Source organism: Crinia signifera, chromosome 1 (genome assembly GCF_055691185.1).
Source record: "Crinia signifera chromosome 1, ASM5569118v1, whole genome shotgun sequence".
Taxonomy (NCBI): domain Eukaryota; kingdom Metazoa; phylum Chordata; class Amphibia; order Anura; family Myobatrachidae; genus Crinia; species Crinia signifera.
In genome coordinates this window covers 208,571,322-208,684,771 of record NC_139217.1, presented here as the reverse complement: position 1 = coordinate 208,684,771, position 113,450 = coordinate 208,571,322, and the positions used below count along the sequence as shown (strand labels likewise).

The 113,450-nt window shown below is 45.5% G+C and overlaps 2 protein-coding genes across 3 annotated transcripts; both read right to left on the bottom strand.

Annotated features, from left to right (window-relative positions):
• Positions 1–5,631: 5,631 nt before the first annotated feature.
• LOC146068343 (mpv17-like protein 2) lies at positions 5,632–14,780 on the bottom strand. Its single transcript, XM_083179228.1, has 6 exons — positions 14,489–14,780; positions 14,027–14,283; positions 12,736–12,897; positions 12,114–12,190; positions 6,865–6,993; positions 5,632–6,059 (listed from the first exon to the last, which is right to left on the bottom strand). The coding sequence occupies exons 2-6, from the start codon at positions 14,211–14,213 to the stop codon at positions 5,949–5,951; spliced, it is 666 nt and encodes a 221-aa protein (XP_083035354.1). The 5' UTR covers positions 14,214–14,283; positions 14,489–14,780; the 3' UTR covers positions 5,632–5,948.
• A 22,412-nt stretch (positions 14,781–37,192) lies between these two features.
• Positions 37,193–77,212, bottom strand: IFI30 (IFI30 lysosomal thiol reductase). Of its 2 annotated transcripts, XR_014472962.1 has the most exons (8): positions 77,039–77,212; positions 60,399–60,593; positions 51,005–51,079; positions 46,589–46,684; positions 43,535–43,687; positions 41,629–41,697; positions 39,254–39,394; positions 37,193–37,527 (listed from the first exon to the last, which is right to left on the bottom strand). XR_014472962.1 is itself a non-coding variant. In XM_083179227.1 (7 exons), exons 1-7 carry the CDS (start codon positions 77,156–77,158, stop codon positions 39,323–39,325), a joined length of 780 nt encoding a protein of 259 aa, XP_083035353.1. In that variant the 5' UTR covers positions 77,159–77,211; the 3' UTR covers positions 38,311–39,322. The 2 variants fall into 2 exon arrangements, 1 of the variants encoding a protein (XP_083035353.1); XM_083179227.1 differs by lacking the exon at positions 37,193–37,527 and having other exon boundaries at positions 38,311–39,394; positions 77,039–77,211.
• Positions 77,213–113,450: the final 36,238 nt, after the last annotated feature.

Sequence of the window (113,450 nt, the reverse complement as noted above, 5' to 3'; positions counted from 1 at the left end):
ATCAGGAAAAAAGTTCAAGAAGGGTTCTTCTACCCAAAGGGCCTGGAGTTCCGAAACTCTCCTTGCAGACGTGATTGCAACTAAAAATACCACTTTCATAGTAAGCAGTTTCAACGATACTTCTTGCATAGGCTCGAAAGGATTTTCTACTAGCGCGTTCAAGACCAGATTGAGGTCCCAAGGTGACAGCGGGTTATGGAATGACGGCTTTATCCTCTTAGCCGCTTGAATAAATCTTTGAACGTACTTATTATCTGCTAGTCTCCAGTCCAGCATGGCCGACAGGGCCGAGACCTGCACCTTAACTGAACTAACGGACAAATTTCTGTCCAGACCTTGCTGCAGAAAGTCCAGCACCGCGCCTATCTCCTTTGCCTGATTGTCACTTGACTTACAGAACTCCACGTATCTCCTCCAAATTCTATGGTACGTAATGGACGTAGATTTTTTCCTGGCCTCGAGCAAGGTCCTTATCACTCTACTGGAAAACCCTTTCCTCTCTAACATACGTGTTTCAACAGCCATGCCGTCAGTTTCCAGGTGCAGGGCTGCGCCTTCCATAACCTGTTCTGACCTATTAGGTTGTTCACATCCGGCAGATGCCATGGGTCTGCTACTGACATCTCCAGCAGTTTGGAGAACCATGGTCTCCTCGGCCAATACGGAAGGATCACTATTGCGGTCACTCTTTCTTGTTGAATTTTCCTCAGCAGCCTTGCTATTATTGGGAAGGGTGGAAACGCGTACACAAATTCTGCTTCCCACACCGATGTCAGTGCGTCCTGCTTCTCTGCCCCCGGCTCCCAATGCCTTGAGAAGAATCTCTGGAGCTTTGCGTTTCTCCTGGTGGCCATGATGTCCACCTGAGGTTGACCCCACATTTTTACGATTTGCTCGAACACCTCCGGGGACAACTCCCATTCCCCCGGCTGCACAAGCTGCCTGCTGAGGCTGTCCGCCTGCAGGTTCTCCTTGCCTGCCACAAACACCGCCGTGAGATTGTTTACGTGGCTCTCTGCCCAAGATATTACTTCCGACACCTCCGACATGAGCTCTCGGCTCTTTGTCCCTCCTTGCCTGTTCAGGTAAGACACCACCGACTGATTGTCGGACCTCACGACAACGTCTCTTCCCACTAGACATTTCTGTAGGTGTATGCAGGCCATCAGCACTGCCCTCATCTCTCGGACGTTTGAGTGCTTGGCTCTTGCCTCCTGGGTCCAGACCCCTTGGGCTATCTGTTCGCCACAGACCGCCCCCCAGCCTGTCAGGCTGGCATCTGTGGTCACCACTTTTTGTTCTGACACCGCGAACACTCTCCCCTTTTCTAGTCTCGGTCTGTCCGACCACCATGCTAGATCCTGACGCGCCCTTTTCGACAGGACAATCCTCTGGGATTTGTTTTTTCCATCGCCGTCCCACTGCATAAGAAAGCAGCCTTGGAAAGCCCTCATATGGAATCGACCCCATTGTACTGCGTCCAGAGCCGCCGAAATGAGTCCTAGCACTCTCATGCAGTCCCCTGACGAAATGCTCTTTTTGCTTAGGAGAGAGGATACTTCGCGTTCTAGTTTCTGTCTTCTGTCCTCCGTTAGCTTGATCGTCATGCGATTCGTGTCTATCCAGACACCCAGATATTTTGCCACCCTTGCCGGGACGAGCTGACTTTTCTCCTGGTTTATCAACCACCCGTGTTGTTCCAGGTACTGCTTTACTTGAGACGTACTCCTCTCTGCCTCTTTCCTTGTCCTGGCCATGATCAACAAGTCGTCGAGGTATGGCCACACGCAGATCCCCTGCTGCCGCAGGTTGGCGACCAAGACCACCAGCACCTTTGTGAACGTCCTTGGAGACGTAGCCAGGCCGAAAGGCAGAGCGACAAACTGATAAGTTACATTTCCCAGACGAAATCTCAGATACCTGTGGTGCCCTGCGTATATTGGAACGTGCAGATATGCGTCCCGAAGGTCTATTGTGGTCAGAAATGACCCTTCCACAATATCCGGTAGGATAGACCTTAGTGACTCCATCCTGAATTTTTTCGTTATGATGAACGTATTTACTCTTCTCAAATCGAGGATCGTTCTGAAGCCTCCTGAAGGCTTTCTGACTATAAAAAATCTTGATTGGCAACCTTTCCATTCTTGCTCTTTTGACACTTTGATCACTACTCTCTGGTTGATCATTTTTTGTAAACTGTCCAGTAACGCGGCCTTTTCTCTCGGCTCTCGGGGCATGGGAGACTCCGTCCTCCAGTAACCGGGGAATTTCACAAACTCTATTTTGTACCCGGATTCTATTATGTCCAGTACCCATTTGTCCTGGACGGATTGGGACCAAAACTGCTTGAACTGCAGCAGTCTGCCCCCCACTGTCTCTCTGGCGTCATTGGGTAGAGTGCTTTGCGGAATACCTTCCGTCTCTGCCTCTTTGGCCTCGAAAAAAGCTCCGATTCGCCCAGGACCTTCTGAAACTTCTCCCCGGCCTATACGCCCTTGCTTCCTTAAAGTCCTGTGACTGGAATTTAAGTGACCTGTTGAAAAAGGGTTTCTTCCCCTTATCCTGCGGCAGCCAGACCGACTTGCCGCCCGAGATCTTGGTGATGATATCATCCAGCTTGGAACCGAATAGATACTGACCCTGAAATGGTAAGGCCAGCAGTTTCTGCTTCGATTGTGTGTCTGCTGCCCATGGCTTGAGCCATAGCGCTCTTCTTGCTACTGCCATCGTGGCGCTTGATCTTGCCGCTAACTTTACCGCATCTACAGACGCATCACACATAAACTCTACGGCAATCTGAATGTTCTGGATGGTCTTTATCAGATCTGACCTCTGAATTCCATCCAGCGTGTCTGACTCCAGGTCATGACACCAGGACCTCATTACCCTGGCTGTTACCGCCATGGCTGCGGCCGCCTTGATTGCTGCCCCCGAGGTGACATGCTGCTTGCGCAGACTGACCTCCATCTTCCTTTCCATCGCGTCTTTAAAATTGTTCGCGTCTTCCAAAGGAAGCGTCGTCTTTTTAGAAATTCTTGCGATCGCCGCATCAACCCTCGGGGCTTCCTCCCAGTGTTTTACCTGCTCACTCTCGAATGGATACATCTTGGCTACCCTAAGTGGCACCGCCACCTTTTTATCCGGGTGCCTCCATTCTTCGTCCACCATTTCCTTCAGCGCCTTCGTTAACGGAAATGTTTTACCTTTTTTCTTTTTGTCCTGGAACAGCAGGTCCTGCAATTTCTCTTCCCCCTGAGTCTCTTCTATTTTAAGAGATTTATTGATAAGAACCAACAGGTTCTCCAATAATACTGGGTTAAAGTCAGCTTCTGCTTTATCCTGCGCTATTTCTCCTTCTTCCATTTCCTCCTCTCTAAATGCCGGTCCTTCTGCCGAGTCTTGGGATCCCCCTGAGAGCTCAGCCCTGCTCCTTTTTGCCTGCATTTTCTCCACATCCTGCTTTGTCATAAACGTGTCTGCCAACGCTGTCTTCAGCATAGACACCAACTCGGTCATCTGGGGCATACCCATCTGTTGGGTTAGTTTGCAGGCACTACACGAGGAGCCTATCCACATATCCGGCAGTGCCTTGTCACACAAACTGCACTTGGCAGGATGGTGTTTCTTGTGCTTGGCCTTTGCCTCAGCCTGCCCCTTGCTTGAGTCTGACCTAAAACGTACATATCACAGTAGTACCTGAAGTGTTTTACCAACCAATGCTTATTTATGGCTTACCCTGACTTTCTGTGCTGCTTCTTCCCCTCATCCATAGTGACGGCTTTAAGCCTGTAGCTAAAGCAAATAACACAGAGTAAGGATGATGATAACTCCTCCAGCTAATGCTGTCAGCGGAGTCTTACCGTCTGCTGGAAATGCTGCGTGCGTACACTTCACTGTTCCCGCAGTCTATCAGCTCTCACCATTCAAGGTTTACAGAGCTTGTTGGGGCGTCTTTAGGAGCTTCATGCTCCGTTTTTAAGGTACCGGCGCCTTAATGACGCGCCCCCCTGTGCGTGCGGCGCGTCCGTGACGTCAGACGCCCGCCGCACATAGCCATTGGCTTCAGCGCCCGACGGGCGCCCAGCTCCTGCGCCCCTGCGTGGCGCTGACGTCAGACGCTTACACGCCGGACACCAGCTTCCGCCCCGACGGGCGCCCGGCTTCAGCGTCCTCTCTCCTGTCAGACGCCACACGCCGGCTCGACCTGCACCAGCCCATGTCCGCCGCCATTACCTCGGACAAGCGTGCTACCTCCGGCAGGCTCCAGCAGACCTCAGGTACCCCTTACTGCCCTCGACAGCGGGGACCCGTTTTTCTCAATCCATGCCTCACCCCCGACTGCTCTAGGCAGCGGAGAGGGCTGCAGCTCAGGGTAAGCCCTTCCAACTACCCTGGAAGGAAAAAAAAAGACACTGAGTCCTAAGGAGGTGGAGCTTATATAGGGGCCAGTGTTCTTTTTTGTTTCCTTCCAGAGTACTACCCTTCGGGACTTAACCCATGAGTTGGCTGCCATGGGGAGGTAGAGGAAACAATGTTAAATGGCTCAATTTAGCCAAATTATCATAGGAACAATAGTAAATGGGCCAAAAACACCCCTGAACATTGAAATGTCCCCCCAAAAGTAGTTGACGCCACCCCGCCATCAACGTAAACCCGAAGCGTGGCGAGCGCAGCGAGCCCGCGAGGGGCGGCGGTACGCGTCCTCCGACCTTTTCATGCCCTACTATCCACTAGGGCGTGGAGTGAGAATAGAATAGTGTGGCGAGCGCAGCGAGCCACCGAGCCCGAAGCGTGGCGAGCGCAGCGAGCCCCGCGAGGGGACGCGGATACCTTCACAGTTATACGCGTCCCCTCGCGGGCTTCCCAGGTGTCCATGGCGACGCGGACACCTGGGAAGCCCGCAAAGGGACGCGTTTACCTGTGAAGGTATCCGCTGCGCTCGCCACGCTTCGGGCTCGGTGGCTCGCTGCGCTCGCCACACTATTCTATTCTCACTCCACGCCCTAGTGGATAGTAGGGCATGAAAAGGTCGGAGGACGCGTACCGCCGCCCCTCGCGGGCTCGCTGCGCTCGCCACGCTTCGGGTTCACGTTGATGGCGGGGTGGCGTCAACTACTTTTGGGGGGACATTTCAATGTTCAGGGGTGTTTTTGGCCCATTTACTATTGTTCCTATGATAATTTGGCTAAATTGAGCCATTTAACATTGTTTCCTATGGGAAATCGAATCGGATCGCATCGCATCGCATCGTTCAATATCGTGTATGTGTACGATGCGATGCGATCAGATTTCACTACGGAGAATAGCATGGTGCTCAATTAACTTAGTGGGCGCCCAGATAGGAAACAAGTACCGTTTGTTTCTATTGTAACTGCAGCTGCTAGAATATGCATCTCCAAGTGGACTACTGCTGTCTCCTACTAAAGAACACTTGATTTAGAAGCAGACACAGTATTTGAATATAGAGAAAATGCCACTTGGCAAAATAGATAGATAGTAAAATATGCATTTGATAATGCAGATTGGCATATTACAGGCCACACTGCAGTAATTCATACAACTTTTCCACTGGAAAAATATCAGGTCAGCAAACCCTTAGTAGCAGTTTCTATGTACATTTCAGCTTCAGTGTACACCATAAATCACATTTAATTAAATAGTTTTACAGCTAGAATTTCATATATTTAAATATTTCTTAACAGGGGCATTGGCTGTAATTCTACACGCCTCACTCCTTTATCATGACTTATTAGATATGTTTTACATATATGCCAATATAATCATAATACCACATTATAACCATTGTTGTTTTCCAATTACTAACAGTTTGCCAATTTCCTGCAGAACAGTAATAAATGAGTGCTATAATAAGGAGACAACAGGCTGCTTTGCTGCCTGGTACAGCAGGGACTAGAGCAGAAGGCACAGATCAGTCTTTTTGGTTTGCCTTAAACATTCTCATCCAATGGCTTTGGCAGATGTGTGGAATTACTGGAGAGCTGGTCCGATGCACAGACTTTTCTATTATCTCTGTCAATGTTTGCAGCAGGGTCTTCAGTCTGCAAGTTACAAATATAAATGTATCAAAGTAAAGAAACACAAGTAACACAGCACTTTCTAGGCTTTCTGTGTGTGTAGAAAGACTGCATGCATATAGGTTATTTATGGACAGCAAGTACTCCAATTAAGTCCATGGATGTCTTCTGTCCACCCCCTGCTACCAATGTATTATGGATTTGACCAGATTTCTCCACTAAGTTTGGCTCCCGACCTATGTTATGTATGGTTACTGCACAATTATTTCTTCCCATGATCTTTGCTTCATCCTAATGGCGTGTACACAGGGCAGGATATGCCGTGAGCTGCGAGTCCCGATACGATCAGATCGTTATCGGGATTTGCATCGCACGGCATGCATGCAGAGAGACAATTTAGACTATATATTGCAGATCTGCACTATATAGTCTTGGCTGCCCTCTCTATTTCACTGCCCATTTGCAGCGAATCCGGCTCACAAGCCCTAAAAAAAGCATGCGATCTGCATGCGATATGGCTTCCGATATTCACTATATCGGCAACATCGGAAGCCATATTGCCCCGTGTGTACACACTATTAGACGGATTCACTTCTGCTCTTCTGTCTCTGCCTAACTAATACTTCTGCTGTGTATTTAATTTTTTTGCGACAAAAAAATAAAGCACAATATTATGAGCCTAGCATTATTGTTCTAAGACTTTAAATACAGAATGATATAAATCATGACCCTACCTGTATGAAAAAGCTGGTGCCATGCTCTGGTTAGCATAACTCTAAACCATACTACTTTGCTTAAAATGCCTAGTGACACATTACATATGTCTTACCCTATGTTTCAGGTAGGAAAGGTAGGTGTCCCATCCTACTGTGATTACATTGATGTAAATGACACGGTACTTTGGTGACAAGAAGTAGAAGTTTATCATTTGTGCAGCTGGCCACACCATCCAGTCAGCCTAAAAAAAAAAGAAAAGAAGGGAAATGTGTTAATACATACAGAACAGTGTAATAGAATGTAAGGCACAGCCTATTAATATCCCTAAGCAGTAGACTAATACATATAAATAAAGTTACCACATTGTCTGTAAATGTAAACTTTTTAGGAGTTGGGGGGGGGGGGCGGCAAGAGGGGGGCGGCAAGAGGGAGAAAGAGGCTTATACCACTTTTATACCAGGACTGCCAGGTCGCACTTGAGTTTTTGGATCTGGATGTAGCCCAGTAGCTGTTCCCTTTTACACCGGCGTCCCCTGGCATTATGCCGGGTGGGCGACGCCAGTGAAGTCGGGCCCTGAACTGGTGCTTGGAGGATTACATTATCACCAAGCACCTGGAAACCCGCCAGCCAGGACCACTGCGACGCCAACCGACAAACTGGGGGCAAGCCCAGCACCCAGGAAAGCTGCTGGGCTGCCCCCAGTCTCCGTCCATGAGGTGAATGGATGCCGCACACAGGTATCCATTCATCTCCTCCCAGCCTCCACTGCTGTCTGCAAAGTACAGCAGGCAGCAGTGGAGGCTGTATGCGGCCCCTGCCCAACCTCCGGATTGACCGCAGCGAGGTATGGGCTCCCCTATTGATGGAAATGGGTCCCCGGGTTGGATGATCAGAGTTACCCATTTACACGGCCCTGACTCCAGGGAAGACCAGTGTCCGACCCTGAATATTTGCAGGGTCAGACACCGGGGGAACAGAACTCAAGTTATTTTTTACCCCTTTTAGACCAAGCCCCGGCCTGGAGTGGAGCAGCAATATTCCGGGTTGAGGCTCTGGTGTTAAAGGGGTATTAGGGATGTAGGATGGATTAATGAATACATTGGAATCTGATAGGCTAAAATAAGTGTGCTTTGAGAGAGTCTTTGAAGCATTAAATGTTGCGAGACAGTCTGAAAGAACTCTGACAGTAAGTGAATTCAAGCTAGACACGCAATTTAAAACTACATTTAAAAGGAGGCAATGTTATTGGTTGCCCCCAAACGATGTGCCGTGGCACCCTGGGGAGCCGCAGAGCACCTGCAGGAGTGTTGGTGGACAAGGACCAATTCAAATTATCAACAGGCAATGTTATAGGCAAAACAGGTGCTTGTGGCTTCCAATCATAAAATATATGGACAAGAAGCGTAACTCTAGAAGAAACTTTTGGCCTAGGGGTGCCGCCACTAACAAATATTCTGATACTCTAGGGCGCCATAATTCAAAAAAGTTTGGGAACCACTGGATTAAGTAGACATTTGTTCCAAGAGAGGAGGAGAAGAAAGAAGTACTCTGGGTGGGGGCACCCTTATATCACAGACAGAGGGCATGCTGGTATTGCTATTATCTAAAACATAGAATTTTTATTAGAGAAATTATTAAAACAGGGTTTTGGGTAGCATTTTTCCTTGTCTCAAAAAAAGCGCTCTGCATAAATATATAGGTTGATGGTGAGGCTTTTTGCAGCCTGGCAGCTAGTTACACAAGTGTCTGTAGCTTTTTGTGTAATTTTTGTAACCGGCGCGCAGCTGAGAGACAGTGACAAGGAAGTGAGCAGCGTAGCGGCCAGGAGCTCCGAGCACATATCACAGCAGCAGGATAAGGTAACCGCTGGTTGTGGTTTGTTGGGGGTACTCGGTCCTGCGCGCCTCCTTCGGCTGCCTAATGATTATCACTAAGGTCACCCTCAGACCTTTAGGTTATGGAATACTAGTGGAGTGGGTGTGATAATCGTACTGGGCACCGAAGTTAAAATATAATAGGGTTTATTGGTACAAAATGTTAAAAAACATATAAAATACAATGCTGTGATTGAACACATAAAACACAAGAACGTGTGAAATTCTTCTTACCCCTAAGGGTATTTGGAGCCAGCAAGGATGGAAAGAAGTAGCAGGATGCAGTCCGGGAAGTGCACCCTGCTCTGGGCTCCAAATACCTTAGCACTGGGTTGGTCCTGATGAATATTGTGTATACCAGTTACTGCCGACGCGTTTCGAGCATCAGTGTGCTCTTCTTCCTGGGCGCAGTGACTGGCATCCACCTTAGACTGGTATTTATGATAAAACGAGCGCCGCGTCATGTCCGTGACCGGAAGTGCGTCATCATCACTTCCGGTCCGGCGGTTCCGATAATATGGTGTTAAAAATGTGTATAAACATATAATTTGCCTCTAGTTAGTCCGTACTTGTCCAGCGGACCCCCCTCAGATATACACCTGTATTAGTTTTGTATTGTGCCACAGCTCGCCCACACACATTACTTCTGTTCACCTACCTAGCCAGTTCAACCATACACACCAGCAGATCTATACCCAAATCTGCTGCTGGTCGAACAGCAGCAAGACAGGCAAATAGAGATTCTGCATTTATACACGTGCTACTGGTTATCCTACTGTACTGTCTCTCCAGTGTGACCCATGATTATAACCCCCCAAAAAACAACTTACCTGTATGTTGGTATAATCGATTGGGGATATATGAGGATCACAAAAATAACACAAAAAGCTACAGACACTTGTTTAACTAGCTGCCAGGCTGCAAAAAGCCTCACCATCAACCTGAATATTTTTGCAGAGCGCTTTTTTTGAGACAAGGAAAATGCTACCCAAAACCCCGTTTTAATAATTTCCCTAATAAAAATTATATGTTTTAGATAATAGCAATACCAGCAAGCCCTCTGTCTGTGATATAAGGGTGCCCCCACCCAGAGTACTTCTTTCTTCTCCTCCTCTCTTGGAACAAATGTCTACTTAATACATTATATACTCAGGGGAGCACCACTGGCGGTCCAATAAAAAGTACACCACATATCCACTAAACCATTGGTGTTCAGGACCTATTTGTCCACTATAGGACTTGTCGCCAGTTCTTCACAGACTTGATACTATACCCTCACAACCATAACCCTAACAGTGGCTGATTACCACTGACCAGTGCGGACCTAACTCTCTCAAACGCCCTTTACCCCCTTTCCCCCTATCTGATACTGAACCACTGGATTACCCTAATAAAATAAACGGAAGCATGGGGGTAAAGTTTCTAAAAATGACAATCAAATGAAAAGCAGATTCTGTCTTATCATTCTCTAAGATACAGTAGAGAAAGGATACACAGATTCGCCTATTTTTAAAAGCTTTAGTAAAAATTATCCCACATAGGGGTATTTAATTAGGAGGTAAAAAATTTGGAAGTGGCGAAAGACAATCAGATTGGTGAACTAACCCCTGATCCACAGTGATTTTAGTCACTTTGCCAACAAAGTTCTAGACCGCTTTTTTGAGGCATTTTTTTATGAAAAGCCATTGTCGAAAAATGCCTTCAATAGCGCTGAAAATAGCAAATAAGCTAAAATATGAAATAACCTACATCAGGCATGTCCAAACTATGGCCCTCCAGCTGTTTTAAAACTACACATCTCAGCATGCCTTGCAATAGTTTTAGCATTCCCTAATAGCAAAACTGTGGCAAGGCATGATGGGAATTGTAGTTTCACAACAGCTGGAGGGCCATAGTTTGGACATGCCTGACCTACATATTACATTTAGAAAATAAATCTAGTTTGTAGATAAGTTCCCAGCCTAGTAGTAATTTAAAACTCGATTAATCTTTTATTAATTGTCTTGAGATCCCTCTTTTTTTTTTTACCCCAGTCTGTGTTTGGTACATCTAACGGTGCGTACACACGGGGGAGATATATTGCTAGCAATATATTGCTTGCAATATATTGCTGAGCAATATATTGCTCAGTGTCTCTTTTTCAACAAGCGACCAGAGATGGTCGCTGTTGAAAACGAACCTCTGCTGGGGGTGCCGCAGAGGTAATTAGCTGGTCGCAGGAGCAAGCTCCTGCGACCAGCGATTACAATGGGGCAGAAAATGGGAGCGCGCACCCGGCGATTTATCGCCGGGGCACACTCCCAATCACTGGCAATATGGTCGCCTGCGACCATATTCCCAGCAATTATAGCACCTATCTCCCCCGTGTGTACACAGCATTAGTTTTAACAATTGAGGCTTTATTTTTGAGCTTGAAGCTGAATTGCGCAGTCCTTTTTATAATTCGTTTTATGATCAAGCTTATTTGTATTATTAGCAGATATTTTAAACATCGCTCGGATGGCACTCAAAAGGTTAAATAACTGCTTGTCGACATCTATGAGCAATTTACGTATAATGTGGTCACTTACCACAAAGACTTCTATAATGCAGAAACTAATGTCAATAATATTACAATAATGGAAAAATAGTTCAGCGCTTAACTCCAGTGTTCATTTACAATAATTATACAGAGATCCCCTGCAGCTGAAATATAGTGGGGTGCTCAATCCCAAAACCACATAGAACAGAAAAACTTTTTATTATACTGTATATAACTGCGCTGGGGATTTAGGTCATCCAGTTTAATATACCAATGTATCTGGTTAATTGGTATATAGCAAACATACACAAATTCAATAAAAAGCAATACTGTACAATAAAAATACAAATAAATAAAAATGTATATATAACCAACTCATGCACTTCACTTTAGCATCATACCTCCCAACATGACCCTCTCCAGGAGGGACAGTGAGGGGTATGCAAGCCAGGATCACGGCTGTTGATCCCTCCCGACAGCCACGATCCTGGCCTGTTTGCGAACAGTGAAAAGGGGGGGTGCCCGTGAAAACGGCCAGGGATTGTCGACCTGTGTCCGGGATCGCGACAATCCACGGCCGTTATCAGCAGAACGGGCCCGACAGCTTCAAAAGTTGTGCTCGTTCTGCCGTGATCCCTCTTCAATGCTGTTTCTGGACTTCCCTCTTCATTTATGATTGCCATCACCTGTTTTAAACAGGTTAATTAATAATAAAGGTGGTTCAGCACAGGTGATGGTAATCATAAATGAAGAGGGAAGTCCAGAGTATTGTGTCCCTCCTGGAGAGGATCATGTTGGAGGGTATGATTCATCACCGCAATCCATTTGGCAAACAGCCCTATATATCTGGCTGTTAGATACTAATATATATACTGGACTGTATATTCTGTCACAGATGGATTAAATGCTGTATGTCCTTTAACGTCAATAATATTACAACATTTCAATTGATACTGTGCTCTCACCTTGTAGAACTCCCAAAACTTATCTTTAAATTCCCCCAAACTCTCATCCAGACTCTGTCCCTCCATGGTGCCCATACCTGTCAACAGAAAGGAGATTTGTAATGTAAAGTGCCTGTTTCAAATTCACATCTATTTAGAGCAGATCTAAAGTATTAGAACAACTTCCAATAAAATCTGCCTAAAAGTACTGTATATGGCTTCCCCAGATTACCAGAATGCATCAATTAGTAGTTGTGATGTAATGGATCATCTTCCCATATCTGCCACACAATTTATCAGGTGAACCAGAGCTGTCACTTTAAATTTGGAAAAAACAAATATATATATGTATATTTTATTATTATTTTTTTTTTATCTAGCACCCGCTATCTTTGAAAATCCATGCAGTTCCTGTTCCCTGCCTGGGGTGTCGCTGTCTGCTGTGGTGTTTCTAGCACAGGTCTGGTTTGTATATCAGTGCTGATGTACAGACCACACTGTGCTAGAAGCACTACAGCAGACAGCGACACCCCAGGCAGGGAAGAGGAACTACATGAGTTTTCAGAGATAGCGGGTGCTAGAATGAACACTATATATTTATATATAGATTAAAAAAATATTAAAATATTAAAATGATACTTACCCAAAAAGTACCATACTCCAAGAAAAGGAGAGGCCACCAACTGATCAATTAGCACTTTTTGCAAAACAATTTTGGCCAAGCGGCCAGGGAAGGCCCTATCCAGCCACGAATACCAGTAGTGCATCATGGGACCCATAGAGCAGCCTATAGCAAACATCCGACCTGCAAGAAAAGCAAAAAGGTGGCAAAGTGAGCAGGGAGCTATACAAAAGTCACTGCATTTCCAGACTCCAGCACTTTCAATCAGAGCATTGCTTCATAGTGGTACAACATTGATTGGAACAAATACCAACAACTCACTGTTAATCAATAATATTGTACAGAAAAAGAAAAGGGGATTCTATACTCAGCATAAATTCTCCTCCTCAGAGTTTGGATGTCCTTGGGGATAGAGTGTGGGCTAAGGAGTGTAGCACTAAAGGCCCCCAAAACACTAGTCCGACTTGTCCTAAGCACAATCGGACCAGTTTTCCCTTGAAAGAACCCCGGCAGCTCCCCGGAAGGCTGCTTATGATTTGGCACCTGATGTGCCAAATTATACATGCAATAAATCGCATGTGATTTATTGCATGCATATCCCTGGGGACCCGTCAACGGCAGGGGGGCATGCAGGGGGGGGGGGGTGGGCGTGGGATGGGTATTAGAGTCCCTGCTGCTTGTGGCAGGCAGCGGGGTCCTTGCAGCGCTGGGCATTAAGTCAGCGGGTCCGTGAGGCGGATGGGAACTGAGTGCTGCCGCCCGCCGAACGCTATTCGCCGGGCGGCAGCACTGGAAGCGAATAGCGCTACTCAGTCAGTTCCCATCTGCCACAGGGACCTGCTGGCTTAATACCCAGCGCCGCAGGAACCCTGCTGCTGCACATAGGTGTGCGACAGCGGTGCTGTCACACACCTATGGTGCTGGCTACCAGGGTAATATTCCTAGGCCATTTGAAATTTTTTATTATACAATAAGGAGTAATACCATACATCCTTATCAGGGGATGGGCATTTCCGCTTTTCCACCTCTTTGATAAATGAGGATAGGATAGGATATAATCACAATGTCATGTGATACATCAGCTCACGTTCGTAGTATCCTGACTGAGGAGTTCCTGGAAATTGTTATACTGTACATCGCAATTTATGCTGGATATTCTATTTGAGACTCATAATACAAAAATATGTTCAAACCCCCCGCCCCCCCAAAAGTGACCTTCATCTTACCTGATTTGGTGATTATAGTGAGTTTATAATACAGAAAATAATGTTATTTTCTGGAAAGAACATGGTTGTTAATATAGCATCCTTACCTGTCCGCAGCCAGTCCCGCTGTTTTTTGGCATCTCTTCGCAGCTCCCGAGTCTGCTGGATGGTATCACCAATGCCAAGGAGCGCTCCACAACTGACTGTGTTAGTAATCAACAGGAATCGACCTCTGAACAGCGGCTTCCAATACCCGGAGACCTGAGCCAGCAGTAATCTACCCTGGGGAAGCATCTTGCTGAAACTGTACCAACCACTGGCAACAACCGCACATGGAGCTAGGACAGCAATACCAAGAGCTCACCTACAGTACCATACAGAAGGACAAAAATCATATTGCAATTTAAAATAAATGAAATCTAATAACAAAATAGCATGTGAAAGGCAGCTCCTGTACATTACATCATTATATCCAAGCTGAGACTGCTTATCCGCAGACTGCAGCTTATCTTCAGCGAATAGTCCAAATAGTACTGTATTAGTTCCCCGTTCATTATAGCGTATCTAACCTGTTCACAGGAAGCACCCTTGTTTCGCCCTGATTCAGACACAGCTGCAATAGGTTAGCACAGGAGTTAGTGTGGCCGCAGAGCTGCTGAGCATGCTGAGAGTTCTGACACCGCTGTCATTCGACTGTCAGGAAGTGAGTCACCGGCGCACCAGAAGTGTAAAGCGAAACGCCGCGGCCATCTTTACTGCGGGCAGTGAATCGCTTACATAAAATCACGGGTCTGTTTGCAAATGAGCTACAAGCACTACTCTGCGTCGTGGATGCTGTAATCTGACAGGTAATATAAATAATATTACTGCAATAATGATACAGGAATCATATTGAGAAGAGGGGTTTATCTTCCGGGTTATGAGAATTTATGACCTTATCATGCAAGAGGCTGAAAGAGGCAATGTGCCGGAAGCCGGCTTTGAGATTGGCCCTTTTAGGAATCTCTTTGGAGGGGCGGTCCATGTGTCAGAGCATGGGGCGTGACAACTGGAACTCACCGCCCTAGCATCGGGACGCTGACTGCAGCTTAATGTCTGGAATGGATCCATTTTGTTAGAATCAGAAAGCAAATCAGGATGATAAAAATAATCTCAAAGTAATGGTTATATTAAGTTAATTAAATATTACTTTGTACTTAGAAGGTGGCACAGATTGCTTCCATACCTCCCAACTTTTGACCTGAAGAAAGGGGGCGGGGCGTATGCAAATGAGGGCGCGGCTTATGCTAATTAGCCGCGACCTCATTTTCATACGAGAATAGAATAGAATAGACGATAGTTGGTCTCCCAACTGCCACCCCCCGCAGCGGGACAATGCCTGCCGCGGGTGGGACAGCGGGACATGACCCGAAAATCGGGACTGTCCCTCTAAAATCGTGACAGTTGGGAGGTATGTGCTTCCGTACCATACATAGCAAAGAGACAAAAGTTACACAACACACAATTTTGGTGTAAAAATTAGATGCAGAAACTTTTGGGTTATTGTTGCAAGCCTCCCCTACATGCAGGGACTTGGGGCGGGATGTACTAAAGGGAAAATGCGGTAAAACCCCAGTTTTACCGCATTTTCCTATGTACTATCACCGGTTCGCCCCGTTTTCGCAGGCCTATGGGCTTCTTTCGCCGCCCGCCGTACGCCGTCCGCGCGCCGCCCCCCCCTCCCGTCCACCTTTAACCTCCTCCTCCCCCTGGTGTGACAGCCGGGAGGACATCCGGCTTCAGGGGGGAGGAGGAGATGCAGGGGGACGCTGGCAGCCGCCGGGAGGTGACGGAGACCCCCGCAGCCCACATCACAGGTATCGCGGGGGTCTCCGTTACCGCAGCCCGATGCTGGCCGCATATGTTAGTACATATGCGGTAGCATCGCGGCGGCTGCCGTGCGAAGGGCGGGGATGTATCTTGATACATCCCGCCCTTGGACAACTCCCAGCTGCGGGTAAAGTGTAATGGTGTAGGGCAGTGGTAACCAACCCTAGCCCTCGAGAGCTACCAACAGTTCACATTTTCCAGACAACCTAACTCAGGGTTGCTGACCCTCCCGAAAGTTCCGGGAGTCTCCCGAAAATCGGGGCTCCCTCCCGGCCCCCCGGAAGGGTGGGCAACCCTCCCGGATTCAGGGGGGACCCCGCTGTCCCCCGGATCGCGGCATTAAAATCCTCGGGTCTCAGAGGAGGGGGCGGAGCTAAAATGACACAATCGCGTCATTTTAGCCCTGAATTCGCTGGTTTACCAGCATGGGGGCGGGGCTTAGTGATGTCACGCTTAAGCCCCGCCCCCTGAGCGGCTACTGAATCTCTCCTCTCCGGGCTTCTCCCGGAGAGGAGAATGAGAAAGTTGGCAACCCTGACCTAACTGCTGCACAGCTGCACTCATTAATCACTGACACATTTTAAAAGATACACAGATGGAGCTAATTAGTTCACTTGTGATTCTGTGAGGAGACCTGCAAAACATGCACTGTTGGTAGCTCTCGAGGACTAGGGTTGTAGGGAATGGCCAATATATGTCCGATGTCAAATACTTTTGCCATCGATGTGGGAGTACCAGATAGTTTCCCTACATCGATGGCAAAGGAGAAACAATGTTTCCTTGTTTTTTTTCTCAAGGTGCCTGGATCACAGAGTATAGCTCCACCCCCTGACTTCCAGAAGTCCCGCCCATGAGTACTGATTGGCCCACGGGCCATTCAGACCCATATAATGACTGACCATCGATAGCTAAAACTATCGATGGTTGGACTTCCGGTTCCGGAGCTGGAGGAGCAAGCTGCTCTAGCTTAGAGCTCCGTGCCTCCCAGCCTTACCATCACCGGACCGGACCCACAGGCATCCTAGCAAGCCTGCCTAACACCCCGCTTAACACCCCGAGACGGATCCCCGCTGCCTACCTGAACCGCCTGAGGCACGCTCCAGCCGCCCTGACGCCGCGATCCCGGCTCCCTCCCGCAAGCCGCCATTGACTCCAGCCGGCCGCGTCCACGTGACTTGAGACGCGGCGGCTGCCTCGCCGCTGACACAGACGGGGGGAACGGACACTACTGGTGGGGTGCCCCGGACGATCGCCCTACCTCAACCCCTCAGCCCAGCAGCCCTGAATAGGACGGGCACTGGAGAACAGCTCCCCGCGATCGCCCGCCATTGTGCCTGACCGCCCACACCTACAACACCGGTGACGCGGAGGCGCCCCGCACGCAGCACTGCAGGGGGACCTGGAGGGAAACATACCTGCAATTCCAAGCTCCCCAGCCACGATACAGCTGACTGTGAGTAACCCAGGAGCAGTGGACACATTATTACTGCTCCCCCCTGACTCCCACTCCACCTCCCATCGCCAAGCCATTGAGAGAGACAGACCTAGCTATCTCACTCTCCTCATCCCCTGGCTGAATATTATAACAGCCCAGCTATAATGGCAACCATCAAACCCGATAAGACACAGGGGACCCCAGTTTCTGAGGACACCCCTAGGCACCGCTCCTCTAGTCGCAGCACTAGGGACAAGATGGCGCCCGCCCCGGCTACTCAGCTCCAGAGCAAGCAGCCACAGCCCACTGGCAGAGGGAGGAAAGGAGCAGACACTCTGGAGACTCTGATGCCTGCACCACTACCCACAAGCGAGGACTCATCCTCGATACCAGACCCTGGATCCCCTGCCCTTTTTAATACTGGCGATAACCCCCCCCGATCTACAGGTGCATCCCCACTACCACCTCCCCATCAACAACAGGAGCCCCCTATAACATACTCCGCTATGGTAAAAGCCATCCAGGACACAATCAGCCCCATAATGGAGGCCCATGCTAACAAGGTGACACAGGCAGTGCAGGACTTAAAGTCACAATACAAGCAGATATCTAAGAGACTCACCACCACCGAACAAGTGGTGGGAGAAGTTTTCCAGGACGTTGCAGAATTAAAAGATAAGACGACGCTTATGCAGAAAACACAGTATCAGATCCAGGCCAAACTAGATGACCTTGAAAACCGATCCCGTAGGAATAACTTGCGAGTGGTGGGACTCCCTGAGTCTCTGAAGGGACAGGCCCTCTTTATCTTTATCCAGACCACACTCCCTGAGCTCCTAGGAATCTCCGAGGAATGTGAGGGAATGACAGTCGAAAGAGCTCACAGAATAGGCCCGCAGAGACCCTCAACCGACTCCCGCCCACGCCCTGTTATATTCCGATGTTTGAACTTTGTCCATAAAGAGGCATTGTGGACAGCGTCCCGACGCAAAAGAGATCTCACCTGGAATGATGCAAAAATATACATCTTTCAAGATTACTCGGCTGAGGTCGCCAGGGCGAGAAAGGAGTTTGCCCCCTTATGTTCACGCCTAGCAAGGAGTAACCGAAAATTCGCCCTGATGTACCCGGCCCGGCTCCGTCTGTTCTCTGGTTCAACGTTTAAAGACTTCTCCACAGTAAAGGACGCGGAGTCCTTCCTACAAGAAGAGAACACCGGGCCGCCCTCTCCATCTTTGTTTTCCCAAGACCAACCTGCTGATGAAAATAATGACGCCTAGGACTTTTTTCTTTTTAGGCTTCATCGGTCATCCAATGCTAAGTGTTGTTGAGATCTAGAAGTTAATTGAATTGAGATGTTGAGAACTCGTATAACACTGTTCTGGTGCTGAAATGTCGGGGTGGGGGGGGGGACGTTGGGGAATTCCCCCTCCCCCCCTTCCCCGACTGAACATTGTTTAGATAATAGTATTTTATTTTTATTTTTTTTCCTTCCACGTTTAAATAGAAACAGGTTTGCTAGGAGTACAGATTGAGCAAATTAATACATTGATAATTTACCGGGTCCGGAATGGCGGGCGAAAGCCCTAATCGACACCTAAATAGGTGTCATATAGTACCACCTTAATGAGGCAGAAGAGGCCCATGGTCTGCTGGCTCGGATCTTGGGGCGCCTGCCTGATCTTGCCACACCTGCCACTTCCCGGAGGTTACTTAACTATAGATTGCTATATTTGTATATGTGTTTATATGTTTGTTTGTCTGTCTGTTTATTGGTTTGTCTCCAGCAGGACGAAGATGGTGAGAGGGCCTCTCGCTGGCCATCTTGCTGGCACGATAATCTTGTTAATACCCCCTTTTGCCCTCATGTTGTTTCCCCTCTTGTGTCAGATTGTGTCTAATGTCATAATTTTTATCCGTAGAATGTTCATGCTCACAACTAAGCTCATATTGTTAAGATCAGAAGACGTGGTGGACTCCAGGACCTGTAAGTTGCCTTCCCCTCCCGACTGACAAATGACATGCATTAAGGTTGGTACGATTAATGTGGGGGGCTTTCACTCCCCTGCCAAGCGTAAAAAAATATTACTATACCTATCCAAACTGGCCCTAGACATAGTATTTATCCAGGAAGCCCATCTGGTCCCTGCGGAGATCCTAAAACTAAATACCTTGGGATGGGCTGTATTATCTTCAGCCCCATACAATTCGAAAGCTAGAGGGGTGGTCACACTGATTAGAAGAAACATTCCAACAACAACTCATTCAGCACAGGTAGACCCTGAGGGACGCTATACCATACTAGATGTAACTATAAACAATTCCAGATATATTCTGGCTAATATCTATGCACCTAATACAAACCAAAGCCAATTTTTCATCACTCTAACGGCTAAACTGCTTCCTTACGCCCACCAAAATATAATCCTAGCAGGGGACTTTAACTCAGTGGCATCTGCTGCCTTAGACAGAAATACCGTGTCCTCTACCAGGCGCACTAACCCCAAATATGGGATCCAATACCTCCTCACGCAGTTACAACTAATAGATGTATGGAGGGCATGCCACCCTATCGAAAGGGAATACACTTGCCTTTCGGCAGCACATGGCACTCTTTCGAGAATCGATTATGTTCTGATTTCCTCTTCCCTTTTTCCTAGGGTGGAGGGGTCAGGGCTTGAACCCATAACAATTTCGGACCATGGCGTCTGCTGGACGGCAGTGGCAACGTCTGTGGATAGGGGACCAGTTAAGCAGTGGAGATTCCCATCCCAGTTGACAGATACCCCATCTTTCCGCAACATGTTAGAAGCGTCCTGGATGGACTACACAAACAATAATCCCCAAACAGAGGAAGACTCCCCCTCCCTATTTTGGCAGGCCTCCAAACCTGTCCTAAGGGGAAATATCATGTCCTACACGGCCAAGCACAGAAAAGAATCCCAAAAACTATATATTGAAGCCCAGTCACGCCTCACTGAGGCATATCACAATTTCCAGACCTCTCCTACCCTAGCAAATAAAACCAAATACACTGAGCAGAAAGCACTCTTTGATGCCCTACTGGTCCAACTAGAGTCCAAACTCACCTTCCTGTCCCGGGCAAGATTCCACAGATACGGCAATAGGTCTAACCGACTGATGTCTAACTTGCTTACAGGGCAACATCCCCCCTCGATCATACAAGCCTTACGCAGAAAAGACGGCACAGTAATCCACTCCGGACAACAAATAACTGAAACACTACATGAGTTTTACGAGACACTTTATGCCCCCCCACACATAGATGAACAACAAAGAACAACATTTTGGGAACCACTCTCACACCCATCTCTAGATACTGACTCATCCAATACCCTGATAACCCCTATTACTGAGGAAGAGATTCTGGCCACAATTCAGACACTTAAGACAGGAAAATCACCAGGCCCGGACGGCCTGTCCAATGAATATTACAAATTACTTGCTCCCAAGATTGTCAAACCACTTGCGGCCCTATTTAACTTAATACTACAAGGCTCCCCCCCCCCCCTATACTTCAATTCAGCCATTCTTAAAATTATTCATAAACCCGGTAGAGACCCACTACTCCCAAGCTCCTATCGCCCTATTTCACTCCTTAACACGGACTATAAAATTTTTACAAAAATACTAGCGGACAGGCTCAAGTTCAAGCTTCCCTCCCTGGTTCACCCCGACCAAACGGGATTCGTATGGGGCAGGCACTCTGCACTTAACGTGCGTAAAGCATTAACAGTTATACAGTGGGTGGAATCCACAGACAACTCTGAGCCTTGCGCTCTACTATCCCTAGACGCCGAGAAGGCTTTTGACCTCGTTACGTGGGACCACTTATTCTTTACGATGGAAAAGTTCGGGCTGCCGGAGGAGTTCACCCGCACAGTCAAACTACTATACTCGGGATCATCCTCCCAAATATTATCAAATAACTATATGTCTAGCCCCATACCACTATTTAGGGGGACAAGGCAGGGCTGCCCCCTGTCTCCCCTACTGTTTGCCCTGGCAGTAGAACCGCTAGCTATAGCACTGAGAACTTCTGAGGACTTTACAGGTGTGCGGGTGGGCTCCTCCGAGGTCAGGCTAAGTCTCTTTGCGGACGATATATTATTATTTATATCTAAACCCAATACCTCCATACCAGCGATCCAACATATTATATCACACTTTTCCCATTTCTCTGGATTTCGAGTAAATTATGACAAATCCAGATTGTTACCACTCTCAACCCTCTCCACAACACCGGACACATCTCAACACACCTCGCAATTCACTGTGTGCACACACACACTCAAATACCTAGGAGTTCTGATCCCAAGAAAACTGAAAGATCTCTATAACGCTAACATTCCCCCCTCCATTATATCGGTCGACAAATTGCTCTCAGGTTGGATGGAATTACCTTTGTCATTGGCAGGCAGAATCACTGTAATCAAGACAATAGCCTTCCCTAAGCTGTCCTACCTTCTACAGATGTTGCCACTTCAAATCCACAGCACAGACCTACAGAAACTTAAAACCCTATACCTCAAATTTGCTTGGGCGGGGAAAAAAGCCCGCATACCATTTAGTAGACTTAAACTAAGCAAATCAGATGGCGGATTCGGCATGCCTGATATACAAGCCTTCTCACAAGCAGCCCATTTTAGGTATATCACTGACTGGTTTACCTCTAAATCAGAGTATACCATCCCCACATTGGAAAAGCAAATATTTAATCAGTATTCTCCAGCAGCTCTGCTACACGCCCCGATAAGACTTATCCCCAAGACAATTAGAGACTCCATCCTGTTCAAGGCGACTTACAGGTCCTGGAGGCAAATTAACAGGGCCGTACATAGACGGTTCACCTCCTCACCATTTACCACCCTCTGGGGTAACCCCTTATTCCCCCCTGGTCTGGAGGGTGCGGAGTTTCTCGGCTGGAGAGACAAGGGCATCACATGCATACGCAAAATATTTGACCCAGGGGGTGGGATACTCCCATTCTCAACGTTGCAGGAGAGATTTGAGCTGCCTCACCGACAGTTCTATATGTACCTCCAGTCGAGACACTTCGCGCAAACACACCTAAAACCAATGGACGGGGAACCAGATGTAGACCCAATTTCAGATCTATTGAGGCCAGATTGTATACTGGGATATAGAATCAAATATTTATATTCTACCCTAATAGCGACAGATAAGGAGGCTCAATACCAACAACTTCAAACTAAATGGACCAAAGATATCCCAGACCTGTCACCCTTACCTACTATACTTAAAAAACTCCCGGTCACCATAAAACACTTGCAGTCGGTTGCTTTACAGGAGACACACACAAAATTTTTAAATAGGGCGTACATAGCCCCGGTGCAGAGGGCACACTTTGTCCCCAGTGATACGGGAAGATGCTATAAATGTCAAAAAACAAATGCCTCGTATTTCCACAATTTCTGGGAATGCAGAAAAACCAGAACATTCTGGGACAAGGTAATAAATTTTGTCAATTCTGCATACTCGCTGAGACTCCGAAAGCAACCGACTGCATGCTTATTCCTATATTTTAGAGATTGGGACCTTGGTCCAAACAAGGGCCGGATCATCCCGACTCTTACTATTATACTAACGATTGCAAAAAAATTGATATTAACACATTGGATTCATAGGACTTCCCCGTCCATCATGGAGTTAAAACAAAATATCTTAAACACACTGTTCTATGAGAGACAGGCTCTGAGAGCTGATCTTGAGAAAGGAGCAGGACGCTTCTATAGAAAATGGGGGCTCTACATCAGCAGCCTAGACCAACTAACACAAAATAGAATCCAAAAAATGTTTGAGACTACGACCTGGTACTTGCTCAGACAACTGTCCACCTGAATTAAACTAATTTGGCGATGCCACCCATGTTTTCTTTGGCAACAAGAAGATAAGAATCACGACATTAGAACCTTCCAAACGGATAATTTAGATAAGGACTCTCTGCTTAATTTGGCTACTGTCTGACGTCTCCCCCCCCCCTCCCCTACCCTCCCAATACTCTCCCACCCCGTTTCCCCTGTTAGACTTATAGATAAGATAGTAAGATTTACTGTTTTGTGAGACTGAAAGAAATATTCGGATTAATATACCTAAGAATCCATGTGGTCCCCATGAGACTTGGCCCCATGATTGATCGTAAACATTCTGACTATAATACAAATAAGTTTCACAAGTTTGTCAATTTTCTGGTGATGGTGTGTATATTGATGTATTGGGATTTGTATCCCATAACACCTGATGTTTGGAACAAAGAGCTGCATAGATATACCTAATTGTTACCATATGGCGGCTATGTCTCGCAATTTATGTATATGTATATTTTATTCCCTTTCTTATGTACTGAATAATTGAAAAAGACAATAAAAATGTTTTTCAAAAAAAAAAAAACTATCGATGGTTATCCATCAAATAGTTTGCCACTATCGATGGCTGGGTACAAAATTGCCATCGATGGCGTCTGCACCGATGGCCATCCCTATAATGGTGTGTCCAAACGGTGCAATTTGCACTATCGATTTTACTTATATAGTCAAAGTCACATATATACAATTGCAGGGGCGCCGATTTACGATTTATCCGGTGGGTGCTCCTACAGACTATCACACACACACACCCCCGGGACCGCAACTAATTCCCATCCGCCGCAGGGACCCCTGCTGCTGACAGCATATCCGCTGCTGGGACCCCGCTGCCGTGGCCTGTGCCATGGGTGCTCGGGCCCCGGAGCACCCACGGTTTTGGCCAGTGGTGCAAGTAGAAAAAAATTCTTAGTGGTACTGTGCCGCGCGCCGAACAATGGGTGTGGTTTTGGGCATGGCCATATGACACAAGGGGGAGTGGCTACATGACAAAACTTTAGAACACGATGACATTTCTGTTTGGGCTTGTGCATTGCATCCTGAACACAAAATGTAGGGGCCAGGATCAAAGTGTAGGTGTTAGGCGCCGTGGGAGCGCTTCTGGAAGGACAGAGCGGCATGTACGCTTAGCCGCCTGTCCTTCCGGCTCTGACGTCCGGTTGCCTAGCAACCAGGGACGCCGGAGGACGCAGCGTCGGAGCGTGACGCCCGTCCTCCCTCCTTACGTCTTTCAGCGCCTGAGACGCGGCAGCGCCGTTGCTTAGCAACGGCAGACGCTGCTAGGCAGAGAGGAAAAGCCGCGAAATTCAACAGGCCGCAGGTGTCGGAAAGGACTCGTTATGACAGGCGGGACTCAGGCCTCCATTCTCATTGGCTCCTAGCCTTCTTATCTAGGAAGCCAGCCCTGCAGTCCTCGCCGGTGATAGCTCCTGTTTGGACCTATCTGTCTGCTGCTCTCCGGTCCGTTTCCCTGCTGTTCCCAGCGGCTCCTTCGTGGTCTCCTCTTCCATTGGTTCCTCCTGTGTTGTGAGTTGCCCCTTTGGGGTAGTTTCATTCACACCTTCTTTATTGTCATTACCTTACTCATTACCTGTGTTCTCTGTCTGCCGCATTGGCAGGTCATTTATGTTGGGAAGGTCCATTGCTTCCCACTCATTCTCTCCCCTTGTCTCCCAGTTTTTCTGCTCTTTGTATACTTTAATATTGTGTCTTATATTTTGTATGGTTCCCTGGGCGACGGTTGTCGCGGGTTGTGGCGACCAGGTCGCGGGCGCTTAGTTGCGTTAGCCAGGGCCCGGCAAGTCGCCGTTTGTTAATTTCAGTTAGGCCCCTCAGTCAGCTTTCCTCTTGACCGTACCCTAGGGGGGTCCCCGGCTCCTTGTCCTCTCATAACACCTGGTTGCACCGGAGCTTGGGTGGGCTTAACCTACCCATTCAAACGTGGCGGCTACAGGCGAAGCCTAGTAACACCTGCAGGAGTCGGTCACCCAGCCTGGGGGGTACAACAGAGGTAGTATAGGGTTTGGCCGTGGCTGTCCTAAACAGCAGTCCCGGCGGTGGGGTCACACCCGAAACCTAACATTATCACCGGCCATACAAAAAAAAAAAAAAAAAAAAAAAGATTTTTTTTTTTCCCTCTCTCCCTTCCCCTTTCTTATTCTCCCGTTTTCTGGACAGATAGCATTTTGGGTGTGTATATCTTTGTTGTCTCTGGTGTGGATCTGTTATTAAGATGAATCCCACTCCTGAGGGTCAGGCTCAGGCATTTGCCAGTCAATTATAAGGTTTAACGCAGATGGTTCAAAATTTATCTCTTAGGATGAAAACCCAGGAGGAGGGTGTACGAGGAAATCCGCCGGTTCTGGTAGAACCCAAAATTAATCTTCCAGACCGGTTTTCGGGTAACCGGAAGGATTTCTTTAATTTTAGAGAAAGTTGTAAGCTTTATTTCAAGCTGCGACCCCGGTCATCCGGCTCTGAATTACAGCAAGTTGGTTTAATTATGTCTTTGCTTCAGGGGGATCCCCAGACTTGGGCTTTTGGGTTAAAATCCGATAATCCCGCCTTAGCGTCGGTGGATGCTTTCTTTAAATCATTAGGACTTCTATATGATGACCCTGATAGAGAGGCGTCTGCCGAGAGTCATCTGCGCTCTCTCAGGCAGGGCCGGAACCCTGCAGAAGCATATTGCACAGAATTCCGACGGTGGTCGAATGACTGTGGCTGGAATGACCCGGCATTACGTAGCCAATTCAGGCTAGGGCTTTCTGAAGCCATTAAAGATAGCCTTATCCAGTATCCCGTCCCGGGATCCCTTGATAAACTCATGGAGTTATCGATTAAAATTGATCGGCGTCTTAGGGAACGCAGGTCTGAGAGAGGACCTAGTTTGAGGCCTACTTCCCTCGGCTTTGTACCCTCAGAGGACGAAGAAGAACCAATGCAAATTGGTGCTTACCGCATCACCTCAGATGAGAGAGCTCGCCGGATGAATGCCGGTTTATGCATTTATTGCGGGAGCAAAGGGCATTTCCTCCGCGCTTGTCCCAACAAGTCGGGAAACGCCAAAACCAAGTGAATGCAGAGGGGATTCACTTTGGTTCTCTTCTTATTTCCCCTCACAATGCATTATTAGTCCCTACTGAGAATCAGGGTATAGAGGTGAAGATGTCAGTTACTGCATTTATTGATAGCGGGGCAGCTGGGAATTTTCTAGATATTCAGCTGGCTGAAAGACTGGCCATCCCCCTGCTCCCTCTGAAAAAACCTGTAATAATGCGAGGCCTGGACGGCAGCCCGTTGGTCAACGGAGTGGTCCGCCATCAGACCCCGCCAGTTTCCCTACGTGTGGGCATTTTTCATACAGAAAAGATTTCTTTCTTTCTTATCTCATGCGCCACTGTGCCGATCGTTCTGGGTCACCCCTGGCTCCGGGTTCATAACCCACAGATTGACTGGCAGGCAGGGGAAATAACTTGTTGGAGTAGTCATTGCTCCAGTCATTGCCTAGGGCAGCCTATACTCGGGGCAATGGTTTCCGTGGAGGGGATTCCAGCGGCCTACGCTGACTTCCAGGATGTCTTTTCTAAAGGCGAAGCTGAGGTCTTACCCCCTCATCGCACATACGATTGCGCCATTGAGCTAATTCCCAAGGCACAATTTCCCAAAGCCAGACTTTATTCCTTGTCTGGACCTGAGACGCAGTCCATGAATACCTATATTCAAGAAAATTTGGCTAAAGGCTTTATTCGGCCCTCAAAGTCTCCCTTAAGTGCAGGGTTCTTTTTTGTTTCCAAAAAGGATGGCTCCTTAAGACCCTGTATAGATTACAGGGCACTCAACAAGATAACGGTAAAAAACACGTATCCATTACCATTAATATCTGTGTTGTTTGACCAGCTTCGCACCGCTAAGATCTTTTCTAAGATCGACCTGCGCGGTGCCTACAACCTTGTCCGCATAAAAGCGGGAGACGAATGGAAGACTGCCTTTAGTACCCAAACAGGGCACTACGAATATCTCGTAATGCCATTCGGCTTGTCCAACGCACCAGCGGTCTTCCAAGATTTCATCAATGACATCCTTAGAGATTTCTTGGGAGTCTTCGCTGTGGTCTATTTAGACGACATTTTGATCTACTCCAGCTCGTTGGAAGAACATCGCCATCAGGTCAGGTTAATTCTTCAAAGGCTTAGAGAACATCGTCTCTTTGCTAAGCCTGAGAAGTGCGAATTCGAAGTTACTAAGGTATCCTTTTTAGGATACGTGATTTCCTCGGAAGGCTTTTATATGGAACCCAAAAAACTGCAAGCAGTTTTAGATTGGGTCAAGCCCACGACCCTTAAAGCTGTCCAAAGATTTTTAGGGTTTGCAAATTACTATAGGCGGTTTATCCGCTCTTTTTCTGATGTGGTAGCTCCCATCGTGGCGCTCACAAAAAAGGAAGCAGATCCATCCCAGTGGCCTCCCCAGGCAGAAGAGGCATTCCGGGCCTTAAAACAAGCTTTTGTGTCCGCTCCCATTTTAAGACATCCCGATCCCCAACTACCGTTTGTCGTTGAAGTCGACGCTTCTGAGGTAGGGGCAGGGGCAGTCCTGTCTCAACAGGATCCTGAGTCCTTATTTTTTTTTCCTTGCGCCTACATGTCTCGAAAATTCTCTACTGCAGAGATGAACTATGACGTCGGGAACCGGGAATTGTTGGCCATAAAATGGGCATTCGAAGAATGGAGGCATTGGTTGGAAGGGGCCAACCATCAGATTCTGGTTATTACAGACCACAAAAATTTACAATACCTGGAATCAGCAAAGCGTCTGAATGCCCGACAAGCCCGGTGGGCATTATTCTTTACACGTTTTAACTTTATTATCTCTTACCGTCCCGGGTCTAAAAATGTAAGAGCAGACGCATTGTCTCGGAGTTTCTTACCCAAACAAGGGTTGCGGGAATCTCCTCGGCCCATTCTTCCGGCATCAATTATCCATTTTGGCATTACTCAGACCCTCAAGGATCTACTTCTGCAGGTCCAGGGTCAGGCACCTAGACAGATGCCTCTCGGCCATTTATTTGTGCCGCAGTCCTTAAGAAAACGGGTCTTAGAGGAGTTCCATGACAGCCAGATTGCAGGGCATTTCGGCATCAAGAAGACACTTGATCTTCTCTCCCGATGCGTCTGGTGGCCGAGCATGGTTCCAGATACCAAGGAGTACATCCAGTCTTGTCCCGATTGTGCTAGACACAAGATTCCCAGAGTGTCGCCCACAGGACAACTTATCCCCTTGGCAATTCCCTCCAGACCATGGTCACATATTGCCATGGATTTTGTGGTCGACCTACCCCTATCATCAGGTTTTCGAGTAGTATGGGTGATTATTGACAGGTTCAGTAAGATGGCCCACTTTGTTCCTTTGCCCCAGTTGCCATCAGCCAATAAGTTGGCCAAATTGTTTTTAGCTCATGTTTTCAAACTTCATGGTCTTCCAACCGATATAGTTTCTGATCGAGGTCCGCAGTTTATTGCCCGGTTTTGGAAACTTTTTTGCAATGCATTAAAGATCAAGTTGAGTTTAACTTCCGCTTATCATCCCCAATCCAATGGGCAGACGGAACGCCTTAATCAATCCTTGAAGCAATATCTGCGCCTTTTTGTGTCCAAAGCTCAGAATGACTGGTCGGAGTTCCTCCCCGTTGCCGAGTTCGCATATAACAACTCCTATCACTCGGCTACCCGGACTTCACCTTTTGTAGCCAATTATGGCTTTCACCCTAAAGCCACTGCTCTGGCTCCAGAGGGATCAGTAGTTCGCTCTTCCACTACTGCCCGTTTAAAGGTCATTTGGAAGGAGGTACACAACGCTCTTAAGAGGGCTGCTCTTCAGGAAAAAGTTTTTTCTGACCGGTCAAGACGACCATGCAACTTTAAAGTAGGCGATAAAGTCTGGTTGTCTACTCGGAACATCAGATTGCGACAAGGAACTTCTAAATTTGGTCCAAAATTTATTGGTCCATTTGCCATTGTTAAGAGAGTTAATCCTGTAGCCTTTCGGTTACAAATTCCTAGGGCTTTAAAGATAGCCAATACTTTTCATGCCTCTCTGCTCAAGCCCGTTTTCACGTCTAGGAAATTTCCTCGAAAGGCAGACCTGGGTAAACCACCTGTTAATGTCCATGGACAGTCAGAATTTCTTGTAGAAAAAATCTTGGATTGCAAGGTCTCTCGAGGTTCTTTATGTTTCCTTGTCCATTGGAAAGGATACGGCCCGGAAGAGAGGTCATGGGTTCCCGATAGGGATCTGCACGCCCCACGCCTCAAAGCAAGTTTCTTTCGGGATTTCCCTCAGAAAACAAGGCTTCGGGGTTCTTTAACCCCTCCTCAAGGGGGGGGTACTGTTAGGCGCCGTGGGAGCGCTTCTGGAAGGACAGAGCGGCATGTACGCTTAGCCGCCTGTCCTTCCGGCTCTGACGTCCGGTTGCCTAGCAACCAGGGACGCCGGAGGACGCAGCGTCGGAGCGTGACGCCCGTCCTCCCTCCTTACGTCTCTCAGCGCCTGAGACGCGGCAGCGCCGTTGCTTAGCAACGGCAGACGCTGCTAGGCAGAGAGGAAAAGCCGCGAAATTCAACAGGCCGCAGGTGTCGGAAAGGACTCGTTATGACAGGCGGGACTCAGGCCTCCATTCTCATTGGCTCCTAGCCTTCTTATCTAGGAAGCCAGCCCTGCAGTCCTCGCCGGTGATAGCTCCTGTTTGGACCTATCTGTCTGCTGCTCTCCGGTCCGTTTCCCTGCTGTTCCCAGCGGCTCCTTCGTGGTCTCCTCTTCCATTGGTTCCTCCTGTGTCGTGAGTTGCCCCTTTGGGGTAGTTTCATTCACACCTTCTTTATTGTCATTACCTTACTCATTACCTGTGTTCTCTGTCTGCCGCATTGGCAGGTCATTTATGTTGGGAAGGTCCATTGCTTCCCACTCATTCTCTCCCCTTGTCTCCCAGTTTTTCTGGGGTTTTCCAGTCCCTCCTGCTCTTTGTATACTTTGGTATTGTGTCTTATATTTTGTATGGTTCCCTGGGCGACGGTTGTCGCGGGTTGTGGCGACCAGGTCGCGGGCGCTTAGTTGCGTTAGCCAGGGCCCGGCAAGTCGCCGTTTGTTAATTTCAGTTAGGCCCCTCAGTCAGCTTTCCTCTTGACCGTACCCTAGGGGGGTCCCCGGCTCCTTGTCCTCTCATAACACCTGGCTGCACCGGAGCTTGGGTGGGCTTAACCTACCCATTCAAACGTGGCGGCTACAGGCGAAGCCTAGTAACACCTGCAGGAGTCGGTCACCCAGCCTGGGGGGTACAACAGAGGTAGTATAGGGTTTGGCCGTGGCTGTCCTAAACAGCAGTCCCGGCGGTGGGGTCACACCCGAAACCTAACAGTAGGAGCCAGACAAACCGTAAATAGGGATTTGCACGCCAAAGGCGCGCGGCTAAAATTGACACAGGACTGCCTGTTACATGTCACACACCCAATACATATTACCCATGCCATAATGTCCGTTACACATTATGCCACACATCGTAATGCCCATTACACATTCCACACATTCCAAACACCGTAATACCTATTACAAATAATACACTGCTTCCGGACACATTTCCATTATGTATTAGGGCCCCATAGAAGCCTGTTGGGTTCTTTTCACAACCTTCAAAGATATTCCATCCCTCCTAGCATCCATCACATCAGTCATGTCCTTCTGCATATGTGAAAATGGGGGGATGCACTGGTCGACTGGGATGAAGCAGTGGGTGACAGTGGGAGAGACAGGCGGTGTCTGGTAAAGGGTGACAGATAGTGGGTGACAAGGAGGGAGATATCGAGTGATAGGGAAATATTGTGTGACAGAGATAGTGGGTAACAAGGAGATAGTGTTGATGTAGCTGGTGGGTGGTAGGGAGATAGTGAGGGACAGGAAAATAGGGGGATACGGAGATAGTCAGTGATAAGGAGATAGTGGGTGATAAAATAGTGAGTGACAGGGAGATAGTGGGTGACATGGAGATTGTGGAGGATGTAGTTAGATGGTGATGTAGCTGGTGGGTGATGGAGATAGTGGGAGACAGAGAGATAGAGGGTCATGGAGATAGGTGACGGAGATAGTGGGCGACAGGGAGATAGTGGGTGAGGTAGTTAGTGGGTGACGGGACATAGTTGGTAAGGTAGCTAGTGGGTGACACGGACATAGTGGGTGAGGTAGCTAGTGGGTGACAGGGACATAGTGGGTGAGGTAGCTAGTGGGTGACAGGGACATAGTGGGTGAGGTAGCTAGTGGGTGACAGGGACATAGTGGGTGAGGTAGCTAGTGGGTGACAGGGAAATAGTGGGTGAGGTAGCTAGTGGGTGACAGGGACATAGTGGGTGACAGGAATATAGAAACCGGATGATATTGGGTGACAGACTGAGGGGGCATTGGAACCATAAGTTTACTTACTCGGTCAGGGTGAGATGGGCTTGCTTTCTTTGCAGGCAGGGCTCAGCTGTCTCTGTATCCGCGCCGCAGCCGCCTGGCGATGATCTCCGGTGGCACCGCTTCTCCAGCAGAGCACTCAGAGTCCCAGGCAGTCATCCAGGAAGCAGAGGGGTGGAGCCGTAGAAAGATGAGAGGGACAGCCCCGCCTGCTCCTCCTCCTGTCCGCTGCCGGGAAGTGGATTGTGGAACACATCGGCTTCCCCAATAAGCTCTTGCTTCCCCCTGCGGCTCTCCTGCACGTCGCTCACTGGGCCGCCCGTGCTGCCGCCGTGCCTCGGCTTGATGTCACTGCACAAACCTGCGCATGCACAGTGACATGCTTGCCGGGATTTTGTTATGGCGGTACGGGGTACCGGCGCAATATGTTATAGCGGTACGCCGTACCGCCACACTTTCACCCCTGGCTAGGACAGAACACAGAGGGGAGTGTGACACAATGATAAAACATGGGGGGTGTCTCACGGTGACAACATGGGATTTTCAGGGTGACACAACACAGAGAGGGTAACAACACTGAGGGGTGTGTGATAGAGTGACAGAACACAAGGGGGATAACAGAACACAGAGAAGGAAGTGAGATTGACAGAACACGGGGGGGAGGGGGTGACAGAACACAGAGGGGGGGTGACAGAACACAGAGGGGGGGACAGTACACAGATAAGGGTGTGAGCACAAGGTGGGGTGACAGGACATAGAGAGAGAGAGGGGGGGTATGATAGAGTGACAGTCAGAACACAGAAGGGTCTGTAACTGTTACAGAACATAGGGCAATGGCAGAACACAGAGGTATGTGTAATGGAGTGACAGAACATGAGAGCGAGGTGACAGGACATGGGGGGAGGGGGACTGTGTGTCACAATGCCTTCCGTGATCCCCAAGTGACATGAATAGCGGCGCAGCACTCGGAGCACTGACCTCCTGCTTACGATGCCTCCAGCGCTATATAGCTGGGGACAGGATTGCGCAATTTCTCTCGTGTGCCAATGAATGCAGCTGCTGCACTGTGTGGGCTTTACGGCAGCCGCGGAGAGGCACAGCGTAGCCGACTGCAGCAGCTTATGAGGCTTCGCAGGGTCTATGCAGGTGGAGCTTGCAGTGTTCCCTGAAGCCTGGCCGTACTGCACGATAATTGCAGGAGAGAGGAGACAGGAGGCCCTGTGCGGCGTGCGCCGCCTCAGGCACCGGCTGGGTCACGCATGCGCAGTGTGTTGGGGGTCATTTGTTATGGCGGTACGGGGTATCGGCACCATATGTTTTAGTGGTACGCCGTACCACCCCGTACCGCCATACTTGCACCACTGGTTTCGGCGCCTATGTACAGTTGTGCTCATAAGTTTACATACCCTAGCAGAATTTGTGATTTTCTGACCATTTGTCAGAGAATATGAATGATAACTTTGCATTCCCCACTTTTTAATACCGTGTATTGCCCCTGTGTATTGACAGCTTGAATTGTGGTAGTTGTGGATGAGGCTCTTTATTTTCTCAGATCGTAAAGCTGCCCATTCTTCTTGGCAAAAAGCTTCCACTTCCTGTAAATCCTTGGGCTGTCTTGCATGAACTGCACGTTTGAGATCTCCCCAGAGTAGCTCAATGATATTGAGGTCACGAGACTGAGATGGCCACTCCAGAACCTTCACTTTATTCTGCTGTAGCCAATGACAGGCCGACTTGGCCTTGTGTTTTGGATCATTGCCATGTTGGAATGTCCAAGTACGTCCCATGCGCAGCTTTCGGGCTGAGGAGTGCAAATTTTACTTCATTACTTTCTGATAACATGCTGCATTCATCTTGCCATCAGTTTTGACCCAGTTTCCAGTGCCTTTGTTGATCACACATCCCCAAAACATCAGTGATCCAGCTCCGTGTTTCACAGTAGGAATGGTGTACCTTTCATCATAGGCCTTGTTGACTCCTCTCCAAATGTAACGTTTATGGTTGTTGTCAAAAAGTTAAATTTTGGTCTTATCACTCCAAATGACTTTGTTTCAGAAGTTTTGAGGCTTGTCTCTGTGCTGTTTGGAGTATTGTAAGCGGGATGCTTTGTGGCATTTGCATTGTAATGGCTTTCTTCTGGCGACTCGACTATGCAGTCTAATTTTCTTCAAATGCCTCCTTATTGTGCATCTTGAAACAACCACACCACTTTTTTTCAGAGAGTCCTGTATTTCAGCTGAAGTTATTTGTGGATTTTTCTTTGCATCCCGAACATTTTTCCTGGCAGTTGTGGCTGAAATTTTTGTTGGTCTGAATAGTAGGATTTGTTTGCAAAGAGGCAAACCAAAGACAGAAAAACGCTTTGCACACTTGATATGATATATATGAAATTAATTTAAAACTTAACTTTTATTTAGAGCTTCTAAAAATGGGTAACGAGCTAATAAAAACAAACATGAAAAGTACGTATAAGGAAAAGTGTTGTGTAATTGGCTCAATAGCCTGTTTCAATATCGATCACACGTTAATTTCCATTCAGCGCATGGTGTCTTTGTCATAATTTATATTTATGCAATGTAACCATAGGCGAGATGAATGGTTTTTATCCCTTGTGTGATACAAGTTTAAATACACTGTCATATACTGTAATTACTAAGGGATTAATTGCCCCAGCAGCAGTGATGCAGGTGTTTAATACTAAGATGTTGCTCACGCAGAATCATAGAATCAGTTTTGGTGCACCCTTTTTGGAGCCCTCAAGTAAGCACAGTCAGTTACCTTGGGCCTTATTCTACTTCACTCTTTCTGACAAAATCCTTCTTAGATGGACAAAACCATGTGCACTGCAGGGGGGCAGATGTAAAATGTGCAGAGAGAATTAGATTTGGGTGAGATATTTTGTTTCTGTGCAGGGTAAATACTGGCTGTTTTATTTTTACACTCCAATATAGATCTTTCTTTGAAGTAAAACCCCACCCAAATCTAATTCTCTCTGCACAAGTAACATCTGCCCCACCTGCAGTGCACATGGTTTTGTCCATCTAAGAAGGAATTTGTCAGAAATAGTGAACTAGAATAACCCCCCTTGTGTGGAACCTCTGCCGCACTCTCTCACCTGTTTGGTGCTGGATGCGGTAGGTGAATACCGATCAGCGTCACTCAGCAGGCTGAGGACAGCTGTGGCAGTCGGAAGGTGTTGGCAGGGCCGGCAACAGGGGGGGTCAAGGGGGACATGTGTGACGGGCCCCGGCGATCCGAAGGGCCCCAGAGCCCGGCCAGGGCCTATCTGTTTCCCCTGCGGCTGCCTGCTGTGCAGTCTGCAGCCATTGTCTGTGTGCTGTTGGCTTGCTGGCTGTGTCCATCAGATGTGTGCGCCACCGCTGAGTCTCTCTCTCCTGCCGCTGCGCTGCTGTGTATGTGTCACTCAGTAAGTGGGAGACGGTGGCTTCTCTCATCCCAGACCTCAAAGCTGTGCTCCCAGCAGAGTGAGTACCAAGGAATGCATAGAGCCCCCCCACCCCGCCAAGATGTACTCAACCCTCACAGTTACAGAAGGGTGTCTGGCTCTGGCAGCAGCTGTTCACCCACAGCTACTCCCATCACCCGCCCAGCAGCATAAACAAAGTTGAAAAGTGGCCACAGTCCGGATGGGCTATGATAGCAACCTGGGACATGTCACTGTGTCTGCCCACTGACCCTGGGTGTCATAAAAAAGCTAAAGCAAGGAATGGGCTGTGAAGGGGACTGGATGGCAGCAGGACACTTCCCCTGGGAGCATTGCACAACCAGACCACCACAATGTGAGTACCTCCTTCTACTATATATATATATATGACTCCTACTGAAGGTGAGAATCGCCTCTTGAAGTACCCCTGATTCTGTACTGAATTTTTTATTTTTTATTAATTAAGCTGGACCCACCAGATATTCAGCCCTATAACCAATTGGGTTTTCCTAGATCAATCGGGGAGATCGTCGTCAATTTGATTAATTGTAGATATACCTACCCTAAAAGGCTCTTTCCCTGCAAAGTTGTTGTTTTGTAAGAAAAATCTCTAGCGACATTGTCTGGAGGAAGATCACTCTCCGTCAGTCGGCCCACCTACATAGGCATTGGAAATATGTCATTCATTTATACAAGGACCTATTAACAATCCAGCTACGGACTGTTTATTCTTGTGAAAAACACACAAAATCAATTTTTGAGATCCGTTAACCCCTGATCAAGGCCCGTTAAGGGGCGAAACGCGTTGAGTTATCTTCTTCTGCTGTTTTCATGTATCAGAGATATCTCAATGAAATGTACAAAGATCTGGAATAACGTTTACCACTGTGTGGAACGAAAAGCCTTTTTTAATAAACATTTAAAAATTGAATGGACTTTTTCTATGTGCTAGAGTGAATTATACTAAGGCTAAGTTGATCTAATTGTATTGATCAACGTCAAGGGCGCCAACCCACTATTGTACTCCATACTTTCCCCCCCATCCCCCATCCAACAGGGGATTTAGTGAGTAAGGCGGACCTATACAAGTAAACCTATATTCTGTGGCGCGACACAAGGATTTGTTCACTATATATATACATATATAAAGTCTTTTTAGAAAAAACAGCACTCAATGTAAATACTGAAACAACGGTTGGTGCAGGGTCCAGAAAGTATTTTAAACAGCACTTACCCAGCCTAGGCTTGTAGGACAGGAAAAAGACCAGCACTCATAGTTAGAAGAAAAAAGTGTATTAAATGGTTAAAGCATGTTAATACATGTACAGTGGCTGACCCAACAGCCGTTTCGACCGGAATCCAACCAGTCTTCTTGATGTATACAAAATTATTTTGTTAAAGCCATCCTCAAATTTTTTGAGTGGCGGGGGGGGGGGGAGTTATGGGGAATAGAGGGGGCCCCAGAGATGTCAGTGTATCGGGCCCCAAGATATCCCCAAGATATCTGTTGCTGGCCCTGGGTGTCGGTGCAGAGGGTTCCTGATGTGGGCACACTGCTGCTGGGGTGTCGTTCTTTAGACACGTGTTTCGCCGGGATCGGCTTCTTCAGTATGTGCATACATTATCTCTCTATGGGCCATCTCTCTATGTACTAAGCTTGAAAAGTAATAAAATGGAGAGTGATAAACCACCAACCAATCAGCTCCTGCATGTAATTTTTCGAACCCAGCCTGTGACATAACAGTGACGAGCTGATTGGCTGGTGGTTTATCACTCTCCATTTTATTACTTTTAAAGCTAAGTACATCTGATACTTAGATATATGCAACACCTTGACAGATATAGAGAAAGGTGTTCTCAGATTCTATAAAAAATGGGGACCCTACATTACCTTCATGTCAAAGGAAGATCAAACAAGCATATTTAAAATCTTTGAATCTACAGACTGGTATTTTATATTAATCAATAAATTTTGCTGTGAGAATTTTCTTGCATTTTCTTGTATCTTCTTTTTGAATATGTAATGGAGTATATAAGCTACCTACTTTATTGAACACATTTTACCTGGATATATCTGATTTGCAAAGGCTTATAAATTTAATCGGAGAATACAAATTAGAGATTTCAGATAAAGCGCGCGCGTGCACACACACACACACACACACACACAGTAGTTTATTTTCTTTCAAATTTGACTTTATTTAACAGTTTACATATATTACTACTGATATTTTATTTTCCAATTTACAATATATATTTATTACAAGAATGTTTGTGAGTATAATTCAATACACTATGTGGTGTGTGACTAATGGTGCCCACACACGCACCGATTTCAGTGCTATGCGTTTTTGGCTGTACAATGGTTCTTTACAATTTTTCTGCCAGAATTAAGCATGACCCGATGTGATGGTTATTTGGCTGTCTGCGATGCGATGCTGTGCGATTTAAGCACATTTTTTCACTGGCTTTTTCTGACCTTTATTTTGTTCGAGTTCACATGTTTCAAACCTGCAATAAAGTTGTTGATACCAATTTGTATGTAATTATTTCCAAAAAAAAAACAAAAAACATCGTATAGCATCGGCTCGTATGCCTGTATAATGCTGAGCCCGATGCTATGCGATAATGTCCTAAAAAGTACCTGCTGCACATACTTTTTTGGACATCTAAAATCGGCCCCCGGGAACGCGCATAGCACAGCATCGCGTCGCACACGCCGCGCTAATACAACACGATAATCGTACGCGCGATGCGTTTTGTACTTTAAAAGTACAAAACGCATTCTTAAATCGATGCGTGTGTGGGCTGCATAAGTCCACCTGTGCCTTTCCCAGCTGCCTATTCTTTTCCTCCCTCTGGTACAATCAGGGCTATTTTTCAGCAGGCTCCAGCAGGAACTGAGGCCCTTATTCTAGTTCACTCTTTTTGACAAAATATTTCTTAGATGGACAAAACCATGTGCACTGCAGGTGAGGCAGGTGTAAAACCCCATCCAAATCTAATTATCTCTGCACAAGTAACACCTGCCTCACCTGCAGTGCACATGCTTTTGTCCATCTAAGAAATATTTTGTCAGAAAGAGTGAACTAGATTAAGGGCCTCAGTTCCTGCTGGAGCCTGCTGAAAAATAGCCCAGGGTACAATCATCCAGAAACAATCATAGGGCAAAAGTGGGGTGTGGAGGGTTAAATAACAGGCGCTTAGGTCTTATGTATGAACCATTGGTCTTTGTAAATGTCAAAAAATATTTTAGATTTTATTTTGTTTTAAAAAAGCTTTTTTAAAACAAAATAAAATTTAAAATATTTTTTGACATTTACAAAGACCAGTGGTTCATACATAAGACCTAAGCACCTGTTATTTAACCCTCCACACCCCACTTTTGCCCTATAATTCAATACACGCTCATACATTATTGTTATTTATGTTGATGTTGCATGTCATACATGTGTTGTTTTGCATTCTTATACATTGAAAGTCCAATAACCAACATTTAAAATAATACAAGGGCTTATTTGTAATGAGTGCAATGTGCGCAGTGCACACGGACCCCTGAGTCCCAGGGGCCCACATGAGCCTCCTCTCTTAAAGCACCGCTGCTTTAAGAGTTCTGTCTGCTTCAAGATAGCTGATATGTGTCCACTAATTGTTCATACTGGTTGTTTTAGGAACCTAGGTAGAGATTCCCTTTAGTGTATACACTTTTGTCTTGTCTATTTGCGCAGTGCAAAGAGGTTAAAGTGGTGGAGGAGACTTTACAGGTGGTCAGGTATTGGTCTGAGATGGAAAGAAATTCGTAAGATATCAGAAATGAAATCAGGGAAAAATCCAGGAATGTTAACAAAGCAGGGTCAGTATACATGACAGATACACACTACGGGCCTAATTCTAGTCTGCTCGGTCCCCCATGTGTTTGCATGGGGGACCGATGTTAAAGCTCCACGCATGCACATATTTGCTTATACACATGTGCAGGGCTTCTGTCCAGGCGCCTTTGGTGACTTGCATAGTTCCTAAGACAACCATTGAATGAGTTCGGGACGCACGCTACCCTGTGGATGGTTGTTTATGCAAAACATCCATTCACTAGGGGCGGGCAACATTGGAAGGCTCGCTATGCAGCGAAATACCACTACTTAGCGAGCCAACCAAAATTACCCCCTAGATTTGACCTGAACACACATGAGACTGTTATTAGGGCAGCAGAAAATCTTTACTGGTCACATATACATACATTTTGTAAAACAATTATTTTTCTTCAATCAGATTATTTAAGGAAATATTTTTTCTTGTTCTTCATAATTCAAGCTAAACATAGGGAATCCCTCATCAGTGGAGTCACTGCTTTTCCAGTACAGGCATCTGGCTTTGGTCCCTATTTGGAAATATAAAAAGTATATCAACAAAGTAAAATAAACAGTAATGACTGCAACTATTGAGAACAATAAAATTATATGTAGATGAACATCTAATGGTAAATGTGAAGCCACACTGGGTGATTGTGGCCACTACCGATATAGGCTGGGATCGGACATCAGGAAGTGCATACACAGTTACCGATGGTGGGCAGCAGTGTCATGCCCTAGTTAACGATGTGCCTCATCTTGTGTACATGTACAGGCAACGGGGGGGCAACCCATGGGCGCATGCAGCTTTCATTGTTCATAGCGTACACACTGGGTGGTATTTTGAACAATATCTCTCAGATGGGCTAAATTGAGCAATATATACCATTATATCGCCCAGTGTGTGTACACACAGAATTAATTTGCTAATACCACATAGAAATTATCAGATTCTCTACAGTTAGGCCACGATCCAAAATCATTAACTAAATTGTACAACTGAGTGAGTGAGGCATGGTGAATGCCCCAGGAGACCCATTTTTTGAACCTATCATGGATCCCATAATGTGTTAACGCTTGGAAATGGGTAATCTGCCACACGGTTAAAATGGGCAGCAATTGGATATCCAGATTGTGTTATATATGGTACTATTGGGATAAAAATACAGTTTTTGCAGTAATTTACCTATCCCCCCCCCCCCCCCCCTATTTTACCTATTGCCTTTAGTGGCCCATAAATTAGCCAGTGGTGGCTAATCATTGAATTTACAAATCGAGCAATTATCGAATGATTGCATATGCATATTGTATGCATTGTGCTTGCGGGTGGGAAAATAGCGACAGAAAATGTGCATGAATTGTACACACAGGGCCTTATTCTAGTTCACTCTTTCTGACAAAATCCTTCTTAGATGGATAAAACCATGTGCACTGCAGGTGTGGCAGATGTTACTTGTGCAGAGAGAATTAGATTCGGGTGGGGTTTTACTTCAAATTGAGATCTATATTGCAGTGTAAAAATAAAGCAGCCAGTATTTACCCTGCACAGAAACAAAATAACACACCCAAATCGAATTCTCTCTGTACAAGTAACAGGTGCCCCACCTGCAGTGCACATGGTTTTGTCCATCTAAGAAGGATTTTGTCAGAAAGAGTGAACTAGAATAAGGCCCACAATCACCACCAGTTTGACTGACAGAAAGCCAGAGTTTGAAGGGTGGAACCCTGTCATTTTCAGGGTGGTTCTCTAATGTCAGTGATGGCATTGTTCAGCATGTCTCTGTCACAGATACTGTAAGTGGACACCTCAGAGTTACTGAAATTTGCACAGATGTCAACATTTCTCAGATGTTTCAGGAATTGCATATGGATTTGTGAGTGGGTAGCAATCTTTAACTTAGTAGTGGACATTTTTTCAGTCCCATGTGGATCTCAGATTAGCAATCCATGCTGAATTTGGGGGTCTAATTGATTTGAGTTGATAGTAAAAGCTACATCTTTCTCAAATGGACAGTGTAACATGTGCCTCTAGAGTTAGATTAGTGTGGGGTGTGTTGTAACTGAAATCTAAATTGCAGTGTAAAAATAATGCAGCCAGTATTTACCCTGCACAGAAACAATATAACTCACCCAAATCTAAAGGTGTATACACAAGGTGAGATTTTGGATATTGCCAATTTTGACTATGTGATTTCCTTTTAATTCACCAGAGCCCAGAACTATACAATATTGACTATCTTCACTTGAGATTTTGACTATGTGCTATTTGACAGCCTATGGCCAAATACATTACAAGCAACATTGTCAAAACTGCCTTGCCTGCATTATACATGCAATACCGATCTCATGGGGCCATGCATCAGTATTGCAAGCAGGGGAAACACTGAGATTTTGGCTAACTTTCTATATGATTTTGACTAAATCATCCACAGCTTTACTCATTACATATTACATCTGCCCCACCTGCAGTGCACATGGTTGTGCTCATTTGAGAAAGATTTTGCTTTTGCGATCATCTCTGAATCAGGCCCCAGGTTGATACAGTAGCTTGCAGTAGATCCAGTTCCCATACATACCAAGGCCACACAATAACAACATAGGGAAACTGTTTTTCTATTTGACAACTTCTGATCCAGACATTACTTTCTGTGAATTACCATAGAAGTGGTATATGATATTTTAATGCATACAATTCGGTCAATTATTGTTGAAAAACATACACAACACTACAACAGTATCTGAAGTGATCTGGGTATATACTTACAGTGTACAAATCACATACAAGTTGAAACATAGCACTTTGAGCTTTAGCTTCCATGGAATCATCATGTTTCTAAAAAGAAATACATTAAAATGATAATATTAACAATTCACCTATATTGTTACATGGGACTGTTTTCTTTTCTTTATTATGCAACAATGTCAAGTTGCCTCCAAACTGGAATACTGAACACTGTTTCAATATAAATGTATGCTGACACATTGGGCTCTCCAGAGCAAATTTACTAAGACGGGAGTTCTATTGTTGCCCATAGCAACCAATCAGATTCTACTGAATCTATTATCTTTTAGAAGGTGCTCATCTTTAATAGGACTCCCATCTTAGTAAATGTAGCCCTCTTTATTTATATGGAGTGGAGGGTGGTTATCTGCTCACCGAGTATATTGTGCGGAGCTAGCGGCTGCTCTTATTGGGAGACCACTCCAATGGTGTTGGTAAATATTACCAAACAATTGGATAGTGGTGCGCTCGGCTCTTTGTGGTCGTGTGTGAATAACAATCAACAATGCGGTGTTTACTTAATAAAACAATACACAATAGTGCATAAATGATGCGATGCAGGGAGTACAATTTGGTTGTACAATTTGATTGGGTACAATTATTGGATACAAGGTTTACTTGATGAACAATACACAATCGTGCAGAAAGGATACAATGCAGAATTATACAACTGAATTGTTCCCTCTGCATTGTATCATTTATGCATGATTGTTTTACCCATTACGGGATACGGTCATTAGGTCTACACCAACTAGGTCGACAAGCATTGGGTCGACACCACTAGGTCAACAGGCAGCAAGGTCGACATGGGTCAATGTCGACACGGGTCTAGGTCAACATGACATTAGGTGGACACAAGCATTAGGTCGACATGGGCTCGGTCAACAGTCAAAAAGTCGGCATGGGGTTTTTCACTGTTTTTTTTTAGTCGATATGTGCCGACAGGCGGTATTTCATGCCCTACCATCCACTAGGGCGTGGTGGGAGAATAAAATAGTGCCCAAAGCATTGCAAGCGAAGCGAGGGGATGCAGTGCACTTCAAAATGTTTCCATGTCAACTGTGTTGACATTCAGGTAAAAAAAAAAAACAGCGAAAAACCCCATGTCGACCTTTTGACTGTCGACCTTGCCCATGTCGACCTAATGCTTGTGTCAACCTAATGTCATGTCGACCTTGCTGCCTGTCGACCTAGTGGGTTATTCACACACAACCACAAAGCAGCCGATCACAGCACTATCCAATTGTTTGCTCTTTCTTTATATACTGTAACATTGTAACCTTGTGTATTACTGCTTCTTACAATGTTACATGCGCATAGAATCACTGGATAGAATCACTGGGCAAGGTCTTGTTAACGTACAGTATCTCAAAATGGATTTCTGTATGTAGCTGCATAAAGCTACATCTTTACATTGCTTAGAAAATAGAGTTAGTCTAAAGTGCAGAAATTAGACTAGGGTCTAGCACAGGCCTGTGGCTGTTGTGAAATGTCCCAGCATGCTTTATTAGCTAATCAGTGGGAGGTTATGTTGGTACAGTTGGAGAGCCACCAGGAGTCTAGATCTACCTTCCAACTGTCCAGATTTTCACAGGACAGTCATTCTTTTTCAGACTGTCCCACGTCCTCCCCTTCCCTCGTAGGTAGCAATGACCTGCGGTGGTGGGGGGCAATTGAAAGTCCCTCTGACACTAAATAGAGGCTGTGCGCACATTGTCTATTCAGGGAGCTGCTGGCTATACCCCGCACAGCAGAGAAAATGGGGAAGTGCCGAAATAATAGGCCATGGCCCCTGACCTATATACCACGACCCTTCTTTTAAAAATTGGTTGAGGCAAAGTTGGGAGGTACTGTATGTATACATAAAGAATATTTAGCACATACTCACCCCATTAATGACCACCCATGGCACATACTTATGTGGAGGATTCAGTGCTGCTGTTCTCTGGGCATTTTGGTGCATAAGCATGTTACCCAAGTCTCCATTCACACACTGCAACACATCTTTGGCTGATAGTTCTGGCTCAAATGCTGCAAGGCACTACAAGAGGTGTAACAATGTTACTATTCTATCTATCTATCTATCTATCTATCTATCTATCTATCTATCTATCTAATCTATCTATCTATCTATCTATCTATCTATATATATACATATATATATATATATATATATATATATATATATATTTATGTCACTGGGGAAGGCAATCCATAATTATAGATACTGACAGTAGAGACAAGAGATTGGACTGCACTCCAAGATATATTTTGTCATGCAGTGTTGGCGGTGAATGCCAGGCATCATGTTTGTAGGAAACCAGGCCAATGCCATCCCTACAGTGAAGCATGGTGATGGCAGCATCTTGCTGTGAAATTATTTTTTAGTGGCAGGAACTGTGGGACTAGTCAGGATAGAGGGAAAGATTAATGCAGCAATGTACAGAGACAGCCTGTATGAAAACCTGCTCCAGAAAGATCCTTGACCTCAGACTGGGGCGACGGTTCATCTTCAGCAAGACAATGACCCTGAGTGCACAGCCAGAATATCAAAGGAGTGGTTTCAGGGCAACTCTGTAATGTAGCTTTCACATCACATAAAACATTTTGAAACGTTTTGAAAAACTGTAATTTTAAATGGTATTTTAAACGGGTCTAGTGTTCATATTGCAGCAGATTACCATTTAAAAATACAGTTTAAGTACCATTCACATCACCAGTCAAGCCGTTTAACCTCGAACACGTTTCTACCCACAGCTTATTTCCTTGTTCAGGAAAGGGACACAAGACAAGGGACAGCCTATCACAGTGCTCTAACCTTTATTTTTTTACTAAATACCATTTCAGTGCCATTCAGACAGCACAAAAAAAACGGCTCTGAATTGGCTTTAAAACGGGTAGGACTCTGCTTTTTAAACGTGTTGAAATACCAGTTAACTTTAAATGGTATTTCAACTATGACACTTTCACACTGCAGCCTTAAACGTTTTAAAAGGCAAAAAAAGGCAATATACCGTTTTAAAAGTGTGATGTGAAAGCTACATAAGTGTCCTTGAGTGGCCCAGCCAGAGCCCAAACTTGAATCCAACAGAACATCTCTGGAGAGATCTGAAAATGTCTGTGCATCGCTGCTTCCCATCCAATGTGATGGAGCTTAAAAGGTGCTGCAAAGAGTAATGGGAAAACTGCCCAAATATAGGCTTGCCAAGCTTGTGGCATCAAATTCAAAACATTTGAGGCTGTAATTGCTGCCAAGGGGGCATTAACATTGTATTGAGCAAAGGCTGTGAATACTTATGAACATGTGATTTCTTAGGTTTTTATTTTTAATAAATCTTCAAAAAAAAAAAAAAAAAAACGCCCCAAAAAGTTTTTCATGTCAATATGGGGTAGTGTGTGTAGAATTTTGAGGGAAAATTTTTATTTATTCCATTTTGGATATAATAATAAGGCTGTGAATACTTTCCGGATGCACTGTATACAGTATTTACTGGATAGATAGAGGATGCATGCCATATGTAAAGGATGTAATTGTTTCCACTACACAGCGTCTGTAAATAGATTGGCTATTTGGAATATCAATTGGTTCGATTGGGAATACCTAAAAATGAAAGCATTTAATGTATGCTCCTAAAACACCTTATCCTACGATCTTGGGCTACGATTTCCCACTGTTAAAAGAAGTGCAAACCTGGCATGACAGAAAAAGAAAGCCAGGTGCTGAGGGACCCAAAGAAAGTTATACCTGCTTTGCCACCTGAAGGCACCCCATATTTTGTGTCATAGAAGGATTTGTTGTGCCAAGTAGCTTACTGTATGTGCAGAAAAAAAAAATCAGTTGCTGCTCCCAGAAATCTCAAGCAGTTGGTACTGAAGATGGATGCATGAACATGCATTTGTGGGGTGGTAACCTAGCAGAAGAGAAAACTCTCCAACATATTCAATTTGTGGGCATCAATATAAATATATTAGTGGTGGTTGAGACTATGCCACCCGGTACACTGAAGCGATATCGCTAGGTAATAAGTCTAGCACTATCACCCAGGAGTTAGTAATGCTTTATGCAGCTCAATAAAGCTTCTATGGCTGCAGTCGGTGCAGTCCATAGGACCCGTGTGTATGAGCATGCACAGTCACATAGAAGCATCTGCATCAGTCCCGGCACCTGCCAGGTCCGTTGCGCAGGTGCCATCACCTGGGCTGAAGGCTGTGTCACCTCTTTGGGCAGGGTGGTAGTGGCTGCCCCCTCCCACATGTAAATAGTAGCTGCCGCTGGTTGTGATTAACAGCAGTTACTATAGTCAATACTCTTAAGAACTTGCTTCACTATATGGAGAATGATATAGACACAACTGACAGTAGAGTGACACTCCATATAATACATAGCCTTAATCTGGATATACAAGTCACACCCTGTGGGCGGGATGTACTAAAGGGAAAATGCGGTAAAACGGGGGTTTACCGCATTTTCCTATTTACCATTAGCCGTCAGCTCCGTCTCCGCTGGGCAGGGTATTGCCACCCTCTGGTGGAGGGTTGGGTTAGGTTGCATCTTGGGGGATTAGGTTAAGGCAGTGGGGTGTGGCGGTTAAGGTTACAGAGGAGGGTAAGGGTCAGGTTGCAGGGCTGGAGAGTTAGGCTGCTGCAAGGGGGGCTGGGGTGAGGTGGTTAGGGGGAGAGGTTTAGATCCCTTATGGAGCCCTTGTTGGGATTCTCTGTATCTTTTCATCGTCGACCTCCTGACCACCATATTGCGTATGTTTCCTATATTCATAATAATGGTTTATTAATGAGGTATTAATCCTAAATAATTATTAAATAAAGTATATTTAGTACCACTTCTTTAATTCCTATAACATATTTTATAATAGTACCTAATAAAACCTAAATAAAGGGTAACAAATAATAAGTAACTGTTTTGTATGCAATAATTTTGGCTTACCGGTTCCAAAGACTTCTTGACATCAGAGGAAATTTCCATACAGAATAGAATTGGAAAATAATTTGCTATATCCTTCAGCTGATTCATGAGACAAGTCTAGATATATAAAATACAGATAATTATTTAGAATATAATAATAGAAACATAGAAACATAGAATTTGACGGCAGATAAGAACCACTTGGCCCATCTAGTCTGCCCCTTTTTTAAACATGTTACCTCAAAACATATTTGATCCTTATTTCTTTGTAAGGATATCAATATGCCTATCCCAAGCATGTTTAAATTGTTCTACTGTATTTGCGTCTACCACCTCTGATGGTAGGCTATTCCACTTATCTACTACCCTTTCTGTGAAGTAATTCTTCCTCACATTTCCCCTGAATCTTCCTCCCTCTAATGTCAGTGTATGTCCTCGTGTTCTGCTGCTCCTCTTCCTGTGAAGAATGTTTCCCACCTGTACCTTGTTAAAGCCATTGATATATTTGAAAGTTTCTATCATGTCCCCCCTTTCCCTTCTCTGCTCCAAAGTATACATATTAGTATATTTAGTATTTCCTGGTACGTTTTGTGATGTAGGCCATGCACCATTTTAGTTGCTCTTCTTTGTACAGTCTCTAGTGTATTTCACTATAATAATACAAGTGTTACTGCATCACAATTGACAACCAGTTTATACAGAAAGTAAAATGTGCGGAGAGTGTATACAAAATATATGCATCCACCTCAAAGGACACAAGTGATAAACATTATTAATAATCTTCAATAATAAAATGCATGCTTTAGCTTTAGTTGCCTGTTACAGAAAAACTGCTTTTTTTCTCTCCCCCCTGTCTTACATGTCCGCGTTCGTGGCCGGGAGTCGGGACCACAGATCTACTTTACACTCTTAGCCTCCTCCGGGCTCCGAGACCTTATGACAAAATGTCCCTCAAAAAATGGCCGCCCCCTTACAGCAGACCGTTTTGAAGGATGCTAGAGGAGGCCACTGCTGCCCCCTCCAGCATCCTAAATACTGTCTGCTGTAAGGGGTCCGCCATTTTATGAGGGACATTTTGTCATAAGGAGCTAGGAGAAGGCTAGGAGCGCCGGGATGCAGACAAAGTAGGTCCCGGCTCCCTGCCACGAATGCAGCATAGCTCCCACAGACCCTGGCACCCACATTACTCAGCGCCTCCCCGCCACCGCGGGGTTTGCCGCATGGTGGCTATGCCACTGTATGCAGTCATTAGACAAAAGTGTCTAGGTCGACAGTCAAAAGGTCGCCCACTATTGGTCAACATATGAAAAAGGTCAACATGAAAAGGGTCGATTTTTGTTTTTTTTAAACCAACTTGTTCAAACTTTACCATCCCAGTGGGCATAGAGGGAGAATATAATAGTGCTGAGCACAGCGATGCACCGTGGTACACTTATACAGTGCCTATGTTGACATAGACATAAAAACCATGAAAACTCCCGTCAACCTTTTCCCCATGTCGACTTTTTGGCCATGCCGACCCTTCCATGTGTTGACCTTTTGACTGTCGACCAATAGTGGTCGACCTTTTGACTGTTGACTTAGACACTGTCGACCTAATGACCCATGCCCCTTGCAGAAATGTATGTAACATTTGTCCGGGCTGCAGATCCCCGGGAGTCAAGGGCATAACTACCATACATGCAGGGGTGCAGCTGCTATGGGGCCCAGAGCTGAGAGGGGCCCACTGTGCCTGTCAAAGTATTATATGCTGTATACATTTTTTAGCATTAGGTGATAAATAGAGGCCCTTTCAAACTTTTGCTATGAGGCCACATGTATCTAGTTACGCCACTGCCGGGAGTCATCATTAGGCATCACTCTACATCTAAGCCCACCCCCATATGCCCATTGGCTAGATTTTACAGGAGTCTGGGGGCAGGGTATGAAGAAGAGTGAATCTGAATGCTGCATACAAAGCACAGCCGGTGCCCAGGGACCTGAAGCCATCAAATATGTTACATACATCTCCATACTTCCCAACATTCATCTGTTGTGTTCCAGCAAAGGGGCATGACATCAGGAAAATGGGGTGTGGTTTCGCAGGAATGATCGTGAAGCCAGGGGCCCGTTTCACCGCTGTGAGGACATGGCCAGTGCTGTTGGCCATGCCCCCTCTCCCTCTGACTCCCAATTGCCCCCTCCACATGGAACACTGCCAGCCCCAGGTGCAAAAATAGGGACAGTTGGGAGGTGTGCATCTCTGCATGTATGTTTGTGTGCTAACGGGCTCCCTCCATGCACTGTGTAGTTGCCACCTCCACAGTAAAACATTTGGTACTTCCTCATCTTTGTGGCCACCGCTTACACTAGTTAAGTTAGCCGCTACGTAAGGATTTTCGTCGAGGGAACCTGTGTCCACACTGCCCTCCTGTGTCCACGCCACCATGTATTTAGTAAGCAGTAAGCATGGCAAGCGAAGTCAATGTTGAGTCAATGTTAAGTCAGAGTTAGAAATGATCAGAACTACAGTATATGCACCTACCTTTCTTATAGTTGGCAGCCAGAGGCAAGCAGCAGCTGTAGTGCTGATGGAGTTGAGGGGGAAAATCTGCCAAAGCGTCTAAAAGTGAAAAGTGGGGATGTTGCCCATAGCAACCAATCACATTCTAGCTATCATTTCTCTATTGCATCCTAGAAGAATCTTATAGGGCAGCATACTCACTTTTCACTTTTAGAGGCTTTGTTAAAATTTACCCCAGGTGCAGGGGCATTTTAAGTGAGGAGGAGGCCAATGTACAGCCTCCTCTGTACGGGCCTCCATCTCTCTGCCAGGAGTAGTGAAGCGCACTAGAGTGCACAGATCCTACCGCGCATGCACAGATCTCTGTAAAAACGATGTCACATACATTTTTCGTCAAATTCTGCATGCAGCATTGTGGAATCTGAGAACTAGAGCACTTAGACTCCACTCTGCATGCGCAACTCTCTGTAAATCTGGCACCCGGATGTTTGTCAACTAGACAATCTGTTTGATTTAAACAAATTAAAAATATATCCCCCCCCCCCCCCCCCCATTTTGGTAAGATAAACATGCCAATTTGTTCAATATGTCCCCAAATAATGAATTTTCCCATTTGGAAAACAAATTTGTACTGCGATCAGATCTGAATAAGGGCCAATGTCCCACACCGTATTGCCCATTACACATGGAATGAGGTCAGCTTTCTGGCATTAAGGATGATGGTGTTCATTATACCAACGCTGGCATCCCAAATGCTGTCAAAACAATGGAAATAATACAAGGGGGAAGGGAGATTGGACCTGTAGAGGTAGAAAGTACAGGGAAAGGATAACCAGGTAACCTTTGCAGGGGTCATGGGTACAGTGTGTGTGTGTGTGTGTGTGTGTGTGTGTGTGTGTTGTGTGTGTGTGTGTGTGTGTGTGTGTGTGTGGGGGGGGGGGGGGGGGGGGGGATTTGGAGCTGTGATGAAAGAGATGGCAAGAGAGGGTAGCCTGTGTGAGAGAGTGCCGCGAATGGGGGAGGTTGGAGCTGTGAAGGCATTGGTGCTGTGGAAGGGAAGGAAGAGAGAAGGACACTGAGGGGGGAGAAGTAAGGGCACTGGAGTGACAGGAAGGAGAGAGAGAGGACAGCCACTCACTGTGCGTGGCCATGTTTCACTCTCCGCTGTGGTGCTAGGCTCTTCTGTCTGGGTGCCGGACAGTGGGCCAGATTCTCTAAACTTTAAAAGTGATAAAATGGAGAGTGATAAACAGCCAGCCAATCAGCTACTACCTGACATTTTTCAAACACAGTCTGTGACATGGCAGGTAGTAACTGATTGGCTGGCTGTTTATCACTCTCCATTTTATCACTTTTGAAGTTTAGAGAATCTGTCCCAGTGACTGGAGGAGCTCTATCAGGTCACACAGCAGCAGTGCAAATATCTTCTATGTTCTGTTGGCTGAGGCAGAGGACTCTACCCACAACCCTACGGTGCTTGGCCAGCCTATTCTATATATGCATATCCTGCTCCGCCCCTGTCAGCTCCAGAAGGAGGCGCTCTGCTATGCCCCTGTGATGCAGGTCTCCCAACAGCATCCCGGACCAGGCACTCCCCGCAGACTCCGCCGGCGCTGGCTTCCCCAGCCGTTGCAGGGTCTGCAGACCCATTGTTACGCCACTGCTGGAAAATATGCACTGTGTGGGGTCCTGAGGACAGAGTTTCTGAACCTATGGTTTAGAACTAAAGGATTATTGGTTAGTGTGTACAATGTGCATCAGCCGTTTACACATTTGTTTTGTTGTTCTAAAACGGTCTACATTTGCAAAATCATTTAGTATGTACTTTAACAAGTAACAACAGTTTTAAGGGGAAAAAAGTCACAGTTTTGTGTTGATATTTAGCTCTTTTATATAACATGTTTGGACTTATTGAAGGTAATAATGTCTCAAACCTCTACTGAGTTTATAAAACATTCATCTGGTCCGTGCTGACATTCAAATTCCCACTTTCCAGAAACATTTTTCTCCTGTGAAATAAATAAAAGGAAGGTTTTGTTAATGAAGATTTTAGCACAGTGTCAATGTTTGTAATTACTATGTGTACATATAACTACTGTACAACACCACCGTGCCATGGGATGATTTCAGCATGGATCGATAATCAGAGAATTCCCAAATTGAACAATTCTCGAACAACTGAGCATGCACAAAGGGAATTAGGGACTGAAAATGAGAATGGATCCTAATCACATTGCAGCCGGAGTTTGACTGACAGGAAGTCCGCGTTTGGGTGCGGTAATATGCCGATTGCTGGGTGTGTCAGAACAATAATGCAGGTGTGCTCAGGCAGTGTAAAGGTGGATCTCTTATGTCAGCACAGACCACTTCCAGCCCGGCTCAGTCGCAGATTAGTGGCAGCATCGGAGATACTCACATTTGCTCAGGCGGCACAGGCCCTGCAGTGTTCTGGGATTTACATATGGATCTGTAAGTGGATAGTGATCTGTGATGCATTCACAAATTTGCACGGGAAGTTTTCTTTTGCTACCTGGGCAATGGCTTACTGCTCGCAGTCAAGTGCAACTTCTCAGATTAATGATCCCAGCTGAATTAGTCCTCTTATCATTCTGTGCATTCTCCCTAGTTCACAGATTTTTTCAGTTTTCCCGAAGCTAATTACTGCAATTAATACTGATCCATTATAGTGCCAGAAAAAGGGATTTTTTTATCAAGTTTTCTAAAAGCAAATCGTATTTTTTCTTCTACAATGCATGTTCTGCACATCATAGATCAAATACTCTCATGTATTATGTACTATTCACTGTATTTTCCCTCATTTCTTTCCCCCACAAATACTGCAGGGCCTGTTGTTATGGTGATGGTGTTTGAAGGACAGGAACTTGCAGTCTTCTTACAGGTACTACTGCATTCTTATATGCAAGTCTCACAGCAATCTGCTCCAATGTAAGCCATTGGTGACTAGAGGCTAATTAGGATTTTCTATTGCTCTTAGTACAGCAATTCTGCTGGCATTTGCCCAATAAGTGCTTTTGATTCCCACATTTTATTTATTAACAATTTCTTATAAGTTATAGCGCAGCATATTCCGTTGCACTTTACAATAGGAGTTAAGTGGGCGATTCTGCGTAAGAAAATCGCATTGCATGCGATGCGATTTTCCTATGTAATGTATTAATTGCTCTGTGGCCTTGGGCAGTGCGATGTGATCGCATCGCATGTGATCGCACCGCACATAAAATCGATTTTATAGGGTGCAATGCCATTTCATTTACTATACACTTGTATGACATACAATGGGATTTAGGCAGCCCCTCACTATCCACTACCCTGAAGCATGGCGAGCGGCGGCGGAACGCATCCTCCAGACCTTTCCTATATCCCCACTATCCACATAGGCGTGGAGTTGATTTTATATAGCGTGGCGAGCGCAGCAAGCCACCGAGCCCGAAGCATGACGAGCGCAGCGAGGGGTCGCGAATTACGTTACATGTATTCAGAATCCCCTTGCGGGGCTTGCTACGATTGCCACGCTTCGGGCTCGGTGGCTCGCTGCGGTCGCCACACTATATAAAATCGACTCCAAGCCGATGTGGATAGTGGGGATATGAAAAGGTCGGACGCATTCCGCCTGCATGCAGGTGTGGTGCAAAATACACAAGTAAAGCTGAGCAGCGCTACTAATAATAATTATTTAAAAACCAGATTGGTAGGTCTATCACAATTATTTATTAATGCTTACTAAAAACCCACTAAGCCAATAATAAAAACATTGATTTTAAAAAATAAAATAAAGTTGTGAATTAAGTCCCCACCAACCACACAGTTTATAGGAGTAACCCGGAGAGTCTCGATTTTTAACAGACCATCGGAAGCAACAAGAGTCCCCAAAGCAATGGTCCAGAGGGAGAACAAGATGTAATGTCATTTTTGCAAGGAGTGGCCCAAGATGGCACAAATTACCAACTCCTACCACTGATTGTGATGAAGCGGGATAGTGTCCTCAACCTCCTGGTACCATGGTGGATTTGATGTTTGTATCCAAAGTGGAAGACGGAAAGCGGAGTTCAGATGAAAGTAATCGGGTCCGCAATCCTGGGGTCATTGGTTGTGAGGAGCAGAAAATTTCTTACGCGTTTTGCTACACCTGGTAGCTTTATCAAAGGATATTCAGTGCATGAGCAGGTCTGGCTTTATATACCCTAGATACATGGGTCATGTAACCATTCAAATTAGATCAACCAATCTATAAATATATATTAAAATAGCATTTGAGTAGGAGGCAAAGTTCCGGTGTCACGGCAACGGTATATGTAAACAAATTCAATTTACTGTCTATTTTCTGTATTTTTTATAATAAACGTTGATTTAATCAGCAAATGGCTGCTACATGTATAACTTTTAGACTGTTCGTGCCTCCTACTCAAATGCTATTTTAGTATATATTTATAGATTGGTTGATCTAATTCGATTTTTATTGGTCACATGACCCATGTATCTAGGGTGTATAAAGCCAGACCTGCTCATGCACTGAATATCCTTTGATAAAGCTACCAGGTGTAGCGAAACACGTAAGAAATTTTCTGCTCCTCGCAACCAATGACCCCAGGATTGCGGACCCGATTACTTTCAACTGAACTCCGCTTTCCATCTTCCACTTTGGATACAAACATCAAATCCACCATGGTACCAGGAGGTTGAGGACACTATCCCACTTCATCACAATCAGCGGTAGGAGTTGGCAATTTGTGCCATCTTGGGCCACTCCTTGCAAAAACTACATTACATCTTGTTCTCCCTCTGGACCATTGCTTTGGGGACTCTTGTTGCTTCCAATGGACTGTTAAAAATCGGGACTCTCCAGATTACTCCTATAAACTGTGTGGTTGGTGAGGACTTTGAGCATAATTCACAACTTTATTTAATTTTTTAAACATCAATGTTTTTATTATTGGCTACTAGTTTTTTAGTATGCATTAATAAATAATTGTGATAGACCTACCAATCTGGTTTTTAAATAATTATTATTAGTAGCGCTGCTCAGCTTTACTTGTGTATTTTGTACAGGACTGGCTATCCTGTTGTAGAGTAGCAGCTGGTTAAGACAACTCCTGTCGGGCGCCCTTAGTCCAATATCACCTTGTGTGATTTGGGCCCCAATTTTGGTTGTTCTTGTTTGCAGGTGTATGGAAATTAAGTGGCAGACACCAAAAAGGTAACTGTCACTTTAAGAAGCGCGGTCCTGCTCAGTAATTCAATGTCCATACGTTTATAATGAAAAAGTATAAATCAATTTATTAAAACAATATAATAAATAATATTATTATCCCCCAAAACACAATTCATGAATTGCAATTACACAAAACAGATAGGACAAGGACAGACAACACATAACATATAGTATAAAAGCTGGGTAATAGCTGGGATTGGCCGATTGGTTCAGTCACTGGATGAATGAGGCTTTATGTAGAATATATCTAGAGGCAATTTTAGAACTTTCAATATAGTTACCAGTCCTGTACATTTGGTTCCAAGGCGATGCGCTGATAGTAGTGGTATTTAACCCTCAGGTCAGTCTCTCCATCTGTTTATTTACCAGAGATTGATCCGGAATTGCTGCAATGGGGACCTTTCCTGCTGGACCAGCCAGCTGGGTGGTTAAGATATTTGTAATCCACATATACTTGCGCTGAACAGGAACACTGCACATATACGACCAGCGGTGGGTATGGGCTCAAAAACGCGTTTCTCCGCCTGTCACTGGAGTCGGCGGCTTCCTCAGTCTGAGCCCAAAGTCATGAAGTGAGCAGTTATATACCGGCGACTTTCGCGCCCTTCATTACACCCGCATTTCCGGGTTGCGCTCCAAGCCTCATTCTCATTACCATATATTTATAGGCTCCCGCGGCCATTTTGTTTAATGCGTGTCAAGCCTCAGTTTCACTCCGGGAGCATAGCAATATATTCTTGTATAAATAAGCCTCATTCGCATATCCCGAATAAACGGGTTTTCTTTATTTTAACACAATCTGTAGTCCATATGCCCATACATATTCCACCATGCCTCTAGTTCTACTAATATTTTGCCTCTTAGAAATAAATGCCAAATCGGACCTATCATTACCATATACTTGTTAGCAATCCTTAAAGAGACATACACACACATAACAAGGACAACATTTATGACAAAAAATTCATAATTAATTGATTGATGATATTTCATCTCTCTACATCAACAATTAATTTTTTTAAAAATAATAATACATAAACATAATAAAATAATATAATAATCTGAAAATATAAATGGAAAATATATTCTATACTAATAATCTCAGGACATCTGCAGTTGTAACATCGATGTTGGTCTTTTAATCCAGAAGACTCGATTTGTTCACAGGGTCATAAATTCGATAGCATGCATAATTCAATTTACACCTAAAAAACCATAATTAATGTGTCACCCACTCCAAGATTAACAGGTCATTATAAAATGATAATATTTATGGAATATTTTCATATATACTCATACATTGTGAAATAGATTCCCCTATATAATGACAACCATTTCCTCCCTTCAATAACATATACCATCTCCTGAGGTGTAACCCGCCCTCGCCCTACCCTTATATACAGTAGGAATACCCAATTAACTCATATAAGAATATCCCTTTAAATGCATAATAATCCCCCCACCCCACTAATAATCTCAAAATAAATTATTTAAATTAATATAGATTCATATAAATACCTCCCTTTAAATATAATAACGGTACACCCACCCCCCACTAATAAATCATGACTAGCCATACATAATAATAATAAAAGAATTTCAAAAGCTAACGTACATAATTAAGAATGCTACCGCCCAATTGCTATCTCCTACCCCATCAGGTCCCCCATCCCAACCATGGATGACAATGCATCCAAAGAGAGAATACTAAACACCGTTCAATTCTATCGTATCATTCAGTCCAAGTGGACTTAAAGTCTTCAAGCAGAAAATCCAGTAGGCCTCCCTCCTACATAAACGGACATATCTATCTCCGCCTCTGGGTGTACTCACGACATGTTCAATCCCTATCATATGGAACCCCTTTATATCACCTTTTTGACATATGGCCATGTGCCTATAAAGACTATTGTTCCTAGTCATTTTCATAATGTTTCTCCTATGTTCCATGTACCTGATATGGAGATTTCTAATAGTGCGGCCTACATACTGCAGGCCGCACCCGCAGGTTAAGAGATATATTATATATTTGGTTTTGCAATTAATGAAAGTTTTGATATGGAAGATTTCACCGGAGACATGGGATGAGAAATTGGTGTACTTCCTTTCAGAGGTAATACAAGAGCCACAGGTACCCCCCACCCCCCCCCCCCCTCCGCACCTGTGGTAGCCTTCAGGTTTGGGTGGAAGCCAGGTTACTAAACTGGTATCTTTATTTTCCTTTTTCTTGAAAAAACTCGGCGCCAGCTTTTCTTTCAAGTTACGTGCTCTTCTGAATACTATTGCATTATCAAAATTAATTTCATTATTAAGAATTTCAAAAATTGAAAGAAAAGCTGGCGCCGAGTTTTTTCAAGAAAAAGGAAAATAAAGATACCAGTTTAGTAACCTGGCTTCCACCCAAACCTGAAGGCTACCACAGGTGCGGAGGGGGGGGGGTGGGGGGTACCTGTGGCTCTTGTATTACCTCTGAAAGGAAGTACACCAATTTCTCATCCCATGTCTCCGGTGAAATCTTCCATATCAAAACTTTCATTAATTGCAAAACCAAATATATAATATATCTCTTAACCTGCGGGTGCGGCCTGCAGTATGTAGGCCGCACTATTAGAAATCTCCATATCAGGTACATGGAACATAGGAGAAACATTATGAAAATGACTAGGAACAATAGTCTTTATAGGCACATGGCCATGTGTCAAAAAGGTGATATAAAGGGGTTCCATATGATAGGGATTGAACATGTCGTGAGTACACCCAGAGGCGGAGATAGATATGTCCGTTTATGTAGGAGGGAGGCCTACTGGATTTTCTGCTTGAAGACTTTAAGTCCACTTGGACTGAATGATACGATAGAATTGAACGGTGTTTAGTATTCTCTCTTTGGATGCATTGTCATCCATGGTTGGGATGGGGGACCTGATGGGGTAGGAGATAGCAATTGGGCGGTAGCATTCTTAATTATGTACGTTAGCTTTTGAAATTCTTTTATTATTATTATGTATGGCTAGTCATGATTTATTAGTGGGGGGTGGGTGTACCGTTATTATATTTAAAGGGAGGTATTTATATGAATCTATATTAATTTAAATAATTTATTTTGAGATTATTAGTGGGGTGGGGGGATTATTATGCATTTAAAGGGATATTCTTATATGAGTTAATTGGGTATTCCTACTGTATATAAGGGTAGGGCGAGGGCGGGTTACACCTCAGGAGATGGTATATGTTATTGAAGGGAGGAAATGGTTGTCATTATATAGGGGAATCTATTTCACAATGTATGAGTATATATGAAAATATTCCATAAATATTATCATTTTATAATGACCTGTTAATCTTGGAGTGGGTGACACATTAATTATGGTTTTTTAGGTGTAAATTGAATTATGCATGCTATCGAATTTATGACCCTGTGAACAAATCGAGTCTTCTGGATTAAAAGACCAACATCGATGTTACAACTGCAGATGTCCTGAGATTATTAGTATAGAATATATTTTCCATTTATATTTTCAGATTATTATATTATTTTATTATGTTTATGTATTATTATTTTTAAAAAAATTAATTGTTGATGTAGAGAGATGAAATATCATCAATCAATTAATTATGAATTTTTTGTCATAAATGTTGTCCTTGTTATGTGTGTGTATGTCTCTTTAAGGATTGCTAACAAGTATATGGTAATGATAGGTCCGATTTGGCATTTATTTCTAAGAGGCAAAATATTAGTAGAACTAGAGGCATGGTGGAATATGTATGGGCATATGGACTACAGATTGTGTTAAAATAAAGAAAACCCGTTTATTCGGGATATGCGAATGAGGCTTATTTATACAAGAATATATTGCTATGCTCCCGGAGTGAAACTGAGGCTTGACACGCATTAAACAAAATGGCCGCGGGAGCCTATAAATATATGGTAATGAGAATGAGGCTTGGAGCGCAACCCGGAAATGCGGGTGTAATGAAGGGCGCGAAAGTCGCCGGTATATAACTGCTCACTTCATGACTTTGGGCTCAGACTGAGGAAGCCGCCGACTCCAGTGACAGGCGGAGAAACGCGTTTTTGAGCCCATACCCACCGCTGGTCGTATATGTGCAGTGTTCCTGTTCAGCGCAAGTATATGTGGATTACAAATATCTTAACCACCCAGCTGGCTGGTCCAGCAGGAAAGGTCCCCATTGCAGCAATTCCGGATCAATCTCTGGTAAATAAACAGATGGAGAGACTGACCTGAGGGTTAAATACCACTACTATCAGCGCATCGCCTTGGAACCAAATGTACAGGACTGGTAACTATATTGAAAGTTCTAAAATTGCCTCTAGATATATTCTACATAAAGCCTCATTCATCCAGTGACTGAACCAATCGGCCAATCCCAGCTATTACCCAGCTTTTATACTATATGTTATGTGTTGTCTGTCCTTGTCCTATCTGTTTTGTGTAATTGCAATTCATGAATTGTGTTTTGGGGGATAATAATATTATTTATTATATTGTTTTAATAAATTGATTTATACTTTTTCATTATAAACGTATGGACATTGAATTACTGAGCAGGACCGCGCTTCTTAAAGTGACAGTTACCTTTTTGGTGTCTGCCACTTAATTTCCATATTGTCTCTTAAAAGGGATCAGCACTCCCTGTGTAAGAAGCAGCGATACTCCTGCACAGCTAACTGAGAATAATTCTTCATATATATTTTTCTTTATATTGTTTTCTTTTTGCTGCTATTATTTTGGAGAATACTGTCCTTTAACTCTGTCTGCAAATACAGATCTAGCACGACTAGCGCTACAGAGTGGCCCTAGGGTCACTAACTCTCTTCTGTTTGCAGGTGTGGTGTAACCTGCTCAGGGCGAGTGGCTGATGTCACATGACGTCAGTGCCCGTCCCGTATTCGGCGATCATTGGTGGAAATAAAAGTCAGTGTATTACTGAAGAGGAGAAAAATAATTTGATGATCAGCAACCATCGATTGATGTCTGTCTTTTTCAGCTGCATGTGAGGGGATGTGTTCTCATACACATCCCCTCACATGCTACTGAGTGCCGGGATAGTGATAAGATACTGTATGCAACTCTATGACTCTTAGATGCATTGCTACCAAAACAGTTCTGTATGTCTCTAGTTGCCAAACTTTTTAGTTTTGATACAAATAAGGTTACACAATCATTCTATTGTGAAATGTTTTGTTTGTCATTTCTGTGATATACAAGGGTTACAATATTTTACAATTGTTTGAAAAGCAAGCCAAATGGTATTACGGTAAGTTTGTTTAATGAAAACCCCTGCCCCCCCAAAGAACTGTAATCATCTTAATCATAATTTGGTTCTGCTCACTGTGCCAGCTGAGGACCAGCCTTGACTGCACCAATGTAATGTCATGATCTGACAGAAGTGAGTGAAATGGAGCTAGGATCTGTGTACCAGCCACACCCTAGGGATGTGTCAGGCACCTTTCTAAGCTATAGCTGATGCGTCCAGGTACAACAGAATCCTGAGACGGGAGACATGGGGCCAAATGTAATAGGGTGAGAGTTTCAGAAAGTGAGAGATTTTGGGAGAGTTTTCCCATGTTTTTTTAAAGCAGCAATCAATTACACTGCAAAACCAGTTTGATTTTGCCATGGAATTGATTGCTGCTTTAAAAAACATGGGAAAACTCTCCCAAAATCTCTCACTTTCTGAAACTCTCACCCTATTACATTTGGCCCATGGTGCTGTCCCATCAACTGCGCACCCTAGACAATTGCACCTGTGGAAAACCCCTAAGGTGCAAACACACTGTATGCACAGTGATGATGGTGAAAATCGCTCTGTGCATACAAATGAGAAGCTGTCCACCCAGGCAGACATCAGCGCTTAACGCTCATTGCCAGGCCATACACATTGGTGCCTTTTGAGCTGAAAGCAGCTCAAGTGAAAAATCGAGCTGAAAGCAGCTCAAAATTGCCCAGTGTGTATGGGCCTCTAGTTACAGTCTTGACTATTTAACAGTTTTTGCCAATGACTGTGACACACTGGCTGGGAATCATTGCTGTTTACTACAAACATATTTCTGTAAACCTGAAATGTGACTTATTTACCTCTGCATTTCCGTAAGGTACCAGTGTAATATTCATGATGTCTGGCAACATTAGCCATGTGGGGAATAGTTGAAAACTAAGAAAATTGCGGCAAGCTGGACAAAGGCCTTCATAATACAGTTCAATCTGCACTGCTGGGTCTTGGCTCAGTTGGTGTTCTTTACGTGTGTAATATTCCAAGCACTGCTCTTCCACCTGCAAATTAAGCAACACACATTTTGAACTGTTTACTGGCTTACAGTGACCATTCATACGGTTTCTTAACATTAATGTTAGTGAAAAAGAGGAGAACTTAACAATTGAACAGAATTCCACATTCTCAACTGTTCTGATTTTCACTGGACATTCACTATTTTTTGTTATTGTCCCACTGTGCAGCCAGCGAAGTGTCAGTGGCCTGCGTGTGGGAGGGGCAGTTGGTGGTCCCCTTGCTATGCAGAGCAGCGTTGAATAGGCACTGTGCAGGGGCATGACAGCAGCTCAGCACTGGCTGTGCCTCTAATAGTGATGGAAATGGGGACATGGCTTACCATCATGGCGTTCATTAGAGGCCACGCCATTTCAACAGAGGTCACACCCATTTTTGGTTGTGCATATGAGTCCCAATTCCTTTTCATTAATAGTTGTGAGGTATGTTATGATGATAGTCATTTGCTTTTATTTATTAAATAGGCAAATGCTGAGCCATTTGTTTTGGTGTATATATATATATATATATATATATATATATATATATATATATATATATATATATAGATGCTGTATGTATATATAAAACTAAAAAACTTTTATTGCTGAATGTAAAACAAAATGCACAGCAGCTGTACCAGTTTTGTAACACACCATTACCACATGGCAGTGCCATAACTATACATTTTGGAACCCTGTGCTGCTCCCGCATACCGGAAATAGGAACAGTGCGTGCTGATGGGCTCTGAACACTTGCAGCCTAGCAATCAGGTCTGAATTGGGCCCAAAATCACTACATTTGCCCCACCCAGTGTCGGACGGGCAATAAGGGCCCATCTTTTTTCCCCACTGTTTTTTGGGGGGCAATGCCTTTACCTTTTTTCTGTATCTGTAGCATTTTGTAAAAAAAATTTTTTTTGGTACTTGTGTAGTTTCATGGCGCTGTGCTACTTCCGGTTTCTACGCTCGCCAAACTATGTAAAAGAAAGTAACTTAACTCCATGCCAACATGGATAGTTCATACCCCCACTATCCATGTTGGCATGGAGTTGATTTTAGATAGCGTGGCGAGCGTAGCGAGCCACCGAGCCCGCAGCGTGGGCGAGCGAAGTGAGCCCCGCAAGGGGACGCAGACGCACGGCGCCATGTTGGCGCCGTGAAACTACACAAGTACCTTTTTTTTTTGTATTTTTGGAACTTTGTAATTTTTTTTATTATTTATTTAATTTGTGAGTCTCAGATGCTCTTGCTTTTAGCAGGCATTGTAGCTCACCTGAACACTCAACCCTCCCAATTTTGCTTCCCAAACCAATTGCCACTGAAAGGCCCATTAACAGGCTCCCCTGTTCAATTTCCTCCATGGCTCCCACCAACAGGAAGTCACACCAGGAACCCAAGCACTCAGTTAGGCATCCCAGACCATTTGTCATCTGTGAGATTTCCATCAAAATCCATCTATTTGAAGGCCCAGAACATGCTCCCTGGGTGAAAGGTCTGCCTGGGGTACACCAACTTGACATGGGACAGAGGTCTTGTCCACTCCAATAGGCATCCCAGACAAGTTGCTATCCCTCTCTGAAGTTATCATCCAAATCCGTCCAGTGGAAGGCCCTGAACATGCTCACATGCCCATAGTGTGCCTATACACCTCTCTGTGGCCTCTTCTGGATCTGACCACATTTTTATTTAAACTTTTTCAGCCCTGGGATCCCACGGCATTGGGAATGGTGGTCTTCCTAGCCATAAACCTAATCTGGACCCAATGAAGCCACCCCCTGCTGGTTTTGTCCAAATCAGTCCAACAGTGTCCGAATGCATACCAGACAAACAAACATAGGCCCTTATTCAGATCTGACCGCAGTACAAATTTGTTCTCAAAATGGACAAACTATGTGGACTGCAGGTGGGGCAGATGTAACGTGTAGAGAGGGTTAGTTTTTTGTGAGTTATTTTGTTTCTGTGCAGGTTAAATACTGGTTGCATTATTTCTACACTGCAATTTAGATTTAAGTTTCAACACCCCCCCCCCCCCCACCCAAATGTAACTCTCTCTGCACATGTTACATCTGACCCACCTGCAGTGCACATGGTTTTGCCCATTTTGAGAACAAATACGTACTGCGATCAGATCTGAATAAGGGCCATATAACAGACAACAAGCATGTAAGATTATTTATCTTTTTAGACTAAGGGGTAAATTTACTAAGAAAAGAGTTCTATGGAAGATCGTGACAATTGAAAAATTGTCGCATCAATTGAATAGGTCGAATGTAAATTCAACCTAAAAATGGCAACTTTCAAAAATCCTACTTTAGCTTTTTTTGCTCTATCTCACTCTGTACAGAACCTTCCATTTGGATAATGGTATTTTGTGTTCCTGTAGTGATACTGGAGGACCAGTGGTGTAACTATAAATATTGCTCCCCCCTGCCAAAAGCGATTCTAAGGTCCCCCTACCTCCTGTAACAGTGGCGTAACTAGATACATGTGTTACCCATAGCAAAAGTTTGTAAGGGCCCCTATTTATCACCTAATGCTGAAAAATGTATACAGCATATGATACATTATTGGAAAAGGGGAGACGTTACCTTTTCCAGAAGGGACGTGTGGTATCTATCTATTCGTTTATTCATTTATTCCTGAAAAACGGAGAAGATGACCGTTTTCCCTATTATAGGGTTGTACACCTTTCTCTTGCTTACATTGGGCACCATTGGAGGGGACACCTACATCTCTTTTTTTATTGTAGCATATGATACATTGACAGGCAAAGTGGGCCCCTCTCAGCTCTGGGCCCCATAGCAGCTGCACCCCCTGCACCTATGGTATGCCCTTGTCCTGTAATGACCCTTAAACATTATGCTACACACTGTAATGCCACTTACACTTTATGCCACACACTGTAATGCCCTTTACACATTAAGGCACCCCCCATAAGAGAGACGGAGCCTGTATTGGAGGTGCAGGAGTGGGGTGACCGGATTGAGGGATGTTTGCACCCAGCCTTGTCCAGTGCAATGATTGCGGTCTGTGGCCGACATAGGTGAGCGCAGTCCATTTTATTAAGGTGTGCACCATTGGAGGGCATTTACTCCGACAGGGAGGCGAGTTGAAAAAAAGCTCCTTGCGAGCTCGCTGCACTCACCACGCTGTAAGCTCAGTATTCTATTCTCCCTTTATGGGGGTCGTGGACCCTCAAAAGGGACAATAGCCTGTCTCTCGGGATCCCTATTGTTAGGCAGTTGAACAGTCGGTATACTAACCGTTGGGATCCCGACTGTCAGGCAGTCATCCGGCACCCTAACATAGACCAGATACAACTGTAAAAACGAAGGTAGGGAGGGTACTTCTGAGTCAAGAGGAGTCAAAAGGGCAGGGGTCTACTAGGGTGGATAATATAGGTGGTATAGGAGGGAGTGAAATCTAGATGTATTGCATTTTTATTAGCAATTTAAGCATAACATCCGTCAGTGACTGTGTGGACAGTGCAGTCACTGCTGCAGTGGTGGACACACACAGACTGGTGACCAGTGTCCACACAGTCAGAGTGACTCCACCTACAGGTTAGGCTAGCCAGCCTGCTACTGCAGCAGTACAAATAAAGTAATACACTAACTTTAGTTTACAGGGACTGGCCTAGTCTGAATATATTTCACAGGGCATTTACTCCTTGGAGGAGGAGCAGAAGCAGCCACAGCCCTCCACCCTCACCAGGCAGTGCTGCACCACCATCACATGATGACAGGAGGGAAAGAGAGAACGGGCGACATGACCTAGTATCTCAGTTTGGCGGGAGCCATGCAGTGGGGGGCATGGCCACAGTGTGGGGTGCAGCAACATTGGAGTCCAACTCCATGATGTGACTGTGAGTGACAGCGGCAGCCAGCGTGGGGTGTGGTGCCGGCGTGTGTGCATTGAGACACCCACATACCCTGTGCGCACGCCATCGCCTATTGTGGCTGATCACTGTGGGAGTTTAGAGCCGGGGATGTAGGTGCTTCCGCTGCATCTACTCTACTGCAGGTACACCACAGCTGTCCACGCAGCAGAGTCTCATAATTCACAATGCTCCCCACAGACCCCGGGGTCTCTGGCTCCCCCAAGCCACTGCGGGGTCTGCGGCACTTTAGTTACACCACTGTGGAGTACCATTAGTGAGAGTCTGATGGGGGAAACTGGGAGGCTTGAAATAGTTTTAGTGCATGGACAGAACAGAGTGAATAGCGTTTACGTCAGTCAATTAATACCCAAGCTAGAGGTGCAGATTCTAAAAGACCGGCGGTCTTCACTAGGGACCCCTGCAATAGATTTGACTGCATCGGATCTGCAGGTGTACAGGTACTACGCTAGAATGGAACTGGAATAGAACTGGAAGGAATAATATCTGCTTGGATATGGCGTTGGAACTGACCGAGCATATGACAAACTAGTAATGATTGTATTGGGCTGTAATTGGTGTTTGTATCAAGCTAGGACCAATGATGTTTCCAATATTGGGATTTAGCCAATACCGGGTTGGAACAGATGATCTGCTGTGCCAGGTTTGTGGACACAGATATCCGGGGTAAAGCTTCTAAAAGTGTTGAGAAATGATAGCTAGAATCTGGTAAGTTGCTATGGGCAAGATAACCAATTTTGACTTTAAGAAAGTAAAGTGTAAGTAAGTGTAAGTGTAAGTGTAAGTGTAGTAAGTGTACTCCACAGTGCCAAGGGAATTTGTCAAAATAGGTGTAAAAATGACCAAGCACATATTTTTATTAATCATAATGACCTGTGTTGTTTAACTTATATAGGAAATATATATTTTTACACAACAGTTTTTATTTGGATGTATATATCAAATATGTGATGCTGCCATTTTTAGCAGATATTTTGCGCATCTCTCACAGAGATGTTGGCACTCAAAGGGTTAATCTGAAAAATGCTCTGCGCAAAGTTAAACACAGCAGATGAGGAGATTCATATGAATACAGCAGAGATAATTGAGTCAGGTGGAAACTGCAAACATTCACAGAGATAATCTTCAGAGCAATAGGTATGCACTCAGGATGATATGCTGAGGCAAGCAGGTAATGAGCACTGAGAACCTAGGTAATGGATGCACATTTCTGTTTGGTATCGCAGACCATCAATGTTTTCCTTATATCTCCCTTTTCTCAAAGTGATTGGTAGGTGGAATTCCTTGACCGCAATGGATGTTGGGATTGGAGGATCCATAGTCATCTGATCATGGGTGCCATGGAGGCCCCACTCTATGAACAACATGGAGTGGGGTACACAGAGCACAGCAGCAGAGTCAAGGAGATGGGACAGACAGCCAGCACATGACCTCAAGTTCTGCAATCTAGCGCACGAGCGAACAGGTAAGACTCATTAAACGGTTGCTTCTAGTGTTTGCATATAGCTAATCACAACCTATATGGCATATGGTCATTAGGTCGACAAGAGCAAGGTCGAAATGCATGAAGGTCGACATGGGGTTAGGTTGACAGGGAGATTAGGACGACACATGCATTAGGTCGACATGGGCTAGGTCGACAGTCAAAAGGTCGACATGGGGTTTTTCACTTTTCTTTTGAGCCGACATGTGCTGACAGCAGGGACGTAACTATAGCACCGTAGCCCCTGCCACCGCGGGGGGGGGGGGGGGTGCCGGGGGCTGCGGTGCTATAGTTAAACCCCCCCTCAATCCCCCGCAGACTTACCTATCGCGCTGATCCCGGCGGCTCCGTTCTTCTGCTGAGGACCACCACAAAATGGCCGCCCCCATATAGCACACAGTTCTCTGAAACTGTCTGCTGTATGGGGGCAGCCATTTTCTGGTGGTCCTCAGCAGAAGAACGGAGCCGCCGGGACCAGTGCGATAGGTAAGGCTGTGGGGGATTGAGGGGGGGGGGGGTTTGCATGGGCGGCGGGGTAGGGGTGCTCGGCGGGGCGGCGGGGTAGGGGTGCTCGGCGGGGCGGCGACGGGGGGGGCGCCCAAAACGTAGCTACGCCACTGGCTGACAGACTGTATTTCATGCCCTACCAGCCACAAGGGCATGCTGGGAGAATAAAATAGTGCCTGAAGCATGTTGACTGCAGCGAGCCATGCGAAGGAACACAATGCACTTTTTTAGTGTCCATGTCCACTGTGTCAACATTCAAGATAAAAAAGTCAAGAAAACCCTGTCGACCTTGTCCATGTTGACCTAATGCATGTATCAACCTAATGACCCTGTCGACCTTGATGCATGTTGCCCTTCAGTGGTCAACCCAATGTGTGTCGACCTTCCTCTTGTCGACCCTATGACCCATCCCCACTAATACTGTGTGCTTTTTAATAAAACCATCTGAAAGCCATAAGTGCCTCCAAGAAGGAGTCCAAAGGGCATTGGGAGGGTAAAGCATTTCTAGGGGACAGGATATGCCCATCATTATGACTGGGATATCCTAAAATCTTGGGTGAAGACAGCCAGTATAGGTGGCCTAGGAGGTATGGAGACACCCCTACTCTGCAAGGTGATATGTGTTTTGCTGTGGGATGCAGCAGGCTGCGGTGCCTTACTGTCTTCTGATATGACTAGCTGGGAGGGTAGGTGTAATGTGCAATAGGGGCCCGTTTTTGGGGGGTAGCCGTAAATAGTAAAAATCACCAGAATGTATGTAGGAGGGACAACAGCAGGAATCTCTGATACCTATTGCGCCACTGGCCGCATCCCCTCTAGGTTACTAGGGGGGATGCAAAGCTGCTGGTTGGATCAACATCGCAGTGGGTCCTGGGGGCTTCATACCGATATGGCGGTAGCCCATTGTAGCCTATGGGCTGCAGACCGCCGCACTGCAGTTGGGGTCAGCTTAGTCGGCGGGGGGGGGGGTTCAGCGATAACCGTGCAAAAGCAGGCCCCCGAACTGTGGCAAAGCAGAGTGCAGGGGGGGGGGGGGGGCTTCTTTTAGAGACCCATCATACCTGTATCTGCAGGTTGATACATTCAACCGAAAGGATCGCATATTACAGTGTGATCCTGGTCAGTAAATGCCGCCCAGATCGTATAGCATATGCAATCCAATTATAAATGGGCCTTATAGAGACAGATTGCTAGAGAATGTTCAGGTGACGCAAGTATCAGGCACAAGCACAGATTAATAAACAGTTAAACAGGCAGAGATTAAGGTTACAAGAACAAACCCTGGTAAAAGAGCAGGGTCTGGTACAAGCAGTAGCTAGGCAGACACTCAAATATGTTGGAGCCAGGTGCAGAACGTAATACTATGGTGTCAGTATTAATGTGGTTGAGCCAAAGGCATGCAGAAGACATGGGAAGTCTAGTTAACATGGAGAGTAATTTGTCAGCAGTGCCGATGGAGAGACAAAGTCTGGCACTGAACCTATCACACAACCATTGTAAGCTTGCGAGCAGGGCCCTCATACCTTTGATGGTCTGTAAATACCCAGTTTGTTGCATCACTGTCTCCTATTGTAAAGCGCAACGGAATATGCTGCGCTATATAAGAAACTGTAAATAAATAAATAAATAAACAAACCACTGTGCCTCTCTTTCTCTCAGGATCCAATGTGGTCACAGCCCTCTTGTATCCCAGTCTTCAGTTATTTACATTCATTACATGCTAACATACAGTCATGCACCATGTGACCTGAACTGGGACTTTCCAGACAATTAACTTGGCTTTAAATTTTTGTAAAAATATTTCATATTGAAACGCTGTACTGTATTCCTATTAACATGTTAATGTTGCAATCCTTGTAACCACTTCCTCTTTCCATCAAATCACAAAGGATGCAGCTGTGTGTCTCTAATATGTCATGCCCAGCAGAACTGGCCCAGAATGAACAAATAATGAAATAAGAATTCACCCAGAAGTAAGTATAATGGAAGTAAAAGAGCCATCATCACTTGTAGGATACCGTGGGCGATGGCCAATTATTTTGCAGAACGAGAACTGAAAGTTAAGTTTGACATTTGAGCAAACTGTTCAGGTACCTCTTCTGGCACGTCCTGGTATTGGATGGCTACCTGGGTATAGCCGGTTTTGGATAAATTAGGGCCAGGTTACAAATTATGGTGGATACTGGACAGTGACTCTAATAGGGTGCCAGGACTGTGTGTGTGTGTGCGCGCATGTGTGTGTGTGCATCTTACAGGTGATACCGGAAGAATAATATTAAAGCCTAATTTATTCCATGCTTGTTAGCTATCACCCATCCCAATGTACTGTGGGGGATAAAGGTCTTCAGGTGACTGCCAGCTGGCTGTGCCAATGTAATGTACTGATGGAACCATTACTTTATGGGTAGCATAGGGGCTAAAGTCCCATGCAACAAGCATTAGATCATACGTGCCATTTATAACCTTTGTTACATGCACATGGGCAGTATGAGTCCCAGAGCGCAGAGACATGTGTGTTTAGCAGCATTACAAGGGGAGCTACTCGTGTATTAGCCTAGGGCACCTGGAACCTTTCATCAGACCTCAATACTGGACCAGACACAAGTCAATGTTATATTTATTTTGTACTGCAACACATCCGCCTATACAGACTAGGACGCCTACCTATACTGTATACTGTGGTAGTGTAACTCCAGGGCCCTTGAATAATATTGCTGTGCTAGAAAGGGGTATGGCCATGTCATTCTGATCTGTATTGGGGATAGGTATGGGTCATTGGGTTGACATACAGTTGGAACCCCTGTCATATTTGTTCCTTAGGTCGTGGCTCACCATGGCTAGCCATGGCTATCCTATTGTTCTCAGCAGCAATACAATACATAGAACAATACAGTAGGAGATTAGCATAGTAATCCTATTATTCACTTAATCCAATTAACAGGCTAAATGAGGAGGGCTCCATCTGTACATTGGGTCGACCACAAAAGGTTTACAGGCCTTAGGTCGACATGGATAGGGTCAAAAGGTCAACTCATGCATTAGGACGACATTGGGAAGGTTGACAGTAAAAAGGTCGACATGGGTTCTTCACTTTCTTCCTCCAAATGTCGATATAGTCAACATGGACACCATATCGGTGCACTGCGTCCTCCCGCATGGCTCTCTGCCCTTGCATGTCGACATTGCGAAGGCCGACATGGGTTTTTCACTTTTTTTTGGAGCCGACATGTGCTGACAGGCAGTATTTCATTTCCTACAATCCACTAGGGCATCCAGGGAGACTAGAATAGTGTGCCGAGCGTAGCAAGGAACTGTGACCAAAGCATGGCGAGCACAGTGAGCCATGTGCAGGGAGGCGGGACACTTTGACGGTCTCCATGTCTTTGTGTAAAAATATGGTACATATAATCATCAGTCTGTCTTAATGATGTCTTTCAAGGGTGAAAATAGCCAGGATGGGGTACTGATACTCTTTAACTTAGGTGAATTTTCAGTTTGAGAGTACAGTAGTTTTTGCTTTGTCCACTGTGCTCCTGCTCTGGATGCTCAATTTGCCAATAAGACTTGGAAGTCTCTTAATCTAGTGTGTAGTTCCTTCATCTATTTACATAGACTGCATAGAGATGGCTTGTGAAGCAATAGCAGATGGTCATGAGCTTTTTGGCATTTGGATGTGTACTACATTCTTCCTCTGGTTAGTAGTTCCCCATTTAGGGGGGTGATCAATCTCCCGCAGCCAATGGGGGAGATGGCTGTGGGGCCCTATTCAATGCTGTCTTCCTCAACAGCATTGAACAGGGGATCTGGGCAGAATTACTCCACAAGCAGTCGGGCTCGTTCTAGCGAGAACGTCCGGGAAGTGACGAGCTCCCGACTGCAGCTCGCCTCTTCCCGGTCACAGCTCGCGGCCACGCCCCCTTCTCGTCACGCTTCAGACGGGACATTAAATCCCTCTCGGTTGAGCAGACCGAGAATGGGACAGGGTCACTTCTGTTGGGCCAGCTCGACAGCCGTGACCCAGGATTGAAAACCCACCTTAGTCGGCAGTCACTTCTTTTGGTGATACCCAGGTCTGGGATAAAGGTATCTCTGCACCCTAGGCAAGACTTCAGATACTGCCCCCCACCCCTATATTAACTTTCAAGATACTCAGATAAACGTGTTGAGATGGCATCTTAGAAGTTCCATCGATATCACTTGTATCATACCTCTCCCTCAGAGGCATCCTTCATTTTGTGATATGCAGGTTCAGATAGCAGCTGCCTAATGGAAAAGCTGGCCCAGGTGACACCGGCTGAGTCATAGGGCTTGCATCTAAGCAACAGCTGGACAGGAGCAGTCAGACACTCAGGGACTATTTACTAAGCCTTGGGGCGAAATAAAGTGGAGAAGAGAAAGTACCAGCCAATCTGCCCCTCAGGGCCGGCGCTACCCACTAAGCAGCTCCTGCAAAGCAGGGAGGCGCCATGCTGAAAAGGCGCTGTCTCCCTCCCTGCTCTGCTAAAGCTGCCAGCCCTCACTGTCACTGCCTGCACGCTGCCTGCAGCGCCTGTCTAATAGTGGGTGGCAGTATGCCAGTATGAAAAGCTGCTCCCTCACCCCGAGTGCATACACACACTGTCTGTCCTCCAAAGTCCTCCTCTTGCCCCCTCTTCCTCAACGGAAGGTCGTTGGACTCTTGTGCTGTGGCAGGCAATGCTGTAATAACAAAGAGTGGCGGTGACCATGCGGTGTGGCAGTGCTTGATTCCCCCCCTGCCCAGTCTCTGTACAGCCTGCGCAGCCAGTTCCGTGCCTTGCGCTCGTCTAAATTTTATATTTTTCATATATATTTTGATCATGGCTACTGGCTGCCGCAGCCTGTCAAATATTGTGACAGGCAGCCAGCAGCCTGAAGAGCAGCTCCCCTCAATCACTGACACTGTGAATGCCTGGATGTCATGTCCGGGTCCGCCCCCTACCCATTGCTCCCTGCGCCTGTCAATCAAATGATGACCAGGCCGCCTCCCCTTCCTTCCCTCTTCTCAGTGTGCAGTGCAGCCCAGTCCTCAACACTCCACCCCTCTAACTCCTCCCCTCTTCTTCCATCTCCTCCTTCTCTCCCCTCCTTTCCCCCTCAGTCACAAGAGGGGAAATGGCGTCCTCAGAGTCCTGCCTACGCAGATAGAAGAGGAAGGACTGTACAAGATTTAAACAGCAAAGAACAGTGAGGCTTTTATTATACATGTTTATAACATATTTTTTAATAATTGTATATTTTTTAATATTAATTTAGCCACTTTTTAAATACTGCCTACAACATTTTGCAGACACAGCACTGGTTTGCTACACAGTGAAACATTTGTACAGTATCGGCTGCATCCTGGCTGCGCAGCCTACAGTAGCTGTGAAGCCAGATGCAGTCCAGCCATGTGTTGGGTTTGTTCCCTCTAATTTTATGAAGGCTGTGTGCGGCAAAAGATTTTGACTGTGCAACTTCGGAAAGGTAATTTTAATGTGAGTCACTTATATATAACTGGAAAACGATGTTCAGCATTTGTGTTAACTTTACTTCAAAATGATATTAAATATTTAAACATTCAAAACACAGCACACAATGTAGTTAATGGGTGAAACACACATTAATTGAGTCCACAACTGCAAAAAGGGACCACTGCTGCTTTGTGCGCTCTGTTGTTATGTCTGTGCGCATGCTCGGCGAGATGTGTGCGCGCACACGCGCGCACAGCTTAGAGGGAACACTGCTACCATTCACTAGTATGTCAAATGTTGTACTTTAATACAGGGCAACTCATTCTATCCAATCTTATTTTGGGTGGAAACCGCACTAGGAACACCGCACGTTAAAGAAACGTTTCTTTAAACTGGGTCAGAGCAGGTTTTACCCCTTTTATACTGCAGAGCTACTAGTTCCCATCCGCTGCAGGGACCCCTGGCGATTACTTCACATTCGCCGAACAGACCCCCCGCCGCACACTGCCCACATGAGCGTTGCTGCCGCTGACAGGAGATGAACGGTCGGGGCTTGTGACATTATATACAATGACCACATTGCTTGCCTGTTAAAAATGCACCTATAATATCATGAAGGGCGGGCATATTAGCTGCCGCACAGTGCCCGCTGCCCGGGCTGCTGCAAGCTGTCAAGTACCAGGGGAGGGGGAGAGTTGTAGGCCAGGTACCAGGGAAGGAGGGCAGGACAGGTACCAGGGGAGGGGGTGGACAAGTGAGGGATCTTAAATACTGTTTAAGACCCTTTCTCACTGCCAAAAACACGGCTCTTAAATGGGTAGGACACAGCTTTTTACCCGTTTAACAAATACTGGTATTTGTTAAACGGGTAAAGCACCCTGGAGCTTTCCCACTGCAACTCTACCCGTTTAAAAAAGGCTAAAAAACACAGCAATTTACAGTTTAAGAGCTGCAGTGGGAAAGGGGTATTAGCAACAGTTCAACATTTTGAACATATTTGTTGAGACTGAGAGCTGCTTATAACAGACATTAATGTGATTTGCAACTTTGTTACCACAGCTTGAACTTCTTTTTTTTGTATCGCAAGAAAAGAGAAAAAAAGGGTGACTCTTTTTGTCGGGGCACTACTTAATAAAAATTCTTTCAAAATTTACTGACTTCACCTTATTGCCATATTCAATGGGGAGAAACTATTACAGAGAAAAGATTTATAGTTTTTTTCTTTTTTTGATGCAGTGTTAGTGAACGTGAATATATAACAATTTTTACTTGTATTATTTATCACAGATTCACAAATTAATGTGAATGTATCAGCCTTGATCACTTCATGGTCTCAATAAAGGGATATTATCCCTGAGGCATCAGATGGCCTGGCTGATTTTTTGATGAAGTGACAATACTAAAATTAATATAAGTGCAAGTATAACAATGTGCAATCAATTATTGATTGTAGTGAATTAAAAAATGTAATAAATAAAAACGGCGAAATATCTGTTTATCAGGTGCTTTGTCACAGAGGGATTACCACAGCATATAGTTCTGTGATATATAAAGGTAAATACCTAAATTTACTGGTGCTTTAATTCATGAGGATTTAACCAGAAAGAGGTATCAATAGATAGAAATATTAGCTGATTTCCCTTAGTCTCCAATCTTGCCTACTTTCTGGCCGTGTGTCTCAAGGACAGTGAACGGACCAGATGAGGGAATGATTATATGGAGACCTGTGGTCGGATCAGTGAAGGAAGGAGATAGGGGATATAGGGATCTGCTGTTGTGAACCGGATCCAGTTTCACCCCTGATAGTTCAACCAGTGCAGAGGATCACCCTGTCACCGGGACCAATGAGAGTCCCTTAGGTAAAGGAGATAACAATCCCTAATGGTAGAAGGTATATCATACACCTACTTATTACCAATATTGTATACCATATAATATGTCCTTCACTTATACAAAAGAATTTGTTTTATATATGTTTTTCTTAATAAGCGTATTACATCCTAGCCACAGGTATATTGGAGTCAATCGCTACAATGTATATGCTCTGGCACAAGAGATCAGTCCATTAATGCATTGTATCCATCACACAAAGAATTGGGTTAGTTCTGCAACTTGTCTCTAGTAATAGTACATCCTCCACTTAAGCAGTGAGAATTTCCTCTTAATAGATATATTGTATCACAACCACATGTATAATGGAGTCAGTTGCTACAATGCATCTGCTCTGGCATAGGAAACCAATCCATTAATACATTGTATCCAACACATCATAAGCTGGATTGATTTCAACAACTTAGCTTTAGCGATAATAAGAAAAATCAAAGCAAAAAAATTTTTGATACTCAGAAATTTTCACTGGATCATCCTTCGTGCACCAGATTTCCCATCTGTGACATTAAGCCCCGATACTGGACGCGCGTTTCGCCTGGAGGCTTGTTCACCAGTACCTACCGGGAGTCTGTGCTAGTCCCTCCTATCTCCTACTTCTTTTTTTTGTGCAAGTTGCATTTTTTTCACACTCGGGTAGATTTCTAAGAATTTACTAAGAATCTAGTTTGACTTCTTAACTAAAACACTGGACATCAGCAGTAGTTTCAAGGTTTTAAAAGAAGAATGTGACTTGTGACTGTGCACGATTATGTGGTGGTCGACACCTATAAAGGTCGACATGGCTTAGGTCGACATTGGCTATAGGTCGACATGGTTTCTAATATATATATTTTTTAAAGGTACTTCATACCCTACCATCCACTATGGCATGGAGGGAGAATAAAATAGTTTACCGAGCGTAGTGAGGCACCGTGTCCAAAGCAAGGCGAGCAAAGAGAGCCATGCGAGAGGAGGCGGTACAATGATAGAGTGTTGACAGAAGTCTACATAGACACACACAAAAAATGTTGACCTTATTCATGTCAACCCAAAGTCCCTGTCGATGTATAGTCCATATTGAACTTTTATAGGTGTGGACCCATGGCCTATCAACCTAAGGCTGTTGACCTAATGTATGTCAACCTACATTGGGTCGACCCAATAACCCATCCCCATTGTGGCATGGTGGCCAGTGGGTGTGAATTACCCCTGAAGAAGCATGTCAAACAGGAACTGCTAATCCACAGTGTCAGCTGGAAATACACACACACAGGACTGAGGGGTCTATTAAGCCTTTGAGAGAGATAAAGTGGAGAGAGATAAAGTACCACCCAAACAGCCCCCAACTGTCATGGTTAAACCAAAGCTTGCAACATGACAGTTAGGGACAGCAGGGCCGGTGCTAGGGTGTCCAGCACCCTCCTGCAAACCATAATTTTTGCGCCCTTTCACATTGCCATTGCAGCAAGCTGCAGCTCGTTTGTGGGAGCGTATGCACTGTCCACCGCCTCCGCTGCCTATGACCTGTTGCGGGGGCATCGCTTCAGCATTTCATGCGAGTGGTCGAGACAATGCAGGCATGTCAGGTGAAGGGCTTAGACGGCTGGGTGACATCACACACAACCAATGTTCCCTCTAATTTTATGAAGGCTGTGTGCGGCAAAAGATTTTGGCTGTGCAACTTCGGAAAGGTAATTTTAATGTGAGTCACTTATATATAACTGGAAAACGACGTTCAGCATTTGTGTTAACTTTACTTCAAAATGATATTAAACATTTAAACATTCAAAACACAGCACACAATGTAGTTAATGGGTGAAACACATATTAATTGAGTCCACAACTGCAAAAAGGGACCACTGGTACTTTGTGTGCTCTGTTGTAATGTCTGTGCGCATGCTCGGCGAGATGTGTGCGCGCGCACGCACGCACAGCTTAGAGGGAACACTGGTTGGTAGACTCCCCAAAATGCTTTTAACAGTTTAACAACACTTGTTGAGATGGCAGTCGCTATCACACATTGGGGCAGATGTATTGTATTATAGCGGCGCTTATTGACACCTAACAGCAGGGACAGCGCTGTCCCTGCTGTTTAGATAGGGCTTTGGCAGCCTGGCGAAGCCAAAAGCATCAGCGGGCAGAACGGTCATTGATGCTGACCGTTCATACATTCCGTTCATACATTCTGCTGGCGCCGTCATACATGGGAGAGAAGCGGTATCAGTGCACATAACGTGCGCTGATACCCTTCTCCCCCATATCGTCTGATCAAACATCTGCCCCACTATCTGAAAGTATATTGCAGTCGATAAATCATTTTGTTGTATGAAACCTTGGTGAGAGATAATGTTGTAATCAATCAGTGCCTGAAAATTTTCCGATTAAGTTTAAAAAATGACAGGAACTTATTGATTGGTACAAGCGTGAAGAAAGAGATAAAGAACCAACCCATCAGGTCTTAACTGTCATGTTGCAAGTTGTGTTTGAAACATGACAGGAGCTAATTCATTGTTACTTTAGTGCTCTCCAAGTTCTGATAACACTCCCCAAATCTCACTTCAAGGTTACATATATTTACCTCATAATATGCAGCTTTGGATGTGACTAATTGTTGCTATACATATTGATCAGACTGCTTAAAGACTGCACAGTGATAAACTGTATACATGCAATTTGTTCGGGTAACAGCAAATCATTTATAACATGATGTTTACGTTACCAATTGTCAGCAAATATATACAATTAAAATACATTGGCATTTGCTTCCTGCGGAATGACTAGAGGTGAGTATGTTTCTGAGCATTCTGACAGTGCCATACTACACATAGACTTTATCTGAAGATTCCGTGACCACTTTAATTCAAGGAGAAATGTCAGCACCTTTCATTACAGAGATCATTTAACTGCAGGTTTCTAACTTTTGTTGAACTACAAATCCCAGCACCTTTACCAGCCAAGCGCAGTTGTGGATTAGCATAATGGAAGTACCAGCCAAGTTGCCTTGCCCTATGAAAGTACATGCCGTCCATTGCAATATGAAACCTCTTTCTATTCTGGTTTTAATTCCATGCCCAAATAAAATGAAAGCATAATATAAGATATACTTTCAAAGTAAAGTAGTGAACAAGTATATACTGTAGGAGACTCATGAAAATGAAGGTGGGTAGAGCAGCTTGTTATATCATTTAATGCTGAAATGACATCCATCAGACATCCCCCTTACCTGGCAGGCTTTAGCAATTTCCCAGGAACTGCACCAGTCACTTGGAGGGTGGTTACATTGCTGCTGAGACGAAACACGACTCACACAGTACAAAGTAAGGAGAAGCACAGCACACTTCATTGTGTCTGGGTAAGAAACAATAAGTGAAGCAAGTTATGAGGCCACTCCTGGAAATCACAGCGTCTTCCTGCTACGCCTCCAGTAATCTTCCCTCTATACTATTACCAGTGACCAGGATGAAAGACTCTCAGCTCATTGAACAAAGAAAGTTAATTTTAAAACTAAAAGCCGCCCAACCAGCTGCACTCTTCCACTTTCACAATCTGACATTTCAGCAGAATTGTGCTCTAGTCACACAATAGGAAATGGTTTTATGTTAAAATCTGAAATATATTTTTTTGTTTTGAGGACTTTGTTTGTTAAAACACTGTGGTAGATGGCGGATGCAATTAGCATACCGTTGATCGGGATGCAGGCAGTCGGTACACTGCTATATTGCCCCCTCCCTCCTTAACACATTCCCAGTGTTGCCGATAGAGGGGGTTTACTTTTTACCCAGATATGGGTCTGATGGAGGGGCCAGCTACCCCCGCCACCCCTGCTAAGTTTTTTTTTTAACAGGGACGTGGCCATGCCCCCTCCCATTGGTCACACCCCCTCATTTTACTGAGGCCTGTCGGCACCCCTGCCCATCGGCCCCATGCCATACTTACATACCCTCCCGGAATGGCCGGTAGGGTCCTGAAAATGGTGTCCCTCTCCTGGAAGGGTAGGCAAACCTCCCGCATTCTTGGACATCGCAGCAGCCCCACCCAGCAGCCCTCTCCTCTGCCAATAAAATACCATAATTCGCGGCTGTTCAGTGAGGGGGTGGGGCTAAATGATGCCCAACCCCCTTCATGAACAGCCGCAAATAACATAATTTACCATGATGGGGCAGGGCTTAAAGACTGCAAGCTCTGCCAAACCCCCCGGAAGTGGAGACTGAACAAGTAGGCAAGTATGCTCTGTGCAGATATTGTAATTGTGCAGATACAGAAAACTCTCACACATATATATATATATATATATATTGTCAGAAAACATGATGTTCGTTTTGTACTTTCCTGTAACACCACACATGTGGTTTATATCATCATATGCCCGTGTGGCCTGCATTATGTGGGCCAGACGATGTGTAAATTTAAACAACGAATGGAGGACATAGGTCTTCAATTGGCCTAGCCCTGGGGGGTCGAGAAATTGAAGAATATGTGTCATAAGTATCTCTGTTACTGTATTATTTTAACCATTAATGACAGGGGAGGCACTGCCTCCCCTGACTGCACGGCCCTGCAATTCATTGATTATGTTTCATGGCTCGTAAGCCTTGTCATCAGGATGGGCAGCCAGAGTGTTGGTGAGAAAAGGGTGAAGCTTTGTCTCTGTGAGGCTGCAGCAACCTGTGGCTGGGGCACCATGGCAGCACTTTAAACTGAAACTAGGTGATTCATCGCGCCCTACGGGCACTCTTCACACCGTCGTAAGGGGCTGCGCCCCCTTAATTTGTGAACGTTTGTATTGTGAGAAATATGGTTAGAATTGTATGAAAGATGCCCTGTATTGCAACTTGAGTTAAAGGTGAAATGTGTTAAATAGAGAGGATATGATTTGGAAGGGGGTGTGTATTGTTTTGTTTAATTAAAAAGCGGTTGTTTAGGTGTGTGTGTGTGTGTGTGCAATAGTATAGAAGGGTGTTTTTGGGTCAGTGGCTCCCCACTGGCGGAGGTCACGACACAGGAAAACAGGAGGCTGGGTAGTGAAAGGGTTGTGTGGGCATAAGGGGGACTAAATAGGAGGGTGGGGGACAGTGTTCCCTCTAAGCTGTGCGCGTATGCGCACTAACACAACTCGCCGAGCATGCACACAGACATTACAACTAAATTAATGTATGTTTCACCCATTAACTACATCATGTGCTGTGTTTTGAATGTTTAAATGTTTTGAATGTTTAATATCATTTTGAAGAAAAGTTAACACAAATGCTGAACGTCGTTTTTCCAGTTATATATAGAAGTGACGCACAAAAATAAAACAGCCTTCGTAGAATTAGAGGGAACATTGGTGGGGGACACTGTGCAGCTTCTGCAAGTGGGTGAGGGTCCAGCGTGGCAGCACAGGAGTACAGGACGGTGGCCCAGAGTCAGTGTCTCCTCCTACTGGGTGGGAGTTAGGGTGCATGAGAGCAGGAGGCTGGGCTATGAGGCGTGATAGGGGTATGTGGGCGACACAGCGTCAGTGACTCCCCAGTGGTGGAAGTTACGGTTCAGGAGAGCAGGAAGCTGGGTAGTGACAGGGCCCCAGGCGAGGTGTGATGGGGGCGCCCCAGTGGCCACCGGTACAGGGGGGGTCCGCACCATCTGAGGGGTACCTGCCGCGCCCACAGCAACTTACAGAGCCCCGTCGAGCCAATCAGCATGCGGCCAGTGTTTTCAAACCCATTCTAGTTCACTCTTTCTGACAAAAAATTTCTTAGATGGACAAAACCATGTGCACTGCAGGTGAGGCAGGTGTTACTTGTGCAGAGATAATTAGATTTGGGTGGGGTTTTACACCTGCCTCACCTGCAGTGCACATGGTTTTGTCCATCTAAGCAGTGGCGTAATTAGCATACAGCAACCCCCGCAGTGGCTTGGAGGAGCCGGGGGTCTGCGGGGCGCTCTCCCTGACTTGCCTTTAGTTCTCTGCTGCTGTGCAGGATAAGAGAGGGCACTGGGGTCACGGAGCTGCACTGATTTATTTCTTCTGTATGCAGTCCCATCCTCCCGAGTCCTCTCAGGTCTGCTAGAGCTCACACAGTCACAGTCACACACACTGGATTAAGGGATAGTCTGTAAACTACTTTCCACTTTACAGGTGTATTCATACACTCTTGATTACACTTGTATAGCGGCAAGTAGTTTGCAGACTGTCCCTTACTTCCAGCGTGACTTCTGAGACTTTTCTTACAGGGTGGACTCCCTGGAGCCTGTAGCACACTAGCATGGACTGGAGCATAACGGGTGTTTAAGAGGGGGTGAGTGTCACTGTCACACAAAGTGTGTCACAGTGTGTGTGTGTATAACCCATTAACTATGCAAAACCCAGGTGTCATTTTTTCAAATGTATAGATATCTATATTTCATTTTTTATTTCACTTGTTAAATTTCCCTGTTTTGGCACTCAGATGAGGGGGGGTGGGGGGGCGCTCCAATTATTTTTGGCAGGGGGGAGCAAAATTTATAGTTACGCCACTGCATCTAAGAAATATTTTGTCAGAAAGAGTGAACTAGAATAAGGGCCTCAGTTCCTGCTGGAGCCTACTGAAAAATAGCCCTGCTTATATCTATTTCCTTCTACCTTCCTGTTGAACCTTGTAATTGACCAGTTCCCTGCCTCTATGATCTCATAAGGCTCACAACATAGAGTATACAACTTGCTTTCTATAGTGGGCATGAAAACTTTCACTGCGGTAACATCATAACTACGTTTTTGATGCTGTTTTTGATGCTGCTGAGCCCTTTTCCTGTGTTCATTCAAGATACAAAGGCCCTTATTCAGATCTGATCACAGTACAAATTTGTTCTCAAAATGGTCAAAACCATGTGCACTGCTGGAGGGGCAGATGTAACATTTGCAGAGAGAGTTAAATTTGGGAGGGCTGTGTTGAAACTGAAATCTTAATTGCAGTGTAAAAATAATGCAGCCAGTATTTACCCTGCACAGAAACAAAAGGTACTTGTTTCCTAGAACGGCCACAATCGTGAGGGATCGTGGCTCTTAATTAAGGGACACGATCCTCCCGATGTGGCCGATTTTTTACTAATTTTTCACTTTGATTGACAGAAATCGGGTCAATCGGTCGGTCGCGACCAATTAAAATCGGCCGCGATGCGACCGACCGATTCACCCGATTTTTCCATAGACTTCAATGTTAAAAAATCTTTTAACATTGAAATCGGTCGGTCTTGTGCCATTATAATGGCACAAGATGAGATGGACTTGATTAAGTCCATCTCACATAGGGAAAAATGATAAAAAAGGTGAAATGGGTCAATATGACCCATTTCACATTTTTTATGTGCCCGCCATGACCCCACGATAGACGTGAACCCGAAGCGTGGCGAGCGCAGCGAGCCCGCGAGGGGCGGCGGTACGCGTCCTCCGACCTTTTCATTCCCCTACTATCCACTAGGGCGTGGAGTGAGAATATAATAGTGTGGCGAGCGCAGCGAGCCACCGAGCCCGAAGCGTGGCGAGCGCAGCGAGCCCCGCGAGGGGACGCGTATACCTGTGAAGTTATACGCGTCCCCTCGCGGGGCTCGCTGCGCTCGCCACGCTTCGGGCTCGGTGGCTCGCTGCGCTCGCCACACTATTATATTCTCACTCCACGCCCTAGTGGATAGTAGGGGAATGAAAAGGTCGGAGGACGCGTACCGCCGCCCCTCGCGGGCTCGCTGCGCTCGCCACGCTTCGGGTTCACGTCTATCGTGGGGTCTAGCCCACTTACTAACATTTGGGGGGGCAATTCCAAAAAATCGGGTGAAAAAAAATAAAAAATCGGGTGAAAAATCGGTCGATCGCATCGCATGCGACCAAATCGCATGCGATGCGACCGACCGATTTTTTATCTTCCGACCACAACGATCTAAATCGTTGTGGCCGTTCTAGGAAACAAGTACCAAACAAAATAACTCACAAAAATCTAACTCTCTCTGCACATATTACATCTGCCCCACCTGCAGTGCACATGGTTTTGCCCATTTTGAGAACAAATTTGTACTGTGATCAGTTCTGAATAAGGGCCATACTCCGATGCACAGATGCTGACACTAATAAACGCTAACACATGGATGCTGACACACTACCAGACGCTAACACGTGGATGCTGACATACAGACATACACAGATGCTTACACATGGACAGATGGATAAAACAATAGAGACATTTTATAACTGCGCAAGTAGATATTAGAATAACTATAAGGGTGTAATACTACCGATGGTAAGCTAAATAGAAATGTAATACTGGTACTGTAGGTATAACAAATACAATGTATCAATGTGCTGTAGTCACATCAAATTGTAACAAAATGTACCAAATAAAAAGAAAATAAAAAATCACGAGGAATGAAGCTAAAACATGTCCATTACCATAAAAGTAATACATGTAGTATACTAAATGAATATATCTAAATAGTTGTCATAATGGCATAAACAGTCACTTTAAAATGTAAATGCTGACTAGATATCCATATGAAACAGTATAAGTGGAGAGACTCAGTGTATTACTGTACATGTGGGACTGGAGTCCTATGTCCAAATTCCAATAATTCCACAATCAAGTCACTAAATACACACTCACTCCATTAGAAGGTGCACAATGTCCTTAAGTGGTTCCTGGATGAGAGATGCTGCTCTGGGCCTGACTCGGACCTGATCGCTACTCTGCAGTTTTCAGAGCACTGCGATCAGATAGCCACCACCTAGAGAGAATGAAAACCCGCCCTGTACAAGTCTGCAAATGGCTTGAAAAAATATCGCTGATCGGCAGCCAGCTGCGAATCCATTTCCAACTCACTCTGACCTTTCCAAAACTCTGCGACAGGGACAATCTGATCGAGGCCGGCGTTGAGGTCAAAGACACTGTCTTAAAACGCCCGGGCATGCCTCCATTTTTCCTGTCAATCCCAGTAAACATATGGTTAATACACCAAATGGCATGGCTTATTAAACGGGTCACTGCTGCAAGGCCACACCCCTGCTTCGCCACTGTGGGGGGCATGGCCAGCGGCTATGTGAGCTGCTGGCCATGCCCCCAGCCTCTCTACCTGTGGGAATGTGCAGTGTCTATTCACCGCTGCTCACCGGGTGATAGGGGGGACTCCCAACTGCCCTGCCGTGGGACACTGATGGCCCCGGGCGAGACGCAGGAATGCCCCCCAAAAATGGGCATTCCTATCCATGGAGCACTAGTTATCCGGGTAATGTGGCCCATACATTAGGGCGATACTGCATAAAATCCTTAAAATCAACCAAATCTGTGTGATACTGTACATTGAAGGATTTAATGCACGTTGAATGGGTCACCCGACACAATGGGGGAAATTTACTAAGATGTGTATTCTACTTCACGTGATGTTGCTATGGGTAACCAATCAGAATCTACTTCTTATTTATTTAGCACCCTCTAGGAGATAGTAGACAGGATCTGATTGGTTGCCCATGGCAACATCACATGTGAAGTAGAATACACATCTTAGTAAATTTCCCCCAACGAGCCAGCCGGCCGTTCGAATGCTGCGTCAATAGATATTATGGGGGAAATTTACTAAAGGAAATTTGTCAAAAAAATAGGTGTATTTGTATCCAGAAATACACTTATTTTTGACATTTACTATCCCGAAAATATGGCAATTCGTATTCGTATTGATGTGCTATCAATACGAATATGAATTGCCGTATTTTCGGGATAGTAAATGTCAAAAATAAGTGTATTTCTGGATACAAATACACCTATTTTCCCCCTATATGCTGCACATAATATCTATCGAATTGTATGAGCGATCATGCGATTGCTCACAATGCGATCAGCGGCAGGAGCCCTGGCAGCGGGTGCTGGGTTCGGGGAGGAGGCAGGAGCACTGGAGGCGGGCAGCGGTGTAGCGCAGTGCAGTGCAGGAGGGGCAGCGGGGACCGAATTGGAAAAAAAACGATTTAAAACATTGAGTGGCTAGGGTGGCAGCTTGCACTGACAATGCTGTTCTCTGGCACCCTCTGTGTGGTGCCAGAAGCAGTTACAAGAAGGAGGTAGGTTACAGAGGAGGCTTAGAGCAGGGCTGGGCAATAGTGGCCCTCCAGCTGTTGATGAACTACACATCCCAGGCAGGGGCGAATTTAGGGGTCAGGCCGCCCCTAGGCACAACATTTTTGTGCCCCCCCCCCCCACAATTTTAATGTAATCATATATGTATATACATTGTTATTTATATATATATATATTTCATAAAAATGTAACTGTAGCCCACCTTAATATTTTTTTTAAGCACTCTGGACTGCTCACTGTACAGAGGACTCGGAGGGAGGGAGGCACTTATTAGTACAGGGATTAGCACAGTGTCTCCGTCAGTCTCTCTCTGGCTCACACACTGTGATGAGAACAGGGAGGATCTGTGCGCCGCTCAGCTCAGCTGCTGGATACACAGCAGCCAATAGACTGTGTGTGTGTGTGTGTAGAGTAGCCAATGGGTGGAAGCCGGCAGCAGTGAGCCTGAGCCATTTACGGATGCGCAGGGGGACCGTCGGACCCAGCCACCAGAGGTGATGTAATGTGCATGGCAGAGTGGGTGGGCAGTGGCGGGTGACTAGTGGCGCTGCCGCCTACATATAATTCATCTATGCGGCGGCGGCGCTCGTCACTCGCCGCTGCCCACCCGCTGTGCCATTTAACAGAATGTCAGCCAGCCTGCCGCCCTTAATTGGTGCCGCCCTGAGGCCGGTGCCTCACGGGCCTAGGCACAAATCCGGCCCTGATCCCAGGATGCTTTGCATTCGTTTTGCTATGTGGCCATGATGAAACTGATGCAAGGCATGCTTGATGTGTAGTTCATCATCATCTGGAGGGCCGCTATTGCCCAGCCCTGGCTTAGAGGATCAGTGTGCACTGATAATTCTGCTCTTTGGCAACATGTTTGCGGGCCAGGAGGTGAAGGGTTTGCAGAAAAACTGCTTCTGCTGCAGCCAAGAACCGTGAGCTCAGCAAGGAGCATGAAATACAGTTGGCAGAGATGGAAGAGACAGGAGCCATGTGCTCCTGTAAAAGGCACCCAGTGGGACTCCAGCGGTAGCAGGGGTGGGAGCCAGGCACACCCCACGTGGTGTCCAATGAGGTTCCAGCAGCGGCAGAGACAGGATCTGGGTACAGCTTACTTGTTCGCCCGGCGATACTTCAAGAGCGGCACAGATGGGACCAGCTGAATATACATATACACTGTATACAGATGCAGCCACAGCAGGGTGGTCGATTGCTCCACTAAGGAAAACTACAGTACAGTGCCATGGATGGCTTTGTGAAGCATCATCGCCATTCACTGGACATTTCGTTTTCATTTTTCTTGTGTATGCCAAGCTTAGTTCCATAAGGGTGAGCTCCCTCATGGGCGATAGTCTTGGCCCACCACCATTTTGTAAATACAGAATGCTACATAGTCACTCATTCAGCCTCAGGGACTCGGTGGGGAAATGTATTCTGAGCTTAGCTCCGAAAGGCAGGGCTAAGCTTGACATACATTACTCCACCAAATCCCTGGGGCTGAAGGAGCAAATACATAGCATATATACACAATGGTGGCAGACCAAGACTACTGATAGATTTACAACAGAATTTACATTAAATACAGTTTTTTTTTTTAAATAAAATATTATTGTGTGCATTGTGCGCAATCGGCATTTACCGGCCGCCTAATTACAAAAGGGTTCCTGATTTAGGTGTGAATGAGGAGGTACAGTGCAGTAGCTATAATGGCCTGGCTATGTGCTGTGCCTAAGGTTCGGATCCTGCTCAGGAGCGACTCTGTTTTTAATTCCACTGTTTTGTTTTTGTTAATTAAAATCTGTATATATTCATGCTTTGCTTACACTTCACTTGTATATGACTAGCTTAGCTCTATAAGGGTGGGCTCCTTCATGGCCCACCAACATTTTGTAAATATGCTACATAGTCGCTCATTCAGCCCAAGGGAATCCTGGGGCAATGTAGGCAATGAAAGGGGGAGTTGCAGAGCTGTTTGTAGTGAGCTTTCAGGCTGTTTGGGGATTGATGTCAGCGATGCCGAGGGGATGAGGTGCAGAGCATATGCCCAAATAACAGGGGTGTGGGGCCCCTGGACTGGTTGAGTTGGCTGGCTCAACCAGTCCAGCACCCTCTCAGTCCCTCTCATGCACTAAACTAATTGAGCCTTTATCACTATCCATATGTCTGTAGTGAGAGGCAGAAAGGAGTCTGCATTAGGAAGAGATGCAGGTCCTGATATGCCACATGGAGTATTATTGGGTTTCTCCAAGGTAGGTAGCTCTTAGTTTAGATATATTTATGTATTAAGTATTTATCATGTGACTCCTTGCTGGTTTATCGTAGACCCAATTTAGGGTAATGGCATACTTGCCTACCTGACCCTCTCCATGAAGAAGAAAATGCTCTGTTCCTGGACTTCCCTGGTAATGTATGATTGCCATCACCTGTGGTGAGCTGGATAATTGATAAGAAAGGTGTTTCACCACAGGTGATGGCAATCATACATTACCAAAGAAGTCCAGGAACAGATCATTTTCTCCCTCATGGAGAGGGTCAGGTGGGCAAGCATGGGTAATGGTGCGGGGTGCGGTGCCCCTGGACTGGTTGAGCTGGGTGGCTCTAGTGCGACACACCTTTACATTCTATTAACACTTATCACTATTGGTACTTGTGTAGTTTCATGGCGGCAGTTATGTAGTCAGCGTAGTGTCCCTGTCAGAATCAGCGTAGTGTTCTCTCGGACAGCGTAGTCAGCATCCCTGTCAGTATCAGCACTACGCTGATACTGGCAGGGATGCTGACTACTCTGGCCGCGAGAACACTACACTGATTCTGATAGGGACGCTACGCTGACTACGTAACACTACGTTCCCGCCTGTTCGCGGCTAGCCGGAGCTTACATAGTTTGCATACTCAGTCAGGCGTCCCTGTCAGTATCAGCGTCATGTTCCCGCCTGTTCACAGCTAGCTGGAGCTTACGTAGTTAGCGTAGTCAGTCAGTGTTACGCAGTTTGTGTAGTCAGCGCTTATTACATTGTGTGGGAACCATTGACCATTTTAATTTGCCTGACATGACATGTGTGAATGTGTTCCTGAAACACCCCCCCTATCCACGCCAGCCCGTAGCATCAAGTAATCTGCGTCCGCTCGCCACACTTTATAAAATCAACTCCACGCCAATGTGGATAGTGGGGGTATGCACAGGTCGTAACGCGTCTGCTTGCCATGCTTCAGGCTTGCGTGGATAGTGGGGGTTTGAAATGGAGGGTTTGAATTTGCCAGTATGTATCATGGAGCACGTCCTTTATTGTGCATGAGACTCACTTGCGCCCACACCCCCTTTTGTGCATGAGACACACGTGCTACCGAACCCCTAACCCAATTTCCCTGAAGCGGACACAGGCAGAGTTGCCGTACCCTGCCGCAAGAATTACTGAGACGCTCGTGCCTCTCCGCCGGCGTCCGCCAGTGCAGGGGATCTGGCAGTAACTGGCGCTGTGTGAGATGCGCTCACTAGGCTTGCCAGGGACAGAGCTGCAGCTCCTGGGGACAGTACGGTGACTACGCTGCCTGACGGGGACACTACGCTGACTATGCAGGGCTGTTGCGGGGACACTACGCTGACTACACTAAACAGCCGTTGGGCTACGCTGACAACCAGTTTTTTTAAAGCGCCAATCATTTACACTTCAAACATCAAACTGGTTTTGCAGTGTAAATGATTGCCGCTTTAAAAAAACTGGAGATTTCTCCCCGAATCTCTCACTTTCTGAATCTCTCATCCTATTAAATCTCACCCTGTTTCTTTAATATTTTAATTACATTTCATTTTTTTTCTCTCTCATTTTCTATAGCTTCGGCTTCCTATCACCAATATTTATTTACACTATAGTATTTCACTGGTGTTCTGCTCTGGGCTTTCTAGCTTATGCTAGTTTTTTTGGGTGCCGCACCCTGCACTTAGATTTAGCGCTAGGGACCCCCAATATACAGAGAAGCCTTGAAGATGGCTTGGGGGCATATCATACATTTGTGCAAGTATATGTAACCATTATCTCTACCACCCATGCTGGCTCTCCCTCCAGCCGGGGCCCCAGGAACATTGCCCTCCAGCAAAAGGATCTGTGCCGCTAGCCAAAATATGTACCTCGGGTCACCCCTGTAGTGTTCTATATCTGTACTGTTTTTACTTGCTACCTATCTGGCTGGTGCAATCACCAAGTGGCGCCGCCGAAAGGCCATAAAAAAACCCCCGCAGTAATCCTCCCACTGGGCAGTGCCCTGGGCAGGTTTTTTTTTTAAAGGCCATTAAAAAAACAATGCAGTAATCTGTCCCACTGGGCACTTCCCAGTTTACAGCGTTTTTTTTTTTAGTTTTTTTTAGGCCATTGCAGAGTGCCCAGTAAACAGCACAATGAGGCAGTCACTCACTGCACTGCACTTACCGCACAGCACCCAGAGGTTGGAGTCAGGAGCAGACAGAGACAGTCTCAGGATGGGACTGTCATTCCCCGCCGCCGTGTGACGCGGACCCTGCTGGCTTCTGCTGCACACACAAGCTAAGCCGCTGCAGCAGCAAGTGGAGGACGGAGGAGGAAACGGAGGGAGCCGCCCAGCCCCGGGTGCACTGATCACACTCCGCAAAGGACCATGGGAGGAGCTGCGTGCAGTAGGGCATGCGCGCAGCCCTCCTGTGGCCATGTTTTTGTGTAAAAAAATGGGGTGCGGCGGTGATTAAATATTTAAAGGTACAGACACCGGGCAGTCTAATGGGTGGTCCGCTGCATCCCCGGACCACCCCCTAGATTCGCCTATGGTAGTCACTCATTCAGCCCCAGGGACTCATAGGAGGGGGGGGGGGAAATGTATGCAGCAGTCAGCTTCATAAAAGTGGACTAAGCTTGGCATATATTTCTCCACGGTGTCCTTGAGGCTGAATTAACCACAAGGAAGCCCACCTTTACAAGTAAAGTGCAAGCAAACCATAAAGATATGCACATTTTAATGTACAACAAAATAATAAAACAGCGGAATTACAAAAAATAATAGCTCCTGAGCGGGATCTGAAACCTAGGAACAGCACATAGCATAGGCCACAATGGATAGTGTACTATAAACCCGCCAGCTCATTTACACCTGAAAGTAGCTGAGCTCATTGTGTGAATGGCTTTACAAGCTTCTTCTCCACAAAAAAAGTGTTGTTGTTTTTTGACCACTTTCTGATCAGGAAGTTCAGCATCCAATACAGCTAGTGACATACTGCACCAAACAGTAGCGTAGTAGCCACACTTGTCTAACCTGGGGCACAGCATCCGCATCAGAATTGCAGGAAAACTAAGTGGCTGAGCATGGCTATATCTCTCTCTCTTGCACTATAGAGAGAGAGAGAGAGAGAGAGAATCGATATATTTGCGTGTGTGGCATTATGAATTGGTAGCACATAATTTGGGCCCCAACACAGGGTCCAACATTTTCTGAGGGCTTCCCTGGTGGCCGGTGCTCTGACAGTGTGCAATATAAATTTAAGCACAGATTAAACATTTCACATGTCCAGTTTTGCTTGCAATATGCCCTCAACCGTTTCTATCAGTTCCTTTTTCCAATTGCAGACTTTAAAATGACATAACTGCTATTCAAAATTAGCATTACAAAAAAAAAGGTAGTTTCCTAGCACGGTCCCCATCGCATACCATATTTAGTGGTGTGCGATGCGTGCGATGCGATCTTCCCGTTAAATTAACAGGAATGCTTGTACAATGAAATATCGCATAGCATCGCATGCCAGCAAATGGCATGCAATGCAATTTTTAATTGTACAAGCACCCTGCTGGGTGCTTACAATGTTAAATGCACCCCCATTGTCAATGCCACCCTCACTATCAACGCCAACCCGAAGCGTGGCGAGCGCAGCGGTACACGTCCTCCGACCTTTTTATACCCCCACTATCCACGTAGAGTTGATTCTAGACAGTGTGGCGAGCACAGCAAGTCCCGCGAGGGGACGCGGAATAGGAGCCCGAAGTGTGGCAAGCGGACGCGGAATACATGTAAAGTAATCCATGTCCGCTCACCACGCTTCGGGCTCAGTGGCTCGCTGCTCTCGCCACACTATCTAAAATCAACTCCACGCCGACGTGGATAGTGGGGGTATGAAAAGGTCAGAGGACGCGTACCGCCGCTCGCCACGCTTCGGGTTGGCGTTGATAGTGGGGGTGGTGTTGATAATGGGGGTGCATTTGTGGTGCCCCAAGACTTCTCTGCAGTGCAGGGGTTAACGCCCGGGACGTTAGGGGTTAACCCTGCACCCAGAGCTTCGCGCCAAAAGTTTTGATGGGTGGAGAGAAGAGGAGGCGACAGGGGCTGGAGAGCGGGAGGAAGCTGTGACTGCCCGGAAGGAGGGGAGAAGAGCAGCGCTCCGGGACAGAGTGGCTGAGGAGGGAGAGCGGAGGAGAAGCCGGCCGGGACCCGCAAGCGGCAGAGTGACAGGAGACCAGCCGCCGAGTCCCAGCGTCGGCCGCGTCATAGAGTGAGCGACGCGGAGGAGAACGGCGACGCGCCATGCCCTGCCACCGCTAGCGCACCGCCAGCCTGCAGGGGAGCCCAGCAGAGGGACTGCTGCCGCAGTCACCCAGCCCGCAGTGAAAGAGCCGGTGGAGCCGCTGAGTGGGGCAACGCTGCGCCTGCGGCGCCCCCACTAGTGTGCCCCGGTGAATAGGACAAGACCCCTGCTGCCTGGAGAGCTGAGACGCCGGTCGAGACGGGCAGGAGCCTGCACCTGCATCCTGTCCTCAGGTACCCACTGCCAGCTAATTGACTAGCAGCCAGCTCCCTCCCCGTGCCTTTAACCCCACAGCGAGCAGCCTAGCAGCCAGCCTCCCCTTCGTGCCTCTGCCCCACTGCTAACCAGCCCCCAGGCTGTTGTGTCCACCCCAAGTGTCCCTAAGGAACGACAGTGGGACAAGGAAGGGACTGCACTAATAGAGTCAGGCCAGTATCCAGGGGCCCCTGCATCTAACCTCCCACAGTTGGCTAAAGAGCCCCATTCATCTGGATTCCCTTTTGGAGGATTAACAGTGTTAGTGACCACTTTTATTAGTGACGGGACAGCGCCACCCTGTGGCCGTGTTAAGGAACTACACCCTTAGCCATAAGGGTATACCTCTCCAGGACTGATAATAGACAGTGCCTGCTCGAACTCTACTGTGACCTTTAGGCGACAGCCTACCGCACTGACGTGACTCACTGGTTCTTTATTCTGAGGGTACCTGCAAGTAGACGCATGGTTACATTGTTTGCTGGTGTTATGTGATAAATGTTTACCGTTAGATAAATGTACGGAGTAGTTTAGTGTGGAGAGTGAAATGTGTGACGCACTTCTGAGTTAACAGTACGGGCACGGTGGGGCTACCCATTAGTCACAATAAAGCGGGGGTGCCTACCCCATAGTACACCGTCCGGTACTTGTAACGTAAGAAGCGTCCGAGGCCAGGCCTGGACTTGTGGGAGTGAACACGCCCCAAGCCGGTACTGCTGCTAATCCTGTCGACCAGGTTAGACTTATTTAATTTGGTGTTAATTTGTAAGAAGTACTGTATGGTACCCCTTTATGCCGGTGTAATTTCCAGCAATAGCACTTATTTGTACCATTGTTGCCGTGTACCATTGTACCCTCACGTTTGCACTATTGTTAGCCGGGCGGGTCAGTGGATGACGTTTACCTCACTCCTGCAATAAACCTGAGTTAATCCAGCAGCAAGTGTCCCTTTCATTGAAGTGTCACCTCCTGCCCTCCCGGAGAACGAGAAACCCGACGAACCTAGAGCGCCCCGAAGTCACAAGGTAAGAGGCGGAGCCTTCCCTTACCCCCGGTGCACCACACATTTAACATTGTAAGCACCCATCAGGGTGCTTGTACAATTAAAAATCGAACCGCATTGCATGCCGCTATATTGCAAACGATGGGATGCGATAAGATGCACTTCGATCAAAATCTGGGGCGCCGTGCTAGGAAACAAGTACCAAAAAAAACCGTAATAAATAAAGCACTGCCTTTCTCATGTAGGAATTCTGTATGGCTGGTATGATTACTCTGACACAGTTATCAGTTAGCCATTGCACGCCTGGATTTACAATCAGACAAGGCTGCTATTGGGGACTATGTCAGGTAATAACAGTATGGAATGATGGGGCTTATGCTAGGGCATGGGTCTTCAAACTGTGGCCCTCCAGATGTGCACAGGATGGAATACAATAACATTCTTACAATATGCACAAGTGCAACAATGCATAGGATAGAATACACGAACACTTCTGTCAGATAGCAGTAAATCCCTTACTGACCTAGTCTGAAGGGTGAATTGTCAGGGAACGCTTGTAGATTTGGAAGCTACTGTAGATGAAAGTCTTATGCGTGGAAGGTCATTTCACATCCTTAAAAAAATGCTGACTGGAAGCAGGTAATGTTCATACCTCCCAACTGCTGTGCCAGAAATACTGGGACCACCTGAGAAGGTTGCAGAGCTACACATTACATGGGCGTCGCCCAGGGCGCAGTGGACGTGGCCTAGCACCGCAACCCATGGTTTTTCTGACACTTAAGGGGGTGTGCCCACCCAGGACTCCCCGAGCAGCTGATCCCTCCCTGCATTCGCACGGCATCTCTTCAGCAATCACTGCTTGGTCTGCAGAGCTGATCTCTCGCTTCCCCCAACTGCCCAACCCCCCTGCCTGTGGGACACTGCCACCTGGCGAAGGGACAGCCTCCAATTTGTGAGACTGTCCCACTGTCATCTGGACAGTTGTAAGGTATGTACTGTTTGTCAATGAGATGTTGATCAGAGTTGTTCAAATAAAGTCCTAAATCGCCTAGGCCATAACATATAACATTTGTCTTCTGCTATCCAAGCTTGACTTGTTTTGACTTCTTCTTCGGTAATCTCTCAGTAGAATTGTGGTTGATTGTGATAACCAGAACTGTTATGTACTGTAAGCAATTTATCTTGGTCAATATTTGTTTCCTGTTTTGAGTACCCCTTTCTTTTTCCACCCCTCTCACCCTTATATTGCATTTAATTACTAAGGGCCTTATTTTGGTTCATTCTTTCTGACAAAATCCTTCTTAGATGGACAAAACCATGTGCACTGCAGGGGGGGGGGGGGGGGCAGATGTAACATGTGCAGATAGAATTAGATTTGGGTGAGTAATTTTGTTTCTGTGCAGGGAAAATACTGACTGCTTTATTTTTACACTGCAATATAGATCTCACTTTGAAGTAAAACCCCACCCAAATCTAATTCTCTCTGCACATGTTACATCTGCCCCACCTGCAGTGCACATTGATTTGCCCATCTAAGAAGGATTTTGTCAGAAAGAATGAACCAAAATAAGGCCCTAAGTGTTCTATCTCTTGGTGTTTTATGTCTTGTCTATATTACTTCAGTTCCTTTTATGCCTGCTGCTTGCAGTTTTTGCAGGGTTGCCGACCCTCCCGGAATTTCCGGGAGTCTCCCGAAAATCGGGTACCCCCTCCCGGCCCCCGGAAGGGTGGGCAACCCTCCCGGATTCAGGGGGGACCCCCGCTGACCCCCGGATCGCGGCATTAAAATGCCGCAATCCTCGGGTCTCAGAGGAGGGGGCGGAGCTAAAACGGCACAATCGCATCATTTTAGCCCCGCCCCCTCCATGGAGATCCCTGAATTAGCTGCTTTTACCAGTAAGGGGGCGGGGCTTAGTGATGTCACTCGTAAGCCCCGCCCCCTGAGCGGCTGCTCAGGGGGCGGCAACCCGCCCTGAGTTTTTGTTGTACTCTTAAAATGTAAACTACTATTCATAAAAAATCACTGTTCAAATATTCCTTTTACTAATTGTGCTTACAATGTTCTGAGATGTTATAACCTACTCTAGTATACGAGAAAATAAATTCCAACAATAAGTACTGTGCAGACCATATTACTAATCTGTTTAATATGGAGACAAGAACTGTATAGAGAGAACAATGTATTACAGAGAACAACTTATTACATTCTGTTTCAAGATTCCAAATTTATAATGACAAAGATGTAGTATTTTCCTGCTCAAGTTCCACAGCAGCCAGCTGCATTAAATACAACAAGCAAAATTGGTACCTGTGTAGTTTCACGGCGCCAGTATGGCATGGAGCTAAGTTAGTTTATTTTAACATAGTTTGTGGCGAGCGTAGAACCCGGAGTCATGCTGGCGCCGTGAAACTACACAAGTACCGCAAAATTTTCTCACAGACGTCCTTAACTCTGTGATAGGCAGACTCAGTGGTTCACCCCACCCCCAGATCCTAGCACCCAAGGCAACTGCCTAAAGCTGCTGAATGGTAGAGACAGCCCTGGTTCCTCCTTATCTGTGTGCATTATTGTTTTCTCTCTCTCACCTGTTTTCACCTCTGATGAAAACTGCACCCAGCAGTTGAAACGGCTGTCAGGTCAGCAGCTGTCACTTAGTGCAATGTTGCACTCTTAATAAACCTCTTTTTCTTCACCTATACTACCGTGTGCCGGATCCATCCTTTCTCTGAGGGGGTAAGTGTCTCTTATTGCTCTATTATGTTCCTGGCACCGGATTTTTATTGAAGCCACGAGTGCCAACCCGATACACCTACTTATCTCACCTGTTTTCCATATGTACTAAGCCCTGCATCCTGGGGCTTCGGTGAGCAGGGTCTGGTGTTATCCTATAGAAGAATATGGGCTTCTTTTCACATCTTAGTGAGAGAGATCAGATACGGATTCCTCCCAATATACCATCACCTATAACCTGCACTGGCACTTCAGGAGAAAGACTGCTGCCGAAGCAGCCTCTATTCCTGGTCAGCACACACAGACCTCTCTCCGCATTTTATGTGGGGGTCCTCCCTGAATATACCCCTCTGACCAACGGATGCATGTACTCTTCACATGCACGAGCATTTATTTTCGATCTGCTAGTTAAAAGGGGGCCAGGCTACACAGCTCTGAGATGGCCATGCCCCCAGAGTACCCCCAATGTACTCATGATGTGTGCTAAGGAGTCTGTGCTAAACAGTGTTGTGCCTAGCAATCTAGCAGGATAAACAGTGGATGCACTATATCACTGCGGGTGATAACAATTACTATGGGTCATATACATGTAGCAATCCAATGCATTGAAATGAGGCTTAAATCACCCGTGTGTAGGCCCCATTACTTTGTACAGAGGATTGTGATTTCTCAGCATACTAAGGCAGATACCAAAGTCCTCAAAAAGCACTAATGGTCCAGGTCTTAAGTATATAAATAGCTCAGCACAGATGGTTGAACTAAAAAAAGTAAACTGTGACCATGTATACAGTACTTAAATCCTGGACCATTAGAGCTATTTCACACGCTCCGGCTCCTGCCGGGCGGCAAAACCGTGCACGGCCAAATGCCGTGCCGCACACAGTAGTTGTTAATGGACATGATTGTGTCCATTACACAGGACGGCCCGGCCACCAGGTTGCAGTCGGATCCCACCACTGGAAGGGACAGCTGCCGGGCTGTGGCCATCCCCACCATTGTAAACTGCTTCTTGGCCGTGCAGGGTTTCGCCGCCTGGCAGGAGCCGGAGTGTGTGAAATAGCCCTAAGTGTTCCTTGAGGACCGCACAAAATAGGTGCCATTATATACATTCCAAGTGGAGTCTGCAGTCAACTGATTAATGTATTAACACATTTGTGATGGCTGCCATGAAGTTTCATATGTAAAAATGGTAACCAGATAGTATTTCAGTTGTATCACTTTACATTGACCTAATAAATTTGTGGGCAATGCAGTGTTCATACTGGATCTCCACTACATCTCCTCTTTAATAGCATTGGAAATCATCCTGAAGATGAGATATTAACAGGTTCACTTGCACAGCCAGACAACCCACTGTAAGAGTACCAAAATTTGTGGGTGTGGTATAGCTTGCAGGGCCTTAATTTGTTTGCATGGGGACTGTTAATGGCGATTAAATATGACCAAAGAAACAATAAGTGAAAAGCGCAGTTAACGTAATATGTCCGTAACCTGCGTACCCTTTATACCTAGCTACGTGCGAACAAAACGTAGTGCAGCGTAGCTTACCTTTATTGTGTATTATACACAGTAAGAACCAATACCTTATTAAGAGATCCTTTCGCAGGACTCTGACTCTAATCTGCGAATATACCTTTAAGGACAGTGTCCGTTATATACCTTATCGCTGAATGCGAATAAACAGACACAACCACAGTATTAAAGTAAGGAGATAAGAACTCCGTAAAGAGATGTATTTAAGTCCCTAATGGACTAAAGGGGGTTACAGGAATAGAAAATACAGGTATAACAAGTGATACAATAGACTAACAATGAATACAATAAACAGGCTCTACTAGGGGAAGAAAATACAGATACAGGACACAATCATAATCAGCCACATCACATAAAAGGGGAATACGAATGTTACCTTCAGGGGAAATAGCGCAGCGCAGTCCGGTCGGAGCTCACTATGTTCAGGTTTGAACATAGTCCGGTCAAAGGTCAGGGAAAGGAAAATGTGCCGAAGTGACCGAGGCCGCCCTGGGTCACCTATCTTATAGGGTCAGAAGGGGGAGGTCAAAGGCCATTCCTATTGGTCAGAGATCGTATGTCAGGTCCTCTGTGATTGGGGCAAAGTAATCCAACTGGTTAGGAAAGGTGCAGGGGAGTGAACTTTTGGAGTCCTTTGTTTGTTAGTATCGTCGTCAGGGATTGTAAAAAGCATTAGAAACCGGTTACATCTGGATTCCTTTGTTATACCTTTTTCAACAGAAACTGTCCTGGGAATATGGATTATGTCCATAACTATCGGGCCGTGTATATTGCGAAATATTCGCAATGACCGGAATACTGCGCATAAGAATCGGAACGGAACGGTACTAAACACTATACAGACAGATGTATGCAATGCTAACTAAGCTATGTGTGGCGTTCTAAACCTTTAACTATATTTTATTTAGTGTCAGTATGTTCTTATGAATTTATGTGTAATAGTATGGCTGCGCTTCTGGTCCACTTTGTCACACAGACTCGGGTATGGAAACTTTATTTGCGCAACTCTGCGAACCAAAATGGCGGCCATACTATTCTAAAATGGCGTGTGTGCAACTCGACTTCCACAGTCCACCCTTTAACAGTAAATATAAAACTGTTACAATACAAACATTTTACATAACAATACAGAAATTCATAATCCAAACAGAGGAATTGGGATCCGTGAATTAAACATATAAGGGGAGTAAACCATCTGCTCTTTGGCCGATCCTGGATCATGGATAAACGATGGGCCGCATTTATCGAACAATCTACTCAGGGTGACGAAGGATAATGTACAAATCTTGGGATAAAAATAAAAACAGGGGAGGTTACACTATATACAATTGTTTTTCAGATATGGCATCCTTTGGTAGGTATTGTTTGTGACAACAGACCCCTGAACTCTTTGTTGTCTCTCTTTTTGGTATGCTTTTAAGTATGATGGTATTATCACTATCAAACATCCGGTCCTGGGTAATGTGTCAAGTTTATAGATTCTACCTTGACCTAAACTGGGACGGGTAACACACTCTCAGAACTCTGTATCGTCTGTCCAATGCCTGGCAGCAGTGCGGCGGCGGTATCCTTGACTTTGAAGATAAGAACGGATAGTGGGGGGGGACAAGAATAGGACCCACAACAATAGAGAAAACTGAGAAAGGAAAAATTTGTTAGTGATCCTTCCAACCTGTTACCAGTGGGGTGAGTCACAGTCCCTTTTGTAGCTTGTACAGGTTGCTTGACCTTAGCTGCTCTCCCGTCCTCCCGAAATGGTGCCTCTTAGCGATTTCTTTCTTTCGCCTTCGAGTGTAAGGACCTTCTGGCTTTCTGTTCCTTTGGCAGTAGGACGAAGGTACCCGAATCTCTCTCTCTGCGACTTTGTTATTGAGGTAGTGCTGGTCAACAAGACTTGGGGTGGTTCTTTCCAAAGGTCTATCAAGCAACCTGTATATGGCAAAGCAGGGGAAACAACAACATCTCCTGGTTCATGGTTATGACAGTTCAGAACAGGTGTCAACAAAGTCCTTTTGCTGCAGTTTTCCAGGTGTGGATACATCACTTGCATTACTTTTTTCGAGGTGAGGTCTGGGATCTCCTTGTGGGATTACCATAACGTGTGGCTGCCCGCCAAGCAATGTTTCGATGGGGACAAATGAGGTGGAGTTCTGAGAGTGATTCTACTACTACAAAAAGAGATTGTGGGGTGTACCATCAGTCCCTAAAAGGTTCACACATGACTTAAAATCTTTCATATAAACTTGCATACTCAGGGGTGTTTCTGGGCTGCCATATCTATACACACAAACGTCAACACACACATATATATATATATATATATATATATATATATATATATATATATAGTTAGTAAATAAATAACTAGAATGCTTCTAGAGTGGACTGTACAAAGCCAATTTTGTATTACCTGCAGAGGATCCTGCAGTTTCTTTCCCCCATACAATTAAGGCATGATCCTGTCGTCTTACCTGTCTGTGGGCACACCAGTAATTTCGGACTAATTTTCCACATACCTTCCCTGTCAAGACAAGTCAGGCCATGGGCTATCTCTGCCCTGACAGTTTGGCATGTTCTCAGAGTCACTGGTTTTCCTTGTCCATCTTTATATTCCTGTCCACATCCCTTCGGCTTCCAGACTGCTTCTCCTGCAGGGGACACAAATCTTGTATTTCTATGTGAATACACTGACATTTACAGGGGGAACACAAACATTATCCGCAGAGCGCATGGCTCACCCAGCTGCCTTGCCAGCATGTTCATTATCAAGTGACACTGAATCCTTATCGAAGGTGTGGGCTTTACACTTGATAACAGCCACTCTGTCCGGCAGCTGTGTGACTGTCAGGAATCTTTTAAACTTACACGCTTGCGCCACTGGAGTGCCAGCTACTGAAACAAAACATCTCTGAGGCGCCATAGGGCCTAAGATCTTCTGCATTACCCCAACAAACGTACTTGGAGTCGGCATGAATATTGGCTGTTTTTTTCTCTCAGCCCGCAGTACTACTAATGAGACTGCTGTTGCTGAGTGAGACGTCCAATGGGTCCAGCCTCTACTATGCCTTTTCCATCTATTACGGTATAGCCAGTATACAATTTTCCCCTCTCGGTGTTGTGGAAAGAACGAGGGAGAGAAAAAAAAATGAATTACCTCTTCCAATGGGTTGTTACCACCCTTTGGGGGCATGCTGCAAAGGTCTGATTCAAACATGTCATGCAATCATATTCGTCTCGGCTCCCACTAAATTCCACCATTCCAGCAACCTCAGCACCAATCCACCCTTTGTGCTTTGGAGGGCACACCTGGTAAGAGTGTTGCTGGGTTTACAATATTACCCATTTTACTGGTAACATTTATAGAATTCATCAATGCAAGTTCCCATTTAGTAAACTTGGCTGATGAATATTTTTTTTTTTCACATGTTTAGGCAGAATTTTAGGAGTGTCCAGACTATATGAGGAGCATAAACAGTTAAAACACACCCCAACACCACATTCTCAGTTTTGTTTACCAGTAGTGCTATGGCAACTACACTGTGTAGACAAGTAGGAAGTTCTCAAGTAATAGGGTTTAATTGTACACTGCAGTACGACATTGGTCAGGCTGGCATCACCAGGTTTCTTACGTCACTATATCTGTCGCCCCCTCAGCAGGTCTAATATTCTAAATCACATGGTCTCTTGTGTCAGTCATACCCATGGCAAAAGGCTGTAATCAGGCCTGTTTCTTCTTCTTTACTATCCACATCTGTCTGTGAAGACATGGGTTTTGTGATTGCACCTATTTATATGTAAATGCGTTTTACAACCCTTTTCATTCTGTTGAAGGGGAATGCTTTGTGCACTACTTGGACTGCTTTTCACAAGATGGTGGCTGTGGTTGCCCTGGGTAACATAAAGAGCAATGCTCAAAGTTACTGGGACTTTGTTCAAGATTTCCTGAAAAATATATATTGACTACTCGCTTTATGGGGTACCGCATATTCACAATAGGCATTTCTCTGCTGGGAGTGCGACAGATTTTTCGAACTATTTTTCTATGATTTGTGGGTTTATGGTTACTAATGTGTCCCAGATTCCCCCCCCCCCCCCCCCTTTGTTCAGGCGCAACCGCAATCCGTCCTGAGATACCTTATGTCCTGCCTCAGGAGGATACACCAGAAGTTGTCTATCGCCATCTGCTGGTGTTGTGGATGAGGAAAGGACATAACAATAGATCATTAACCCATTGTATTGGTATTTACCCATTGGTGGGCCGTAAGGACAGTGTGCGATCTTGCAAGACCCGGGGGAGGGGCTTGGTGGCTCTCTGAGGTTTCTGGAACAGAAGAGTAGGGGAAGGAGAAAAAATTGGAAAAAGAGAGAGAGAAAAACTAAAAAAAAATAGAAAATATTAATGACAGTAATGTGTACATTTATTTTCAACAGGAAATTTTTCTTTTATTTGGATGACACCAGGATTTAGCACTATGGGGGAATTGGCTCTCAACTATTTGGTTCTTACCCTTTTCAACTCCTGTTCTGATTTGTAAGCCCTCCTTTTCTTTCTCTTTCCCAGTGTGAATGTAACTATGGGCTGTGTCTAGGGGTGTTTAGCTAAAAGTTCTCTTTTGGGAACTTTGTTATTTTACTGGGTATTTTTTCCAGCTCAACCTCAGATTTCAAATGGTGAAGCTGTACTTTGGGGCGCTATACTTTCTGTTTTTAACAGGGTTTCTATTGAAGCTATTGTTGCCATTAATCCTGTGTCCTTCCCATCTTTAGTTCAAAGGGAACTCGGTATTTGTGCTGTAGTTTTTAGCTACCTTAGATGGGTTAAAAAAAATAAATCTATAACAGTACAGTGCAGCATTAGTCATGGGGGTATATCTAACAATTTTGCATCTAGTTCGTGCATACTGGTCCTGTTGTCTCTAAGTTATGAATTCTCTGGAGTCCAGTAGCAGACATAACTAAAATTTCAAGGTAGTTCTGTGATTTGAAGGTCAATCGTAGCCGCTGCAGTCAATAAGACAGAGCATTTGATATGCAAGGGCCCGATTATGATCTCTATTTGTTTTACCAATGGGTAATGCTGCACCTTTCCTGTTACCCCAATCGTAACACTGCTAATTGCTTGGCACAACCTAGACCAGGAGGGAATGTTGTTAATGGGTTTGATACAAAAAAAAAAAAAACTCTTACATTTAAACCATTCCACTTACCCATATCTGAGCGTGTCCACGCATTGTGCATGTCACTATCCTTTACAAGCATTACCTCATCCCTGTCTCCCCGTCAACAAGGAGGTTCCACTGTGTGCAGAGGGTGGATCTGTATCTCCCCGGCCCCATTGGACAACATCCCAGGAACAACTATCTTTGTGCTGTGTTGTGTGTACTTACCTGTGTCTCCAATCGTGTTCCTGGCATCAGCCATCTCCTCGACCAGAATGGCAGCAGCAGCTTGGGCTTTCTCAGCCTCTCTCTCCTTTCTGCTAGTTTCGCAAGGGATGGCTGATGTCAGGAATCCCCCCTGTGGATCTGTATCTTGTTTATAGGGGGTAAAAACAGTACACAAGTTATTCATTTTCAGGTTATTTTTGGTTTCACTTCGGACTTGAATTGTTCCCTTTTTTTTTTTACATATTGCTGAGTGGAAACATTCGTATTCGATGTGGCTGATTATACCTGCATCTGACAGATAACTATGTTCCTTTTGGGTTGTAGTTTCCTTCTGCCACAATTTAAGAATTTCTATGTGCTTCACTCTCTTCTTACGACTGGAGAGTAGACATATTTCATCTTTTACTGCCGATAAGATTTCTGGATCAAAGCTACCAACACTGGGAAATTCTAACTTGCTGCCTTGTGTCATTTTTCTCCATTTCTTTTTGTAAACAACTGCTCGTTCACTGTGCTCCAACACGTTATGGAAGCCGCCGATCCTTTTGGTCGACTCGCTTCCTCCCTAACTGGCACGTTATCACTGTGTGACCCGTTATTAACCATAATTACAGGAATAAACGTTCAAAGCTAGTAGATACCGGTGGGTTATTACTTGTCTGAGAGCTCCCAACCACTCACTTCTCCACACAATGGCACTATTCCGCAATCAAGCGTGAAGCCCACTATGCGAGGTAATGTTACTCAATCACCAAGCTCTCAACTAGCCGCGCACGTCTAGTTGACCTACAAGGTGCGGCCTAATTTTTCCAGGGTACAACAAACTTGTTTTCCTGTACCCCCAAAAACTGGATTTTCTAAAGTAGCTAATCGGATCACTGGGTTCCGATGTATCTTCTTGTACCCTCCTAGTGGATCAAAATAGGTAGTTCCACTGAAGGGGCAGTTCCTATGGGCACGTCGTCACGTACACCTTGTCCTACCTGGACTGTCCTACACTGCGCTTGAGTCGTGCCGTCACACACCCGTTCGCCTCAGTTTTGTTTCACACTGGGCGCTAGTTACACCTTGGTCTTATGCTTATTTTTGAAATATTTCTGTACAGAAAATCTTCCCAGGCTGGTAGCTTCTCACTAGATACTTATGCAGGTATAAATCCCTTTTAAATAGCTATAGGAATCTATTAAAATAATGCTTGAGTTGCTTGTTTTTGGAAAATGAACAAAAAGAAAAAACTTATTTTCTTTTATTAATCACCGCCCCATCCACAGTATATTACTATACTGTTTAAATAAAGCTAGTGATTCAATACTGTTCACCTTTGCGTTCCTATGTGTGCTGCATGTGCAGTGCCAGTGAACAGCCACGTGTGTACGTGTGTTTTGTTAAACCTGTTCACAGGCCGCCGATGAATCGGCCACCCACGTGTTCTATAGTGTATTTGCAAGGTTGCGCTCGAGTTTCGCTATACGCAGTAATTGCGCCTAAATGTGGAATAAATCCTTTAACCTTGTCCGAAAGTTACGTATCAAGATGCGAAATAAATCCCGCACTTAATCCGTAAATCACGTACAAAGATGCGAAAATTTCCCGATATGGGCACGTGCGCGCGCACCTTGCGTAATACACAATAGACGCTTTACGTTACTGCAAAAGGCCCAGAACTTATCGCCACGTGGCGAGGTCCCTGGCCCTGCAGTAACTAACAATAAAAGTTATAGTTTTGCACAGAGGGGATCCTCTATGTACTATAATAAAACACAGGCCTTTGTCTCCACGTGTGCGAACTTTATCGCACGTGGCACATATACTGTAATAAACAAGCAACTCAAGACACTATACCCCGTTAAACTACTTGTGGCAGGCAGAAGTACAGCTTACTAAACACTTAGATATGCTTTAAAACACGTGGCTTAATGTTTCACTTATTGTACTTCGGGTTCAACGCTAGCACTTCTCGAACCCCGCACCGCCGCGGACCTGGCCTATCCAGCAATGGATAATAAATACTCCCACCCTTTTGCTGGTATAGGTCAAGCCGCGCGCCTGGTACTGAGCTCCAGAATGTGAAACGGACGGACGAGCCCTCAATTGTTAATGGCGATTAAATATGACCAAAGAAACAATAAGTGAAAAGCGCAGTTTACGTAATATGTCCGTAACCTGCGTACCCTTTATACCTAGCTACGTGCGAACAAAACGTAGTGCAGCGTAGCTTACCTTTATTGTGTATTATACACAAGGTACTTGTGGAGTATCACGGCTCCCATCGTATGGCATCGTATGCCATATGTAGTGGCATACGATGGCATACGATGCGATGCGATGTTTTACCGATTTTTGAGCATTTTTGCTCAAAAATCGTATGCCATCGCATGGCATCGTATGCCATATGTAGTGGCATACGATGTCATACGATGCGATACGATGTTTTACCGATTTTTGAGCATTTTTGCTCAAAAATCGTATGCCATCGCATGGCATCGTATGCCATATGTAGTGGCATACGATGTCATACGATGCGATACGATGTTTTACCGATTTTTGAGCATTTTTGCTCAAAAATCGTATGCCATCGCATGGCATCGTATGCCATATGTAGTGGCATACGATGTCATACGATGCGATACGATGTTTTACCGATTTTTGCGCAAAAATGGTCAAAAATCGGTAAAACATCGGATAACATCGTATGCCATATGTAGTGGCATACGATGTCATACGATGCGATACGATGTTTTACCGATTTTTGAGCAAAAATGGTAAAAAATCGGTAAAACATCGCATGGCATTGTATGCCATCGATGTGATACGATGTTTTACCGATTTTTGAGCCATTTTAGCTAAAAAATCGTATGCGATCGCATCGGATGCCATACGATGGCATCCGATGCGATGGCACCCGATTTTGCACTGAAATGCATCAGAATGCATTGAAATGTGTATTAAAGTAGTGAAATGCCCCCAAATGCCATTTTTCATAGTGCACCACCCCCACTATCAACGTCAACCCGAAGCGTGGCGAGCGCAGCGAGCCCGCGAGGGGCGGCGGTACGCGTCCTACGACCTTTTCATACCCCCACTATCCACGTCGGCGTGGAGTTGAGAATAGAATAGTGTGGCGAGCGCAGCGAGCCACCGAGCCCGAAGCGTGGCGAGCGCAGCGAGCCCCGCGAGGGGACGCGGATACCTGTAAAGCCCGCGAGGAGACGCGTATAGCTGTGAAGGTATCCGCGTCCCCTCGCCACGCTTCGGGCTCGGTGGCTCGCTGCGCTCGCCACACTATTCTATTCTCAACTCCACGCCGACGTGGATAGTGGGGGTATGAAAAGGTCGTAGGACGCATACCGCCGCCGCTCGCCACGCTTCGGGTTGACGTTGATAGTGGGGGTGGTGCACTATGAAAAATGGCATTTGGGGGCATTTCACTACTTTAATACACATTTCCATGCATTCTGATGCATTTCAGTGCAAAATCGGGTGCCATCGCATCGCATCGGATGCCATCGTATGGCATCCGATGCGATCGCATACGATTTTTGAGCTAAAATGGCTCAAAAATCGGTAAAACATCGTATCGCATCGATGGCATACGATGCCATGCGATGTTTTACCGATTATTCACCATTTTTGCTCAAAAATCGGTAAAACATCGTATCGCATCGTATGACATCGTATGCCACTACATATGGCATACGATGTTATCCGATGTTTTACCGATTTTTGACCATTTTTGCTCAAAAATCGGTAAAACATCGTATCGCATCGTATGACATCGTATGCCACTACATATGGCATACGATGTTATGCGATGGCATACGATTTTTGAGCTAAAATAGTCAAAAATCGGTAAAACATCGCATCACATCGTATGCCATCGTATGCCAAATGCGATGCGATGCGATGCGATTTTTAGCATACGATCTGCATACGATGCAGGTCGTGGGAGCCGTGATACTCCACAAGTACCATACACAATAAGAACCAATACCTTATTAAGAGATCCTTTCGCAGGACTCTGACTCTAATCTGCGAATATACCTTTAAGGACAGTGTCCGTTATATACCTTATCGCTGAATGCGAATAAACAGACACAACCACAGTATTAAAGTAAGGAGATAAGAACTCCGTAAAGAGATGTATTTAAGTCCCTAATGGACTAAAGGGGGTTACAGGAATAAAAAATACAGGTATAACAAGTGATACAATAGACTAACAATGAATACAATAAACAGGCTCTACTAGGGGAAGAAAATACAGATACAGGACACAATCATAATCAGCCACATCACATAAAAGGGGAATACGAATGTTACCTTCAGGGGAAATAGCGCAGTCCGGTCGGAGCTCACTATGTTCAGGTTTGAACATAGTCCGGTCAAAGGTCTGGGAAAGGAAAATGTGCCGAAGTGACCGAGGCCGAAGTGACCGACCCTGGGTCACCTATCTTATAGGGTCAGAAGGGGGAGGTCAAAGGCCATTCCTATTGGTCAGAGATCGTATGTCAGGTCCTCTGTGATTGGGGCAAAGTAATCCAACTGGTTAGGAAAGGTGCAGGGGAGTGAACTTTTGGAGTCCTTTGTTTGTTAGTATCGTCGTCAGGGATTGTAAAAAGCATTAGAAACCGGTTACATCTGGATTCCTTTGTTATACCTTTTTCAACAGAAACTGTCCTGGGAATATGGATTATGTCCATAACTATCGGGCCGTGTATATTGCGAAATATTCGCAATGACCGGAATACTGCGCATAAGAATCGGAACGGAACGGTACTAAACACTATACAGACAGATGTATGCAATGCTAACTAAGCTATGTGTGGCGTTCTAAACCTTTAACTATATTTTATTTAGTGTCAGTATGTTCTTATGAATTTATGTGTAATAGTATGGCTGCGCTTCTGGTCCACTTTGTCACACAGACTCGGGTATGGAAACTTTATTTGCGCAACTCTGCGAACCAAAATGGCGGCCATACTATTCTAAAATGGCGTGTGTGCAACTCGACTTCCACAGGACCAATGGTGGCGATGTGCGCATTTCTACACATGTACATATACATATGCAGGGTGCGTGCACCCAGGACAGCAGGCGGGGGGGGGGGGGCAGAGAGGGGCGTGTGTCGACCCCATTAGCATATGGGAAGGCCCAGCATTTCATGGGCATTCCCATGAGAACGCTGGGTGGGTAGCTGACATCACTGCACACCCATTCCCTTCCCTGCTAGCACGCATATGTAAGTGACTTGAAAGATGTGGGAGGTTCCCCTGCCCTGCGAATAGATGTTACTGTGCAACATCCATTCGCAAACCCCTGCGTGCCAAGGTGGGGTTTGGTCGGACTCGCAAGGCTGGAATTTGCAGCCTTGCGAATCAACCAGAATAACCCATGTCTAGTTAGACAGTTGATAAGTTAACAAAAGTTTGACATGCAGTAGGTCGACTTTGATAAAAGGTCAACATAGAACAAGTTGACAAATGAAAAAGGTTGAAGTGGGTTTGTGTTTTTTTGTGGCAATGACAACATCCCTAGAGAACCCCTACAGAAATACTGGTAGTGCAATATGTTAATGCACACATACAGTGATTACATTTGCCACATACTGATATTTTCCATCAGGCAGTATTTATTGATCATAAACTACCTACTGTCTCCATAATGGGAACAAATGGGATGCAGTCAACTTACCTACAATCAAAATCCCGACGGTCAAAATATCGACAACCATTGACCGACGGTTAAAATACCGACAAGGTCAAAATGCCAACATTTAACTTGTTCATACTTTACCATCCCTGAGGACATGGAGGGGGAATATAATAGTGTGCCGAGAGTAGCGAGGCACCGTGCCCGAAGCCATGCGATGGGACACTGTACTACGTTTAACTGTCCATGTCGCACAGACATTAGCCGACAGGCAGCATTTCATGCCCTATCATCCACTAGGGCATGGAGGCAGGACCGGCGACAGGGGGGTCAAGGGAGACATCTGATGCAGGCCCCAAGATCACAGTGCACACACGAAAAAAATGCAGTCCGTTTTTTAATTATGCTGTCTGCTCCACCGCTGGGTCGGAGCAGACAAACATATGCAGAGCAATCGCTCCCCCCCCCCCCTCGTTACCAGTCACCTGTCAAAAGTATTTCAGGGCCATCTAGATGCGGAAGCCAGGCGGAGGATGTCTCTGCTCTTGTATGCTGCTGAGCCGGCAGCAGGAGCTTAAAGAAGATGGCTGCCCCCAGAAGATTACACAAAGATGGCCGCCACCCACCAATGAGAAGCCAGGAAAAATAGAGGATACAGGAAAAATGGGCGGGGCTTAACGGGACTGTGAGAAGATTTGCAGGAAAAAGGTCCAGAGAACCTGCTTAATGCCTACTCCCAGTTGCGTAACTACAGAGGGTGCAGGGGATGCAACTGCTATGGGGCCCACCGGCCCAGCATATTAGAGGGGGGCCGGGTCCAGTGTGTCATCCCTTGCACCCTCTTAAATGTTCCATGCCGGCTTTGAGTCCTGTACGATTGTAAATGTGCGCTGCTGACTGCAGACTCAGAGAGGAAGCCGGAAGCAGCGCTGGAAGCGGGGCGGGGCATACTGACTCTGACTGGGACTCGGCTGCGATATTCACCATCAGTGATGGGTCTGCCGCTGTGACAGCCAACGGAAGCTGCACAGTTGAGCCGCACTCAGAGGCCCCGTCCGCCCAGTGGTTGTCAGCTGCAGAGCTGACGGATACAACGCCGGGACCTGCAGTGAGTGCATTGTGGCAGTGGGTGCATTCAGTAAGTAACGTCTATGTGTAACAGTGTGTGCATGTTGTGTATGTGTGTGACAGTGGGTGCATGCACATTATGTAACATAGTGTGTGTCTGTCCTGGCATTGGAGAGGGGGGCCCTTTCCAGATTTTGCTATGATGTCCAGAAAGGACTAGTTACGCCCCTGCCTACTCCACCTTTTTAATTGACCAGGTAAGTGCCTTTGGGGAGGGGAGACCGTTCTCTATTTATCATCACTCTGATCTATTTATCTATCATCACTCTGAACTATCTACAGTATTTATCTAATATCTATCTAATCTATCTATAATCACTGATCTATCGCTATCCTGCTTAAAGGCCACAGAGTATTTCCTATTAAAAGACACATACATAATTGTATTCCACTTATACTGACAAAGAGAAATGATATACTATAATTTATCCTATATACATTCTCTACCCCATGTATATTTAAATTACTGTCTGATTTTATATGTTGTATGCTTATAACGTCCTCGTCAGAGCTCATTATTTGTATTTGTCTTTGAAAATTCAATAAAAATTACTCAATCAAAAATGACACACACACGCGTGTGAACAGGGTTTTTTTTTTTGGGGGGGGGGGGGGGGGGGGGCGGAGATGTCTATGTACCGGGCCCCAACATTACCTTTCTGGAGGAAGAATAAAATAGTATGTCGAGCACAGCGAGGCACCATGCCCAAAGCATGGCGAGGGGTCGCGGTACATTCATACGGGTTTTATGTCGACCTATGTCAACATACCGACCAAAACAAAAATTAATAACTTGTGTACACTTTTTGACCTGTGCATATTTTAAATGTCGTTATCTGAATTATTCTAAAAACCGTGGTTTTTGGAATAGTTCCCCCCACCCTTCTTTTATACTTACCTAGTCCCCCGGCAGGCCTTCAGCTTCATCTCCGGCGTCTCAATCGGTCCCAGGAGTGCATTGCGCAAGTTCCCAGGCGCGCCAGTGACGTCACCGGCGCGCCTGGGAACTCACACAATGCACTCCTGGGACCGATGGAGACGCCGGAGATTAAGCTGAAGGCCTGCCATGGTTTTTTTCTTGGTGAGGACTGACTATCCCCACATTTTGAGCAGTTGCTTTTATAGAAATCTTGTCCTATATATTGGTTTTAATTAGGTTCCTGACATTTCTTAGACTGCATGCAGAGCAAGGTGAGACCTGTTCTACTGAAAGGTCTCCGCAGGGTCGCACCTCTCAATTGGTGTGCACCCCAGGACCCCACCCCTGTATATCTAATGCCGTGTATTTCCATACACATTAGAAGGCCAGAGACCCCTTCTGCGCCTGGTGGTAGCACCCACGCCCACCTGTCCTATATATTGGTTTTAATTAGGTTCCTGACATTTCTTAGACTGCATGCAGAGCAAGGTGAGACCTGCACAAACGTTTAATGGATTATCAGATGGGGGGGGGGGTGAATTTCTGGGTTGTGGGCCCCCCTGGACTGGTGTGGCTGTTTGGCCTCAGGAGCAACACAAACTAACACTTATTTTCATATTCACTTTCATCCCTATTGTGTGTTTTATTTCAATGTAATTTATTTCTCACCTTTACCTCTCACTACTTCACCTCTCACTACTTTATCTCTCATTTTTTTACCTCTCACTTACTTACCCCTGCTATCTTTAGCAGCCTCTCTCACTAACCTATCCTCACTTTGTTTCACTATATATTTCTTTCAGTCTTGTGTTGCCCTGGGGTCACTCGGCTGCACCATTTTGGGGTGCCCTGTGCCCTAGATTTGTACCCCCCAAAATGTTAGGGACTTGCCCGACTAATGAGGTCACCTGGACGCGGTGGGCAAGCCGTTACTTATGGCCATAAATAAGCGAAGAACCTCGCTAAAAATGCAACATTTTTAAATTGGGAGTTTAATTTGTGCACCTGCACCTTTGTATGCAGTTCTACTGAAAGGCCTCCGCAGGGTCGCACCTCTCAATTGGTGTGCACCCCAGGACCCCACCCCTTTTATAGAAATCCAGCTACTGTTTATATCAAAAGGAAGAAAAGTAGACCTTGGCGCAAACAATTAGCAGCTGTTCAAATGGAAGTGTGTGGCTCCCAACTTATATATGTAGTACAAAGAAAAAAGGAGAACAGCGCTGATGTTATACTGATGTATAAAACAATACCACGGCTAGGTATAACAAGAGTTTTATTAATACACAATTAAAATGTAAAATTATATTCTGTTAGCATGCAGGTAGAATAAAATGAGCCTTAACTTTGTAAACAATTAAATACTGATATACTGCACCTCCACACGAATATTTCCAGGTGGAGAAAGGTCCACATAAGAATCCGGTCTAATACCCAGCTTAGGGGTGGTGGAGTCCAGGCAGGTTTTATTGTGTCCGTATTTCAAATATACTCAATAGTGCTGTTTTGCAAGGGGTCCACAAGTTGGAAATAGTGGAGACCGTCTCTCGATGGGTAGGATTAAACGGTACCTGGAGCCCCTCCTTATAGGCTGGTCTGGAATTGAGTAGCATTGGATCCTTGATGTGCAGATTTGTTTGTCCAAATTAAAGTGTGGCTCAATTTAAAAGCAGGTTAAAACAGGCTCACAAGCTCAACGCGTTTCAACGTGGAAGTGCCCACGTCTTCATCAGGAGCAGAATGAGTCAGTGGAGTCCTGGGGCTTGTATATATACCCCCCAGGTTAATTACAAAAGTAATTACAGATGTACCCAGCCGTGTATAATTTACTTGAATACAATAAAAACTCATATGCACAGAAGACATATATTCTAAAAAATCATCATGATATTAAGACGTGTGTATATTTTCATGGTTTTTATAATTTTTATAAGAAAATAAGCATCAGAAACATATGTTAGCACCAGGGATCTGCAGGGTCATGTGACCGGGAGTTGTCACATGATCATATGGTTGCTCTAAACCTTGCAATAAGCATATACGTGTGCCAAAGGGAGCAGGCATTAAAAGTACCTTATTTAGGAAGGGTGCTGTTTCCGTCAAAAACATATATAGGTCCCGATTTTAACTCTATTCCTTGTACAGGGCATAATTGCCGTGTATCACAGGAATCTATCCTGAAGATTGGCGGAAGTCATTAGAGCCGTAATTGCGGATTACTATGGTTGGCGGAAGTGTATTCTCCGCCATCTTGCCGGGATTCCGGCTCATTGTGGTTGGCGGAAGTGATGCGAGCCGGGATCCTGGCTCACTGTGGTTGGCGGAAGTGTGTCTATCGCCATTTTGCCTAGATTCCGATTCATCATGATTGGTGGAAACAACACTATTCCATCAGGATTCTAGAGATGCCTGGTTGGCGGAAGTATACTCTATGTACTGCCATTTATCAGGAATATATGTATGAATAAAGGCCGCCAATTCATTTACATTATAAATGGAAGAACATTATCGCCAAATCAATCAGTAAACTATTTCCTTATCCACCTCCGCACTTATACATCCGGTGTGCAGGCGGAAGTAATTATTTGTCGCAAGGTGGAACGCATATGCGTTCCACCAGTCTTTTTTTCAAATACTGCTTAATTCTGTTTATAATTTTTGTGGTTTTTCATCTAAGTGAAAGATGATTATCATTTTGATGTAAAACCACACTTGCAGGTATAATACTGAGTATATACAGATTTAGGGCAAGATTCTCTAAGCTTCAAAAGTGATAAAATGGAGAGTGATAAACAGCCAGCCAATCAGCTCCTGTCTGACATTTTTCAAACACAGCCTGTGACATGGCAGGTAGGAGCTGATTGGCTGCCGGTTTATCACTCTCCATTTTTTCACTTTTAAAGCTTAGAGAATCTGGCCCTTAGACTTATTAAATTGATCCCGATCATGTGACCTCATTTATTGTGTGATGAAATCTGCTTCTTTCTGAATGTGTATTATTCGCATTTTTAACAAAACTCTATAGGGTATTTTAATAATGTACATCTGCCTCCTCATTATAATGTAATTTAATTTGTATTTAGCTTAAATTGCCTTAGTGTTTGGATCACACACGTTAATCATTTCATCATTAAGAAGGATATATATACACCCAGACTAGACACACTGTTCAACACCTTTGATAAAGCTGCAGTTGGCAGCGAAACTCCTTAGGTGCCCTGTTTCACACCCAGGTTTTAAACATTGTGAACCATCGATTGCTGTGGACTCTCTGGCTCCAGTAACAGACCTACAAATTGCTCCCCATTGCTCCTAACTTGGTGGACACCGCTCACTGGACTCCCTTGGTGGCCCATCCAATTCATTGGGTCACCCACGGAAGAGGAATTCAGTTATATATGCGGAAGCCTACATCTTTGCCTACTATTGCTTCAAATTTGGCAGACACCGCGCTCTGGAGTCCTCTGGGGGCATACACTTCATCTTGCCACCTGTATGAAAACATCAATTCCAGTGTGCGGAAGCCTCTTTCCACCTCCAGCAGCAGTGTTCTACTCCATAATACTAGCGAGGAACATCACCCTAATAAAAGTGGAGCATTCTACCTATAAAAGGTATACAAGAACGGGTAATGTGCACTTACCTGTGATCTAAAGCTCATAAATCGCTATGGGCCTATCCACACCATTAATCCCAATTCCTTTGGCGTGGAACCAATATTATTGTTTTTATTTATATTCTTATTAATTTAATTTCAATTATCGTATATATATTGTATTTTAATATACGTGGTCAATTTTTAGTAAAAGTAAAATTTGAAACTGTGACAAATTTGTTATTGGTTTATTTTTTATAGCACTGCTCACATGCCTTGTGCGTGATATCTGCTGCCATGGACGCCGAGGGACCATCGGGGACCCACCAGGGGACAGGTAAGTATGTAAAAAAAAAAAAAAAAAAAAAGGGATACTCAACCTGTATTTTGACCGTGTCGGTATTTTTGTCGTCTTGAGAAAGTTCCCGGTTTCCTGGGGAACGAAACGCGTTGACGCACTTCCGCCCTGAGCGAAGCACTTCCGCCCTGAGCCTTCTCACCCCTGAGGTCGCGACAATTGTTCCGGAGCTAACGTGCGCCCGGCACTTACTACAGGCTACCTTTTGCTATCTACAGCGCTTCCACTGCAAAACGCTGCTCCGGATTGCCAGCCACGAGCCAGACGCCCCATTTGGGGTCACTGCATCTCCCAGCCAATCGGGTTGAGCCTTTATTACACCGAGGCTCCCCATCTACAAAGGTCGCTTACAGCAGGATATCTGTCTGCGGATATTACATCACCGCGTGTCACTGGGTTGAGCCTTTCCTACCATCAGGCTCCCCGTGCCCTCCGTTCAAATTCTACAAGGAGGGTGAGCATTATACAACTGGACCAAGTGTGTTCC

Excerpts from the sequence above, each read along its gene's own strand:
- IFI30 (XM_083179227.1), bottom strand. The coding sequence starts at position 77,158 with ATGAAGTGTGCTGTGCTTCTCCTTACTTTGTACTGTGTGAGTCGTGTT. Across the intron at positions 46,685-51,004 it reads GTTTTATAAACTCAGTAGAG|ACTTGTCTCATGAATCAGCT; the intron begins GTTTGAGACATT and ends TTATATATCTAG. Across the intron at positions 41,698-43,534 it reads CATGGGTGGTCATTAATGGG|AAACATGATGATTCCATGGA; the intron begins GTGAGTATGTGC and ends ATTTCTTTTTAG.
- LOC146068343 (XM_083179228.1), bottom strand. The coding sequence starts at position 14,213 with ATGCTTCCCCAGGGTAGATTACTGCTGGCTCAGGTCTCCGGGTATTGG. Across the intron at positions 12,898-14,026 it reads GCGGGACTGGCTGCGGACAG|GTCGGATGTTTGCTATAGGC; the intron begins GTAAGGATGCTA and ends CTTTTCTTGCAG. Across the intron at positions 12,191-12,735 it reads TGGAGTATGGTACTTTTTGG|GTATGGGCACCATGGAGGGA; the intron begins GTAAGTATCATT and ends TTCTGTTGACAG.